This window comes from Lampetra fluviatilis, chromosome 7, assembly GCF_964198595.1.
Source record: "Lampetra fluviatilis chromosome 7, kcLamFluv1.1, whole genome shotgun sequence".
Taxonomy (NCBI): domain Eukaryota; kingdom Metazoa; phylum Chordata; class Hyperoartia; order Petromyzontiformes; family Petromyzontidae; genus Lampetra; species Lampetra fluviatilis.
The window spans coordinates 5488034-5609929 of record NC_136281.1 but is presented as its reverse complement, the minus strand read 5'-3'; the positions used below and the strand labels follow the sequence as shown (position 1 = coordinate 5609929).

General features: G+C 52.5%; 3 protein-coding genes across 3 annotated transcripts; all 3 read right to left on the bottom strand.

Annotated features, from left to right (window-relative positions):
• Nucleotides 1-578: 578 nt before the first annotated feature.
• Nucleotides 579-10124, bottom strand: MOCS3 (molybdenum cofactor synthesis 3). The gene is made up of 13 exons (XM_078858283.1): nt 9944-10124; nt 8047-8185; nt 7806-7898; nt 7032-7152; nt 6441-6515; nt 5358-5475; nt 4853-4961; nt 4661-4723; nt 4154-4323; nt 3836-3883; nt 3217-3313; nt 2812-3078; nt 579-1456 (listed from the first exon to the last, which is right to left on the bottom strand). Exons 1-13 carry the CDS (start codon nt 9995-9997, stop codon nt 1299-1301), a joined length of 1512 nt encoding a protein of 503 aa, XP_078714409.1. The 5' UTR covers nt 9998-10124; the 3' UTR covers nt 579-1298.
• Nucleotides 10125-14191: 4067 nt separating this feature from the next.
• LOC144933478 (vitrin-like) lies at nt 14192-57588 on the bottom strand. The gene is given in 25 exon segments (XM_078858282.1): nt 14192-17274; nt 18048-18561; nt 19372-19598; nt 20689-20792; nt 21515-21662; nt 22300-22386; nt 22728-22796; nt 26910-26975; nt 27616-27663; nt 30033-30080; nt 34462-34542; nt 36022-36072; nt 36816-36857; nt 38428-38469; nt 39904-39972; nt 40862-40987; nt 43021-43095; nt 43362-43439; nt 44019-44152; nt 45454-45564; nt 45566-45608; nt 46093-46149; nt 46450-46567; nt 50454-50609; nt 57399-57588. Coding segments are annotated over 25 exon segments (2862 nt in total). The 5' UTR covers nt 57588; the 3' UTR covers nt 14192-17095.
• Nucleotides 57589-73866: 16278 nt separating this feature from the next.
• LOC144933334 (visual pigment-like receptor peropsin) lies at nt 73867-89069 on the bottom strand. Its single transcript, XM_078858018.1, has 7 exons — nt 88928-89069; nt 84240-84445; nt 82820-82919; nt 79335-79439; nt 78059-78282; nt 74300-74857; nt 73867-74001 (listed from the first exon to the last, which is right to left on the bottom strand). Exons 1-7 carry the CDS (start codon nt 89067-89069, stop codon nt 73867-73869), a joined length of 1470 nt encoding a protein of 489 aa, XP_078714144.1.
• Nucleotides 89070-121896: the final 32827 nt, after the last annotated feature.

Genomic DNA, 121896 nt, shown 5'->3' with positions numbered 1-121896 from the left:
TGCAATTGTAATGCGAGCAAGGACAGGGTGGGCGCGGCCTCCGCGCCACTCACGCGGGCCGAAGTATTAGGGGAGGTGGAGCCTGGTCGTCGGGGTGAGTGGGGGCGGAGTCAGGGTCACGTGAGGAGGAGGAGGAGTCAGGGTCACGTGAGGAGGATACAGGGTGAGAACCGGAAGGGGATCGGGAGTCGAGAGAGAGTAGAGATAGTAGGAGCCATGCAGGGTGCTGGCGGAGGGCTGGCACGAATTGCCACGCGGTTGGAGTCACGGCACCGTCGGCCAGCGGTGTACGTGGGGCAGCGGAGTGGCTGCAGAGTGTGCGGGAGCACACGGGGCAGCAGGGTGGCTGCCGAGTGTGCGGGGCACGCGGAGCAGCAGGGTGGTTGCAGAGTGTGCGGGGCACACGGGCAGCGGTGTGGCTGCGGCGAGAGAGCGGAGGACTCGAACGGCGTGCGGAGGGCACGCGACGGAAGAGGTGCGGTTCCGACCGGGGACATCGCGGGGTGCGAGACAAGAACCCAATAAAGGACAGACGGAGACCAACATCGCCTAAGAGTCCTTTATTACACAATTAAAGATGTAGGAATTTCCCAAAAGTCAATCCAGCTGTAAAATGTTAAGAGAATATTTACTTTTCCAGGAAGACCTCAATGGGCCTCGGTACTTTTTTATAAGTATTCTGCAAGCGACATTGCTCAATCCTCTTTAAGAGTGTATTGCTTAAAAGTTGGAGTACGTAGAGAAAACTCACCATGGCATACGTGGCAATAACACTCAAAAGTCCATCCAGATGGGTTCACAAACCCACTTGCTGTAGTGCTACCTCCTGACCACCTGGCAGTCCGTCAAGATTGGCAGTCTCACAACCCAGACCATTTAGGGCAGGGGTGGGGGACCTTTTGCTTAAGCAGGGCCGAGTAGGACTTTCAAACACTGGTGAAGGGGGGGTGGTGGCACCACACTTTGACACTCACACACCTCACTTGGTCACTTCTGTAGCTGCAAGAAGCTTGTACAGTAACAGAACGAAGCACGCAAAAATGATAAACAAGGTGTTGTCAGGTCAAACATATTCCCTTTCTCGTACCCAATTCGTGCGGCTAGGATACCCGCAGTGATGGATACTGTTTTGGGGCCGTTTCTGAGTGGTCGTCCTTGTGTGCCAGCAGGTCGTGTCAGGTCTGCGAACCGTGGACTCCCCACATCTGCTTTACAGAATCTTCAGCAATACAGGCCACTCTCGGAGAGGACCTCACTCGGATTCCATCTCTCAGTTCAGGTGGCTACGTGGCACTTGCTCAATACTGGGGGAAGTCGGGGTCGACGGTGGCGGCCCAGGCAGCGAGGCCCCCAGCCACATCCCGCACGCTCACGGCCTCGCCGGCGTCCGGCAGCGCCCGCCGCAGCAGGGTCACGGCCACCTGGGAGTCATTGCCCTGCTTGCAGATTGTGAACACTGCACACGGGACAGCGGCGGACGGCAAGAGAGCATCAGTGGCGTGCTCGCCCGTTACAGGGCACTGTACCGCGAGTGAGTTTGTGGCGAGAGGATCAGCAGCATACTCACCCGCCAAGTGGCGCCGTTAATAAATGAACTCCTGAAGTTGAACCTGCCTCTCAAAAACAATGGCGTGCGCTGAAGCGAATAGCCTGCATCAGGATGCAGCCACCACCTATTCCAATGTAAAAATCTGAGAAAGCCCAGCGGCGGCATGCGACTGTGGAAATCCTGATCAGACCACGGGCCACGCCGTGAACTATTGTGAACCTCGGAAATTCAGCGGATGCATTGAAGACATCCATTCAGCTGCCCACCCATGAGGCTGTGCTTCGGCAATCAGCCCTGGACATGGCCTTAGGGGTTAGTAGACAAAAGTAAAATGCAATAAAGGGTCTGTAAGAATAGCGCACAGTGTAGCTGCTATCACCAATTCCAGGGCTTAACTTCTCACTGAATATTTTCAGACTCACTGGTCGATTGGAGTAGGCACGAGCCTCATGACCACAGCCAGAGTGAGATGTATACTGGGCGTCATGTGCCCGGTCCAGACATTGTATACCATGGACCACATAATAACGCCAATGCTTGCTTCTATCATTCAATGGCAGCATGTCAGATATTCCCCAGGCTACTCCTGAAGCCATCCACTGGCTCACTTGCCCACCTGAAATTAACATATACATGTGCTGATTAACTCTTCTGATGCCCTCTAGTGTTAAATCCTAAGGCTCACAGTCTAAGAAGCCATTGCTAGGGTTCTTGTTTCAGTTGTGTTCGTTCGTATTTTTTCTATATAATCACTGAACACATCTATACATGTCCTCATTGAAGCTCCAAGGAAATGTATTTAGACATAAGCACATGTCAAAATTGTGTCATAGCAAATATAAAATTTGAAAATTACCTGCAGAGACATTCTGAAAAAATACGATAACTGGTCTTACCTACCAAAACAACGCATTCAAATATATTTACTTATTGTTTAATAATAAATCAATTACATAATTGATATGTATTGTACGTAAGAATGTGTAGACATCAAATGAATGCAGAATGGAAGAGCAGCATTTCTCAAATGGCAAGAGGGGGGGAAGGTCCTTTGTCATTAAAGGGAATGGAATTTGTCTAAACACCAAATAAAAACATTTAAGTAGAGTGTCAAACTCACTCGCATTCAGTCGTCCGAACTATAAGGGCTACGACATTTGCAGTGCAAAAACTCCCCGAGTGCAGCACCGTCACGGACGACCCACTCCACCGACTGCAGTCTGGGTGGTGTCAAGCTCTGCTCCCCCCCAGTGGAATCACACCTGGTAACTCGGTATCACTCCCTCCGCCGGTTGCCTTCCTCCTCTCCTCCCAAATCCTCTCCAGCAGCAGCTCCATTCCCTGTCCAGGCGATCTGGCCTCCGGCGACGACTGTCGTCCTCCAAACCCTAGCCCGTCGGCGCTGGCCACCACCTCGCCAAGCCCCGCATCGTCATCAAACTCCACCGGCGTCTTGAGTTCTTGGCCGGGCCCGGCCACTTTCGCCGGCCATGCCGCGTTCCAACGCTCCAGCCTGCTCAGAGGGATATCTGTGGATCGCAAGTTAAAGGCCTTTCTCCTCCTCGTGTAGTTTAGTGCAATAAGTAGGTACGCAGTGTTGCTTAAAGATCACTACGGAAGAGCGTGTGCGGTAAAAGGACCCAAGGCTGCGTGGCAGTACAGGATACTCAGGGAGTGCGGCAGATGGCAAATGTCCACCTCCACGGTGGGGCGCACGTCCAGTAGCACATGCGGCACCTCCTCGTCCAGCAGCGCCTTGTACTCCTACGCACAACCACATCACGCCACAACAACCCCACAACACAACTCCACACCATGACACAACCAAGCATTGCGCAGCCACGTCGTTCTGCAACCAGACTACGCATGCCACGAACACAACGCCAAGCAACAACCACGTCACATCACAACCACGCCAATTGACCTCCATGTTCACATGAACACAAAAATCAGACGTGAAATGAAACACTCTTGCACAATGGCCCGGTGACCCCAATGTCGTTACACCGGACTTTCTTTCACCCAAATCATTAAGAATCAGCCCTTGGCAGGTAACGTTCCAAGCACGAATATGTTGGTGAATTTCCAAGATTGTGGTTAATGATTCGATGTTATATGTTTGTTGTCTAGTCAGTTCAGTTTTCTTTCCTCACCATTAGCACAAATTACATTGGCACATACTTTACATGAAACGTAAACAATACATTCTGACGTGCACAAATCGATGTTAAGCAAAGGATCGTAGATGCATCCTGACATGCCTAATTAACCGTGAGCCGCACTCACCTCCACCGTTACTCTCTCCTCTTTCTTCAGCAGCATCAATCTTCGGCACTGCAAACACACAAAAAACACAGTCCTGGCAGTTAAAAATATGTATGGCAGAGGTGTACAGGTAGCTCAAGTACTGACGTGGCACAAGTGAGATCCTGAGTTAAAATCCAGGCAGACACCCATAAAATAAACCAGATTCTCAACTATTAGATAATGTTCTCAGGCCCAGCCAACAATGACTGGCACAGCCTGGGATAATGCATGCAGGATCGAATCACTGACAACGAGCCACGCGTACAGCCAGGGAAGAACCGAGGTGCCTAACATCACCTTGTCGGTGGCGGCGGCGCCGCACCAGGCCTCGTAGTCAGGCAGGCTGGAGGCAGTGACAGACGGCACTTCCCCACACGTGGCACATCCCACGCGCCGTCCTCGCAATGACACAGAGCGCATCCGCCCCTCCAGCCCATCCAATACTAGCAACCGCCCCGAGTAGCTGGCTGCAACGGTGGTAAATGATGGCGGCGGCAATGGTGGTGGTTGCAGTGGCAGTGATGGTGGTGACAGTGAAAGTGTACGTGGTAGTGGTGGTGATAAGTGGTGTTAGCAGGGGTGGTGATGGTTGGTGATTATTATGATGATGGCGTAGGTGGCAGTGGTATTGAAGGCGGTAGTGATCGTAGCAGTAGTGCGGCAGTTGTGAAATGCAGCTCAGGAAAAGTGACTCAAACAATTTGTCACAAATGTATGCTGTGGACACGGGTAGTTATATGCCACACACACACGCACACACGAGTACCGACATACGACATACACACACAGACAAGGTGAGGATACAGCCCATGCTGGCAGCAACCTTCAGCACTTCCAGCGCCTGCAGGCTCCCCATGATTCCAGGCACTGCAACAAGTAAACAGAGCAGCTGCACTCACACCGGGAGACTGGTGGAGAGAGGAAGATACAAATTCACCAGTGGTCTCAAGAGACATGGATGCGCGTATCCAGCTGCAGGTTTCCAAGCCTCCGTACCCACTCCTAGCACACCCCCGTCTGCGCAGTTGGTGACCGTTTCGGGCGGTGGTGGAGTCGGGTAGAGGCACCGGTAGCAAGGGCCGCCCTCATGATTGTACACGGTCAGCTGAAACGCACACACAAACGCGCACGCACGCACCAACACACACAAACGTCATCTGTACATTCAAAGATCTGTCATGTAGCTTGTAACAAACTGTTGGGGCAAGGATTGTTAAGCACGCACATATTAAGGCCAACATGGCACACGAGAAGCAAAAACCAGTTCAGTTATCACTCACCACGGATGTTAGGCACAGCGGAAATCGAACTCAGGTCTCTGGGTTCACAGCACAGTATGCCAACTACCGCACATTCGCTCTACCTGCTCTATACACAAGTTATGCATGAATCGTACTGTCAAACCATAGAGTGATTTCAAACCCAACGGCACAGCTATCAACCGAGAACACGGCTGGCGTTGGGACTGCGCGTCACCGCCGCAAGGTCACGCATGCATCACCTGTCCCTCCATGCGCAGCGCGCTTGCCGACACGAGCGGCTTCCCCGCGAGGACGCACACGTCGCTGACGAGGTATCGCGTGGCCACGTTGTCCGAGCAGTCGGCCACCACATCATACCTGTCCGGTGATGTAAGGAACCGGTGTCGCGTTCTTATTAACCCACACCCTTGCGCTCATTCAAATAGTTGGAATGCAATGATTCGTGGATTAGAATTTATTTCACCCTCACATATGTATTGCATCGTGTGTGAGAAATGGTTAATTATCGTGGAAATTATATTCGAATGTTATATTCTGTGAATAATGATGTATGGATGACATTAAAACAATACAAACAGTACAACAAAATGGGACAAAAATAAACAATCTTGCAATGAACCACAACCCTGAATCATTCAGTGGTGAATCGTTAATTGCCAATCACACTGTATTTATCAAAGCACACGCTTTCATATGTGTATGTGTTGTTTCGTCCCTATGTAAGTCATTCTGAATGCGAGTCCATGTGACCCTGTGCACGGATTTTCATGCATGTGCCAAAGATAACGGCACAGGGATAATGAGTGGTTAGGTGGCTCAGATGAATAATGCCAAGCACAAGCCAGTACTTTTGAGAAGGTGGCTCTAAATCCAAGTTTCATCCATCCATGATTAAACCTGGTTATAAAGATATTGACTCTACAAAATAATATTATATTAAATTTGGTTAATCACATAAATTGAAGTATTCCGGCTCTGAAAATGTAACATAAATATTTTACCGATGCACAATGAATCCTCTTTGAAGTGCTTATAAAAGGTGCGACACCAAGTGTAAATAAGAGGCTACTGAAATGGCTTCAATAGGTCAGTCGGTTAATGTTAGCTAAGGCCCATTGCGCTAAAAAGCTCTTTTTCAATGGCTACGCGGCCTCCCAAAAGTATTTCTGCGTCATCACCGTTTGGGGACACTAGCTGATACCGTGTAGTCCTTGCTGCAAGATATCTGAATGGAAATGTCTTCGTCTCCTGAAATACCATGGATAACTTCACAAAAATATAACCGGGAGCAAAAGAAAAATCTACATTTTCACAAAGGATACTGTCGTACGAGTTGCAGAGCGTTTTTTGGAGACAGGAGCAGGTGGTATGGCACAACCTCCACAGTCGAGTTCAGTCTGATTTTGGAGACAAACCACAAGCAGTAAATCACTGGTGCAAGCACAACATATGCACAACGCAGCACTAGGACTGGTCAAAAACAGACACCGCAACCTTGCATTTCTATAACGTTTCCTGCCTTCCCGGCAACTGTTGTATTTATGCCCCTTTTTCCAAATTTATATTAAGAATAATACGGCCAATAATTTTTTTATAACATAACATAACACACTAAGAGATAATCAATAAATGTTTAAGCAAGAATAATTGTTTTATCCCGATTGATACGACTCTGGGCAGCGAAGCTAAGCCTAATTGTCATAACTGCCCACATTAACATAAGCGTAAGCATTATCATAAATATGAGCATCTCCATAATTAGCATAATTTATGCACACACTCACATACATTTGCATAATTTGCGCAATTAATGCATTTTCCCAATATTCTTTTTTTTTTTTTAATTTTTTATCAAAATTTCATAACCCGACATATACAACACAACCCCCCGACGTCTCCGCGGCCCCACTCACTGTGCAACGGCGCAGGCAGCAGAGGCGGCTTTCTCCGCCCCTACACGCTGCTCCGTGTGCAGCACCTGCCGGTGCAGGTTGCTCAGCTCCACCGAGTCGTGGTCAACCAGGCCCAGACGGCCTGCGAACACAAAGGTGAATATTACATCTCATGTAACCTATACAGACTGTAGGTGCAGTGCTGTATATTAGTGCCCATGTGATGTAAAGAAATGCTCACTTGCAGTGCCAAGCAACATCGTGCTACCACTGGGGGTCCCTTTCAAATGTTTGAGGTGAAATTTTAAGGAAGGTGCTTTCAGTTTCTGAGGTCTTTAAGCAACATTTCAATGAAAATATGATGATCATATTATGTATTTTTCTGGCTGCTTGGAGTGCAGGCAGGCAAGTGTGCGGTAGTGACATCACTGCATACATCCGCGAGATGATGTTGCCCACATCCCCACAGTGTTGAGCCGGGTTTGTGCGTCGCGCTGACGTCATACCTCCCCCCCACCCACCCAAATTCCAGAGGTGTGGACTCGAGTCATGTGACTTGGACTCGAGTCAGACTCGAGTCATGAATTTGATGACTTGCGACTCGACTTGGACTTGCATAACAATGACTTTGTCCCACCTATGAGATGTGGACTCGAGTCATGTGACTTGGACTCGAGTCAGACTCGAGTCATGAATTTGATGACTTGCGACTCGACTTGGACTTGCATAACAATGACTTTGTCCCACCTCTGCCAAATTCACAGGCAGTGAGAGAATAACAGCAGCGAATCTTACCAATGCCGGCAGCGGCGAGGTATTGAGCAACGGGACAGCCGAGGCCACCACAGCCCACGACCAGCACTGATGTATTCGAAATCTTCAGCTGCCCTAGACGTCACGTAACACACACGCACAGGGACAAAGAATCCCCCAATTTCGAGTTATTTTGACAATTTGAGCAAATGCTTTGAGCGTGCACTATAAATTGGCCAAAGGGACACGTGGAGTGATCACAGTGTCGCGGAAAGGCCCGTACCCTTAACCCCGAGCTCAGGCAGCACTAGCTGCCGACTGTAGCGGCCAATGTCGGCCCTGCTCAGTTTGCGTTTCTCCGGCAGCGGTGGCAACGGCCGCACGTCCCTCAGGGCCGCCAGAGCTGGCGCGCCGCTCGGCTTCTGGAACACACGCAGCCAGGGGTGACAAAAGCACACGTGTCAAACTGTCCATCACACAACCACACAAAGACACACAAACATGCACAGTTGCATAGTTGGTACACTGAAGATTTTTTTAAATCCTTTCCCCAAGTACTTATTTCCAAACTAATTATACTGCTTAATTAAATTTTTGGGGGGAAAAATATGGACGCACATTTTTGCTTTGAAAATCAGTATCCAGTAATAGGGTTTAAAAATTGGCAACCCTCTGCGTACATCGGTAGCGTTGGCAAGTATGCACATGTATTGTATATTAATAATTCATGCAAGTGGTTCGCACATTGCAGTATGAACCCAGGAAAATAAGTTATATTCCCGCTCATGGCCAACACCAGTGAAGATTATCTGAGCTGGTCCTGCACCTCCCCTCGGTCGACTCAGCCTCAAATGAGTACCTAGTGTGGTGTGTAAACATGACCATTGGGGAGACAAAGGCGCTCAAGTGTGGTGCTGGCCACCCACCCCCTCGTGCGCTGTGTCACCTTCACAGGTGCTCGCTAATAGCACGTGCTCCAAAAGCTGTTTAGGCAATACGGGGGATCTTTGTTGTTTATAGATGTGAAAGCATTGTAGAGTCCACCGGTAGATGTTGCACTGCCCTCTGCTGCCCACAGGAGCACCAGAAACAACCCACGAATAATGCAAGGATGACAAAAACTGTGCGTCTGAGATGGTTCACAAACCCTCTTGCCGTACCGCCATCTACTGGCAACCTGGTTACTATCCAAGAAGGGATACACGGAGCGTTTCCAGAGTTGCTGATCTACAGGTGAGCAAAGTTGAAGTATTTAAAGTAGTTGTTGTCAAAGCACTTTATCAATTATTTTACCGTAATTACTACGTGCATTTACTCACGAGAGAAACAACCAATATTAAGGTCAGCTGGTGTATATGGAGGGGGTAGAATTACAAATTGGCATTTTAAGAAATCTTTGCGTCAAAGCGCTGATAATTGATCGCTGTGGAACCGAAGTTGGAACCCGTGTTGAAAGCTCCCGTGATTTAAAGTGGGTTCTCGTGTGTAGCGAGATGATGGTCTCAACCCGGTCACCAACAGCTGCTAAAAAGTCCACGTTTCCTACAACGGGAGCGAGTCTGCCGGTCGGACTACCACGAGTGACTTCCCTACAAAGTGGTGCCCTATTTTATCGACCCTGGCAGGATTAGTGGCCGAATCAATCCCCCAAGCGGGCTTTGAACTCGCAACTGACAGTGGAAATTCCACATTACTCTGGCAGGGACGAGTCCATGACCAGAACCCCGCTAATTTGCCATGTTTAGATGTCACACAATATAAATAGACGGATCCCATCAACATCAAAACACTAGTTGAACGTCAACACTCTCACATGACGTGTGCTATGAAGAAGATCCATCTCCAGAAACGTAAACATTTATGCACACTGAATATTAATGCAGTGTCAGTGACAAGTGTTTTTAGTTTGTAATCTGACACATGGAGCTATCGCTTTACACAAAACAATCAATCACCCCGTTGAGAAGTACGTAAGAGGGGGGGGGGGGTCATCATTAGCAACCCGTGGAGGTGGTCTATGAATGGATCGCGTTCTTGCAGCGCATCATATCAAGACGCGAACGTAATCACGAACGCGGCCACCGCTCCCCCTGGGGGGGGGGGCTCCACCCCAGGCCCTCTGTGGATCAGAGCGGGCTGGATGGGTGGGTTGTTTGGCTACCCAGAGGGCATCGACTCACCACCACCAGCATCTCCCGCTTCTCGCCGGCACCTCCCGGAGCGTTGGAGTCCATGGGTAACCCTCCCAACTACGCCCCAGTCGCAGCAGCCAAAGCAAGCAACGCTGCACGTGTGATGTGTGGTGGTTGCCACTGCCACGGCGGAGCGAGTCCAAGCTCGCGGCCATCTTACTCAGGGACGCCCCGCGCGTTCTTCTCGGTGGCAGTGGAGGTGGATGGGGGTGATGCGCTCGTGACGCCATCGAGACGCGCCGCGTCGTCCCCGCTGGACGCTGTTGTTGAACTTGGCGAGTTTCCCTACGTAAGATGGCGGATTGACATTCACCCCTCCCTCTCCACACCCCCTTCTCCGCCCCGCCCCCTCCGCCCCGCCCCTCCCTTTCTCGGACCTTCGCACCTGATTGGCTCACACGTCACAATGGGTTATTCTATGGGAACCTCATTTGCCAGTAAAAATATGATAATTGGTTCTTTACCCTTCTATCTCTGGCAACAAAACTGACACCTTTTTACAAGGAGTCATGTTTGCATAGACCGCAATACCTGCAGTCATAATACAAACAAAAGAACATAACTCTGATAATGTGCACTGTCCTTAAAGTTGATTGATCCACACCCGAGACAGCTTTCCTTAGAGCCTAGTCTCATATGGGTTGGACCAGATGACGTGCGCCTTTTGGCGTCATCTGGTCCAACCCATATGAGACTAGGCTCTAAGGAAAGCTGTCTCGGGTGTGGATCAATCAACTTTAAGGACAGTGCACATTATCAGAGTTATGTTCTTTTGTTTGTATTATGACTGCAGGTATTGCGGTCTATGCAAACATGACTCCTTGTAAAAAGGTGTCAGTTTTGTTGCCAGATAGAAGGGTAAAGAACCAATTATCATGGGTTATTCATTTGGTGATCAACATAAATTGTGCACGCACGTGCGTGCGCGTGACATCCTGCACTTTTTGGGTGCAAGAAATCGCGGTACCTGTTAGGGGCCATTCATTTAGGACGTAACGCAAAAATCTGTCAAAATTTGACCCCTCTCCCTGTACGCACGCGTACTTTTTACACCTCCCCCGAATCCTACAGAACGGCCGATATTTAATCCACGCAGAAACGATCAAGGATTAATAATAATACAGTATTAACGTGTTTAAGCAAACAGATAGTCCACCGCCGGCTGCATTAAAGAATGAAGTTGCGTACTTTGAAAAAGTTTGTCTCGTGTCCGCTAGGTGCAAACGCCGACTGAAGCCAGTCGAACAGGTGACGCATTACAGGGATTTCGTCAACAGGCGCAGTGTCAGGCTGAAGCACAGCTGCGTGATAGCTGCAGTCTGCTGGGCTGCCGTCTCAAGATCCACAGCGTCGCTGGCGTCGTCATCATCATCCATTTTCGTGACAAATCATACTAATTGGCCGTGGCGGGTTTAATGACACATTTATATTTGGATAATATTTCTCGCGAAAGCCTACTATGTGTTAATCGACATACTTTACGGCGTGTTGATGATGCTGTGGTTATTGCGCCATAAGTGATTGGTGAATTACCACCCCACGCATTAACACGTAGCAGAGGGGGACTCGGCTGGTTGATATGCAGTTGGATTACTTTATACGGGACAGTGATTCATGGGTTCCAGTAGCGTGGGGGCAGGAGTGCCTTTCCTCCTCCCCCGTGGCCAAAGGCTACGAGATGGGACCCCCTTGACACCCATCATGAGATGTGTTTTCAACAATAGTGTAAAACAACAACACTTATTTAAAATGCGGTTTTAAATTATAATTTTATGAAAATGCTTTAACATCATTAGACCTCCTTTGCCAGTACCAAAATATAATAATTGGGGGTTTCCCCTTTTTTCTGGCAACAAAACTGAAACCTTTTTACGAGGAATCATGTTACTGCATTAACCGCATTACTGGAGTCACTGCAGCGTCTTCAGTGGGCATAGCCAGCTTCGGGTCCAACTCGCTGACACAATATATATAGCCCGGTAGTCCACAAGAGGCAAATTACTCGGTTTACTGATTATGAGGATCCTATATGCATAATCTCCATATACTGTATATAAAAGGCAAAATTGTGATTGTGTGTCTGTTCAAAATGTTTAGCGTACTTCCCGACATGCAACAAACTTGAAATCTGCCATGTGGGTACTTTCCAGACTGTACACCATGCAAACATTATAAAAATACACTTTTTTTTGGGGGGGGGGAGCTCAATAATGCATATATTTTTTGCACGGCAAGTGAGCGACCCGAGTTCGATTCCCGCTCACGCCCACCACCGGTGACGATTATTTGAACCGGTCCTGGGCCTCCCCTAGGTCGATTCAGCCTCAAACGAGTAACTGGTGTGTGAACATCGCCACTGGGGAGACAAAGGCGGCCGGGCGTGGTGAATCCAAGTCCCGGGCGAAGCCGGGTAGTAAAGCTAGTTTAACATAAGACATAGCTCATTACACGTATCTTTTTTTAAACCTCAACATATTCTTCAATAACACTGCCTTAAAAGAAAATGCATAAAAGGCGACGTTTTGGGCAATGGCCCTTCTTCAAAGCACATATAAATGGAGGTTATCTCTGCCCTTTGACGGAATCCTATGAACTATCTCGGTTGAAGCATCAACTCTTCGGCGCTTGCTAAATTTCAGATGTGTAGCCCTTGAAATAAATCGGAATCGGAATCTTTATTGAGACTGGAGGAATCCGATGCGCTCTGAAGCTCTGTCACAGATGTCCAGTAGGGACGAGTCAGCAAGTGACATTCGATATCATGGGTGGCATCTTCAATAACACAGCTGCGAGCTGTCCCAGTTAACCGCAGTCATCACAAGCCCAGTAAACATGATGATGATGAAACGTTGAGCCAACCTTGGTCCCAACGGTTCCCACCGCACGCCAACGATGGACCAACATTGCATGTTTACTGGAAGATTGCCAAAGCCTTGACATGTGGAGGAGGCAATTGTAGTTTATGACCATATCAATTATATGTATTGCCGTTATTTATTAAACTTGTAGTTGTAAATGCTGTACACATTTTCCCCATTTTGAAAGTTTTCATTTACTGACATACAGTTGTGGTTTATAGGTGTTCAGATTATCGGGGCCTTGGAACTGTTTGTGCAAAGCATGACATAAGCTTGATTTGCAGTACTTTAGTTATTATTACATGTCATTTAAAGTCTGTTTGCTGGCGTGCTAGAACATGCAGATAATATGTAGGGAATTCCTGAGCACGGAGCTCTAAGCTACGAAATAAGCCTCCATTGCTGGCTCAAAGTCACTCACAGTAATGCAAACCCTCGGGCGCTGTGGTTAAGCCCTCAGTGGGTTTACAATTCACCTTTTTGTTCGAATAAGTGCCCTTTATTCTATTAAAAACGATTTCTAAAACCTCTGGGATGAATGCAATTGTATGTGCCCTTTCAAACAAACTCATCCTATATAAGCGAATAGGATAAAAAAAACTAAAATATTATAAGTTTTATATTTTGTGGAATTAAAAATGCACTTAGGATGCAAGAAAACAAAGTGTTGTTGAAATAACCCAGACATGCCAAACTCGTCGGCCTCATCAAACCCGCACTGACCAGTGTGGTAAAGTATGGCCAAATATACTCATGACTGGCACGGCGTGGAGAGGTATTCATCCAGCAGTAGATGTAACAAAATGGATGTACATTGTACACAAAGTATCATTCTATAAAACAATGCGTACATCACACAGTATGGGATTCTAGCAAATGGCTTTTACAGAAACTATTCGTTTTGGAAAACGACAATTTGACTGACATGTGAATAATATTCGGTCCCAAATAGAGTCGAGTATGTACATCCGAGTTGTCAGCTACTTCTCAATACAGCAAATCGATTGTGGCGGTCTCTAGCGGTTGCAGTAGTGGCGTGCACCCATTGCATACAGCATAGACTAAAATTAGAAAAGTTTTGCTGGCTGGCTACGTGGTCGTGATATCACGCCCGGAGGGACGAGTGGGCTCCAAGTATGAATCGAAAAATAGATTCTTACGCCGCACGCGATTTGATGCGTGTGTGTGAGCTTAAGAATATCAACATTAATGCGCCTTTACACCGCGAATCGCTAGTCAGTCTTACCACAATGGGCTCTCAGAATCAATTGGCTTTTAAAATATACTAAAACTGTACATTGTCGTGAAATGTAAAATCAACATTCCACTCGCAGACGCAATCATAAAATGAGGACACAACTACTGCCGCTGATGCCGTATATATTAAAGTAACTTTATTGTAATGAAAGGCAGGCAATCAGCCATGCTGCAAAGGCAACTTGAAAGTGTGATTGCAATTTTTTTTAAATCAACAAAAAATACTATAGCTGCAGACGAGTAAAATGTAGCAAATAACTGTAATAACTTAGCAGGCCCGAAAGCTCCCCACAGCTGGGTACATCTCCATCTTAACTGGTAAATAATACAATGCGAGAAAGCACACGTGTCGGTCACGCTTCCAGAGTTCCACTTGCTTCTACGTACCAACTGCAAACCAAGGCGGTGGATGTGACGACTGAGTGGTTGAGCGTGGATGGTTGGGTGACTCTCCGTTGGAAGTGGTTCCACGTGGGTGGACTAATAGTCGAGTGTGAATGGTTGCGTGGTTAAAATGCGGATGGCCGAGTTTATATGGCTGAGCGTTATTGAGTGTGCATGCATGGTTGAGTGTGGATCGGTGTATTATTAAACGGCTGGGGTGTGCATGGTTTTATGATTGAATGGCCGGGCATGCGTGGATGAGTGGTGAGGCATACATGCCAATTCCCTATGACAGCCCGTCATGTCAGTCACGCTCTCTTCCACGCTTGGTCCATCACAGCAATGTCCCATTGAATGTGTGATCCGTGTACCTACATGAACCTGCAGTGACGAAGCAACTCGAAACTTCTGCCTTTGTGTTGCTAAGCATGGCTCGGCTGATAAGGCGCCGAGTACCAGACTCGACTGGACATTTTTGTTTTACTGAAAATCGCTCGGGATGAACGAACAATGGGAATCTTGCAGCTGTCGTGCAACCTGCACGCACGGTTTAGACGACCCATCATGCCACCATCGCCATCGGGCATCCCTCGGCTCTACAGGGAGGAAGGGCCAATGCTGGATATTATGAGCTTAGAGTCCAGACGGACACCTCGTCTTTCAGACAGACACATTGCCTGTCATGGTACAATTGCCCAGCAGCCATATCAGGTTGTCTGCTATGAGCCCTGCGCTGAGGTTTGGGAGTATTCACGTGACGGTATAAGCCAAAGGCATCGAAGCAGGTCCATGATATAGCTTTGCGTTTAGGGCTCAAGGTCACACAAGTCCATGCTTGCGTGTAACACATCTAACCCAGTCCGGTATAACGTGAGAACGTGGCGAATTGCATAGCTTTATATTATTGTCTGGAGTTATTCAAAGGCTGAAGGAGGCATGGCAAGTTGGGCAAATCCTGAACCTCTGACCACTTCATTTTGTGTTTTTGTTCAAACTTCCTAGAAGACGAGGAGGCCACTTTAGAAAACTAGCATTCGACAACATCTATAACGGGGTACAATAAAATACAGCAAAACAAACTTAAAGCGGTAAAGAAAGCCACGTATATAGCACTCTTTATGGAGGAAAAAAAAACCGTGGGTCAACAATTTGCACAAATGTGAGCTTTGAAAAGTTGTTAGCAAGTTTTTGGTTTAGTCTTACCTGGACGAATGAAGGACTATGTAGGTATGCTAGCAAGCATAAGGCATTCAGCTCTGCTTCGTACCAAATGCTACAGACAGATCAAATTAGGACATCTGACATCCTCACAGTAGACTGCTTTAGATCCTGCGTGCACAGGCAGTGGACCTGCCAATGTCTCACTTTTGTTGACAGTCATGGCCACGAGTTTTGGGGGCTCATCCTAGAGATGCTAAACAATCCACGCTCTGGACCAATACAAATGAGGTCTTGCGCTGGAAGAAAAAAAACTTGATAACCCATATTTTTAAAGGAAATGTATGCTAGCTTCATATACCTCACAGTCAACCTGATTGTTTTTTTTAGTGTATCATCTCCGCACAGGTGAATGCTCAATGAACTTAAGAATTCACTTGTTTCATCCACTAACTCAACCTCTCTCTACAAAAGCCTACTTTCTGGAAAATTCGATTTTGTCGGTTATCAAGCTTTTCCAGGGTACCAAACAAAATCAACTCGCCGCGTAACACCACAAACAAAAGTCCTGTTGTTGATTATTCAACGAAAAGCCGGAGCTAAATGTGGAGGTACAGAAAGTGTTGTATAAAAAAAACTGTCTTGATTATTATTATATATAAAAAAAATGTAGGAAATTACTATTGCTCAAATATACTATTGTATACAGTTACGCCTTCTCTCGGATAGGCTCAGTGATGCCATCACCAAAGTGGTCGCAGCACGACGCTGGCTACTGCAGATCTTTACCATTTCAATCGAAGCCAAATGCCCGGTAAATTGTATGAGGTATTGAGCGCCTCGCGTTACATCGACCTTCAGGACACTCGTGTCCACATGGGTGATGGCGCTCACCCAAGAGTCTCTCGACAATGATCGCCCATAGAGAGAGGCCAGGCTGCGACGCTGGCGTGCCCTGCCGGACACGGGCATCACTGCCACCCGCAGCGTGCCACAGACCCAATCCATAACTCACCTTAACACGAGCCTCGTATTAACTTGCGTAACTGTGGCTTCCGAATCTCATGCATCGCTTGCACAACCATTAATAACGTTAAAAAAAACTATTTTTTCCTCGTATTTATGCACAGCATTTTTAATTTGTGGATACAAATTTGTTAAGCAATTGGTCCAACTTTCAAAACAGTAGCAACCTTCTGATGAAACGAGTCCTGAGACTCGGTGAGGCTTTCCTGCACAATAGTCATTATTAACTATCTCGACAATTTGGCAGCACGCGTGGGGCTGAATGCACAAACAAGTGGTTGGGAGGAGATGAAGAGGTGGAGACATAAGGGACACATGATGGAGACGCAGGAGAGGAGGTCGAGAGGGAGTATCTTGGAGTGGGAGGTGCGCATAGGTGATTGCAGGGTGGCTAGGTGGGTAGGTAGGCGAAGAGCTGGAGTGTGGTTGGTTAGTTGGGTAGCGATGGGCCCCCGCCTCAGTTGCGCGGCTGCTGGTTGAACTCCTTGCAGATGTTGCTAATGATCTGCGGCACCACCTTGTACACGGCCTCGAAGTCGTCCACGAAGAACATGTGCTCGGCGTGCGGTTCGGACGCCATGTACTGCAGCTCCTCGCGAGCCGCCCACGCGATCCCAATCGAGTAGCCGATGATACCTGCAAGCACATAGGGGATGCGCACAGGTGCACAGGTGTATCACCAACCTGGCTACCTGGCTCACACGCATGCAATATAGTCACACTTTAGTTTTGTTAAATGTCCCTGTGTTTTGGAAACAAACAAGGGTTGGTGGCTCGCATGCAGATTTATGAAACACCAAATATTGCTGGGCTATGGTAGCATTGGCATCACGTGGAGTGTGAATCTGGGTGGGTTCTCTCTAAGTATTCCAGTTTCCTCCTACATGTAAAACACTTCTTATAGTTGAATTGGAGAAAATCTCAACGAATGAACACCATCCCCTCTGCATCTAGGCACTGCCCCGAAGCTTCATGTATCTACAAAGACAAACATCTCCGTATAGCCTAAACAGAATTTTGGGCTAAGTGCTGTTAGCGACTTCCTATAAAGGCCAGGGTGGGTGACCAAAATCACGCCTGGTCATCTTTGTCTCCCTAATAGTGATGTTTACGCATAGCACCAGGTACTCATTTAAGGCTGAGTCGACCAAGGACAGGCCCAGGTCCGTTTCAGATAATCGTCACTGGTGTTGGCCGTGAGCGGGAATCGAACTCGGATCGCCGGGTTCATAGCGCAACGAGCTAACGGCTAGACTACCTCTCACTGCAGGGACCAACACAGGCACATACCTACACACAAGACAAAGATCCATCGTATAACTTTAATATAATTTTGGGGCAAGTGCTATTCACAAGCACCTCTGAAAGCCGACAAGGCACACACACATGCACACACCCACGCTCCTCACCTTGACTGTGCGCAGTGCTGGAGGGGCCCCTGACATCATCGTACGAGCGCCCATCCGTGATGATGATGAGGATCTTGCGCTTGTTGGGCTTCGAGGTGGAAAAGAGGTTGGCGATGGTGTAGCTGATGGCGGCGCCGGTGCTGGTGCCGCCGTTCCAGTAGTTAACGCGCCGCACGGCCGCCACCACGTCGGCCTTGGTGGAGTGGTCGGCGAAGGCGAACTCGGTACGCTGCTCGTAGGTGTACTGCACCAGGCCGATGCGCGTCGCAGTGTCGGAGATGTCGAAGGCCTGCGAGATGTTGGCCAGGAACTCGAGCACCGTGCGGAAGTTGTTGTAGCCCACGGAGCTGGAGCCGTCCACCACGAAGGCGATGTCGGCCGAGTTGAGGCACGTCTTACTGCACAGCAGCTGGTCCGTGTCACACACGCGCTCCACCAGCGGGTTTACAAAGTCGTGCACCGCGAACCAGCTCGGCACCGAGAATGAGAAGAAGCCGCTCGTCCGACAAACGGTCTAATATAGGGGGGCAGGAGTGGGGGGGGCGAAATCAAGGGGTCAGGGGTCAAGACCAGAGTCAAAGTTAAGGGTCGTGGTCAAAGGTGGGAATTTAAATATTCATCGGATTTGGGGTAGGGACTAAGACTGGGGATAGAGCTGAATGTGGGGTGAGAGTTTAGATAAGGGATAGGGGTTGAGGTCAAATGTATAAATTGACAAGTGTTTGATTCAAGTCCAGGGTCACAGTTTGAGTCAGAGTTGACCACGGGTCTAGGGCTGGAGTCAAGAGTTGTTGTGCACTGAAGTTAAATGGGTGCATTTAAAGACACCACGTGCTACTATATCCAGCAACAATGTAGTTTTCATCCATTAATTTTACCAATTATTCATTGCGTTATTCACTATATATATCTATATGTATTTAGAATATTACGTGCACCAGAGTGAAAAACTGAACCCCCTTCACGCCACCAGATCACCACCCACTTACAACTAGGGATAGAGCTCAAAGGAAAGCCTAATTTATTTAAAATCCACCACATCACAGATGTTAAACGTAAACAGCCAATAAGGATAAAAACCGTAATATGGTTGAGAATCAGGAAGGACGCCCATGCACTTGGACTCGCTTTACAAGGGCCTGGGATATGTCCACGGAATTATTGATGATCTAATTTTTTTTTATGTAACCTATACTTTTTCAACGCGTTGTGCTCCGTATTAGAAACGTTTGAGGATTGACAGTCGACGACTGCCCCAGGAAGGTGAGAAGCCACTGCTCTAGGGCAAAGGTCGAGTGAGGCAAGCGCAGGCCGAGGACCGCACCTGGTTGACGTAGTCGGGCTCGGGCAGGAGGCGCTTCTCCTCGCTGCTCGCCTCCTCCACGGTCACCATGAAGATGTTGATGCCGGACTCGCGCGAGAGGCGCGCCGCGTCTCCCAGCTTGTCCGTGGGCCACCCGTCCAGCAGCACCACCACCACGTTGGGCGCGCGCCCGCGGTTGCCGTTTTCATCCAAGAAGACCGTGTCAAAGACCTCGCGAAGCCCGCGGCCTGTGGGGGGGTGAACCCGGCAGATGGGCTACGTCAAGGGCGTACGTGGGCATACAGTGCTCGATAATGTTGTTTTATTTAAAGGAAGAGACGAGACCCAAACAAAAACACAATTGGTTCTATTTACCCATCTGCTAGGTTAGCTTCCTGTCTCTCCATTTGTCTACCTCTCTCTGTCTATCCACCTACCAATGCCTCCGTCTCTTTGTCGCTCTGTCTATCTGGTATATGTGTACTGATGCTGTGTATCCCATGCTGTCAAATATGAGTTTAAGGTTTTGCTCATGTTAAAAAATGTATCACCATAAAGTGACTTGATAATAAACATTTATATTTTCTTTTCCTGAGAAAGCAACAACGAATCTCAAATCTCTTTTTCTGCAACATGCCATGATCTGAAGTTTGGCCAATTATATTCTTTTACATGCAGCATGTTCGCCCTTGCAATCAAAGGTATAACGTGCAACGTTCTGCACAGGTGTGCTCATCAACCCATTTGCCGTACTGCCATATTCAGGCCACCTAGCAACCCAGTGAGTTTGGGAGTTTCAAACATCTGTATGATCCACCAACCATTACCTCTGAAGTGCTGGATCACAGACACTTGGGATTTCTATAGCATGACAATGTGACCACACAATAGGATGCTGTACAATAACAGTTACCGTATTTATATTACTGAGACGTAGAGGCAGTCGATCAAAGGCAGAGGGGAAATATGACGATCTTGGGCATCGAACTTAGACGGGAGCTGGGAACCATTAGGAATTATTTGTCATGAATCCTCAATTTAACTGCGAAGTGATGAACATTGTGTGCAGTGGCAGAGCGAGTGGGAAGAGTACTGCCCCCTAGTGTGAACCAGTGGTCACTTGAAGGAATCTCACAAGTAAATCTGTGACATCCATTTCCACGGGATGTTCTCCAACATGAAGGGTCGCACTGCACGGAGACAGTTCCGAACAAATACCCCCGTGCCTCTAGGCATAACGCCATCCGGTTAAGATTCAGGGAAAACGAAAGACAAAAGATAACGTAGCCCGACGACTGCCCCTCCTCTGGAGCTTAGTTCACCCTCGCACTCGCTCACCCACGTTGGAGAGGCCACCACGCTGCGGGATGTTGAGGATGGCGGCCGACGTCTCCTTGGCCGAGTTGTAGCTCTTGAGCGAGAACTCCGTCTTAGATTCGTCCCTTCGGGTTGGGAGAGAGCGCACAGGGAGTGTTCGTGAGAGGTAACGGAGAGCGCGGAGTGATAGGGCACACTCTGGAGTACGTGCGGCCACGGGGCACCTGACTAAACCCCTGGACATGAGGAGGGCTGCGACGTGGAGGTGACGAAAGAAGGTACAGGGGTGGTGGTTGTGAAGTGCAAGCTCGGGAGAAGCAACTTGAGCAATTGGCCACAAACTCGCCGTATATTGATGCATCGATTAAATCGAATGTTACGCTCATTACAATAAATCAAGTGTGTAACAAATTGCTAATTAAGATTGATTAAAATTATATCCATTGGAGGAAACACGCCCAGGAAGGATGTCCACCACAGAGATGGGACGAAGAGATCAGCTCGTGTGCAGGAGCTTAAAAGGGCTGTTGCATCACGTGGTCGTGTGACCTGATGGCAGCTTGCGGAGGCTTTCATCCACCAGCGAATAGATCATAACTGGTGATGATATGCCACCGACACGATTATGTGACACTTTGGTCCGCGGAGCGAACTAATTTATAGAAACGAGAAAACAAATATTGATAATCGAATCGACTGGTGATGTCACATTGACGACACAACTCGCTGGATGGGAGAATCATAATGGGGAGCAGCGTCGATATTCCCCATGGCGGCACCAGTGGTGGAGGTGGCGGTGGTGGTGGTGGTGGCGGTGGTGGCGGTGGTGGTGTGGCGCGTGCCGTACCCATACTGCATGATGCCGATCGCGGCTCCCTCTGGGCCCACGCCCAGCGCCTCCGTCACTTTCACCAGGAAGTTCTTCTGGATGGCAAAGCGGCGTTTGCCGATGCTCCAGCTACCGTCGAGGAGGAACACCACGTCTACCTTGCACTCTGCAATCCACATGTGTACGCACACAAAATACGCACGCACGCAGCAAACGGTTCCACAAAACTTGATCTCCATGGGGACAGAAACCCCGATGCAGAGTTCTGGGTGGGCCTGAGTCCAGCAGATTCCCGAGCGGTAATGGAAAAGAGGAGTGGAGGTGGCACTGTTGCTACCCCCTGCTGAAGACTCAGCCCCCCCCCCCCCCACCCCCTCTTATAAATCTGAATATTCAGCTGAGAAAATGCAGGAAAATATTGAAGAGCGGGAGTTTTCCTTCAGAGTTTACAAGTTCCATGAAAACCCATTACACCGTCAACATTTGGGATGGAGAAGGCTGGACAAATTGCAACAATTCATGTCCAAGCAACAGGTGTCACAACCTTTATTCAGTTGGATACGCGGTGGGTGAGAGCTCGTCCAGAATGCCCGACAGTCAAAAGCAGATTGTATCGTTCCTCATTCCGTTGAGTGTTCAACGTCTGCTTTGAAAGTGCTGTTTAACCTTTAACTGTGTCGTGCCCAGCCCGAGTTTGCATAATGCCGCCCCATCTGAACAAGGTCGCGCCACGGTGGTGTCGCGTCGACGCGTGCGTGGTGTGGACCGTAGGAAATTAAGGAACGGAGCGGAGCGCCACGTACCCGGGTTGCCTCCGCTCACGGCGTGGTCCGTGTCGGGAGCCGGGGCCACCCGGTGTCCGCCGGCAGGGACGGCGGTTCGGCTCTGTCCTGCACGGCACTCGCACACGGCCAGGGATGGGTCGTTATGCACTCGCACATCCATCCGGCCAGCCTGCTAGGATGGCTGCGCTCCGCTGCGTTGATCCGCGGTGACCTCTGTGTGTGGGACGCGTCCTGAATCTCGTTGACAGCAGGAGGCGTGCAGTCATTATCGTTTTGACGTACCCAGCAACGTACGTGGCTGGAGATAGAGAAAGTATTCGAGGTCGGCTGGGGACACGCGTATGACAGGGACAATGCGGTGGGGGGAGGGCTGGACATGGCTGGGCGGGGCAAGAGATCACAGGGCAGGGCGGAAACACAGTTGGACTAGGAAGGGCAGGGCTCACCGGGTATGCCAGACACCGCAGGCGGAATCCTTGGCGGAGGCCAAACGCCCGTGTCCGTCTGAGCACGTCCTGGGTAAGGGGGGAAAGGGGGACAGAGGATTAAGGGGAAACGTGAAGAGAGAAAGGGATTTGGGGAGACAGGGATTAGGGGGGGGAATGTATGGGAGATCGGTTAGCGGGCTGAGCTACAAACCCGGCGACCCGAGTTCGATTTTCCGCTCACGGCCAAACCAGTGACGATTATCTGAACCCGTCCTGGGCCTCCCCTAGGTAGACTCAGTCTCAAATGAGTACCTGGTGCGGTGTGTAAAACATCACCACTCGGGAGACAAAGGTGGTGCTGGCCAACCACCCCCTTGTGTGCCATGCTGGCCTTCATAGGTGCTCGCTACCCGCACTTGCCCCAACAGTCTGTTAAGGCTATACGGGAGATCTTTGTTTTTTGTGTATGTTGGTTTGTGTGTGTGTGATGGTGTGTGTGTGTGTGATGTGTGTGTGTGATGGTTTGTGTGTGTGTGATGGTGTGTGTGTGTGTGATGTGTGTGTGTGTGATGGTTTGTGTGTGTGTGATGGTGTGTGTGTGTGTGTGATGTGTGTGTGATGCCTCCCAAAAACCAACCCCTCGTCCACGTCGTGGGAGGTGGTAACAGGTAAAGTACAGGATTGCCAGACAGGGCGAAGTATGGTGGGTGGTTCGACCACCTGGGCCGCTTCGGTAACCAAGAAGGCCTGTCTGGACTCACCTGGAAACGCGCTGGCTAACGTGGCTCTGGTTAGCCACTTAGGCTAAGGGAGTAAACCCTGACAAAATCCCGGGTGGATACCAAGTGGCCAACGGCCCACCTCCGTGGGGCGGATGAGCTACGGTCCAGATGGCCAACGGCACATGGCGGAGAAGCCACTGGATGTCTGGTGCTTCAGGACAAGCTTTCCGATCGTCTTGGATTTCTGCCTCGCCATTGGACCCAGGCTTGGTAGCTGGTTAAGCCCCGTGCGGTAGCCGGTGTGCAACAGACACTGCACGTAAATTAATTCACGCACTGGCACCCTCCAGGGGAACTGTGTCATCGCACCACCACACTACATACCAAAAGCCCTTGGGCAATTGGAAAGTGATGAGCGGGGCAGGCCTATGCAGCTAGAAGCTCCTAGTCACAACCCAGTACCAAGGCGACAGCTATTAGAAGGTCGTCATGCACTCGGATTAGGCGGGAGTGCATCCCGGCAGCTATAGCTGTGACTGAGCAGCCCACAAGGATCCACTCTGCTCACCCCTAATGGGGAGTGGGCTAGAAAAGGTGCCCTAAATATCTGGCTTACCGCGACCAGAGGTAGCAGCAATAATTTCGGTCGAAACAAAAATAAATTTCACCTAAACATTGGATCCTGCATATCAGGACCCTCACAGACAACCCAAACTCGCAACGTCCAGAGCGCTGAACAGCGATTGTGACGCACAAGCTTAGACGATTTCATATCCATTTTGCCGCCATGAGCGAAACCCCTCTGGCAGATGAAGGCCAACTGACCGAGAGAAGTGGAGGCTACACCTTCTTTTGGAAGGGTAAACCAGCGCATGAGCGACGCCTGCATGGCGTAGGGTTTGCAGTAGACAACGTGCTCATCAACAGCTTAATTGAGCTCCCAATTTGTATCAATGAGCGTCTTATGACCCTACGCCTGAAACTCGCAAAAGACCAATATACAACCATCATCAGCACCTATGCACCAACACTGGACTCTGAAGAAGACCCCAAGGAGACCTACTACAGCCAAGTCAACCAAATCCTTCAGAGTACACCAAACACTGACAAGCTGATTCTCCTTGGCGACTTCAATGCTAGAGTTGGGAGAGACCATCAAATGTGCAAACGGCGTAATTGGTGAAGAGGGAGTTGGAAAGTCCATCGCCAATGGTCACCTTCATACAACCTGCTCTGAGCATGACCTGACAATCACCAACATCCTATTCATGCAGGAGAATAGCCTTAAGACCTCATGGTGCCACCCTTGATGGCATTTACTGGATACGTGATTGTCAGGAAGCTTGACAGCACAGATGTCCACATGACTCGTGCCATGATCAATGCAGACGATTGCTGGACTGACCACATACTGATTCGATCAATGATTACTCTCAAACTAAACGACAAACACATCAACCGACCACAGCTACAGAGGAAAAGACTCAATGTAACCAGACTAAAAGACCCAGCAGTACAGGCCTGACTCAAAGAAGAACTAGCTCAAAGACTCAGCACCAACCAGACTTCAGAAAATGTTCATGAGTACTGGACACAATTGAAGATGGCAGCTATAACCAGCTGTGAAAACACCGTTGGCTACACAAGAAGGAAAAACTGTGACTAGTTTGATGACAACGACCAGGAAATCACAGGCCTCATTGACAAGAAGCGGAAAGCATCGCCTGGCAACAACACAAACAGTCTAGACAGAAAAAACAATCATATGAGGAGGCCAAATCGGAAGTACAAACTAAAATACGAGAACTGAAGAACAACTGGTTCAGAAACAAAACAATAGAAATACAACATCTTGCAGATTCAATAATCCACATTGATTTTTAAAGCAACCAAAGTCTAATATGGACCATCAAAACAGGGCCTCGCACCACTCCAATCTAAAGATGGGGACAGAAATCTTGAAAGACAAAATGCAATAATCTCCAACTGGCAGGAACACCTCAGCAGTCTTTTCAACTGCAACGCTGTTGTAGACGCTTCTATATTCAGTGAGATTCCACAACACTCTACCACTGAGGACTTAGCTGGAGAACCAACGATGCTTGAAGTGGCTACAGCTGTCAAGCAGATGAAAGAGAACAAAGCCAGTGAGCTAGACCAGATTCCTCCTGGAATTTACAAACATGGACAACACCTGCACTCCCTCATGGCCAGGATCTGGAATGTTGAAGACGTTCCCAACGAACTGAAAGATGCCATCATTGTCACCATCTTCAAAAAAGGTGACAAGTCAGACTGTGACAACTACAGAGGAATCTCTCTTCCTGCCACCGCTGGCAAAATACTGGCAAAAATCCTACTAAACAGACTTCTACGAATTGCTGAAAAACTCCTTCCTGAATTGCATAGTGGCTTTCGACCTAACAGGGCAACCTCAGACATGATATTCTCACCCCCTCAACTCCAAGAGATGTGCCAGCAGCAGAGAATACCATTCTACATAGCCTTCTTCGATTTAACTAAAGCTTTCTTCTAGTAATCGTGAAGCACGATGGAGAATCCTTCTAAGATATGGCTGTCCATATCCAAAATCAACAATGGAGCACTTTGAGGCCGAACGAAGAGAGTTGATAGCCAGATAAAAGAGCACGCCACAAAGCAACATACACCAGAGACAACAACGAGTGGGAGCTCCAGAATGGACTATCCGTGCACCCACTGTGTCAAGATCTGCAGGTCACGGATTGGCCTATTCAGCCATCTCCAGACCCATGGCCAGCCAGGCCCACCTCCCAACACGGACAAGTGACACCTGGAGGGGAATAATACTCGACTACGAGGGATCCCAGAAGAAGAAAAAAAGTGTGTGTGATGGTGTGTGTGTGTGTGATTGTGTGTGTGATGGTGTGTGTGTGATGGTGAGCTCCTCCGACAGGCAAGGCTGCGTTGGCTGGGTTATGTAGCCCGCATGCCCAGCCACCGCATGCCTAAACAGCTTTTGTTCGGCCGGATCGAGGGGGCTAAACGGGCGCGGCACGGGCTAGAGAAGAGATGGAGTGATGTGGTACAGGAGGACGTGGAGCTGAGTGGACTTACCGATGAATGGTACCAGCGGTGTCAAGATCGGCCTTTGTGGAGGAGGCTCGTGAAGGATGCTACTGGGCAGTTGGAGGCAGTAGCCCTCCAACAACAACGGAGGGCGGAGGAGCAACGCTCACAACAATGAGCGGAGCGCCGGGTGGCTAAAGCACAGCAAGTTGGCACAGTAGGGGGCACAGGTGGTGGTGCATCAGCCAGTCATCTCGGTCATCTCAGTCAGTCGACCCGTGGCACCTGCTGGGTCTGCCCCGTGACCTCCTGCCAGCGGGCATTCGACACTTCACATGGCCTCAAGGTGCACATGGCCTGGCACAAGCGTCGTGGTGACGTCTTCGCCACTTAGTGGCGAATGGCGGTTGTTGTTGTGTCCGACACTCACCGGGGCTCCCGGCCACCACGGGTCCCCTGGCCTCGTGTCTCGACTCGGCCTCTCCGCGGCTCGGCCCTGGGGGCACGAGGACACGAGGTTTAGCGACGGGCGCCGATGGTCGTGCTACCACTCCTGCTGCTAGCTCTATTTAACACGAAGCCGTCGGGCTTTCGCGACCAATCTCCATAATGCAGGGGTTTGTTTGGTTTTAGATCGCGTAAATATATAAATGTGTCGTTAAACCCGCCATCACCCGACGCAGCCAATTAGTAAGGGTTGTCACGTAAACAGAACAAGCCACTTCGTTACTAGTTCAGCACACCGGTGTGTTGGAAAGCAAATCCACAACATTTACAATCTGAGTACGACGTTTCGCCAGTAATTGCAACGAGCGTCATCAGGCAGGCAGCCGACCTCGCGGTTGTCGTGATTGTACTCGGATTTAAACATGGAGATGTGGACAAGTGTAATCCGTAGCAATAGAATGTCTTTCCCCATCTCATTTCATATTTATAGAGCGCCTTTAATAATCATCATTAGCAAATTGAATTAAATCCACTGCTAGATCCAGGCCGTTCTAAGCCATCAGCCATAACTTACGATCACGTGATACGACCATCAGCACGAATAAAGGGGATTATTGTTCTAATGATCCATTGGATGCCCCTGCAGTGTGGCAATGTTTAAGTGAAGTGGACAGTCTACCCATACCCACCCTGCTCCTTGGCTTGTGGTTGTCCGGCACGCATGCCCTGCCTGTAATCTGCAGGCGACAAGCAGAAGACTATGAACACCCTCGTGTCGGAGCTATTACTTTCTGTGGCTCGTGCAAAATCGACGAGAAATAAAATACTGTACCATGCAGACCAGACACACAATTGATATTTAAAAAAATTGTTGTTTGTATCACAGGCTGTGTGTGGCACACACATATATATTGGTGCCATCATCTAGACACGCAAAGTATGCCGGGACGTCCTTGTCACGCTTTAGATTTCCAAAACACGTGTTTTGTGCTGAATAAATGGTTGATTTTGGGTTAGGAATAATGTAAATGTTAAATTGTATACAATAAAAATGTGACAATGTACCGAAATGATCTAACCCAAAAGAAACTCATCATGAATCCTAATGTTGGTTGTGAGAATCGGCGTGTAAAATCGACCTTCTCGTGCCCACTGAGCCCGAGTTCTCATTTCAAATCACGCAACTTTACGTCGTCCCCGTGTCCGTTTTTGGCCGCAAAAATGTGAACAGCTCTTCGCTGCCAATTCACAATCCGCTCCCGTCGGCGAGGCGTCTATTGCCGAAATATTTTGTCGTAGACAAAACGGACTCTTTTACCAAGAACATCGGGGGAAGGGGGTGGGTAGGTTCGATGCACACATTCTTCCAGCGTCCTTTGCTATCGGTATCATTGGGGGTTGCGATGAGAGTGATTCTCAACGACGCTGCGCTTCATCTCACTTCCGATGAATTGCCATTTATATTAAGCCTTTCTTTACACCCCTTCCTCCTCCTCACCCCCACCGTCAAATACTGCGCCTCCTTTGCCTGTTAGTATTCATTAGGGATTCCCCGTACTCGTTTTCTGCAATGTTTACACGTTGTTTGTCCTCGGTTGTTGCTGCTGTGCTCACGCAACACCAGGGATGTCCCGTGTACAATAGCCGGGCAGCTCACTAAACGGGATCATCATCCGTGTCACAAACCAAATAAACTGAACACTCGAAACGTCACCAGGCCACAGGGGGGGTTTCATCCCGTCTTGAAAATACCACTGACGGTTCAAATCGAACGGCCACCCTGATTAATGCTGTGCGTGTATTAACCGTAACAATACTACACGCCGTCTGCTTCACGGTAAACATTAAAAATGCTGTGATGGGTTTCGCAGGAGAAAGTCATTCTGTGTGCCGGCGTCATGGTCCAAATTTGCCAGGTTTGAAAACTTGGCTCGGTTGAAATCTGCACAGCAATAATCTACCCCCTACTGCGCAAACTTGGCAGGACCTTTAACGGGAGGGATTTCTGCACACAGCAATGATATACGGTGCTTCTTCTGGAAGACTTTGCTGTTTTTTCCTGGATTTTTCTGTTGCGCGTTGTCACATTAAGATGTTTCTTGTTCATGTTTTTGTTCGTTGTGGTTGCACCCGATTTAAGGGCCGAATGGCTCACAGGACTATAGCTAATAAATTAACTGAACTGAAACCTCGTAGAAGGGAGTCATGAGACTCGGTGAGGCTTTCCTGGGTAAACAAGCGTAATGTAATAATAACAACAATACTCTTTGGGTCTTGGGTAAAACTTAGCTCGTGACTTTACCGAAAGACCCAAATAGTATGAATTCCTGCAGTCACGAAAGCTTTAAGTCTATCACAACAATGTTTGTGTTGCACGCTGTTGACCACGCTGCTGCCTGCATGCGATGGGTGGTGAGCGCGGTGGCGTTACACGCCCGCTGGGTCACAAGGTGGCTAAGGAGGTAGCAGGAGAGAGTACAGCAAGTAGGTTCACGACCCTTTCAATGTTATCCCCTCATATTTGTGGTGAGTTTTCTTCGAGTACTCGAGTTGCCTCCCACATGCAACTCACACATTTGAAATAAAATGACCAAACATCCCAAAGCAGGGCCCTCCTCAAAAAGTCTGAAGGTTCAGTTAGCATTTTCTGGATGAATCTAATTATCATTATGCTGATTATTATTGCTGCTGCATGCAGAACTACACTCCACTAGGGCTCCCGAACAGCCACAACTCGTGAAGGTGATGGATGCACGTGAAACTTCTTTCGCACTAGACGTAGCCAACCGTGATAATCAGAGGTGCGGGGAAGGGCAGCAAATCACAAAAAGAAGTTCTAAAGAGATTCGTTTTAAATCGCGATTTAAAGTGCCATAGCTCCAATGGCGTCCTCATATCGGAATGGCGAGCGTTCCAGACGGTCGCAGAAACGCATCCGAAAGCGCGCGATGTGGTAACCGCCTTTGTTCGGTGGCTCGCCAAGAGCCGCTGCGATGACGACCGGAGTTCGCGCGATGGTTTATGTTGCCCATCATGTTGCTGAAGATGATGCCAACATTGACGATAACGACTATTATGAGAATAATGATGACGAGTATGACGTTACCTGCGTCTGCTTTCTTGCCGTTCGTCTCTCCACTGGGTGTATAAGTACCTGCAGGGTTAGGATCAGGGTCGTGGACGGGGTTAGGGGTTGTAGGTTAAGGGGTGCGGTGTTAAGTGGCGATTAGGGGGTTTGCTTTGATCGGTTGTTAGTAACGTGGCCGCTGGGTGAGAGTGGTGAGACTGACAGCGTCAAGTGGTAGTGGCCGACTGGCATGCCGATGACTCTCAGCTCGAGAGATTGAACACAATGATTCGTGCATGCAGGGCAATTAGGAGGGATAACAGTCTCTTAAGAGTCTCTTAAGAGTCTCTTAAGAGACTGTGATTGCGTGGCTATAAGTTGGGGATGTTAATGCATGCGCGTAACTGTAGATAAATATCGGGGATAAATTTTGGTCAAAGTCAATCGAGCCGATCGTTACCGTCATCTTCACCCCTTCATGGTGGGGGAAAAGAGAAACCATTTGTACGAGCTCAACGCATTCGTCAATAACTCTGTAGCCTCATAAGGGAAATATATAACGGGCATTCTTCACAGCATGTATGTGGTATGAAGGACCATCGCCCAAAACGTCGCCTATGAAATATAGGTTTTTTTCTTTTAAGACCACTCTGTTATTAACGAACGTGTTTGAGTTTTATTTTTTTGCTATTGTGCACCACTGCCAACACAGCAGTAGCAAGCATCACCAAATAATTTGCGTGAACTCCATCAATTGCTGGGAGGGAAGTCGGCACCGCCATGCCAATGTGCAATTTCTAGCACTCTCCCAAAGTCAAATCGCAGAGATGATTACTCCCCACTGTCTGCTTCCATTTGGCGCGTGTTCTCTGGTTGCGTTCCGTGACAAATGCATCCGATGCTCAGGCGCAACTTGCGCACACAAACGCTGCCGCATTTAAATGTAGAGGCACAACCCAGAAAACAAGCAGCTCTTATCCTGTATCTGCGTCACGCCTAGACTTTGGGTCCTGGCCTGCCCCAAATAAGGGTGGAAAGTTTCATTCACAGTGGGGAAAAAAGGACGCTGGAATAACTTTCGGGCACCGTAATTTGACTACCGTAGCTATCGATGTCACCGCAAGAGTGACATGATCGCTACGGCTTTGTGCACCCTAGAATCACCGTAACCTTAATAATAGGAGATCTAATGATGATATCACCTTAACCTTGTTTTCATCCAGTTACTCTATGGTGAAACTGGTGGGTTCAAGAGGTCTCTTCCCCTCACTGGGGCTGAGTTGTATTGCCCCGTGCTCCCGCTCGCCAGCAGGCGCGCTCGGAACAGGGGACCGATTTACCGACTAACACGACTAACACGACTAACACGACTAACACGACTAACACGTGCCCGCGGAGCCGTGCGGAACGCGCATCCATCGCCACTGCTCAACCGTTTGCCACGCAAATTGCGTTGCAGGACACGCGGCGCAGCTCAGCCAGGGAGGGGGAGGTGGGGAGGGGAGGCAGCCTGCGAGAAGGGGGGGGTGTCACACGTCGGACATGAAGTGGGGAGGGAAGGGGGCGGGGTGCGGAGGGGGTCGCCGAACCACTTACCCGGACGCGCATACAGCCTGCCGGTGGCTACGTCGTATCCTGGAAAAAGCAAGCGGCACGGGTTGATGCGGGCAAGCGTGGAGACACAGCGACCCGGCAGCAGCAGCAGCAGCAGAAGCTCTTTCACATGAAGGAAGGTAAATCGGTTCGGCGTGGACATATTCGACAGATTCTTTGATGTTGAAACGTTTTGCAGGTGGGAAACTCAATTAAGGAGAAATGTCACTCGGGCGAAAAATGTAACTTCAGTTGGCGCTTTGGAGAGTTCGGCCCAAATGAACTGTCAGCAGTTTTCCTTCCCTGTCTCGGGTCGTGTTTATTGTGGAATAAACGTGGCCCCGTAACAATATTTCGCCCCTCTCGTGATTTGACGAATTGCCACGATTCGGGGTCACAATTCGACGCACGAATCGACAGCAGTATATTTTTGTCATTGTCTGGTGAACGTAGCGGCCTCTGGTAGCGGCAGGGGCCATGCGCCAACATTACGTACAAAGTGCACGAATTGGAAATAATCAATTCTCGCTCGCACGATTCGATACACGAATCACAAGCACGAGAACCGATTGTAATCGATGGATTACAATGCACGCCGAGTACAAATCTTACAACAACAAAAAAACCCCACAAAAAACAGGGCTCAATTGGGCTGAACTCTGAAATTATTATTAAGCGTATTAGGTCACGCGTGCCACTTCTCCTTAACGAACCGTTCGCGTGAAGCCAGATTAGAGCGATCTATTTCTCAAAACGTTGCAAATGTATAACCCACCTCGAGTGAGAGTTGGTAGTGTGTGTTTTTGATGGAATTTATCACAACTGTTGAATGAAGCCGATTTAGACAACCTCATGTGAAACGGGGCTTGTCGGGATGGCTCGCGCAGCATTCCACACGGCGAGGCGATGACTTCAAACAACCGGCACGCAACACTTTAAAATCAGGACCACTCGAGCTTGGGGCGAATATTAACTCGTGTTAATCTCTACGAGGCGGGGAGGGGCGGGGCAGAGGGCTTCTCTCGGCACCTCCCGCTGTCCTTTCCACAAATCACAGCAACAAATTTTAAATCGGCCTCAACGACCCGATCGATGGAGGGCCTTTCGTTAAGAAGAGGCGTCTCTCTGGACATTGTAAAGTTCGCGTGCACGCTAACCGGCACTGGCCCCGCGTGAACGCACACGGCCTCGTCGTCACGCGTCACCGTGAGTGTTCATGGCCAGCACCACGGACAGCTCACCCGCACCTCTCGGAATCGATAAACAAAAAAATCGGCGCAAGCCCCCGGCCACCGCCTCTGCTCGAATCTCGATTTTAGTTGTTTAGTGTGGGCCACGGCAACAGCTGTCGCTGTATGAGCAGCTGCAACTGTTATTTACGGAGGGCACAGAAACACTGCACAAAAATGCTTTAGCACCATGGTCACACACACTGCACAAGTTCATGACGATGATGCCGAAGCATTTTCCGACAGGATTGTAATTAAAAAAAAAAATTACGTTTTTAAGGCGGTTAACGAACTAGAATGGACCCCATCTAACAGTATCCCTAGGGTGGACAAAAGCTCTCCGATTTGTCAGGTGCCCGTATGACCACCGCGTGAGAAAAGCCACGACCACGAGCGCAGAGCCCAGGGCTTAGTTTCAAAGTCCACAGAAGATGCGGCCCAGCTTGGGGAGAGACGATGCTGTCCGTCCACGCGTCAATGCAGTATCATAGACTCAGACACAGTGTCCGATTTCACGCCAAGATAAAACGTGTGCAGTGTTGTCGAATGTTAGGATGCAATCATCCAGCCAACTGAACGCTCGCCATAACAGCACTTGAGTGGCATGGGTCGTTTTCGTCACACGTAACGGACAGCATTATATCCCCCAATCTGGAGTCACACCTGTCCATGAGCAGCTCGAGGGGCCGGTTTCTGGTTAATTGAGGCCACGTGCAGCCCGGCGAAACATGCGCTGCGGTACAAAGGATAACCCCATCCGCCGTGCGTTTCCATTCATACGCGCGTCTCGCTTAAGCGTACCACGTTAACTACCCAGTAACACGCACCGACTACTGCTTTAACTTTATAATGGGAAAGGAAAAATTGCCAACCAGATACCCAGTAATAATGCCCTCTTTGTATCCAGCAATGTAGTCTCACCGAGTCTCAGTACTTACGAAGAGGTTTCTTGCATTATTAGGGTGTGTGGCCAATTCCAGTCACGAGGGTTTTGTCAATGACAGTCACAGCGTGTTTGCCGGTGAGTTGACGGGGAGGCACTGACGAGTAATTAAGGGGGAGCGTTTTCGGAGTGTTTAAACGACGCCTGAGAATGCATACACAGCGGTGAACGGATCGGTCCCTCACGACGGAATGGAGCTGCGCGATTTACGGACCCGGCGTTCACTGAGCAATGTACCATTACCCTGAGCGTCGTTTTGGACATTATTAGTACTGTTGCTTGAAAATTTAAGAGTGTGAAATGTTCAAGGTTATTAGTAAAAAAAAGCACCGTGTTTGGGAACAGCACGCAATGGTGCATCATGGGACTACCGTGTTCATCCGGAGGGAGAATCACTGGATTTACAATTTCAAATTCTGATAAAATAGTTGCCGTTGCTGATTGGAATCGAACATATTTCGGAAAATCAATTGAATTGAAAAAAAACATCTCCTCTGTTCAAATGTATACCGCTCATCGTCAGATTTTATATTCAGATGTTCAAAATCGTTTAATACGTTCGGGCGATAGTGGATGACAATAATTGAAATTTTGAATTGCGATCGCGTCTGAACGCGACCGCACGTCAGGACGCTGAGCCTCATGCGCATTGTAAAGGCGGCGATGTTTGGTTAGTAAATTTGGCGGTACGCGTCGCACATACCGGAGAGAAAACGCTCGGGAAACGCGGAGCCACAGGTTTCTAAATATTTGTAAAATTCTTCAACGCATGCATCCTGCCAATCTAGAATGGAAAGGCGAGCAGGAGTTAGGGTTGAGCCTGGTTCCTTGTGTCCGTCACTTTCAACACACATGACATACACAACACACACAACACACACACTCCATCTCTCATTCTCGTAAGCTGTACCCCTGGCAGCTAGCGAGCACCTATCGAGTAAGGCCGGAATGGAGCATGATTTACTGTATGAGAGTGATGTGCAGGGTTGCCACCTGTCCCGAATGGCTCACAGGGCTATACCAAATAAATGAAATGAAATGACCCAGAATAGGTAGTCAAGTATGTCTGTGCATATTTACGTGGCCAACCTGTTCTAATCAGAGGTGCAGGCAGGGATTGATTCGTACAGGAAATCCTGGTGGTGCTATTGCGTTGGGCCTTTGTTACACAGTTGACCGCGGCCGACTGAGACGTATGGCCGGCAAAAAGGTGGCAACACGAGTGATGTGGCCCACGCCACTCAACCACGGCCACCTTTGTCTCCGCAGTGCTGCTTTTCCTGATCGCTCCACCGGAAAATGTACTCATTCGAGGCTGAGTCATTCTGGAGGATTTCCGATTGCAGGTGACATGGGATTGTAGCATCAGTACATCTGTCACTCCCCAAAAACACGTCACGTCAACAGTAAAATTGCCTAAAATGTGCAGCCCTTTGTCAACGCGCGGCTGTACACAGAGTTGACCCAGACATGCGCATACATTCATGTGCACACGTATGTATATACTGCACATGTAGATGACGTTGCTGCTTCGTCAAGCAGCCCATGGTGCAGATAATTTGAATAAAGTAATTAATTTGAGGAATTCTCCATTTTTGATCGCCGAGATGAGGGAATTAATCCCACGTTTACGTGGCACTGGGCTTCGGCCCTTCCCCTTTCTCAGCGACAAAACAAATGTAATTATTTTATTCAAACGTGCTCACAATGACACGGTATATCCAGCACGCACAGGCGTGTCGCAGCACCACGGTGAAGCAGACATGCGTGCACGGTCGGAGCCTCGCACTCCGTGCGAGCGCGATGGCCTCCCTCCCCTCTCCGTGTGCGCGCTTGTGGATTCTGTGTGTGCCAGTCATCTTAGTCGGTTTTAACCCCAAAAAACCTGGGTCTGTCCCGTGACCGCCCGCCACCAGAGAGCCTGTGATACTTCACGTGGCCTCAAAGTGCACCAAGCCTGGCACAAGCGCTATGATGACGTTACCTCCACTCGGTGATGAACAGCGGTTATTGTGTGGGTTCTGTGTGTGTTCTCTGGGTGTTTGTTTGCGTCGATCCGGTGAGCGTGGGTTCGGTGTGTGTGTGCGTGGGAGTTCGCTGTATGCCAGGTGAGTGTACCTGTGTATATGTGTGGCTGTACACGTGCGTGTGTGTGTGTACACGTGCGTGTGTGTGTGTACACGTGCGTGTGTGTGTGTACACGTGCATGTGTGTGTGCATGCACGCGTGTGTGTGCATGCACGCGTGTGCGTTCTCCACTCACTGGACGCTGCTGGACTCTGCTGCTGCTGCTGGCTCGCCCTCCCGCCCGCACCTGCACGCAGCCGGTGTTTGCGCAGCTTAAGCTGAATACGCGAGCCAAAGGCCAAAACGGCTGTTGTCTCGGAGCTGCAAAGCCTACGCAGGGTTTGCCAGCGTCTCTGAAATATATATATTTTTTAATCGCGAAGGTCACGGTGAGCCGTCCCCCACATTGCCGTCCCAGCCGGCAGGGAGCGCGTTTTGCCGCGCCTCTTTCAGAGGGTTCGCGGGATCGAGCCTTGAGCGGCCGCCCTGGTTAACATCACCGATTCGTTAGCCGTAAAATACTCTGCGCCGCCTGCTTCGCGAGGGGGACGTGACAGATCCCGTGGCGTCGTTCGAAGAAGAGTAGGCCGTCGTTTGCCAACGTTAAGGTCCACATTTTAAGACAATAATTCGCATGTTACTCGATCGGCAAACACCACGCCATTGTCACCCGAAAACATAGCAGGAACCCTCCACGAACAGGGCCTTAAAGACGCTTTGCTGGGTAAACCAGTGTAAAGATGATGATGATAATGATGATAATAATAATAATATTAAGAACAACCGGCCAAAGAGCAGTGAAGTCACTGGGACGCTGCGAGGGCACGCGCGAGAACGTGACGGCTTGCGTGTGTTTGATTCTCAACAGACTCGAGCTCACGTTAGAGACAGCCCCCACACAAACACCCTGGGGGGAGTGTAGCGACAAGAGCAGAGCCAGCACGTGCTTTCCTCGAGGTTTGTTTCTCTCCCCCTTTATCGAGCTCTCACCTGTGCTGGGCCCCGTGGACTGGGTCAATCGGTCACCTTCACCTGCGCAGAGAGCGGCGAGAGTGGTGGGGGAGGGGGCGGCGGAGGAGAGAGGGGAGTGGAGAGACAATGTGGGGTAGAAAGATAGGGGAGGGGAGAGAAGGCAGAAGAGAGGGAAGAGAGACAGGAGGAGATGTGGACGAAACGGGGAGTAGAGAGATAACGAGAGAAGGCAGAAGAGAGGGAAGAGAGACAGGAGGAGATGCGGATGAGACGGGGAGTAGAGAGATAACGAGAGAAGGTAGAAGATGGGGTAGGAGAGAGAATGTATGGTGAAGAGAGATAACCGAAGAGGAAAAAGCGATGAGAGAGTAGGTGAAATCGGGAGTAGATGATATAGGGAGGGAGATAACGAGAGAGTGAAGGACCAAAGCAAAGAAGAGCTCATGAACAGAGATAGGTAGAGGAGAGAATTTAAGGTCATAATTGAAGAGAGGAGATAACGAAAATAGAGAGAAAAGGCGCAATAAGCAAGAAAGGGAGATGAGGTTACACCATGTTTGAAGGCGGCACGGTGACAAAATCTGCCCATTGCGTACTCGTGTGTGACGGCGTCAAAGCGTCACGTGTGAACTAAGCCACGTGTCATTCGCAGAGCAGGCGCAGCGCCCCGCGTGCCCTCCACGGCGCAACAGAAGCGCTCGGCTCGCAGTCAGATGAAGGGGTCGTAAGGTCAACTCCCGATGTACGGGCGATCTCGGCCCTGCATACCCATCCCCCACCGGGTCGGTGAAAACGAGTGCCACCGTGCGATAGGGTTCGTGTGCCCGTGGCTCCTTCGCCCAGAGGTCGCAAACGGGTTTTGATTCCTTACCCGTACCCGTACCCGGCCGCACCAGGGTCGCAAACGGGTATCCGTACCCGTACCCGGCCGGGTATGGGTACCCGTACTCTACCCGTACCCTACCCGAAATGAGTGACAAACGGTTACTCACTGGTGACTCACGGCCTACCCGTACCCGTACCCGGCCGCACCAGGGTCGCAAACGGGTACCCGTACCCGTACCCGGCCGGGTACGGGTAGCCGGGTATCGGGTAGGGTACAGGTATCGGGTACTCGGTTGCGACCTCTGCCTTCGTCCCAAATGCCACCAAACGCTGCAGCAGGAACCCCACGTCACTCGCTTACGTCGCACAGGACAGCAGGGGTCGTTCATCTCGGCTCGCTGCCTGCCGATCGGTTGAGCGCAACTTTGCATCGTCCGATCGCAGTCCCAACAACTGCACCAAACATCGATCACGTCGCGATTCTTCGGCCCTCGAGTTTAAACGTGAGGGTCGTTTCGCCTTAGGCTGGCGGGGCGAGCGAGTCGACGCAAACGAAACGGCACAGGTGGAACGATGGCAGACGGACGAAGTGAGTCGGCACAGGTCGGGGACAACACGGAGAAGACAATCAAATTTGGCATCGACCACCGTTCGTCTCGCTCGGGTTGTTTCTCATTGCCGCCGTGTTGTCGTTTGTACTGTGCATCTCATTTGTGTTGTCCGTCTCGTCGTGTACCGCCTCGGTCACTCTCGCCGTGTGCTACGTCTGTCCCGCTCCCTCCTGCCTCGTCACCTTCCTACTCACTGGCGCTGTATCCGTAGAGGAGGTTGGAGGAGGCGTCGCGCCCTGTTGCACGGGGACACACAAGGCACAGCATGCGGCACGCACACACACGTGACATGCGCACACACAACATGCGATACGCGCACGCACGTGACACACACAAACAGCATGTGACACACGCAGCATGCGACACACACACACAACATGCGACACATACACACACACAACATGCGACACACACAACATGCGACACACACACACACAATATGCGACTCACACACACAGCATGCGACACACACACAACATGCGACACACACACACACACAGCATGCGACACACACAACATGCGATACACCGTCACAGGCGCTGCAGGGGCCAGTGGCGGAAGTGAGGATATGCCGCAATTGGATGAAATCGGGGTGTAGGTCGAGTTGGGGGTGCAGGGGGCGTGAGTGTGCAGGGTGAGGGAGGATGCAGTTGGAGATGGCTGCAGTTGCAAGTCGACAGGGGTGCAGCTCGAGTGGGGGTGGTGTCGTTTACTTGCGGGGAGGAGGAGGGGGGTGAGTGGGAGGGGGGGGTGAGTGGGAGGGGGGGGTGAGTGGGGGAGGTGGGTGAGTGGGATGGGGGGTGAGTGGGAGAGGGGGTGAGTGAGAGAGGGGGGTGAGTGGGATGGGGGGTGAGTGGGAGAGGGGGGTGAGTGGGATGGGGGATGAGTGAGAGAGGGGGGTGAGTGGGATGGGGGGTGAGAGGGAGAGGGGGGTGAGTGGGGGAGGGGGGTGAGTGGGATGGGGGGGTGAGTGGGAGGGGGGGTGAGTGGGAGGGGGGGTGAGTGGGAGAGGGGGTGAGTGGGGGAGGGGGGTGAGTGGGATGGGGGGGTGAGTGGGAGGGGGGGTGAGTGGGAGAGGGGGGTGAGTGGGAGGGGGGGTGAGTGGGAGAGGGGGGTGAGTGGGAGGGGGGGTGAGTGGGAGGGGGGGGGGTGAGTGGGAGAGGGGGGTGAGTGGGAGAGGGAGTGAGTGGGAGGGGGGGTGAGTGGGATGGGGGGGTGAGTGGGAGGGGGGGTGAGTGGGAGAGGGGGGTGAGTGGGGGAGGGGGGTGAGTGGGAGGGGGGGGTGAGTGGGAGAGGGGGGTGAGTGGGAGGGGGGGGTGAGTGGGAGGGGGGGGGGTGAGTGGGAGAGGGGGGTGAGTGGGAGAGGGGGTGAGTGGGGGAGGGGGGTGATTGGGATGGGGGGGTGAGTGGGAGGGGGGGGTGAGTGGGAGGGGGGGTGAGTGGGAGAGGGGGGTGAGTGGGGGAGGGGGGTGAGTGGGAGGGGGGGTGAGTGGGGGAGGGGGGTGAGTGGGATGGGGGGGGTGAGTGGGAGGGGGGGTGAGTGGGAGCGGGGGTGAGTGGGAGAGGGGGGGTGAGTGGGGGGTGAGTGGGAGGTGAGTGGGAGGGGGGGTGAGTGGGAGAGGGGGGGTGAGTGGGGGGTGAGTGGGATGGGGGGGGGGCCGGGCGCTCACCTGCAGCCGGCGCCCAGGGCACGATGACGTTGTCACGTGATCCGCCTTCCGCCCAGCCCGTGTTGCGGTCTGCGACCAAGCGTTATGCACGGACGAGCAAGCACGTGCACACACATACACACATACATACACACACATACACACACACAGACATACACACACAGACACGTACATACAGACACCACATACACACATAGACACGTACATACAGACACATACACACAGACACACACAGACACGTACATACAGACACCACATACACACATAGACACGTACATACAGACACATACACATACACACAGACACACACAGACACGTACATACAGACACCACATACACACATAGACAAGTACATACAGACACACACATACACACACAGACATGCACACTCATATATACATACATACAGACATGCACACACGCACAGACACACACACACAGTTTTAGTAGCAAGCCGTGCAGAGGCAGACTCCGTGCGAGCTGCACGAGAGCCAGTTCATGGGGAGGGGGCGGAGCTAATGACAGGAGAGACTCGTGGCGATACGCGGGGAGACAGACACAGCGAGGCACGGGGAGACACCCAGGGACGCGAAGACACATGGGGGAGGAGGGAGGGGGGAGCGAGGGAGGCGGGGGGAGGGAGGAGGGAGGGGGGAAGGAGGCGGGAGGGGGGAGGGAGGGGGTAGGGAGGTGGGGGAGGGGGAGGGGGTAGGGAGGTGGGGGAGGGGGGAGGGAGGGGGGGAGGAGGGAGGGAGGGGGTAGGGAGGGGGAGGAGGGGGGAGGAGGGAGGGGGGAAGGAGGAGGGAGGGGGGAGGGGAGGGAGGGGGGAGGGGGAGGGAGAGGGGAGGGAGGGGGAGGGGACGGAGGGGGGTGTGGGGAGGGAGGGAGGGGTGAGGGGGAGGGAGGGAGGGGGGAAGAGCGGCCGAATCTTGCCCCACCCTCCCCTGGAGTGGCGCACCGTTGTGTGAGTGCTGCAGCTGGTAGAGCGACGAGGACGAGGAGGAGGAGGAGGATCCTCCCGCCGGCGGCCTGCGGTCAGGGGTCACCACGCGGCGCTCCGGGACCGAGACCCGACCCACGGGGCCTGTGGGTCAGGGTCAAGAATGCGATCAGGTTTTAGAGGAGGGGGGTTAGGGGCTCGTGTGACGGTGAAGGTAGATTGCGGAGTTGGGTCACATTGGTGGTCACGATGTTTGTGTTTAGTGCGATGGTTCGTGTAATTGTGAGGTTTGGGTGAGGGTCCTGTCAGGGTTAGAGTTGGTTTAAAGGGTCATGGTTATGGACAGGGTTAGGAATAGGGATAGGGCTAAGGTTAGAGAACGGGCTATGGTTATGATTATGGACAGGGTTTGTGTTGTGGCTGTAGACAGGGTTAGTGTTGGGGCTATGGTCAGGGTTAGTGTTGTGGCTATGGACAGGGTTAGTGTTGTGGCTATGGACAGGGTTAGTGTTGTGGCTATGGACAGGGTTAGTGTTCTGGCTATGGACAGGGTTAGTGTTGTGGCTATGGTCAGGGTTAGTGTTGTGGCTATGGACAGGGTTAGTGTTCTGGCTATGGTCAGGGTTAGTGTTGTGGCTATGGACAGGGTTAGTGTTGTGGCTATGGTCAGGGTTAGTGTTCTGGCTATGGACAGGGTTAGTGTTGTGGCTATGGTCAGGGTTAGTGTTGTGGCTATGGACAGGGTTAGTGTTCTGGCTATGGTCAGGGTTAGTGTTGTGGCTATGGACAGGGTTAGTGTTGTGGCTATGGACAGGGTTAGTGTTCTGGCTATGGACAGGGTTAGTGTTGTGGCTATGGTCAGGGTTAGTGTTGTGGCTATGGACAGGGTTAGTGTTCTGGCTATGGTCAGGGTTAGTGTTGTGGCTATGGACAGGGTTAGTGTTGTGGCTATGGTCAGGGTTAGTGTTCTGGCTATGGACAGGGTTAGTGTTGTGGCTATGGTCAGGGTTAGTGTTGTGGCTATGGACAGGGTTAGTGTTCTGGCTATGGTCAGGGTTAGTGTTGTGGCTATGGACAGGGTTAGTGTTGTGGCTATGGACAGGGTTAGTGTTCTGGCTATGGACAGGGTTAGTGTTGTGGCTATGGTCAGGGTTAGTGTTGTGGCTATGGACAGGGTTAGTGTTCTGGCTATGGTCAGGGTTAGTGTTGTGGCTATGGACAGGGTTAGTGTTGTGGCTATGGTCAGGGTTAGTGTTGTGGCTATGGACAGGGTTAGTGTTCTGGCTATGGACAGGGTTAGTGTTGTGGCTATGGACAGGGTTAGTGTTCTGGCTATGGACAGGGTTAGTGTTGTGGCTATGGTCAGGGTTTGTGTTGTGGCTATGGACAGGGTTAGTGTTGTGGCTATGGTCAGGGTTTGTGTTGTGGCTATGGACAGGGTTAGTGTTGTGGCTATGGACAGGGTTAGTGTTCTGGCTATGGACAGGGTTAGTGTTGTGGCTATGGACAGGGTTAGTGTTGTGGCTATGGACAGGGTTAGTGTTGTGGCTATGGTCAGGGATAGTGTTGTGGCTATGGTCAGGGTTAGTGTTGGGGCTATGGTCAGGGTTTGTGTTCTGGCTATGGTCAGGGTTAGTGTTGTGGCTATGGACAGGGTTTGTGTTCTGGCTATGGTCAGGGTTAGTGTTGGGGCTATGGTCAGGGTTAGTGTTGGGGCTATGGTCAGGGTTTGTGTTGTGGCTATGGACAGGGTTAGTGTTGTGGCTATGACAGGGTTAGTGTTGTGGCTATGGACAGGGTTAGTGTTGTGGCTATTGTCAGGGTTAGTGTTGGGGCTATGGTCAGGGCTAGTGTTGTGGCTATGGTCAGGGTTAGTGTTGTGGCTATGGACAGGGTTTGTGTTGTGGCTATGGACAGGGTTTGTGTTGTGGCTATGGACAGGGTTAGTGTTGTGGCTATGGACAGGGTTAGTGTTGTGGCTATGGTCAGGGTTTGTGTTGTGGCTATGGACAGGGTTAGTGTTGTGGCTATGGTCAGGGTTTGTGTTGTGGCTATGGACAGGGTTTGTGTTGGGGCTATGGTCAGGGTTTGTGTTGGGGCTATGGACAGGGTTTGTGTTGTGGCTATGGACAGGGTTTGTGTTGGGGCTATGGACAGGGTTTGTGTTGGGGCCCTACCGCGTGCTGGCTGTGCTGCCGGGGTCGCGGCCGGGGGCTTGGTCGTCATGGGCCCTTGCGGCGCTTGCGGCTTCCCTGCGCGAAACGCGACCGCTCGCCACGGTTAATCGCAATCGTCACGTGCGTCGACTACCGACATTGTAAAACGTGGACGCACCCCCCCCCCCACCGGTGCCCTACGTCTGAAGCGAGGAGACGACCCCCCCCCCCCCGGTGCCCTACGTCTGAAGCGAGGAGACGACCCCCCCCCCCCCCCCGGTGCCCTACGTCTGATGCGAGGAGACGACCCCCCCCCCGAAGAACGCGTCCCCGCTCCTCCGTAACCAAAGAAGCTCTCTCACCGATCTTCACGGACGACTCCGCAGCCGGGAAGAATTCCAGCTTGGCCCGCTCGCCCTTCTTCAGCCTGGCGTCCGACGCTGCCACGCGCACAGAAAGCGTACTTCAGATGTGTGGTTGTCGCCATTGTCGTTGTGAAGGTGCCCAATCGTCGACAGCACACTTGCCCCAACAGTCTGTTCAGGCTTTACGGGGGATCTTTGTATTTGTTGTAATACAAACAAAATCTCAAAGGATGTTAATTAGTTGAAAAAAATTACGAACATCAGTTGGTAATGACGCTGATGCCTGGGCAGTGGTGCACCACAAACACGAATAGTCCAAAAAATCTACATGTTCATCAATTACACTGTGGTCTTAAACATTTTTTAAATATCAACATATATATGATTGGCGACGTTTTGGCCAATGGTCCGTCATCATAGCACATCAAAGCTAAATCTCCCACAAATGAATGTGCTATGATGAAGAGCCATTGCCCAAAATGTCGCCCCGTTATATGTGATTTTTGTTCAAGAAATTACTGACGAGGTTGACGGAGGGAGGTGGAGGGAAATGGACGGAGGCAGAGGGAGGTGGAGTGAGGCAGAGGGAGGCAGGGGGAGGCAGGGGGAGATGCTAAGAGGTGGAGGGAGGCAGGGGGAGAGTGTTTTGCCCACCAGAGAGCGTGAAGGAGCCGCTCCACTTGGGCAGGGAGAGCGAGCGGACCCCGTTGGCTACCGAGGCGCGGTAGTTCGCCTGCCCCGCCATCTTGCGAACCCGCACGGCGCCGCCCTGGTTCTCCATGGCCCCACTGCGGGACGCGCACAGCCACAGGCACCATCGGCACCCCGACCACATTTGTCTCCCCGACCACCGTCACCACCCTCGCCACTCCACCCACCCTCTACCCCTCACCGCACTCGATGACCCGTCAGACCCAGTGGATGACACCCCCCCCCCCGCCCCCCCTGCACCGCTGCCCACCTTAACTGTGCTCGTGTTAAACGTGTTTTTGTTGAGTGATGAATATTTTTAGATATTACTTTGACCATCATGATTGTTGTGATTGTTCATGTTGTTGCAGCATCCTGTCACCGGCTCGGTGGAGCGGAGGTTGGAGCTCGCAGCGCCGATTCCGATTCCGGAAGGCTTCGCATTCATGATTCATCCAACAGTGGCCTGATTGACCGTGGCATGATTTAATGACTGTTCGGATGATTGATTGATTGATTGATTTGCCGGATGACTCATTTTATTGATATCATTGCTCATGTGTTTTTGTTACGGTCGTTTACCCAAGAAAGTCTCGCCGAGTGCCATGACTATTTTGAGGAGGGTCCTGCCAAATGTTCGCAGTCGGTGGTGGTGATTGCTGTGTTGATTCCGACTGAGTAGTTTGACTCCTTGGCGGATTTATTCCTGAAATAATTTTACTGACTAATTAACCGATTTATGAAATGGACAATTGACTGACTGATCATCTCATCGACAGATTGACTGATACACTCACGCACTGATCATCGGATTGACGACAAAAAAACAACTCACGCTCGTGAGTAACGCTGCCGCATTCAAATCGATGTGCAAAACATATAGACATCAGGCAATGTTATTGATGGATGTGTCGAGTTGTTTTGTTATTTGTGCACCACTGCCAACGCAGCAGCAGCGCCAAATAATTCGATTATTTGATTCATTCACTCATTCACCTCGCACTGCCAAGAAAGCTGTGTGGTTGATGGGATGTATACATTTTTTAAAAAATTGTGGATATGGTGGGGAGCAGGCTCATCAATTTGCCACCGACCGTCGACTCGTGTGATGGACAGCTGGTGGAAATTCCCGTTCACGGCTAACACCGGTGACGACTATTATCTGAGCCGGTCCTGGGCCTCTTCTAGGTCGACTCAGCCTCAAATCAGTACCGCATGCGGTGCGTAAAAATCGCCACCTCGGGAGGCAAATGCGTCCGAACGTGACTACGGCCAACTACGCCCTTCGTTTGCCGTTCCGGCCTTGGCGGGTGCTCGCTAGCAGCACTTGCCCCGACGGTCCCTTGAGGGCTACACGGGGATCTTTGTCTTTTGCATGGCGCGTGTCCCTCGGCGGCACCTGTGGATGGCGGCGGCGCAGATGCTGGAGATGGAGGCGTACACGGCGCTGCCCCACACGTTGGCCTTCTTCTCGCGGCAGCCGGGCGGGCAGCGCACCACGAACTCGTTCCTTCACCTTGGCCGCACGCACGTCGCAGTCTATGAGCGGAGCGGCTGCGGGGGGTGAGGGGAGCAGGGAGTAGAGAGAGGGCAAAGACAGAGGGAGAGGATAGAGAGAGGAGTGAGAGGTGAGATGGTGAGATGGGCGGGGTGCGGGGAGGAGGAAAAGGAAGGAGACGAGAGAAGAGAGAGGGAGGTGGGAGCGAGAGTGAAAGTGAGCGGGGATGAGATGAGAGTGGGAGAGCAGAGAGAGAGGAGAGAGAGATGAGAGAATGAAGTTGGGGGAGGAAAGAAAGGAGACGAGACGAGAGTATAGAAATGGAGGTGGGAGGGAGAGGAGGTGGGGTGGGTGCAGGAAGATGACGGAGAGAGAAGAGAGGCGAGTTAGGGAGGTGGGGGGGGTGAAGAGGCAGGGGAGGAAATGAGAGAGGAGAAAATAAGACGCGAGGGAAGAGTGACAGATAGGGTAAGAGAGGGGGGAGCTAATGGGAGGGAGATTCGGGGGAAGAGATGAGTGAGATGAGCGAGGGCTCCTTACACTTGCGGCGATTCTTCCTGCCTTCCTTGCAGTCAGCGGTGATGGCGAGCATCACGCCTGCAAAATATCATCATCATCATCCAACAGCAATCATCGGCATCATTAATAGAACGTTATCGTTATGACCTCTTCATAATATTACCATAATCACCCCAAAACCAAGCATTGTTAAAACATTTTCACCTTTATAATTATCATCCACCAATTAATTACCAATCAGAATACACCACTCGCCTTCCGCATCATCGATAAGTAATTATAACGATGATGATTTGTCGTCATCATTTGTAAACCACCACCACGATCCATCATTCGTAAATCGTCGTTCATCACTCATCGTCGTCGTCGTCGTCTCACCCAGCACCAGGACGAGGGCCGGGAGCTTCATCCTCGCCCAGACCCGGGCCGGCTCCGAGCGGCGTGGGTGTTGCCTCGCTCTCCGGGGTTGGCTGGCGAGCGGAGATCCGTGTCTCACCTGGGGGACCCAGCACCACCACGCAGCGTCAGCAGGAAGGGGGGGGGGGGTCCTAGCCCTCTACTCCCTTACCCCCCCTGCTCCTTCGCGAGCGACCCACGTTGCTCTGAGCACCCCACACCCCTCCCCTGTCCTCCACACGCGCCAGGATTCGACAGCGTCCCTGGAAATTCAAGGGCGCCATGAGTGAGCGGGGCTCATTAACCCGCCCGTTACTCAGCGAAGGGCGCGCACCGATGCAGCGTCGTCACCACCACCGCCACCAACCACCTCCGCCACCACCGTCTTCGCCACCACCACCACCAACCACCTCCACCGCGAAAGCGTGCCTGCCCGGTTCTCCAATCGGGCTGTCGACGGTCTCGACACGGGTTCCCAAGGGAGCTCAACAGGGCCTGGAAGCGCCTCCCCCCGAACGAAACGTCTTCGTCATGAAGGCAGCTGAGCGCACTCACCCTGGGAGCAGTCGCGGTGATCCACGTTCCAAGCAACGTGGATCCGAACCCTCTGCACGGCGTGCCTCACATTGCCCCCCCGCAACTCTGCCTCTGTGCTTCAATTACATTATGTCTGAGATTCAATTACACTGATCAACAAAAAAAATAAACAAAAATCTGGCCTAGACTTTTGCAGCTGTTCTAGACTAATTTCAGGGTGCTGATTCCAAATCTGATCTCAGATTTGCTCTATCACATCTCATTTTTATGCTATCGGCATACCCCATTTTCATTGATTTTACCAGAAATGAACTCTGTCACTTATGATTTCAAGTTGTTGCGAGTCAGTGACTGCTTTAGTGTTAAAATATGGTTCTGTATTTTTAGGATAGTGTGTTTATAATATCATTTTATGTAGATATCCACATTTATTTAATATTTTTCTTCTGCAGTTTTTATTGAAAATGCAATATTTGATATCTCAAAAACCTGATGTGATAGACAAAAACTGATGCCAGATTTGGAATCAGCACCCCAAAATTACCTTAAAACCGTTGGAATACCTTATGCCAGAAAAAGTGTGTTGACCAGTGTTATCTCAGCGAAAAGCCGACTGCTTGGTGCTGATGTTTCAAGTTTCATTTATTAGGTATAGCCCTGTGAGCCATGCGGCTCTTGAGTCGGGTGCAACGGCAACAAACTAAATATGAACGGAGAACATCTTAAAGCGACGACGCGCAACAGAAACATCCTGGATAAACCAGCAAATCTCCAGAAAGAATAAAAGAACACCGTATTACAACGCCGTATGCAAAAATCCCAATGTGATGCAAGTCAAACAAAAACAGCCATAAGACAATTTAGATTAAAGTTATCAGGCCAACTCCGAGCGAGCGAATGTGTGTGTGCAGTGTGTGTGTGTGTGCAGTGAGTGTGTGTGTGTGCAGTGTGAGTGGTTGTGTGTGTGTGCAGTGTGTGTGTGTGCAGTGTGTGTGTGTGCAGTGTGAGTGTGTGTGCGCAGTGTGTGTGTGTGCAGTGTGTGTGTGTGCAGTGTGTGTGTGTGCAGTGTGTGTGTGTGCAGTGTGAGTGTGTGTGTGCAGTGTGTGTGTGTGCAGTGTGTGTGTGTGCAGTGTGAGTGTGTGTGTGCAGTGTGTGTGTGTGCAGTGTGTGTGTGTGCAGTGTGTGTGTGTGCAGTGTGTGTGTGTGCAGTGTGAGTGTGTGTGTGCAGTGTGTGTGTGTGCAGTGTGAGTGTGTGTGCAGTGTGTGTGTGCAGTGTGTGTGTGTGCAGTGTGTGTGTGTGCAGTGTGTGTGTGTGCAGTGTGTGTGCAGTGTGAGTGTGTGTGTGCAGTGTGTGTGTGTGCAGTGTGAGTGTGTGTGCAGTGTGAGTGTGTGTGGGCAGTGTGTGTGTGTGCAGTGTGTGTGTGTAGTGAGTGTGTGTGCAGTGTGAGTGGTTGTGTGTGTGTGCAGTGCGAAGGCTTAGGATCAAGCATGCCCACGTGTGCCACGCTGTTGTTTGCTAAGCCGGGTGGCTTCTGTCTCGTGTTCGCCTCGTACGTTCAGTTTGCGTTTTGTGATGTTTCTAGTTTCTTGCATGCGAAAAATTACGATGATGATGATGGTGGTGGTGGTAATGATGTCCGGTGGTTGATGATGACATGTGATTGATAAATCATGATTATTGAGAAAGCATAATGGACGATTGATGAAGGCGATAGCTGGATTATTATTATTATTTCTACTGATAGATTGTGGTCGACGGTTGATGAATGACCACGATGGCTAATGGATGACAACGACGACGATGATTGTCGTTCTTGATGACGATCGCCCTCGTCTTTAACGATTGTCCCCTCCCAAGGACGAACTTCTCGTCTCGATTGTCCCTCACTTGGTTCTAGCCAAAGGTCACCGGCTGACTCACCACGTGTAAGCGACCCCTGCCATTAGATAATGACTGTGACGTCACAATCCCTCTCTTTCCCTCCCCTCTCTCCCTCAACATCTCGTCCTCCTCATCACCGCCCACGGTCACTGCCTCTGCCCACCCGAGTGCAATGTCACCGCCAGCGTTTTCTTTTCCTGCTCCCGTCACCACCTTCCTCGGAATACATCCCTGGCCTCATCCGCCGTGCACGCGGCCGCATTTCACACGGCGCTGGCCAAAAAAAAATACCCGGGGCTCGTAACAAAAATATATATATACCGAAAATATAAAGACCTTAATCTGTGTGTCTCAAAAATAAATTCTCGAGCGTACCTTCCCGACGAGGTAGAAAACTGACGTTTGGTACAGAGGTGGTTTTCAGGATGCAAACAACAGGGGGAATCTGAAAATCCGAGAATTTTCATTTTTAAGACCCAAAGTCTCGATTTTGTCCCCCCCCACCCCCCATAAACATACTTGTGCGTTTCTTGAACCTTAAACAGCAAATAAGGTTAAAGCGATAACAATTGTTCTGTCTGTTTGAGTCTTTCGGTAAAGTCACGTAGAGAGAAAAATAATAAATAAAAATCACGACGTTTCGATCGCAACACAAGCAATCGTCTTCAGGTGAGAAAATACAGCAGGCGGACTGCTGAGGCAGGAAGAAAGAAATATATTTTATTATTTGTATTATTTTAATATCTTTGTGACTTTACCGAAAGACCCAAAGAGTATGAATTCCTGCAGTCACGAATGCTTCAAGTCAAGATTGTTCCGTCTTTTATTGATTTTGAGATATTTCTGATTCAAGCAGTTTTGGACGATTTTTTTTATTTATTATTCACTTCCTCACCCTCACCCCCTCACCCCCTCACCCCTCACCCTCACATCCTCACCCTCACCCCCTCACCTCCTCGCCTTCACCCCCTAACCCTCACCCCCTCACCTTCACCCCCTCACCCTCACCTCCTCACCCCCTCACCCTCACCCCCTCACCCTCACCCCCTCACCTCCTCGCCTTCACCCCCTCACCCTCACCCCCTCACCTTCACCCCCTCACCCTCACCTCCTCACCCCCTCACCCTCACCTCCTCGCCTTCACCCCCTCACCCCCTCACCCCCTCACCCTCACCTCCTCACCCTCCCACCCTCACCCCCTCACCCCCTCGCCTTCACCCCCTCACCCCCTCACCCTCACCCTCACCCCCTCACCCTCACCCCTCACCCTCACCCCCTCACCCTCACCCCCTCACCCTCACCCCCTCTTCTTCACCCCCTCACCCCCTCGCCTTCACCCCCTCACCCTCACCCCCTCACTCTCACCCCTCACCCCCTCACCCCTTCGCCTTCACCCCCTCACCCTCACCCCCTCACCCTCACCCCCTCATCTTCACCCCCTCACCCCCTCGCCTTCACCCCCTCACTCTCACCCCCTCACCCCCTCACCCCTTCGCCTTCACCCCCTCACCCCCTCACCCCCTCACCTTCACCATCTCACCTTCACACTCCCACCCTCCGCACCCACCTTCGAGTGGTATCGCCGCAGCCCGGACCGCCTGTAGATGGCCCTGCTCCTTCCTCCCCCTTGGGCGCTCGCCCCAGCTTCAGCTGCCGCCGGCGCAGCCGCCTCTGGGAAGGCCGGGAAGGCCGCGTTCGGCTGGGCCCTCCCCTGGCCTCCGCCCTGAAATCCCAGAATTTGGAATTAGCGACGCCGAATCTCACTCACGTGCGCGCGCGCGTGGCCGCCCCCGCCGCCGCTAATCGGCAGCGGCGGTCGGTCTGGGGCCTCCCGGTCACAATCGGCTCATTCTCGCCGGCGGGTTTGGAGCAGCAATGCAAGCCCCTTCCCGTGACCTACTTACAATCGTCACTGGAAAGCTCAGCACGTTCGTCAATGACACTGCCTTCAAAGGATGTTTTAATCGGCAACGTTTTTGGCCAATCAAATTACGTGGCCCTTCACAATAACGGCATATACAATTATTGCGTGATTATGAAGGGCCAATTTTATGTCCCATGAAGAAGGGTGATTACCTGAAACGTCGTCCGTTATACATGTTCTTCTTTTAACGCCACAAGACTGTGTTGAGTTTGTTTTGTTAATAGTACCTATTTTTGTGCACCTACTTCCAATGCAGCAGCAGCAGCAGCATCGCAAACAATCTGTGTTCACTTCTGAACAGTGGAGTGTCTTAAACAGTAGCATCAGCAATCGCCACGATAATCCACACACGTTCGTAGCGCAGTCTGTCGCGCCGTGCGTTGTGTACGCGCTTACATCGAGGTCTATAAACGGATTACGGATTTTTTTTTTGCATTTCAGGAATGCAGTTCTATTAGATCGCAAGGATCGTTTCGGGGGTTTGGCGAGGCCTTCATCCAACAGTGGATCAACCACGGCTCGTGATAATTTGCTCATTTATCCAGGAGGGGCACACCGAGGCGCGCGACTCGTTTTCAGCAGGGTCCTGCATTGGATTGATATTTTAAAAGTTTCCATTCATGATGCGGGTTTATTGTACAAGTGGGAGGGGACCGGAGCACACGGGAGAAAACTCACGCTGCGCGAGGGGGAAACACTCTATCCCCGTAAAGATGTCAACAGAGCTGCATTAGTCCACTTGCTGTACTGTCTTCTCCTGGCAAGCCGGGGTATGGCACCATGTCGACGCCCAGGGAGTTTCACAACATTGGTGCGGTGATCCACCAACCTTCTCGTGCTCATCGAGCCAACTTCAGATGTCTTACCAAAAAAAAAAGATCCCCCATATAGCCATAACAGACTGTAGGGGCAAGTGCTGTTAGCGAGCACCCATGAAGGCCGCCACGGTACACGAGGGGGTGGGTGGCCAGCACCACGCCCGAACGCCTTTGTCTCCCTAGTGGTGATGTTTACACACCGCACCAGGTACTCATTTGAGGCTGAGTCGACCTAGGGGAGGCCCAGGACCGGTTCAGATCATCTTCACTGGTGTCGGCCGTGAGCGGGAATCGAACTCGGGTGGCCGGGTTCATAGCGCAGCGCGCTAACCGCTACACTACCGCTCCCCACTAGATGTCTTACCAACACACACACTACGGCGTACAAGCACGCACACAGCCCTCGTGTCAATCCACGATCGGATAAGTGTCTGCCCACGTCGGTTGGCTACGTATACGGTGCGAAAGAAGTTCAACATACATAAGTATACTTCCCCACGCTGAGTTCCGCCACAGGCGGAGAACATAGACGTTGGAGCAAAGTGCCGTGCAGCGATGGATGTTGCCACACTGCCCCTCTGCGCACAGAGTAGCACCGGTAATTACGGTAGTCAAGGTGCATCAATCAAACGGCCGTCTACAAGATGAGACATGCGCCGAGCCGAGTTCGCTGCAAAACACAAAGATTTCCACCCCCCACCCCCGTCTATCCTTGAGCAGACTGCTGGGGCAAGCGCTGTTAGCGAGCGGCACCTATGAAGGCCGGCACTGAGGCACACGTGCGAGTTTTGGGTGGCCGACACTACGCCCGGCCGCCTTTGTCCCTTCCCCAGGGGGTGACGTTCACACTCCGCCGGATTAAGGCACGAGGGCTTTAGAGGGCCTCCGTCAGCTGGAAGGGGCCTCCAGAGATCAAGTGCGAAGTTATTTCATTTGTTAATTCTGAATTTTATTTGTTGTTAGCCTTGTAAAAATAAATTTACATTTTCTTTAACTTTCATCATAAAAAAGCTCTTTTATTGATTATATTGGTCGCGAAAGCCTACGTGTTAAACTTTCTTTAACTTTGTTTTACTTTTGAAAATATTACTCGCAGTACCTGTAGCCCAGGTCTCTACACAATCTTAATCCGGCCCTGGGTACACGACTCGATTAAGGCCGAGTCGACCTACGCGAGGCCCAGGCCCGTTTCAAATATTCTCCGCCGTCATTGTTCGTGAACGGGGAAATCGAACCGGGGGGGGGGTCGCCCGGGATTGGTTTCAACGGCGGTTCGCTGACCGCTGCACCGCCGCTCCCCACGACGAGGACGACGCGAGAAAGAGGGACCACACTCACCTGTGCGCAGCTCTCCATGGGGGTTCAGAACGATGTCGCTACAGTGCGCGTGGTGGCTTGCGGTGGCTCTCAGGGAGAGAGAGAGAGACGGAGGGAGGGAGGGAGGGAGGGAAGGAAGGAGAGGCGACCTGTGGCGGGTGTCGTGTGACAGGGTCGGCCAGGCAACTCGTGTAAATGAAGACGAGGTGGATGATACGGAGGAGGGGAGTGGGGGGGAGGTGGAGGGGGTTGGGTCTACACACACGGGGGAACCTCGGGGTGGTTACACCTGCGTGGCAGGTGCGTTCACGGCCTCGTTTGTGTGCTGGTGAAGAAGGGCCATTGCCCGAAACGTCACCTGGTGTAAACTCTTTCTATTTTAAAGGCAGCGTGATTGACGTGTTGAGTGTTCTTCTTGTCGTTCTACTTGTTCTTCTTTAACACCGAGAGCTCGTTGCTTGCTTGCTAGGAGCGCAAAACATCGTTGCGTCGACGATCAATCGATCAACAACACTCATTGTCAGTTGAACACGTCGGCAGTTTAACACTCAATGTGCGTACGACGACGATTCCATTCGGACGCGTGATGGCAGCAGCACCAGGATCAGCAGCAAGATGTTCAGGAGCCTCGTGCCAATGGCGAAGTCTGCGAGCCACGAGGAAGGGCTTCAGGAGCGAGTTAGTGTGGTTTTGCAATTCCTCCTCCATTCAATGAGCGCGGTCCATGCGATGGCAATGTATTATTATTATGATCACAGGGGTCGACAGGGGCGCGACTATGCAGGAGGGGGGGGGGGGTATGTAACAAGGGAAACTAAAATGTTAAGGAAACTTATTCAACAAAAAACATTCCAACAATTAACCATGAATGCCAAAAAAAACATTGTTACAAATAAAAAAATTCACGCAACTGACATGCACGTGGAAGCAAAATGCATTGGAAATTAATTGTCGATTAATACTCTCACTGTGACTGTCTCCCTCATAACCCAAGACACGGTCCAGGTAAAATAATAATATATAGACAGAGTTGTAGCCTATTTGTTATTGTATTTGGGTTAAAAACATCCGTAGCTATTGAAGTAAAAGTGAGTCGGGTGAAAGGAGGCCGTTGCGCCCCTCGGTTGTCGGGAACCAACAACTTAACAAGAAGCGTCATTTCTTTCGAATTCGGTAAAAAAAACAACCAATATCTCAAGAGCCTCAATGCCGTGCGAATGCCGTCACGAAGCAGTCCCTCGGAGAGCCGCGTGCGGCTACGGATCAGCAGGTTGCACCAAGACCATAATTATAATATATATTGGGGGGGACACGATATTCAAATATGCTCAAAATGTCCCCCCACCCCCCCAATATATTGCTATAAAATAGATTTCTGTTTATGTGATTGTGGTTATGGTTGTACTTTTTTAATCCCTAATCTCTGCCATTACATACAATGAAACGGGAAAAGGTAAAAAAGAAAAGGAATGTAATACAATACACTATTAGACATTATTGTAAAACGTAAATAAAAAGTCACTCCTATGTGTTAGTGAATGTTTTTATATTTTAGGCAGGAAATTCGTTTTCAAATTTAGATATTTTTTTCTGGGAGGGGACCCCCTGGAAGATTCGGTCCGCCCAATGTTGACTCCATGGCTACGGCCTCGGGTTGCATCACCCACCGTCTTGTTGCTCACATCGCAACATTGCGAGACGGCGGCTACTCGGGAAGCCCCCTTCATTCCGTGGGCGGTGCAGCGACGGATCGCCCACGGCTGACGACAACTTTCAGCCAGGGCCTGTTGTCAAGTCACCGTTGGATGAAGGGCACCTCCCTAAGCGCCGCGGCGGTTGTTTGACCATTGCTTCGTCGCGTTGGTCGGTGTGCGTTAATGGGAGACACTTTATGTCCAGAACCTGGTCAGATATTAGCCGTGACCAGCGGTTCGATTCAGAGCGTAGTGCCTGAGCAACTGTATTACTGATCGTGTGTGTGTAGCTTGTTGCTGTGCTGCGTGCCCGAAGTTCTTGTTGCTCAGCTCGTGCTGATAAACAAACACGCGACATTTGTTTTAAATCGACCACGCACTGCTGATGAGAAACAAAGAAACCGAAGCCGATCCATGAGTTTGCCGATGTAACAAAATGCTGTTGGAAACCACTAGTTCGGGATGCTTCATCGTGGGCTGTGGACTCGAAACGTATCTCCCCTCTCCGTAACGAATTGAACACATTGCTCGGCACTTCAATTGTTTAATTTAGAAGGAACAACAATCGACACGCGTTGGTGTTGCACAACGCATCCTCTCGGAGCTGACGGAATGCGTCGTCCGCACGTCAACATTGTTGCAACGAGTGCAGGTGTGGGATGGTGGAGATGGGTAGGAGGGGAGTTTAGAAGCGCCCAGCTGAGCACCGGGACCCGCGGGCGATGCGCGCCCTCTTGCGGACTCCTGCTGCTGCTAATCGCCTCTACGCTTCTGGTACTGGTAGGAAGCTCCTGGTTACACCAGCCCACAGGGGATTATTGTGTCCTAGATTTGAAGCTTTCGTGACTGCAATGATTCATACTCTTAGTTCTTTCGGTAAAGTCACGTAGGTAAAAAATGAAATTAAAATTAATTTTAATTTTAATTTCATTTTTTACTAAGAGTATTATTGTGTCCGTCTGTCCGTCGTGCAGGGAGGAGCCGGGTGGGGAGGGAGGGGCTGGGTGGGGAGGGGGCTGGGTGGGGCTGGGTGGGGAGGGGAGGGTGGGGTGGGGCTGGGTGGGGAGGGGTTGGTCACCCCGTGGTGCCCTTATAAAACTCAACGTTTAATCTACTCACGCCGGCTTATGCCCGCCCTCACAGTCGGGCATATTTACGGAATACACCACGCCGACGTTGACCCTGGTCATTGACCGAGCAACCCAACGTTACTACCAGCTCCCTCCGCAGGAATGTGTTGTTAACGACCGCACGCTTTTTACACATACGCACTGTGTGCAGAACTTCTTTCGCACCGTACGCAGCCAGCCGTGCCGGGGAAAGGTCAACAAACTAAACACACAAAAGAATCAGTTCTAAAGAGATGAGTTTTCAATCTGGATTTAAAAGTGCACACACGTGGCCAACACCGCGAGAAAGCTGAGTAGAGTCAAGAAGCTATAAGTTATGGAAATAGGAAAGTGAGAGGATAGAGAGAAGGGAAAGAATGGGAACTAGGAGGGGGGAAGATGGAAAAGGAAGGGAGAAACGGCAGCAAAGGGTCCAGCCAAGATGATGATGGGGAGGAAGAGGCTGCATTGGGATGTGCACGCAGCAGCGTCTGTTCTCACAGGGGGCGGGGTCAGGGGGGGTTCAGGGTGGGGGTGACCCCACAAAAGTCACGTGATTGAAGGGAGGCTTCAGGTGATTTATGTATAAATAAATATGATTGGACTGTGCAGTATGGCGACGTATAATGAACTCCTGTAATGTGCTGTATACCAGTAGCAGCGTTTGTGGTTGACCCTTAGGTGAGAGGGTATCCCGATCACTCACCAGGTCAGAGGTCACCGAGAGGGGACAGACGACACGGCTGTCGTTTACCACGTTGTCCGCGCAGTGCCGGCCGACACGTGCTGTTGAAGGGTTAACGCCCGGATCGACTTTCGAGCGTGAGTGATGCTCTGAGTGAGCTCTGAGCGAGCGCCCTTCCTGCCAACGCGGAGTGCGCCGCCGATGGAAACGCGCGCGTCCCCGCTTATCCGCCACTCGTCTGCGGAGAGCGCATTCTTTCCGAATCGCGTCCCCCTCTTTGCCGCGCACATGTTGCGCGCCCCGTGCACGCCTGTGCAGCTGACGCACGTAACGGACGGAACGCTGACGGCTATCGCGAGACAGCCATCAACCGTGCCGCACTCGCCCGTGTAAGATGAGACTCCATCACTTGACTCCGCAATCGTCACCGTCTGCGCGCGCCTCTTGCGCGGCCGTGAGAATTACCACCACCACCGTCAACCACCACGCGCGCTCACCCCGAATCACTGCTGCCATCACTCCACGCCCCTCCAACCACCCCGACGCCTCCGTGCGCCTTCCACCCACCGTGGGCGTAGTGGGTGTGAGTTCCACGTGGATCAATGCACGGCTTCATACTCTTATTTTTTTCGGTAAAGTCACGTAGGTAAAAAATGAAATTAAAATTAATAAAAATAAAATAATAAAAATCACGACGTTTCGGAGGCAACACAAGTCTCCGTCATCAGGTGGGACCGTCACAGCTGAATTTGCTGTATCAAGTAATATCTAGCTGTGACGGTCCCACCTGATGACGGAGACTTGTGTTGCCTCCGAAACGTCGTGATTTTTATTATTTTATTTTCATTAATTTTTATTTCATTTTTTACCTACGTGACTTTACCGAAAAAACTAAGAGTATGAATCATTTCAGTCACGAAAGCTTCAAATCTAGAATCAATGCACTGCTGTTACCGGCTTCTTACCTGAGACCCCGCCTCGCCGCCCCGAGGGGGCTGATGCTGTTCACGCCCGAGAGAGGCGACGAGTGGCAGACACACCGAAGGGCCGCGGCGCCGCCACGATGGGTGGCAGGAGAAGCGAGGGGGACGGAGCGCGCTGAGGTTGTCGCTAACACCAACAGCGACCAAGGAGCCAACGCCAGACGCTGGCATTCGCCGTACCCTCCCCCTACCCCTTAACCAAGCAGCGGTACAGAGTGTGTCCGTCGTGGACAAGACGATGAGACTACAGAGGGCGAAGCGAACGAATGTTTCAATGTTTTTGGAAAGTTGAATGTGTTTTATTTCACAAGCACAACAACGTAGCGATTTGGCGAACGGGGAACGTTTTCGAATCTGTGCATGCTACTTGCTGTGACGTGTTGACGTATGCCCGCTGAAACGTACACCGAGAGAGAGAGAGTAAACTGGTGAGATGGGGGAACAATCGCGAATGAGAGAGACAGCGTGTTGACTGAGAGTATGTGGGCTTGAGCAAGTCACATCTTCGGAAGGGATGATGATGGCCGATGAACGAGACTGGAATGGCATCCGAAGTAGAGGCCGCATCTGACAAAGTAACCACCGCAGAGATGGAACGGTTCGGTAAGTTCGTGTGAAGGCACGAGAGATGGATTGTGGCATCGCAGGGCCGTGAGAGATAGTTGACGGTGTGGTGAGGCACTTCAGCCAGCAATGGATAGACAATGGCTGATGAATATGATGATGATGATGAGAGAACGTAATAAATATTGGCGCTTGATCGTGTTGATGAAAGAGAGAATTCCATTGTAAGATCACATAGAATATTTACAACAACAACTATATTTGCTTTGACTAGAAATAAGAGTGAATGAGACTGCACCAAAGCAGATACTAAACTAAAAGTCGGGTACCGTGCAAAATGTATAAATGTGCAAATAATATTCCTGCCTTTATATCGGAATGTTTGAGATTATACCATCCCCCTTTCCTCTCTCTCTCACACTCGTTGGACTCAAGCAGTAGAGCACATTTGTGATTGCCCTGGCAAGGAGAGAGAGGGTAAGGATTCTGGGGTGGGGTGTGGTGGGGGAGTGTGCTCATCGCTGAGACGCGATGGGGCCTGGTGAACGAGAACACTGCGGGGATATCGTCAGGTCGGGATTATTAGAACGACATATACGACTAACAACTAACTCCACGTGTGTGCATAAACACAGATGGTTCTCATCGCATCCCAAATGCGTGATTTAACCTCCTCCCGTTCTTCTCTAAAAGCTCACTTCTTATCTATTGCCCATTCTCTCCTCGCCCTCCACTTCTTCTCATCCCTCCCCTACCCTTTCGTGATCCCCACACATGTGTACCTCTCTATCGCTGTCACTCATTCCTCAATCCTTGTACCCCCCCCCCTCAATCTAAATCATTGTATTCGGTCACCTGTTTGGAAGCTATGTCAAGCGCCTTGAGTGAAGGCGCTCTCTATATAAATTAGATTATCGGGTGCATTGGCATCCTCGGATATAATGCGCCTTGCAAATTGTAGTTGTTATTATCGTAACAATACGCTTACATGAACGTGAGTGAGACAGACACATTTTTAAAGGATAGTCGTTTCGTCCGATCGTTTTTACAAACTTCTTTTTTTTCGTACCAAAAATAAAAAGCAGCACTTATTCGAGTCGAGAGACAAACCTGAAAATCCAGTGTATGACGCGAGGATTCAAACACTGAGGTGTTTTTTTTTACTGGAAATATCGACTCGACATTCGGACGCGAGTAAAAACCACCCCCGCGTGTCCGTCTGAGAGTCACGGCGTTCAGGTGATTTCCATTCCACCGAGATGTGAGCAAAAGCGCTCCACTCACTGTGATCTGAAGACGCCAGGTGACCTGCGGTATGGACGATGAGAAATGCACGCACGACCCGTGCATGACCCTTGACGGATGTCACAAAAAAACGTGACTTTTTTTTCACCGTGCAAAACTTACGGGGTTTTTTCTTTTCACAAATGCCTCAACGCTCTCTGTTCCCATTGCTTTCAGTGTATCATTTGAGATTTGTAATTCGTGTTGCGAAGTGAAGGAAAGCATCTGGCTGACGAACGTGATGAGAGGTGCAGAACCGTGCCCGAAGAGACTTCCAAGTCACGCGCGCAATGCAGTTTAATGCAGACGGTAGTTTTTGTGATATTGATTAACCCCGTCCAGGCTCGTAGCAGCTACAGGCCCCGCACTTTCAAGGGCCCCGCGCTAAACGCTTTCAACCTATCAATTCCGGTTCAGTGATTCTGCACTTGCTCTATTACTATAGTACTATACCACCTTCAACTTTTATGAACGACTGGGTGTTTAAGGTTAGCGATTTGTCATATTATCTGGCTGTATAGCAAATGAAAATATACAATTAATTTACTGTGCAAGTTACAAATGTATATGTTTAAATATTCATGTGTTTGTTTATATTTAGGGCCCCTTTATAACATATTCTACAGTCCCCGCACGAGCTTAATCCGGCACTGGCGAGAGAGTCTCTTTGTCAGGACTCGGAAACGTTTAACCCCCAACGTCGATGAGGGTGCTCAACTTCAGTGCCCGCGTCCGTTGAACGCGAGCGTGGCGGGGGGTGAAGGATTCGAGTTGGGGGATTGCGTTCGAGGTCGGGGTATCGTTCGTGATCGTGCTCGATGTGTGGTTAATGCAAGGCCCTAGCCATGGAGTCAACATTGGGGGGGGGGACCAAATCTTCCAGGGGGTCTGGGGTCCCCCCCCCCCAGAATTTTTTTTAAAATATGAAAACGAATTTCCTGCCATTTCCTGCCTAAAATATAACAAAATTCACTAACACACAGGATGGACTTTTGATTTAGTTTTTACAATAATGTCTAATAGTGTATTGTATTACATTGCTCTGTTACCTTTTCTTGTTTCATTGTATGTAATGGCAGAGATTAGGGATTAATAAAATACAACCATAACCACAATCATATAAACAGAAATCTATTTTATAGCAATATATTGGGGGGGGACATTTTGAGCATATTTGGTTAATGTTAGGGGTGGACTGCGGTTTGGGTTTCGGCTTATGGCAGGGGATATGTCTAAGACGAGGCATTAGGATAGAGTTAGGGTAGAGGACTACAGAAAGGATTACGATTAGGGATATGGATGGGGCTGTGGTTATCTTATTGCTAGAGGCTTGGGTAAAAGCCCAGATTAGGGATCGGAAGAGAATAATATTGGTCGCGAAAGCCTACGTGTTAAACTGATCGGAAGAGAGTTAGTCTAAAGTTATACATGGGGGGTTATGGTCAGGCCTGAGGTTAGTGTTAGTTTTACGGTTAAAGCTATCTCACAGGGTTCATGGATAAGGGTCGGGTCAGGACTAAAGCCCGGACTAGAACGAGTGTTGGCACTTAGTCTCCTGTTAGATCTTAGAATCGCTGCTCGAGGTTCAAGAGTAAGACACCGGCTGAACACTCGGGTCAGAGTTGACCCACGGATAGAACACAGCGGAACGCGGAGGCTTGTAACCAGCAGCGAGATTACCATCAGACCCTATTTCCCCAACACTAGAAGCGTCTTTCTCACCCACCGTTACGTAACTCTCCCCTCTCATCCAGGCTCCGTTAGCAACTCCACACGCTGGCACGGACGGCGATGTAACTCTTGCCCGAGTGCGCAAACTGCTAATAAGCTCCCCTATTGCCAGGCGTCAATAAATTCTGCTCCCTCTCCGCCTCTCTCTCTCTCGCTCTCTCGGTAGGAGGAAGAGAGAGAGGGTTGGATGAGTGACCGAGTGAGTAGTGCTTGTGTCGCTTTGCGTCCGCCAGAGGGGAGGAGAGCGCATAGAAATCCACGGGGGCTCCGTCGTGTCCGCGATGAAATCAGAGCCTTTTGCTAGAGCTGGCTCGAGAGAGAGACAGTTTGAGAGCGATTCGGAGGGAATAAGGAGGCCTGGACAGAATCAGACGAACAGTGGAACGCGCGCACACACACGGCTCGCGCCTGCCTGTCGCGCAACCGCACCGAGCGCACACCGCGTTGATCCGACTCAGATCGCTAATCTGCGATCGCAGTGACATTCCACAATCACAAGCGAAGGGGAATCTAGCGATGGCATCTCCCGTGGGGACTTCGACTCTCGCAGCAGCCGCGCCAGAACAATAGCCGCCGATTTCCTGCGGCTCGCCGTTTGATCTCCGGCAGGGTCGAACGATGCATAGGGGAGGGTGGGGGTGGGTTACCGGGTGATCCCGATCGGGTCCCCTCGCTCACCTGCTGCTCGCTCCACTCGAATGTCACGCAGTCTCCTCTCCTCTCGCCGACCGCCTTCCTTCTCAACGCCTTGCCCGGAGCCCGCCACGCCAAACCACCCGCTGGGAGATGGAGCGCGGACGAAGATCCCCCCACCACCACCACCCCGAGACGATCGCGCGCCTTCACAGGCACCCCCCCTCCACACTTCCTTCAGTCAGTGCCCGGCGTGGTTCACAACTCCAGCGGCGGCTCCCCTCCGGTGGTGCGCGCGCGCGCGCGCGAGAGAGCGAGCGGTGTGTGCCTGGGAGCCGTGCGTGGCGCGCTCCAGCCAGGCACGAGAGGAGCGGCTGCTGCTGCTGTTGCCGCTGCTGCTGCAGCCGCTGTCTTCGCCCGCCTCTACCACGCCCCGCATGCAAATAACAAATAGCCGTACCTGTGGCAGCGCTCCTCCCAATCCTCTCCCCCCCTCTCCTCCTCTTCCTCTCCCTCCTGTCTTATAACAGCTACCCCCCCCCGTTCTGCCTCAATCTCTTTCATCCCTACCCGTAGATCCATCCTATCAATCCACCCCCCCCCCCCCATTACACCGTCACTCCGTATTTAATCCTTTCCATCACTCCGTGTTTCTACCCCAACCCCTGCCCCCGCAAGTGCCATGTTTTACAACTAAATGTACTTTCAACAACAAATGAAGCCATTGCACGCTGCATCGCGCGTGCCGTGAAGAGCGCAGACGCAAATGAAGAACGCGGTCTATGTAGACTTTTGGGGGCAAGTGCCGTTAGCGAGCACCTATGAAGGCCGGCACGGCACACGAGCGGGTGGGGTGGCCAACACCACGCCCGACCGCCTTTGTCTCCCCAGTGGCGATGTTTACACACCACGCCAGGGTACTCATTTGAGGCTGAGTCGATCTTGGAGAGGCCTAGGATCTGGACCGGTTCAAATAATCTTTGACTGGAGTTGGCCGTGAGCGGGAATCGAACTCGTGTCGCCGAGTTTGCTAACCGCTCCACCACCGCTCCCCACCGCGTGGGAGACACACGCAGGTACAGGGAGACGTGTGCACGTTCAAGAGCGCGATCTCAATTTGAATCAGCACTCCCCCCCCCTCTCTCTTCTTCAGACACATTGGACGCGTGATTTACCTATGGAGCGTGCAACGACCTAATTTGTATTTCGTAACTCAAGCTCGTGATTAGCTTCATTGTGGAGAGTATTAAGAACGTGAAAAAGCAGACACTGTCTCCTTCATGCATATGCGTCTCTCCACGTTAAGCAAATACCAGTGTCTTATACAACCCGTCATCCGTACGGCCTTCTGGGTTGGGTGAATGTGTGATGAGTGCGAGGTGAGCGTGGAGCGGAGCGATTGTATGGGGTGTGTATGTGCGTGAGGATTTTGGTGAGTGTGCGGTAAAGCTAGGGTCAGGGTGGGTGAGTGTGGGGTGAGGGAGTAGTGAGGATGCGGTGAGTGTAGAGTAAGGGGAGAGTAAGTAGGATTAAGGTGGAATGTATATATGGTGAACTTCTTTCGCACCGTACGTAGCCAACCGTGCTCATCGGAGGTGCTGTGGAAGGTCAACAAACTAAACACAGAAAACCCTCCGTGGCATGAATGTGTCCAGGAACTAAATGTCAATGTCGAGATCTTCTGGCCACGACGAGCGGGCTTGAGGAGGGAGATCGCGTCGCTTCGCTGGTCCTCCTCATCCGTTGCAGGAGCACAGTGCACAGTGGGTCACTGTAGTAGGGTCCATTGACTCCAGGACAAGCAGAACCCTGGACCGGTTTCGACATCTGTGAAAACGAGCTGCATAGCTCATCGGATTTCTCCTCGGGTCTCAATCAAGATTCCGACTCCGATTGAATCAACACTCCCACCCGGCAGCTGCGATAAGCAACGGTTGGCTACGTACGGTGCGAAAGAAGTGCAACAGATGTACATGCTTCCGATCTTACGTGCCAGTACCATCGATTGTATTTGATCGGAGAAGACTGGCGAAATATGAGAATAGGTTTTACCCTTTTTGCTGGCAACAAAAACAGCTGTGTTAAGATGTTGAAACACCAAACTGAAACCTTTTTACAAGGAATCATGTCTGCGTCATCCACAATACTTGTGGTCAGAATGCAAACAAAAAACATACTCTGATAATATATGCGTTGTCTTTGAAACTGATTGGTCCACACCAGAGACAGCATTCTTTGGAGCCGAGTCTCAAAACGGTGTTAGACCAGAGGACGCCAACAGGCGAACAGCACAAAGACAACGCACTATTAGAGTAACGAGAGACTGGCAAATATGGAGAGGCTGCACGTGGGTGTGGCGGCGGCGGTGGTGGTTGTGGTGGTGGTGGTGGTTGTGGTGGTTGTGGTGGTGGTTGTGGTGGTGGTTGTGGTGGTTGTGGTGGTGGTTGTGGTGGTTGTGGTGGTGGTTGTGGTGGTGGTGGTGGTTGTGGTGGTTGTGGTGGTGGTTGTGGTGGTGGTTGTGGTGGTTGTGGTGGTGGTTGTGGTGGTGGTGGTGGTTGTGGTGGTTGTGGTGGTGGTTGTGGTGGTGGTGGTGGTTGTGGTGGTTGTGGTGGTGGTTGTGGTGGTGGTTGTGGTGGTTGTGGTGGTGGTTGTGGTGGTGGTTGTGGTGGTTGTGGTGGTGGTGGTTGTGGTGGTTGTGGTGGTGGTGGTGGTGGTTGTGGTGGTTGTGGTGGTGGTTGTGGTGGTGGTTGTGGTGGTTGTGGTGGTGGTGGTTGTGGTGGTTGTGGTGGTGGTGGTTGTGGTGGTTGTGGTGGTGGTGGTTGTGGTGGTTGTGGTGGTTGTGGTGGTGGTGGTTGTGGTGGTTGTGGTGGTGGTGGTTGTGGTGGTTGTGGTGGTGGTGGTTGTGGTGGTGGTGGTTGTGGTGGTTGTGGTGGTTGTGGTGGTGGTGGTGGTGGTGGTTGTGGTGGTTGTGGTGGTGGTGGTTGTGGTGGTTGTGGTGGTGGTGGTTGTGGTGGTTGTGGTGGTGGTGGTGGTGGTGGTGGTTGTGGTGGTGGTGGTTGTGGTGGTTGAGAAGCAAGGAATGGCCATCGCCAGTCCCCGAGTATCCACAACGTATCTTCCTCCACTACTCCGAGACTCTGAATGCAATACACCTGTACACGCCTGTTGCGCGCGGTGGCACACCTATGCGAACAGGTGAGAGTAGTGACCGACAAGGTGGAGGGGGTGGAGAATGTGGAGGGAGGGTGGTGGGGGGTGATTTGGGGTGAAGGTCGCCTCTGTTCACGTGACAGCTTCTATCGCCTCTTGATTTGTGTAATAGAAAACAGACATTCTCCATCCACGGCTGGATGAGGGTCAAACGTGCTTTTAGTTGCTTTGTAGTGATATATATATACACATACACTGTATATTTAGAAATATATAATACAATCATTTGACAAATACTTCACCACGCTGGTCAGCGCGGGTTTGTAGAGAGAGGTTTTAAATACGAGTCGCCACAGACGACGTTTCGCCCGTGACCCGGGAGTCGAAGTAGTGCACTCGTACTGATAAGACATTTGTCCAATCTTGATTTGAATCTTGATTTGAAGCTTTCGTGACTGCAGGAATACATACCCTTTGGTTCTTTCGGTAAAGTCACGTAGGTAGAAAAATGAAACAAAAATAAATCATCACGACGTTTCGATCGCAACACAAGTGGTCGTCCTCAGGCGGTAAAAATAATCCAGCAGCAGAACTATTGGAAAAATATTAAAAAAATTAAAATATAAAAAACATATTTTTTTCCGCCTGAGGACGACCGCTTGTGTTGCCATCGAAACGTCGTGATCTATTATTTCTCGCTTTATTTTTCTACCTCCGTGACTTTACCGAAAGAACCAAAGAGTAACGACATTTGTCGTTGGTGCACGGCACGGAATGATGGGCCCGTTGACGCTAACGAAGCCTCAGCGACGACGCAATGCACGACGCTTGTTTGAACTGAGCTCATTGCCCTGCTGTTGAACGTGATCGTGGCGCTGCTGTGGCTGGCGACAGTGGCGGCGCCCAAACAGCGGAAGCCTCGAACGCATCCGTCAAGTAACACCGCGTGCTGTGAATACGACGAAAGGGAACTCGTCCGATCCGTCACCAATGAGATGTAAACATATCTCTCTTTATATACACACGGTAGAGTAATACCCCGATTTACGTCGGGGATGCGTTCCTCAGAGTTGCGACGACGAGTATCGAACCGACGTCAATCAAAGCGATTTACAGGGGCGACGTATAACGAGAAAGGACGGACGACGCGGTCAGCGACGTAGGTGTGAGTTTGAGGCGACGAAAATCAGGTCGTGGTATTCATAAGGCGACGACGTATGTGCGAAACGACGTAAAAGGGGGAGACGTAAATCAGGTTTATTCCTGCGTGTGTATATATATGTACGTGTCACAGTAGAGTTTAGGGCAGAGCCATTGAGGGATGTGTTCACGTTTGATATTGCCCAGCTGTTGGGGTCTCTAAAGCCGCGCGACTCTGTCTTGCCGTGAGAATGAATGTCCCTTGAAAGTCAAACGTAGTGCTTCACAAATACTTGCAAGCACACGCAGTGTGTACGTTGGACTTCTTTCGCACCGTACGGAACCAACCGTGCTAATCGGAGGTGCGGGGGTAGGACACCAAGCTAAACACAAATAGCAGTTCTAAAGAAATGAATTTTCAATCGAGATGATGATTTAAAAGTGCATAGCTCCAGTGGCTTCCTAATATCGGAAGAGCGTTCCAGACGGCCGTGGAAGCGCATCTGATGCAGTGACCGCCACCTTTGTTCGATGGCTCGCAGCCAAAAGCCGCTGCGAGGATGACGGGAGTTCGCGTGATGGTGGTTTATGCTCCTTGACGTACAACAAAAACAAACATCCCCCGTATCGTCTCCAATAGACTTTTGGTGTTGTTGTTTTTTTAATACACAAACGTTGTTTAACAGGCAGTTCGGACGCAGCTTTTCCCCAGCTCGGAGTCGCGTCGACCACGAGTGAACGAATGACCAACGAACCTTTAGCTCGGAGTAAATGCGATCCACGCACCGTTAAGGGCCCGTCAGCATCGTCCCGCGGTGACGGGTGAAAGATCAAATATATTTTGACCGAATTAGCGTCGTCAAAATCGGGCAGAAAACAGCGGCCAAAAAAAACAGCGGGCCGCGTTTCATTCCAAACGCTGACCGCAAACGAACACTAACAGCCCCCCCCCCCACGTTTCCGCCAACAGGCGGCACGTCTGCAGGTCCCCCTGGTCTCCTGCGCAGCCAACTAGATAGGGGCCGTCCATAAATGACGTCACGCACCTGGGGGGGGGGGTCAGACATTTGTGACGATGTGTGACGAGGGGGGGGGGGGGGTTGAGAAATGTGACGTCACATCAAAATGCGCAACTTTAAATAAATATAGACAACACGTTCTACTTAATTAAATAGACTTTTTAATAAATGTTTTCTCCTACAACATCAGAGTGCAGCGCCACATTAAATAACGCACTACAATGACAATAGTTTAAAGCCATTTGAAGCATGTTTTATTTTCTGGGGGGGGGCAGAGCTTTGTGACGTCATATTTAAGGGGGGGGGTCTGACTTTTTGTGACGCCGTGTTACGAGGGGGGTGGGGTGGGGGTCAAAAATCGCCGTGCAAATCGAACAGCGGCCTCCCCTCTCGGAATGCCGCCGACGCCGCCGTCAGCGAGGCGAGCGAGCGATCCAGCCCCCCGTATCTTGCTCTCGGGATCTGCGCTGCCGCTATTTATTATTTAATATCTACGCGTCTTCCTCGGCTGAGATAGGGTGACGCCGCTTGTTATGACTGCCTCGGAAACCTACAAGAGCCTTCTCGGCGGCATTCAAAGTGAGCGGGCGCGCGCGTGCCTGTGTGTGTTATTGGTGTCTGTGTGTGTATTGGTGTCTGTGTGTGTATTGGTGTATGTGTGTGTATTGGTGTATGTGTGTGTGTGCAATGGTGTATGTGTGTGTGCGTGGTGCTGGCCACCCACCCCTCGTGTACCGTTCCGGCCTTCATAGGTGCTCGCTAACAGCACTTGCCCCTACAGTCTGTTAAGGCTATACGGGGGATCTTTGTCTTTGTCTCTGTGTCACTGAGCGGTAGTGTAGCGGTTAGCGCGCTGCGCTATGAACCTGGTGACCCGGGTTGGATTCCCGCTCACGGCCAACATCGGTGACGATTATCTGAACCGGTCCTGGGCCTCCCCTAGGTCGACTCAGCCTCAAATGAGTACCCGGTGCTGTGTGTAAACATCGCCACTGGGGAGACAAAGGCGGCCGGGCGTGGCGTTGACCACCCACCCCCTTGTGTGCCATTCCGGCCTTCAAAGGTGCTCGATAACAACACTTGCCCCAACAGTCTGAGGCTATACGGGTGATCTTTGTCTTTGTTTATATGTTCGCGTCTGCGTTTCTGTACGTGTTTGGTAAGGGTGGTTGCGCACTGATTAGCGCACCTCGCTACGAATTAGGACAACATATGTTCGATTCCCCAACCATGGCTATCATCAGTAGCAAGTGATATCTGCCCCAGGTCTGGTCCTCTCCTAAAGGAATATGATACTTTGGGGAATAAAGGCGGTCGGGCGCGCTGCTGGTGACGCCGCATCCTCGTGTGCCTCTTTCCACCCTCGATAAGGATCGTCATTATCATCGTCATCAGCCGCGATGGTTATCTACGTCACTTAATGGATTTCTGCATGATCCTTTGGGTCTCCCACTGGGTCTCTTGATCTCTAAATAAGTCCGTGGGAATCCACGTAAGTCCGTCAGTTATCAGGTTGCTGCTTCGGTGAACTTACACGCGAAATGCACGGGTTATGAAGTCTGCGCTTTGTTTCGCTGTAGGCGACTTCGTCTCAACCCGGGGCATCTGTTGAAAAATAGCTTCACAACTCATCGGATTCCTCCAGCGTAAATAAACATTCTGATTCTGAGGTCTCCCTCGAAAGGAGACAACCCTCCGTGCTCCCCGGCTCATATATAACGTGCGAGGAAGAGGAGCCACCGGTCCCAAACGTCTCCGATTAAATATCGTTTTCCCTTTAAAGCCACGGTGTTATTGACGGACGTGTTGAGTTGTTTGGCTCACGTATAAATGGCACCTGTCCACGCGCGTCGATAGGTCACTATGTTAACGGAACGCTATGCAATTCGATGTCAGTTCATATATAGATATATCCGTGTAAGTGTGCATTAGGCGATGCGTCTCTGTGCGAATCTATAGGTGTATATGTAAGTATTCTTTGGTTCTTTCGGTAAAGTCACGTATAAAGATAAAATAATAAATTAAATAATAGCATACGACGTTTAATTCCTGCAGTCACGAAAGCTCCAAAATTAAGATTGTATATGTAAGTGTGCGCGGCTGAGTCGTTCTTGTGCTATCCGAGGTGGTCTTCCTGACAACAGAGACCCCAATGAGCTCTTACCTGCGGCTCATGAATGAGGATCATATACCTTGCCCTGTGTACGCCGCTCACGCTATTCGTTTAGTTGCACAGTCACTGGACGATACTTGGTGAAATTCAGGCCGCCTCTTGGGAAGAGAACCCCCTGGTCCAAATGGGCTCTTACCTGTTCAAAGATAACAAACTTAACTTAATATGTCTGTAACACAATACAAAAAATGAATGCAGTACACTTGGTATTCACACCATTAGTGTGCAGTGTTATAGCGCAAGGCGCAACGTTTCACAGACGGAGCCTACGGCAGTTTAATAGCGGGGGGGGGGGGGCGGGGGGATGCGACGTTGCTTTGTTGGATCCCCCACGGAGTCATTCGCGAGTAATTTTTCAAATTTGGACCATTCAATTCATTCATTCATTCCATGACACCGACGCTGCACAACGGCCGACTCGTTTGTAATGACGCCAAGGGGTCTTCAACGCCCCCCCCCGCCACCCCCTCCCACGATTAACTCGTTGCATAATTTGTGGTAAATACAGCCGCAGTAGTAGCCAGCGTGGCCTGCCGGATGCGAACCGCGAAACTTGGCAACACACGCGGCGAACGCGACACCACCGCCATCACCAGCACTCGACAAGGCCACCACCGCCCCCAACGTATCTCGACAAGTGTACGACGGACAAGATCGCATACCGCTGTAGTCTGCGCTCCTTCAACGGAGGAGAAAGAATAGCAAAACGACAAAACCTTCTCTCTCTCTCTCTGCTGAAGCCCTCTCGTCCTGGCATTCAACTCCTGAACACATCGCTAAAGGCAAGACTAGAACAACAGCTGTGCAGTGCGGTCTTTGTTTAAACCCCAAGGTCTCCTCCGCCTTACAAAAGAGAAACTACTGCGTGGTTCTCAATGGGCTCTTAGCTGCTCGTAAGTCAAGGCCATCGGCTCCGTGAGTACAACACACCGCAACCCGCGCGCGCGCGCCTTGCGCGAGAGCGAGAGAGCGGGAGCTGCTATACCTCGCCGTGGCCCGTAACCCGACTCAACTCTCGCTTCTCTCGCTTCTCACTCGGCGCGACTGTTGTTGCGATCGCAGCCCCCGACTTGGGTGAAGGTGTCAGGGTTCGCAAGCGACGCGTCGCCAGCAAAGAGCTCCCTGCAGCCCAGATCTCAGTCCACCAGCGGGCGAGTCTCATCCACGGGGACAGCCGCAGCCGATCTGCCCCCGAGGCCTCGTTTTAGAGAAAAAACCTTGGACGAATTCTGGGCTGAGTCACTCAACCCCTGACCAGCATTTGAGTTCACAACTAGTGGCGCCACCGAGCCAGATTCCTCGATATTAAGGGCATTGTTATGATAATAACAACAATCATTGACAGACCTTTCTCAATCCACTGCTGGATTAAGACCTCCCCGCGTCGTGGTTTGCACGGGATATTCATTTCCACCAAACTCAACCACGCTGGTGAGTACTGGGCGGTGAAGACGTTTGGCAGGATCGCGTCCGATATCACTTTTGCCACTGATGTTAGCCGTGACTGGGAATCCAGCTCGGCTCGCCTTGATCACCAAAGTGCAGCTCGCTAACCAACGTCCCACCGCTCCACCTCTTGTTGTATGACTCATTGTTTCGCGAGAGGGCAGCCCATCCCACGGACAGGGTTAGAGGGACGCTCGCAGACTCGTTCTTCACCCGACACTCGCCAGCCACTCGACCACTCGGCTCACCTAACGCGGCTTGCAGAGGGCGAGTGGGCACGTACTCATTTATCGATTCGAAACGATTCAAAGGCTCACGACGATACATGCGTGGGATAGCGCGAGTTGGAGCTGGTGATTCGCGATCGGTGACGGTCGGAATGAAGGCGACGGAACAAACGAGACGGGGATTGGAGACAAAGCAGACTAAGCAGGACAGCACAGGCGAAGTGCAAACTTCATGTCGAATGTAAACACACAAATGCACACAGCATTATCGATTATTGAACGCAATCGCGATTTCCAATCGTTGCAATTAATCGAATCGCGACGGAAGGTGCGGCGGAGGGAAGGGCCCGGACTCGAACTCAGACGGCCGGGTTCAAAGCGCAGTGCGTCAATCACTGCGCCACCGCTCCACCCTTAGCACAACGACCTCACATTGCTGTTACATGTCAACTTTGATTAGTAAGGAATCCGAATTCGTATTTTCCATCCCCGAATGGCATGTAGTTCTTCCCGGTGAGCAGTTTCACCGAGTGAACGAACGCACATCAAGCACACCGAGTGGTGGAGGCGCGAGGCGTGGCACGCATCCGTTGAGCCCCCCCCCCCCCCCTGTGTTTAGCCAGAGGCCGCTGTAGCTGCTGCTGCTGCTGTCACGCAGGTGGTGTGACAGCTCTAGGCACCAGTTGCCGGATTATCCCAGGAGCAAAAGAAGCTACTGCATATGCAGCAGCTACGAGCCCCGCAACTTTCAAGGGCCCCGCGCTAAATGCTTCCAAAGCTATCAATTCCGGTTCAGTGATTCTGCACTTGCTCGATTACTATAGTACTATACAACTTTTATGAACGAATGGGTGTTTAAGGTTAGCGGTTTGTCGTATTATCTGATTGTATAGCAAATAAAGAAATACAATTACTTTACCATGCAAGTTCTAAATTTGTGTTTTAAAATTTACGTGTTTTTTTTATTTTATTTAGTGCCCCTTTATAACATATGCTTGTAGGCCCGGCACTCGCTTAATCCGGCACTGCCAGGCGCTGCACTGCAGTGATAGTTCTCCGGGCACGTTGATACTCCGGGCTCCAGCCAGAGTGATTTTGCCGTCGTTCTCCCGGCGTGTGGGCACTGGCGATAGCATCGCGAAGTTTGCAACAGATGCGACGAGACTCCCAGCGTAGACACGCAACCCAAGTCGACAAAGACAAAGATCCCACCCCCGTGTAGCCTGTAACAGACTGTTGGGGCAAGTGCTTTCAGCGAGCACCTGTGAAGGCCGGCACGGCACACGAGGGGGTGGGTGGCCAGCACCAGTGGCGATGCTTACACATCGCACCAGGTACTCATTTGAGGCTGAGTAGACTTAGGGGAGGCCCAGAACCTGTTCAGAAAATCGTCACTGCTGTTGGTGGCCGTGAGCGGGAATCAGAACTCGGTTCGCTGCGTTCGTAGCGCAGCGCGCTAACCGCTGCACTATCGGCTCCCCCCAAATTAACACACAACTCTTGTCTTGCCGCTACTACACCAGCCGAATTGTGTGGCCCGCGATATCTTTTTTTACGCGAGTTTGATCGAAGCTTCGGACATTATGGGAGGGGGGGGGAACAGACACTTCAACAACTGAAATATGACAGCCAAGCGCGTCATCATAGCGCTCTGCCAACATAATTAGCGATCTCCTATAGAATACGTTTTGGGGTGCACATCGGTCTCCGCGGGGAATGCAAGAATCGTGTCCGCTCTCGCGTGGTGAGATAAAGCGCGTGCTTCACGTGTGAGACGCAGGGTGCCTGTGCGAGTTTCTGCACGTGCGGTGCGTGCGCGTGTGTGTACATTACACACGCGTGTGTCTCTTAGTCTTTGACCGCGTGGGGAGTGGTGGTTCGCGTGTATGCCGGCCGTCTGGGTTCGATTCCCGGCCACGGATAACATCAATGACCGGTCCTGGGCCTTCGCTAAGTCGGTTCAGCCCTAGATCAGTATCCGGTGCGGTGTGTAAACATAAGTGAGCATTGGGAAGATAAAGGTGGGCCGGGGGTGGTGTTGCTGGCCACACCGCTCCGTTATGCGCCTTCACGGAATTCAACAGTACTCGCGTATAGCTCTCGTCCCAACAGCTTGTGAGAAGCGACACGGGGGGGGGGGGGGTCGTTGCCTGCTGTATACATTTCGATTTAAAGCTTTCGTGACTGCAGGGATTCATCTTCTTGGTTCGGACGGCTGCTTGCGTTGTGGCCGAAACGTCGTGAGAATTATTTTATTATGTTTTATTTTTATTATTTTATTACTTCCCTTCTACGTGACTTTACCGAAAGAACCAAGAAGATGCTGTATACATGTGTAGCGCTGGTGCACGGCGCTACGAACCTGGCTACCCGAGTTCGCTTCCTGGTCAAAGGCAACATCAATAGCCCGCGACTGTCGGTTGCGACTCGAACGCACGAGTCCCCTGCCGTGTCTCCTTCCCGTGACTCGCACCGTGTCTCATCGCCGACACTCTTGACTGCGGCTCTCTCTCCCCGTGACTCCCTGCCGGACTATATTCATCATCACTCACGTGTTGATTTGAGGCTTTTCCTGACTGCAGGGATCCATCCTCTTTGGTTCTTTCGGTAAAAGCCACGTAGGTGGAAGAAATAATAATAATAAAAGATCACGACGTTTCAATTGCTTGTGTGGCGATCGAAACGTCGTGATCTATTATTTCTTCTACCCACGTGACTTTACCGAAAGAGCCAAAGAGTGTCACTCACGTGCCCAACCCGGTGGCGCGTGCGGGGCGGGCTGCATAGCGAGGCGTGCGGGGGGGGGGGAAGTGGGGGAGGGGGGGAGTGGGGGAGGGGGGAGTGAGGGAGGGAGGGAGGGGGGGAGTGGGGGGGGACATGCGGACAGGCGGACGGACAGAGGAGGGGACAATGTGAGGCTTGTTGGGGGGGGGGGGGTGAGGACGAGGGGAGGGGCTGGGGGTTATAAGTTATATTCTCGTGTCCGTATGGGGTGAGAGGGTGGGAGTAGTGGGGGGGGGGGTGTCGCGACTCGGAGGGGGTCGCTCGCGACAGGTGGACGCGTCGCGCGAGCCACCGCCTCGTCAGGCGACGTCGCGCTCCGGTCGCGACCAGCAGAGACGGCGCGACACGTGGCGGACAGCAGCAGCGGTCGCGTCGCCAGTGCGCGGACATTCTTCACCCGGTCCGACCGCGCTGTATATCCATCCTTTCTCTCTCTCTCGGGGTCACGCGCGGGAGGGCTGGGGTGGGGGAGTGCAATGGAAGTTGGTGAAGAAGGAGGTGAGAGGGTGACACAATGAGGGAGTTGGGGATTGAGGTGGGGGGGGGTGTTATTATTATCAGGGTTCAGGATCGAGGTTCCGCTTGCTGGTGACTGCGCTATAGGAACGAAGTGGGGATCGGTCCATGACAGGCCACTTCTGACCCCGCGTCTTCCTGAGCCAGAGACCACCGCGTTCCGTCGACCTGTTGCTGGTGCGACAGCTCCACCACCACCGCCTCCTCCTCCTTCACCTCCTCCTCCTCCTCTTCCACATCGTCTCCGACCTCCACGTCGTCACCGCGAGAGCCCCCCCTCTCGCCCCGAGTGCAGGCGATGCCAGAGTCACGACTCTCCACCACCGCCGCCGCCTCGGCGAGGGACGACGCCCGCCCCTCGGGGTCAAACTCGCGCCCGTCAAGTTCAGGGTCGCGGTCCCGGGCGGTGCTTGGCGCGGGCGACTCGGGGCGAGGCGCGGCGGCTCGGGGCGCGGGCTGCTCGCGAGGGGCCACGGCCGCCCGGTACGAGGCCGTCTCGGGAGCGGCGTGCGTCCGGTAGCGCTTGAGGCGCACCGCGTCCCGCGGGGCCTTCGCGCTCGTGGCCAGGCACGGCAGCATGGCGCGCACGTCTGCGCGGAACTTCCCGCTCATGCCGAAGTAGATGAAGGGGTTGTAGAAGCTCGCCGACTTCGCGAAGAGGGCCGCGAGGAGGCTCGTGAGCGCCGGGACGCGGTGGCCGCACGCGGAGTACATGGAGATGACGGCGTACGGGCTCCAGGCCAGGATAAAGGCGCAGCAGATGACAATGGACACCTGCGGGGGGGGGGGGGGTGGTCGGCGCGGAGGTGAGCGCCGAGGTCAGGATGGGGTGGCGACTTTGGAGGTGAAGATCTCGGGTCGCGAGCAATGCCAGGTTGTGGCGACAACTCGGCAGATCGTGATCTACGAGGTGAGGAGGCGATTGCGATTAAATGCCACCGACGGCAGGTCAGAACGGGATGACAATTTGAGCAAGCAAAGTGGCAGCTACCGTGGTTCAGGGGTCAGAATTGAGTCGGAGCCGTTGAGAGCCTAGGTTCGAATCCGGGTTAGAGCCGGCCCCATTGCTGCTTGATCCGGGTTCTCGAGTGAAGTGAATTGATGTTCTCAGCCTGGTCACCGATAACCACACGAAACGTCTATCGAGTTAAGTTGGTTTTGCACTTAACTCGGCTACATTCCTGGCGAATGCAAATTTGCTCCGCTAAGAACATTTCTCTTGGAGCAGGACGCGTCGTAAATCGTCGCCCCACGCGTATGGATAACAAGGGGGTCCTTTAAGGACCGCCACAACTAGTTCTGTGTTGTCTGTTTCAGCGGACCATTCTCTAACAACTCGTTTTATTCTCATTGCGATAGTGCAGGATAGCCGCTGGGTCTCCTGCCATGACGCTGATTGCGCACTTGGAGAAACGTTGAGAAATGACACCGACATTTAAATGCAAAGTCTTACAATTCCACAACGTTGGAGTTCGATCTCCACTCGCGCGTCAGCTTGGCGGAGGGACGGCGAGTTTAGACACGACCGGGATTTGAACTCGCGGGTTTACGAATGTGGGACTACCCTCGACTCGTCTCTCTCAGTTCCACTGATACATTATCATCCATTATATATCTCTGGCCTCTGTGTGTATGTGCTATGAAGGAACCCATTGCCCGAAACGTCGCCGATTATATATTTTTTTCCTTTTCGGGCCACGCAATGTTATTGACAGCTGAGTTTGTTGTTGTTGTTGATCATTGTGTTTGTGCACCACTGCAAACGCAGTAGCAGCAGCATTGCCAGACCATTGTTTTACATCAGCAAGCGAGTTGGCAGTGATTGCATTGCGAGCAAACGAGAAAAGTGCGTGAGAGGGTTGTTGTGTCTGAAAGTGCGTGCGTGTGTGGACGAGTGGAGAGTGGGTGGCGCAGTGAATAGCGCACTGCACTACGAACCCGGCGGCCCGAGTTCCTGTTAACCGGTCCTAGGCCCCCCCCCCCTAGGTCGACTCAGCCTCAAATGACTACCGACCTGGTGCGATGTGTAAACATCGCCACGAGAGAGGCAAAGGCGGCCGGGCGTGGTGCTGGCCACCCACCCCCTCGTGTGCCGTGCTGGCCTTCATTGGTGCTACTCGCTAACGGCACTTGCCCCAACAGTCAATTTAAAGGCTACACGGGGGACCTTTGTCTGTGCGGGTGCGCGCGCAATTACAAGCACGGCGATGTGCGTTCCAGTCCCCGCCGCAGGTATCATACAGTCCATCATGAGCACTGTAGTATACAATGCAGTGTAGAGGCAGACTGCGCCTTCTTGGTCGGCTGCGTAAACATCGGCACTGGGGCCGCGTCCTAAATCGCATTCGACTAAATGTGTTGGCGGGCAAGATGTGGGGTTTCCATCGCTGTCACAACCCACACGGTTCACCCCGCATTCTTGTGCAAGGGAAATGGAGTTTTCAGGTCCGTACAGCCGTTTCAATACGGTCAACAACAAAAACGCTTTGTCTATTTGTTTGTGTTTCTCCCTTGTGATGGGACTTTGTAGGACGAACGTTGAGATTTACAAGGGCCACGGGGTGACCCATAAGGTCTGAATAAGCTCGGGCTACTGGTAAGAAGTCGACAGGTTTATGGGGTTTTCGACGGCGTGTGCATCCCATTGGCATTTCCCGCCCTATCGACTCTCCAACCAACGTTTACTCTTCAACAAAACTGGATATTAAACACTTGATTACGTTCGTTGTAAATCCCGTTTTTTGTGTGGTGTGTATGTGTGTGCCTGTATATCCATATATATATACGAATGTGAATGTGTAGATCCATATGCATGTACACGCACGTATACTTATACTGGTAGGAACCTCCTGGTTACACCAGCCCACAGGGGATTATTGTGTCCGTCCGTCCGCCGTGCAGGGATGGGCTGGGTAGGGAGGGAGGGGCTGGGTGGGGAGGGTGGGGAGGGTGGGGAGGGGCTGGGTGGGGAGGGTGAGGAGGGGCTGGGTGGGGAGGGTGGGACTGGGTGGGGGGTGGGAGGGGTGGGGCTGGGTGGGGAAGGGTTGGTCACCCCGTGGTGCCCTTATAAAACTCAACGTCTAACCTACTCTCGCCGGCTTGTGCCCGCCCTCACAGTCGGGCATATTTGCGGAATACACCACGCCGCCGTTGACCCTGGAAATTGACCGAGCAACCCAACGTTCCTACCAGCTCCCTCCGCAGGAATGTGTTGGGTATATGCATAGTACAGGGCATGGTTCGGCAATCAAAATAACAAGAAGAGGCATTTTTCGTTCGAATTTTGTAAAAAAAAAAAACTTCAACGCCCAAGAGCCGCGATGGGATGTGGATAGCAGGCACGTGATCCTAAATAAGTGACGTCACGAAGCGGTCCCTTTAAAGAGGCGCAGATTGTCGACCCACGATATGGGGGGTGTATACAAGCTGGCGTGCGAGCCCAGCGACTCGAGTTCGATTCCAGCTCACGGCCAACACCAGTGAAGATTATGTGAACTGGTTCTGGGCCACCCTTAGGTCGACGCAGACTCAAATTAGCACACGGTGCAGTGTGTAGTGAACACCGCCCACTAGGGAGACAAAGGCGGCCGGGCGTGGTGCTGGCCAAACCATCCCCTCGTGTGCCTTGCAGGGCCTTCATAGGTGCTCGCTAACAGCACTTGCCCCAAGAGTCTGTTAAGGCTACACGGGGGATCTTTGCCAGTGGAAGGACGCGTCACCAGACTGCATTGTGGCCGACGGACGGAATGGCAGCAGAAGGTGAGATCATCCCAGAAGTTCGCCCACCGTGAAGATGGAGCCATGTGTTCGACTCAAGCAGGAGTGGAATTAATGTGAGCAGCACTGGGCCTGGAGGGATGTCCACAGCAGTGGAGGGGGTGGGGGGAGGCGCTCATACAGCAGTGGATAACCCCATGGCTGATGATGATAATGATGCTGATGAGGCCGATGATGTGGGTTGTGGGCTCTCTCTACCCTCGTGATGTCTCGCTCCATGTTGCGCTGCCGCTCTGACACGTCGCCCATGCGCGCCGTCACGTGACTCGACTTGACCGTGTTGATGATGGAGATGTAGGCAAACATCATGGTGGAGATGGGCAGGAAGAAGCAGCAGATGAAGATGGAGATGATGTAGGACTTGTAGATGGTGGAGAACGTGGCCTTCATCCAGTCGATCTCGCAAGTCCCGTACCTGCGGTCTGTTGGGGGGGAAACGACAAACGCGATTGGCCGCAGTCGTGCGCCAGGTTCTATCTACTGGAGGGTGGAGAAGGGCCAAGGGGGGGGGCGCGGGAGCTCCTGGGTACTGCTGTGGGGAGTCGTGATGCGCCACGTCCATGCCGTGTTGTTGTCGGATGTTCCGCGCCAATGTCTCCATCACCACCACCATCACCACCATGACCACAGGGGGCAACTCGCCCAAGTGATGTGACAGCGATTCGGCCGATTCGTCAAAATCTGGATCTGAACCGACGCATGAAGGAAGAGACTGCCTGGGTTGGGTTAGAAAGGTGGAGCTGCTGTAGAGGATGGTGATGCTGCTGATGGGTTAGTATGATGATGATGGTGAGATGGTGCTGCTGTGGAGGATGGTGATGCTGCTGATGATTGTGTTTGGGTTGGTATGATGATGGTGATGATGGTGAGATGGTGCTGCTGTAGAGGATGGTGATGCTGCTGCTGATGATGATGACTGTGTGCTTGGCTTGGTATGATGATGATAATGAAGGTAGTGATGCTGTAGAAGATGGTGTGGTTTGGTATGGTGATGATGATGATGAAGGTGGTGATGATGAATATGTGGAGGCGTTCTTCCACAAGTAACCGACGAGACATACTGCATTTCTATTTACGACAAATTCGGATATTTCCCGCTGAAAACTGTGATGATAAACATTGCACTTTTTTTTCTTCAGGTCAACAAAAAGTATCTGGTATGTTGCAGACCAAGGGCGCGGCAACCAAAATTACAAGAAGAGCCTTTTTTTCGTCTTCGTTAAAATAAAATTTAAAAAACCCTCAATATTTCAAGAGATCCAATGGAAGTGGGTGAATACGAGACGGGTGGTCCTCAATAAACAACGCCGCGATGAAGTGAGTCCTGTTGTAGGCAGAGACTGCGAGTAGCGTAGCGTGCCGTGCCGAGTCGTCTTAGAGTGTGTGGTCACGCTTCGCTAAGGAGGAGGAGAAAAGAAGAAGAAGACGATGAGAAGCCGAAGCGGTCGTGAAAGTGACGCGGCGTGGCACCCACCCGTGTAACTGCCCCAGCCCAGGAGAGGTGCCGCTGACCAGAAGAGCGACGCGGCCCAGACGAGGGCAAGGGACACCACCATGCTCGTCCTCGTCACCTCGTGGGCTGTAGAGGTGTGGGGGGGGAGAGGAGATGGGGGAGCAGGCAGGTTATGGGGGGGGGGGGCAGGAGGAGGGGGGGGTGGTTGGTGACGGGGGAGACGGTAGTGGGAACACGACCGATCTCTTGTTATTTTAAATACTTCACTCGCATTTGGAAGTTGAGCAGGCTCGGTGACCATGTGAGACTAGGATCTAAGGAAAGCTGTCTCGGGTGTGGACCAATCAATTTCAAGGACAGTGCATTCATTATATTATCAGAGTTGTGTTTTTTTTTGCATTCCGACCGCAGGTATTGTGGTCAATGCAAACATGACTCCTTGTAAAAAAAGGTGTCAGTTTGTTGCCAGATAAAAGGGTAAAAAAACAATTATCATGTGTATGTTTTGTGAACTTCTTTCGCACCGTACGTAGCCAGCCGTGCTAAACGGAGGTGCGGGGGAAGGACAGTGAACTAAACGCTAAAAGGCGGTTCTGAAGAATGACTTTTCAATCTCGGCCAAGAGGTCACAATGAGTCGGCAGCGTAGAGAGGCCTGGGTTCGAATCCGGGTTTCAGCTGCGATGACACGGGGTGCTCGAGTGTGGCGCGTTGACGGACTGCACGCAACACATCGGACTAAATTTGGGGTTTCACTTAATGTTGCTAAGTTTCAAGCCCAGTTTTACCTTAACAGGGTCATTTGAATGGATCTCAGACGTAGTTTGTGACATCTCCTTCCACGGACCGTTCTTTAAAACGTGGTTGTGCATTGCTGACTGTGAGAGTTCTGAACTGATAATTCTGTTCGTACAAGCTGAATTAACTGGTTTGCGTGAAGAGTTAACAAATCATTTAAAGTCCCATAAGTGAGCTCTCCAGCAGGAAAAGATGCGTTGACTGGGTCATGTAGCCCGCATGCCCAACCACAGCATGCCCAAACAGCTTTTGTTTGGCCGGATAGAGGGAGCCAAACGAGCGCGGCATGGGCTAGATAAGAGATGGACTGATGTGGTGCAGGAGGATGTGGAGCCCAGCGGACTTTCCGATGACTGGTACCAGTTGTGTCAAGATTGGGCTCTGTGGAGGAAGCTCGTGAAGGACGCTGCTACTGGGCAGTTGGAGGCAGTCGCCCTCCAACAACAACGAAGGGTGGAGGAGCGACGCTCACAACAACGAGTGGAGCGCCGGGTGGCTAAAGCACAGCAAGTTGGCACAGTAGGGGGCACAGGTGGTGCATCAGCCAGTCATCTCAGTCAGTCGACCCGTGGCCCCTGCTGGGTCTGCCCTGTGACCTGCCAGCGGGCGTTCGACACTTCACGTGGCCTCAACGTGCACATAGCCTGGCACAAGCGTCGTGGTGACGTCACCGCCACTTAGTGGCGAATGGCGGTTGTTGTTGTTGGAACTCGGCGACCAGAGTTGAATTCCTGCTCACGGCCTGCACCTGTGATGATTATCTTAATCAGTCCTGGGCCTCCCCTAGATCGACTCAGCCACAAGGACGCTACTGGGCAGTTGGATGCAGTTGGCCTCTATCAACAACGAACAGTGGAGGAGCGACGCTCACTGGATCTAGATTGAAAACTCATCTCTCTAGAACTGCTTTTTTGTGTTCGTTGTTCTTCACTCGCACCTCCGATTAGCACGGTTAGCTACGTGCGGTGCGAAAGAAGTTCAACGTACATACCACACCAACGAGCGCAAACCCGGGCAACTCAATCGCAGCATGATGGCACAGTGGTGAGCGCAGGTGGTGCATCTGGCAGGCATCTCAGTCAACCCATGGCCACCTGGGTTTGTCCCGTGATCTCTTGCCAGCGAGCATGCGACACTTCACGTGGCCGCAAAGTGCATGTAGCCTGGTGATGTAACCACCACTTATTTGTGAATAGCGGCTATTGTATGTGTGTTTGGGGGGGGGAGCGGTGGCGCAGTCGTTAGCGCGATGAACTTCTTAGACCGGCGGCCATAGTTCCATTCCTGTTTGAACGGCTCCTGGGACTCCCCTAGATTGACTCAGCCTTCAATGAGCACTGGCTACGGTGTGTAAATATGTACGGGACTCTTTTTTGTTACCAGTATCAAAATGATGATGAATATAAGAATGGGCTTTACCCTTTTATGGCAATAAAATAGGTGTCAGGATGTTCAAACACCAGGTAACAAGTCTGCATTGACCACACAGTACTTGTAGCAAAACATGCAAAACAAAAACGCTTTGATAATTACAGAGTGCTTCAAAAAATGTCAACACCTATCGTTTTTAATGGAAAAGAACGGATAATACACTGTAACATGGTGTAAAAACGATCCACTGGGGAGGCAAAGGCGGTCGTAGAAATACATTTATTTTCTTTCTACGTGACTTTACCGAAAGAACCAAATAGTAATTCCTGCAGTCACGAAAGTTTCCAATCACACTGTAACATGATAACAAATTGTAATGTCAACAGCTTCAAAAAGTCAAAAAGTCTCCCGCTTGCTCGCCATCGTTGTCAACACGTGCCTGGAATCTTCTCCAAGTGGTCTCCAGAGCTCGGAGGCGGCACATTAATTGTGGATTTGTTGCGAATTGTCGTAAGTATTAACATTTGTTTTAAGCACCCTGTACGCGCATTGTCTTGGAAACTGATTGGCCTGCACCAGAGACGGCCTTCATGTGTGGCGTTGTCTCGCCAGTGTGAGACCAGAGCATGTTTAGTTGCATGCATTTGGGTGTTTGGACATATGAACACCTCCTGTTGTATTGCCAGGAATGGTAAAGCCCATTCTTATATTGCGGGGGGTGGGGGGGGGGCTTTATATTTGGTGTGAAAGTCTGCTCCGGTGATACAAATGCGCTCGATGTGCTTTTGCCAACATCTGCCTGGCGCGTGATGGAATATTATCTCCCTGCAATTTCCCCTGAGGTGTAAAAACGATCCACGTGGATAAACTTGCGTCTGGTATTGTGTGTGTGTGTGTGAATTCGTGTGCGTGTGAACCCGTGTCTGTGTGTGAATTCGTGTGCGTGCATGTATGCATGTCTCTGTCGGCATGTGTATACGTAGTGTATGATATAATCTGTGTGTGTAGTGTAGCGGTTAGCGCGCTGCGCTACGAAACCGGCGACACGAGTTCGATTGCCGCTCACGGCCAACATCAGTAAAGAATATCTGAACCGGTCCTGGGCCTCCCCTAGGTCGACTCAGGCTTAAATTGGTGCCTGGTGCGGTGTGTAAACATCGCCACTTGGGGGTCAAAGGCGGTCGGGCGTGGTGCTAGCCACCCACCCCCTCGTGTGCTGTGCCGGCCTTCATAGGTGCTACTCGCGAACAGCACTTGCCCCTACAGTCTGTTAAGGCTACACGGGGGATCTTTGTCTTTGTTTGTGTTGTGTGAGCCGTTCGAGAAACACCCCATTACCTTGGTGTGGCCGGCAGCCCTTGATGTAGCGGGTGATGCTGATGACGGTGAGCGTGTTGATGCTCGCCAGGCCGAACAGCAGCGTCAGGAAGCCGTCAACCTGGGCAGTGAGGGGTGAGAGGGGTTGGTGGTTCGGAGGGTGAGTGTGCGGTGATGGTGGAGTGAACGGTTGGTGAGTTCAGGACGAGTTTGTAGGAGGGTTGGGTGAATGTGTGATGGTGCGAGGTGAGCGTGGAGTGGAGTGAGTGTGTGGGGTGTGTAAGTGCGTGAAGATGTTGGTGAGCATGCGGTAAAGCTGGGGTGAGGATATGTGAGTGTGGGGTGAGGGAGGAATGAAGATGCGGTGAGTGTAGAGTAAGGGGAGAGTAAGTAGGATTAAGGTGGGGTGCATGTATGTTTAACTTCCTTCGTACCGTACATAGCCAACCTTGCTACTCGGAGGTGCAGGTGAAGGACAACAGACTCAACACAACAAGCAGTTCGAGAGGAATGAGTTTTCAATCCAGATGATTTAAAAGTGCATAGCTCACAATGGCTTTCTAATATCGGAAGGAAGAGCGTTCCAGACGGCCGCAGATGCGCATCTAAAAGCGCCGCCGCGTGATGATGTGGTGACCACTGCCCTCGGACGCTGGCTGAGCCAAAAGCCGCTGCTGCTAGGATGGACCCGAGTTCGCGTGATGGTGGTGCATGAGTGAGTGTGGTAGGGGTGAGCAGATGGAAGGAGGGAGGGTTGGGGGAGACCGGGTGAAGCCCGATTGAGTGTCAAGTCATGGGGGAAGGTGAGTAAGGTGGTTGCGAGGCGATTGTGGGGCGAGTGTGAGTTGATGGTGAAGGTGAGTGTTGGGATGAGCGCGGGGAGATGTGTGTTGATGAATCTTGACTTAAAGCTTTCGTCACTGCAGAAATTCATATTCTTTGGGTCTTTCGGTAAAGCCACGTGGATAGAAAAAAATCATTAAAAATATCACGACGTTTCGATCGCAACACAAGCAATCGTTATCAGGTGAAAAAATAGCGATTTTTTTAAATTATTTTTTCGATCTACGTGGCTTTACCGAAATACCCAGAGAATAGTGCGTCGATATTTCACGTAGCGCACACACACACACGGGCGATGGCTATTTCCGTGAGCTGATCCGCTTCGACTGCAACAAAGGGCCGATTCACGCCTCGACAAACAACAAACGTCATTTTCCACACCACGATATTGGCCAAGAAGAAGAAGAGAAACGTCCAAATGTCTCCGTTGCGAACAACGTCGCACGCCCTCGCATCACCATCGCAACGAAACATCCTCAACCGCGCCAGACGGGAAGGAAAGATTATTATCGAGTGGAGTTGTTATTTGTTTCTCGGCCGCATCACGACGATGGCGACGATGGCCCAGGCGACGAGGGCGATGACGCGGAGGCCGCACCTGGCATGTCCACGTGGAGTTGATGATGTAGCCGTCGTCCTGGAAGACGTTGAAGATCTCGATGATGCCGCGCGAGTATCCGAACACGGCGATGCTGGCGTCGGACAGCGCGAGGTTGAGGGTCAAAAGGTCGGGCGGCTGCAGGGAGCTCCACTGGCGCGTGAGGACGAAGATGACGAGACTGTTGCCCAGCCACGACAGCCAGCCTGGCGCGCACGCGACAGCCAAGGGGTCACGCAAGGGGGTCACGGGCCGTTAGGGGATGTGGTTTGGCGCCCGAGCGAGGGATTGGGGTTTTGGTTGTGCGTTGGGGGTTAGGAGGAGGGTTTTGGTCACGTGTTGGGGTTAAGGAGTGGGGTTGTTGTTACGCGTTGAGGTTATGCGTCGGAGTTAGAGGTAGGGTTGTTGTTATGTGATGGGGTTAGGAGGGGGTTATTGCTATGTTTTTGCAGTTAGGAGTCGGATTTTGGTTATGTGTTGGGGTTATGCTCATGGTTAATGTTTGGGGTTGGGTATTACGGTGACAGATTAAGGGTGGGGTTTTACACATGAGTTGGAGTTAGCGTTAGGATCTACATTTTGTGTTAGGGTTATGGTTTTGATTCTGTGTTGGGGTTAGAGTGATCATTAGGGGTTGCGGCCATGATTGTGAGTTAGGGTAGGGAGTCGGATTAGTCTACACTTGGGGTTGGTGTTGTTGTCCGGGCTAAGGTTATGGTTTGGGATTAGTGGATCACACAAAGAGGGAGTCATCGTGCGTGCGTGTGTGTGTGAGACACATCTGGCTGCAGCACAATGGCTTGTTGTTTTGCCTGTAATAGGCAAGTAGAGCAAGTAGGTTCCTGACTCTGCTCGGACTCGTTACCTTCGTGGTGTGTGTGGGGTTATCTCCGGTCGTGCTGGTTAACACTGGGTTAAGGCCATCCTTCAGCTCATGGAGCGGAACAGATTATAAACTTCCGGCCTCGGGTTTCAAGAGACGATGATGCGTTATCGGAATAAATCCTAAAATAAATAATAATAATCCATTACAAACTAAATCTCCTGTTTCCTCCCATTCGGGCATATCAGGGCACAGATGAGGCTCGCGCGTGGGTGGCATCATCCCGGACGGGAAATCTGCCGTCACATTTTCATCATCGTGGTTGTCTCAGCGTCAGCGCGATGAGGACATGGTGCGCCTGGACGTGGCCCGGATCTTATTTTAATTCCTCCCTTAATTCCATCCGATTGTCCCCCGGGTTTTGCTCGGAACGTGCGGAGGACAGAGGGCGGCTGCTGACACAGGCGATTATTACAGAGGAACAGAAACGGGAACTTTGAAGAATGCGAGACAACGTGGAAGCAGTCGATTGGAAATGTCGCAGACACCTCAAACTCATGGACAAAGTCGCTTAGTCGACATGAATGGTCAATGGCCACGATTGCCAACCATCAGGTGAGTGCAGTGCGCAGTGAATTCAGTTGAATATAAAACATAAAGTATTGGTGTTAACGAAGAGGTGGACCATGGGTGGCGGCGAGGTGGTGGGTGGAGGGCCTAAGAGGGCCGAATTGGGGAAGACGGCCATGCACCTCAAACCTTACGGATCTCACCGCAGATGACTTGTCGGCTGCTGGTCTGTCGTTCACTGTTGTTGAGTGAATCGGCAGTCGGTTTCCGTGGCAGCTGTTTTGCTTTGAAATTCAGGTCTCCACTCGCACGTCGTTTAAATAAAGATTCAATGGTGATGATGATGTGTCTATTATAACATTTGAATCTGTTCCAACTTGCATCCAGAAAGCCGGTTTGGTCTGGCCTTATTTGTATCGATGTGGTCTTACCACATTACCAGTCCTAACCCTGATCGTAACCCCAGCCCTCGCCATAACCTTGACCCAAACCATGAACCTGACCCTGACCCCAATTACGTCTCTAACCGTGACCCTAAACCAGACCATATAGCTCGAAACCTATAGCCCGAACACTAAACGTGACCCTGACGTCTATAACTGCCTTAGTCGTCCGTGGTCCGGCATCAACTATTCTAGTTGTCGGTACCCAGCAGAACTTTAGGCCTGCCAAGTTCTACGCATGGGCAACAGCGGGGAATGATGATGATGATAAACCTTGTCGAGTGAGTGGCTGAGCTATCGCACCATTCACTCCAACTTCCCTCTCTCTGCCCACAGACAAAAAAATCGACACTCGTGGTGTGGGCAGGGTTGGAGGAGGGAATGGATGTTTGGGGTGGGGGGGGCGCGGTCATCGGTGGCGCAGTGGTCGCTCAGCTACTAGAGTTCAATTCCCGGCCACTGCGAACATCGGTAGCGAGTGACATCTGGACCGGTTTCCACCCTCCCCCCCCCTACCCCCTACTCCTGTTCACCATGCCGCATTGGCCAGCCGGGTGAGGTATAGTCAAGCGAGCACTCTCGTGGCCAACGTGGTGTTGGGGAGGCTTTCATCTTAATCCAGCAGTGGATTGACAAAGGACTCTAGATTATTATCATCATTCAGACGCTGTCTCCCCGACAGACCTGGTCTTCACCTGAGGACGGCTGCTTGCGTTGTGGCCGAAACGTCGTGAGAATTATTTTATTATGTTTTATTTTTATTATTTTATTACTTCCCTTCTACGTGACTTTACCGAAAGAACCAAGAAGATTAGTATCATCATCATCATCTTCAGGAGTAATTTTAGTAGAATAGACCGCCAGCACTCTAGGTGGTAAAACTCTCTCAGCGCTGGCACTGAAAACCACATACCAGTAGAATAGCTCTCTCTCTCTCTCCTCTTATCAAGTCATGCTTTTGTTCAACCGCACGCATTCTCACCCCTGCGTGCAGACCCGAGCAGGTGTTTCTACTCTCTCGATATGAACCTCGATGCGGTCGGGTGGTTCAGCATGGCCGTGTCGGCGCGAGTCACTTGGGGCACGTCCACGCGTCTCGCCGCGATGCGGATTTCTTTTTTTGTTAAGCAACAATAACAAGTCACGTAGGTATGAAATAAAATAAATTAGATATTGACTCTCCTCCACTCCTGTTGGCCGTGGTTGGGAATTGAACTCAGCTCTCGGGGTTGATAGCATTGCCCGTCACACCGGACGCTTCCGCACAGCTCAATCGTGCAGAGATTTTTTAAATCTTACAATGAACATTGAATTAGGGAGACTCTCCAATAATATAAAACAGCGGGCGGCAAACACAAGCAATCATCATCAGATGATGATGTTTGCTTGTGTTGCAATCGAGACTTTACCGAAAGAGCCAAAGAGTCAGGATCCATGCAGTCACGAAAACTTCAAATCTAGATTGAACAATAACAAGAACAGGAAAAAAAGATGTTCTCCCAACGCGCACTGTTTCGGTGGAGTGGTCGGCACACCGCGCGAGGATTCCATGCCACCTCGGTTCGATATCTAAACTCGCGGCTAACATCAGTGGCGAGTGGATATCGACAGATGTGATGGGCCTCCTCCTTTAACCAACCCGCACTGGGCAGCGTTGTGCCGTCACTAACACGGCATGGGGAGACGAAGGGCTTCTAGATTTGAAGTTTTCGTGACTGCAGGGATCCATTCTCTTTGTTTTTTTCGGTAAAGTCACGTAGGTAGAAAATAAAATAAATTAAAAATGAAAGCAACCAAATAAAATCACGACGTTTCGGAAGCAACACAAGCACCCTAAATAGCTCTCTTCATACGCTACAGTAATTTTGCTGGAGCGGTCACACCTGATGACGGATGCTTGTGTTGCTTCCGAAACGTCGTGATTTAATTTAGTTGTTTTAATTTTAAAATTTTATTTTTTTATTCGAACCGTGAACCTCTGAGACCCGGCGGCGAACGCGCTACCGCTCGACCGCGTCACGGCCCCAATGAGCACTCAGCTGTTACTCAGCTGACATCTCAGCTGTGACTCACCTGACAGCTCAGCTGTGACTCAGCTGTGATTCAGCTGTGACTCAACTGTGACTCAGCTGACAGCTCAGCTGTGACTCAACTGTGACTCAGCTGTGACTCAGCTGACAGCTCAGCTGACAGCTCAGCTGTGACTCAGCTGTGACTCAGCTGAGACTCAGCTGTGACTCAGCTATGACTCAGCTGTGACTCAGCGATCGCGGTGATGACTCAAGGGTGGAGAGAGGCGGTGACGACTCAATGCTTAGCTTAGGCGGACGAGTCACTCGCGACTGAGCTGATTATCAATGACGGGGGTGAAGAGTCTGAAGACTCAATGGTAACCAGGGTGACGACTCAATGATGAGCGTGGGGAAGACTCAACGATACCCTGGGCGAACACTCTTTCATCACCAAGCGCTTGTATTTGTATTTGACCAGGTGAGGCCCACTGAGCTGTACAGAAGCGACCCGGCCACAAACGATCGGTCGACGAAGTGGCTCATCGTCGTGTGGACGAAATATTTAGCAGCCAAAGACTCCAAACGCAAATCGATTCTAAATGTGGAGGTAGAAACCCAGAGTAACCCGGAGAAAAATCCACGCGACCACGGGGGGGGAGAGAGAGACACGCAAACTCCAAGCATACAGCAGCAGGCGTCACAGGGTCGGCATCGAACACCCACGACCTCGTGTAGACCAGGCAAGGTAGTTAACATCTCCTAGCCACCGTGTTCGGTGGCCCCCCTCCCCACCCACCCTCGGCGCGGCATCAACGACGCTGAGACTCGAAAGGGACTCACCGAGGCTGATCAGGTAGACGCCGATCGCCGTCTCGCCCTCCTCGGTCAAGGGCGGCTCGGTGTACGGTACCGAGCCGTTGTGGTTCCGCCACGCGATGGGCGCGGGGGGCAGTGTTTGCTGCGGGGTCACGGCTGGATCCATCGTGCCGGCCCCGCCGAGGAGGAGGCGGAGGAGGAGAGTCTGAAGTCTCTTCTCCCTCCGCGCGACCAGCGGCTAGACTGGCGAGACAGATGGAGGGACGTAAATAGAGGGATGGCAAGGGGCTAGAGGGAGAGAGGGAGAGAGGAGGAGGAGGAGGAAGAGCAGGAGGAGAAAGAGGGGAGAGGGGGGGTGTTTAAATCCACGATCGGCAGGTGCCCTCTCTAGCGCAGGGATTTGCCGACATAATTCAGCTCATGGTGGAGACAATTAGCTAGAAACACGCGCGTATTAGCCACGCATACACACACAGAGACTCTCTCACCAACACACATACACACTCAGACAAAGCACCCCCCTCTCCCCTGTATAGCCTTCACATACTCTTAGGGCAAGTGCTGTTGGCGAGCGCAAGCGGTGGGGTGGCCACCACCCACATCAGGCCGCCTTTGTCTCCCCCGGTGCTGATGCTGAGTCGACCTAACCGTGCACAAAGGCAAAGATCCCCCGGATAGCCTCAACAGACGTTGAGGTAAATCCTGTTAGCGAGCACCCATGATGGAAAGTACTGATGTTGACTCACCGCATCAGGTACTCGATTGAAAACAAAATGCGCTGAGCGTTCACCCCGAGCCCCTCGGCTTATTTGGAGCACAAATCCTCGCTGGCTGCTCGAGTCGCTCATTCACACGCACTGTACAGCAGCGTCTTCGACAGCTTGTTGGGGCAAGTTTTGTTAGCGAGTAGCACCTATGAAGGCCGGCACTGTGGCACACGAGAGGGTGGGTGGCCGACACCACGCTCGGCCGCCTTTGTCTCCCCCAGTGGCGATGTTTACACATCGCACCAGGTACTCATTTGAGGCTGAGTCGACCTAGGAGGAGGCGCAGGACCGAATCAGATAATCGTCACTGGCGTTGGCCGTGAGCGGGAAACGAACCCGGGTTTTCCGGGTTCGTAGCGCAGCGCGCTGACCGCTACACTACCGCTCCCCTGACATACATTCATACACAACAACAACCGCTATTCGCCACTAAGTGGCGGTGACGTCACCACGACACTTGTGCCAGGCCATGTGCACCTTGAGGCTACCACGTGAAGTGTCGAACGCCCGCTGGCAGGAGGTCACGGGGCAGACCCAGGTGCCACGGGTCGACTGACTGAGATGACCGAGATGACTGGCTGATACACACACACACAAACACATACAGACACTCGCCACTAATGTGAACGGTGGCCAGGATTATGACTCAAGTGGTCTGTCCACACCAAGGCCGTATTTATAATATATATTGGGGGACACAAATCCCCCCCCAATATTCAAATATGCTCAAAATGTCCCCCCAATATATTTCTATTAAATAGATTTCTGTGTATATGATTGTGGTTATGGTTGTAAATCCCTAATCTCTGCCATTACATGCAATGCAACAAGAAAGGTAAAAAAACAAAGCAATGTAATACAATACACTATTAGACATTATTGTAAAAAATACATAAAAAGTCCATCCAATGTGTTAGTGAATTTATTTAAAATATTTTAGGCAGAAAATGGCAGGAAATGAGTTTTCAAATGTAGATGTTTTTTTCTGGGGGGGGGACCTCCAGATCCCCTGGAAGATTTGGTCCCCCCCAATGTTGACTCCATGGCTACGGCCTTGGTCCCAAGGGTGGCACAGTCGGGTTTTTTACAATCGGGTTTAATTGTCTTTTATATTAAACCCGATTATCTGACATTGGGAGAAATCCGGTTTAATTGGTTCTAAGAAAATAAAACGATGCCTGCCGCTGGAAAAATCGGGGTTTTCCACCCATGCTTGGTCCACACTATACCAACTGCGCCGCAAGCCTCCAGAGCTCCCTAGAGACGGAATCTCTGATCACGTCGTGCTCGCGAGGTAGAGGCTGGTCTGTAAGAAACATCGCCAGGCCTTATCACACAGGAGTGACGGGTCCGAGACATCAACCAATCAGCCAGAGGCGATGTAGTGCCAGAGCAGTGGCGTCTACCACGTGATCTAAAAACAAATCTCAACTCTTTTTATTTTACCAGGTAAGGCCTACTGAGCTATTTAGCTCTTTTTTCCCAGAAGCGACCTGGCCACAAATGAATAGCTCAACGAAGCGCCTCATGTGGAAATTTACATAAGCCAAATAATCTAAACGCGTGTTTCTAAATGTGGAGGGGAAAACCGGAGGACCCGGAAAAAAATCCACGTGACCGGAATCGGGATCAAACCCATGTACCTCCTGTATGCCAGGCGAAGGATTCTAGATTTGAAGCTTTCGTGACTGCAAGGATTCATACTCTTTGTTTTTTTTCGGTAAAGTCACGTAGGTAAAAAGAAAACAACTAACTTAAATCACGACGTTTCGGAGGCAACACAAGCTTCCGTCTTCGGGTGAAACCGTCACAGAAAAATTACTTGATACAGCAATTTTGCTGTGACGGTTACTTCACCGAAAAAACCAAAGAGTATGCCAGGCGAAGGAAGTTAACGTCTCGCTGCCACCTTCAGTCTCCACGCCGTGAGCATCAACCCGACTCGAGCGACTCCCTCGTGAGTTCCCGTCAACATTTACACCATTGGAACCTCATTTGCCAGTAAAAATATGATAATTGTTTTTTTACCCTTTTATCTGGCAACAAAACTGACACCTTTTTTTACAAGGAGTCATGTTTGCATTGACCACAATACCTGCAGTCATAATGCAACCAAAAAACACAACTCTGATCATGTATGCACTGTCCTTGAAGTTGATTGGTCCACACCCGAGACAGCTTTCCTTAGAGCCTAGTCTCACATGGTGTTGGACCAGATGACGCCAAAAGGCGCCCAACTCAAAGACAATGCACCATCAGAGTATGAGAGCTCGGGGTAAGTATTTACACCTTCACGGAATTAGATTTGTCTCGGAACCGTGATTTCATTGATGGAGATGGGATTTTTTTAAAATATATATCTCAAAAATTCGAATAACTGAGGATCTTGGAGGTGAGCTCATGGCGCATACGTCAGAGCACTGAGCTGACACGTGGCTACGATGGCGACGTGTGGTTCTCGAGTCGAGTGCAATGACTGAACACGAATCAGTCGCGTTTAATGTTGTGCTGTCCATCATTTGGTGATAGTTCACCTCTCTACGAGCCCAACCACAATGCACTCTCTCCACCACCAACACCACCATCACAGCCACCACAGGCACGACAAGACAGCGAGACAAATCGGATCTTTTCACAGGAAAAAAACAAGCACACACACAAAGTGCACAAACTCGGTTTCTTCTCGTCGTTTTTTGTTTGTTTAACAGTGACCTACCCTTGGCCCTAATCCTAACTCAAGTGCAAATCGAATATTTTTTTGACTCTAACCCCCCCTCCTCTCCCAGCACCCGCCTCGGCCAGAAGAACCCGTAGGAATCCTAGTCCCCAATTAGAGGGATTTCTTAGTTTTTTTCGTTTTACCGAAAGTGAAGTGGGGTTTTGTTTGTAATCGCACCGAAGGGCCACGCAGGCCAGACGACCCGGGTCAGCACGCGGCTCGCACTGCCGTGGTTTCGTAATGGTGACCCCCCCTCCCCCCCACCCTGCGAGGATTATCCACATTTAACTGCCCTCGCTCAACCGGCTGATGTCCCTAGCTCCGTCTCCCGGACCCAGTGACTTTGTAGATAAGGAAGCCACCCGCTGGCTAGAATAGCACCCTCACTTCGCAATCCCTCCCCACCACCACCATCATCCCCTCCATTACCGCTTCCTGCTACCCCCATGTACACCACTGCTCCAAAGGTAAAGGCAAAGATCCCCCCGTATAGCCTCAACAGATTGTTGAGGCGAGTGCTTTTAGCGAGCACCTATGAAGGTCACCACGGCACACGAGGGAGTGCGTGGCCAGCACCGCGCCCGGCCGCCTTTGTCTCCCCAGTGGCGATGTTTACACACCACACCAGGTACTCATTTGAAGCTGAGTCGACCTCGGGAAGGCCCAGGACCGGACCGGATGTTTGCCGTGAGCGGGACTCGAGTCGCCAGGTTCGTAGCGCAGCGCGCTAACCACTGCGCCACCGCTCCCCACCACCACCTCCTCCAGCAGCGATAGCAGCAGCAGCATCCACGAGGCCCTCGCCACGCAGTAAACCCCCAGCCAGATCGCACAGCTCTAGCCGGGTGCCGCGTGTCGTCGTGGTGGTGGTGGTCGTGGTGGTGGTGGTGGTGGTCGTGGTGGTGGTCGTGTTGGTCGTGGTGGCAGTGGTGGTGGTGGTAATGTTGGTGGTGGTCGTGGTGGTCGTGGTGGTGGTGGTGGTGGTAATGGTGATGGTCGTGGTCGTGGTGGTGGTCGTGGTGGTCGTGGTGGTGGTGGTCGTGGTGGTGGTGGTGGTGGTGGTGGTCGTGGTGGTGGTCGTGTTGGTCGTGGTGGCAGTGGTGGTGGTAATGGTGGTGGTGGTCGTGGTGGTCGTGGTGGTGGTGGTAATGGTGATGGTCGTGGTCGTGGTGGTGGTCGTGGTGGTCGTGGTGGTCGTGGTGGTGGTGGTGGTCGTGGTGGTGGTGGTCGTGGTGGAGGTGGTGGTGGTGGTAATGGTGGTGGTCGTGGTCGTGGTGGTCGTGATGGTGGTGGTGGTAATGGTGGTGGTGGTGGTGGTGGTCGTGGTGGTGGTGGCCCCAGCAACACGCCGGATGCATCGAGAATCAGAATCTGTATTTTTGCTGCAGGAGGAATCCGATGAGCTATAAAGCTCTTTTTCACAGATGCCCAGTTATCCGCCGCCTGGTCGGTGGGTGCCACTGTTCTCCTTGGAGCTCATCTGTCGTCAGTGGTCGACAGATTATCCCGCAGGCCCCATGCTGTGGTGTTATGTCGATATATCTCTCAACAGGAAAAGTAATGGTTTGGTTTTTTAATTTCGAATTAAGCTGTACGTGGTTAGGATTTTGGTATTAACTCCACTCGCGTGCCGCTTTAGGCTTATATATTAATGCCTTTGAGTGAGGGATGTGAATCGTGATTGTATAAGAAATGCAGTTCCGTAAAAAAAAAAATATACATACATATAGTGTAATAACCTCATTTACGTCTCTCCCGTTTTACGCCGTTTCGCAAATACGTCGTCGCCTTATTCACACCGCCAGCTGATTTGCGTCACCTCGACCCCACGCCGACGTCGCTTGACAGCATCGTCCCTCCTCGCTCGTTACACGCCGCCTCTCACAGCCCTCGCCTCCCCCCCGTCAATCGCCTCGGTCTGCGTCGTTTCGACAATCGTCGCGGCCACACTTCTCAGGGAACGCATCCCCCGACGTAAGAGCGGGGTTACCGCACGCGCTCAACGGCGCGTGCGTGCAGAGGCTCGATCGCGTTCAGGAATCTCGCGTCGGTGACGCGCTGCTCGAGACCGCCGTGGAGCTTCAGCAACGTGGCTCGCAATGACCGAGGAGCGTTTTGAGGAGCGTTTTGAGGAGTGGTTTGAGGAGCGTTTTGAGCAGTGGTTTGAGGAGCGTTTTGAGGAGTGTTTTGAGGAGTGTTTTGAGGAGTGTTTTGAGGAGCGTTTTGAGGAGTGTTTTGAGGAGCGTTTTGAGGAGTGGTTTGAGGAGTGTTTTGAGGAGCGGATTGAGGAGTGTTTTGAGGAGTGTTTTGAGGAGCGTTTTGAGGAGCGTTTTGAGGAGTGGTTTGAGGAGCGTTTTGAGGAGTGGTTTAAGAAGCGTTTTGAGGAGTGTTTTGAGGAGCGTTTTGAGGAGTGTTTTGAGGAGTGGTTTGAGGAGCGTTTTGAGGAGCGTTTTGAGGAGTGGTTTGAGGAGCGTTTTGAGGAGTGGTTTGAGGAGCGTTTTGAGGAGTGGTTTGAGGAGCGTTTTGAGGAGCGTTTTGGGGAGTGGTTTGAGGAGCGTTTTGAGGAGTGGTTTGAGAAGCGTTTCGAGGAGTGTTTTGAGGAGCGTTTTGAGGAGTGGTTTGAGGAGCGTTTCGAGGAGTGGTTTGAGGAGCGTTTCGAGGAGTGTTTTGAGGAGCGTTTCGAAGAGAGCGAGCCCCCACTTTAGCTGTACTTGAATCCCCTGGGGTCACCTCGCACCCCAGGGGGGGGTAGGGAACAAGGAGGTGGTGGGCTCGTAGGGGGGGGGGGGCAGGCGGAGAGGGATGCGTGAGTGAGGGGTGCGGGAGGGAGAATTAATCCGATTGTGGAATCCGCGCCTCTCGGCGTGCTACCCGCTGTGCGATGAGACGAGGGGGGAAAGGGGGTCAGACAAATAGGGGGGGGGGGGGGGGTGGGGGGTTGTAGAACCACGACGAGATGGGAGCTAGCGCGTGTACGGTTATAGACACTCGGAGGTCGGCGGCCAAGAGTGTACACAGTGCACACACAGTGCACACACACAGTACACACACACAGTATACACACAGTGCACACACACAGTACACACACACAGTACACACACAGTACACACACACAATACACACAGAACACACACACACAGTACACACGATACACAGATTACACACACACACAGTAGACACAGTACACACACAGTGCACACACAGTGCATACAATACACACATTACACAGAACACACACAGTGCACATGATAACACAGTACACACACAGTACACACACAGTACACACGATACACACAGTATACACCCACAGTACACACGATACACACAGTACACACACAGTACACACGATACACACACAGTACACACACATTACACACACACAGTACATACAGTACACACACAGTACACACACAGTGCACACGATACACACAGTACACACACAGTACACACACAGTACACACGATACACACAGTACACACACAGTACACACGATACACACACAGTACACACACATTACACACACACAGTACATACAGTACACACACAGTACACACACAGTGCACACGATACACACAGTACACACACAGTACACACACAGTACACACGATACACACAGTACACACACAGTACACACACACGATACACACGATACACATAGTACACACACAGTACACACGATACACACAGTACACACACAGTACACACACACGATACACACGATACACACAGTACACACACAGTACACACGATACACACACAGTATACACACAGTACACACACAGTACGCACACAGTACACACACAATGTCGTCCCACGTCCGACCGCATAGCTGCATGTAGAGTGAATTCAACCCGTATAGTCCCGTATATTGAACACCGTATTCACATTGTAAATGTTGTGGATTTACTCTCCAACACACCGGTGGGCTGAAGCAGCAACTAATTGGCGCGCGTTGTTTACGTGACAAACCCTTCCTGGCTGTGTCGGGTGGTGGAGGGCTACGACACAGTTATGCTTACGCGATCTAACCCAACCCCCTTTGTTACGGATCTCTCCCCTGTGTCCTTTAGCAGCCTGATGTATGCGTGGTGGTCACCCATCTCAGTATCCAGGCGCAAAGCTGCGTAAGCCTCCGAGATCCGATGAGATCGAGCGAATTCTGTATGCCCATGCGTCTGCACGTGGATAATAGTCGGCATCATTGGAACCTCATTTGCCAGTAAAAAATATGATCATTGGTTTTTTACCCTTTTATCTGGCAACAAAACTGACACTTTTTTTTACAAGGAGTCATGTTTGCATAGACCACAATACCTGCAGTCATAATGCAAACAAAAAACACAACTCTGATAATGTATGCACTGTCCTTGGAATTGATTGGTCCACACCCGAGACAGCTTTCCTTAGAGCCTAGTCTCACATGGTGTTGGACCAGATGACGCCAAAAGGCGCACAACTCAAAGACAATGCACCATCAGAGTATGAGAGCTCGGGGTAAGCATTTACACCATTGGAACCTCATTTGCCAGTAAAAAAATAAGATAATTTGTTTGCATTATGACTGCAGGTATTGTGGTATATGCAAACATGACTCCTTGTAAAAAAAAAAGGTGTCAGTTTTGTTGCCAGAAAAAAGGGTAAAAAAACAATTATAATAGTCGGCATGTTTGTTGAACTTCTTTCGCACCGTAGCTGGTGCTAAAGTCATCATAGGAGGTGCTAAAGTCATCATAGGAGGTGCTAAAGTCATCATAGACGGTGGCTTTCTAGTCGGATCGACCGCGTCTGGGTGCAACAAACTCGACAAGCAGACAATGTGCGCCTCCTCCCCATATCTGTCCCTCCACATACACATATCTTTACACATACCATCGACCATGCGGGATTCTGAGTGCATAATTTCAGCGCACAAGAAGGCACTTGGACCAGTTTCGAACATTCAGAGTCCCGTCAGCAGAGTCAGGCGTTGATGGCATTAACGCTGGTACACGACCTGATGATTGCAGGCAACGACCCTTTCTGTTCGATATGGGTCCGAGTTCGACGCAAAACTAGAATAACCCCCCGATCCAACCGCCCTCTTAGACGCCCTCTCTCCCCACCACCGCCCTCCGTAGACCCTGGCCGGCTACGTTCCTGGAGTTCCTAAGGGAACCTACGCAGGGACCTTTCCTCAGCTGGACTCGCCACTGTTTACAGCCGTGTCAAGCGCGTTTACAATAACGATGAATATCGATGTGAGTGTTCCCCAGCTCAAGTGTGTTTTCGCTGTGGAATGCCCTGTCGGGTTTGTTTAGCCCTGTACAGCGTTCGCTGTCTAAAAGGCGAGTTTGTCAAAGTTTGGGGGGTGGGGTGCTGCGAAGATGGGTGAGGGACGTGAATCATGCGGGTGAGGGTGGTGGTTGCATGCTCAACTGTCACCTGTCTTTTATCGAAAAAATAAATGAGCAACTCTGACGATGCGAATTCGTGTATTTGGTTTGTTTTACGTGTCTCCCCTCCAAACTTGTAGCCTAATTGTCGCTACTAGCAACTGTTCGCCCGCAGCCAACACGGCAGGTAAAGTGGAGTACAGCCAAGGATGTTCATTGATGGAAAGGGGGCGAGGAAGGGCACTTGGAAAGAGATAAGAGAAACACATGGGGGACAAGGATGCGAAAGGAGAGGATGAATGCGCGAGGAATGCGTTAGGAAAAATGAGGATGGGGAGCAGTGGCGGAGCCAGGATTCATACTCTTAGGTTTTTTTTTCGGCAACGTCGCGTAGGTAAAACATAAAATTAAAATTCATAATAATAAAAATATTTTACTTTTATTAATTGAAATTTTATTTTTTACCTACGTGACTTTACCGGAAAAAAACCTAAGAGTATGAAATACAATTTAAATTAATAAAAATAATAAATATTTTACTTTTAAAAATTTACATTTTATTTTTTACCTACGTGACTTTACCGAAAAAAAACCTAAGAGTATGAATCCTTGCAGTCACGAAAGCTTCAAATCTGTTTTCACAGGGGGCGGGGAGAGGGGAGGGATTCAGTGTGGAGGGTTGAACTCACAGAAGTCACGTGATGTACGGGAGGCTTGAGCTGACTTGAGAGAGAGAGATGAGATGGGAAGGATTCAGCGTGGAGGGTTGAACTCACAGAGGTCACGTGATTTGCCGGAGGCGTGAGCTGCTTTAGACATGGAGATTGGCATCATAGCAAGAGGAACGGTGTCCGTATGGAGCTCTCGCAGAGCAGTGCGTCGTCCCGTGTGTCAAATAACGGCCCACGGAAGGAGACGTCACAGAACTACATCTGAAAACTCATTTCAAGTGACCCTTTTTTGATCATACACTGGACAAAAAAGTTCAATTAGATTTTTTTTTAATATATCCGATAGCTCAAAGATTATAGGTGGCGCACAACTCGTCATCAATGTCACGTGTGCACGTGTCCCAGCTGCATTGGCCGGCGTTCTGGCCCCAATCAGAGACACTGCCCGCACAATCACTCGACTCGTATCACACGCGGCAACCGTTGCCCAATACTGGGCAGAGTAATGCCCCCGTTGCAGTCTCGGCGCCGCTTCTCATCCCGTGTCGCGCATGCACAGGTCACGCCGGGGGGTGGTGCCCTTTGTACAAATGCGTCGAGATGACGCGTGATGTCGGGTCGCTTTATCGCGTGCGCAGCAAAACTCTGAGACTCTCACACGCCACGGCCCGATCTGCACGAACGATGAATCGCTCTTCTCAATTCTCATCATTTCCACCCCCTTGGCTCCCCCTCGCTCTGATGTGTTGTTGCGGATCGGACGAGAAGGAATGCGGGACTCTCACATCCCGACCGCTTTGTCGCGGAGCCAGACTGGTGACACGCGTGCACGCGTACGTACAACGGCAGACATCCCCCCGTGTCGCTTCAAGAGACTGTTGGGGCTGGCGCTGTTAGCGAGCACCTACGAAGGCCTGCTTCGGAACACGAGGTGGTGGGTGGTCAACACCTCGCCCAGCTGCCTTAGTTTCCCCAGTGACGATGTCTACACGTCGCACCAGGTACTAACGTGAGGCTGAGTCGACCCTGACACACGCGCACTCAAACCCACGCGCGTGTACGCTCCAGTGCGTGCACGCGCGTGCACGCACTACGCAGACACACCCCGGGCACACGTGCACACCCGTCTGGAGCTGGGGCCACGACGTCAAAAATCGCACTCGGGAGAGACAAGCGGTAGCGAGTAAAGACTGAGAGAGTTATCTTCTTGGTTCTTTCGGTAAAGTCACGTAGAAGGGAAGTAATAAAATAATACAAATAAACATAATAAAACAATTCTCACGCTGTCTCCCCGACAGACCTGGTCTTCACCTGAGGACGGCTGCTTGCGTTGTGGCCGAAACGTCGTGAGAATTGTATTTTATTATGTTTTATTTTTATTATTTTATAACTTCCCTTCTACGTGACTTTACCGAAAGAACCAAGAAGATGAATCTCTGCAGTCACGAAAGCTTTAAATCGAAACTGAGAGAGTTAGAGAGATACAGAGAGAGCGCGAGAGAGCGACGTCGCGCGCTCTCACGGGGAGCGCTTCGTCCCCTCTCCGAGATTCTCATTCGCGAATTCCAGCGTCTCCCCCACCCTGTCCCCCGCCCTCCTGGACCTCCAGTAGCAGCGGTTATCACAGAACCCTTCTTTTCGGCACGCCTTTGATCCACGCATGGTGGTGGGGGCCTTATCTGCTCATTTCCTATGCGGTCACAGACAGAGCAGCAAATCTCCACTCAACGCTGAGTGGGTGGCGCGGCATGCGGTGGTCCGTGTACAGCAGCGTGGTGTGATGTGGTGTGGTGTGGCGTGGTGTGGTGTGGCGTGGCGTGGTGTGGCGTGGCGTGTTGTGGCGTGGTGTGGCGTGGTGTGGTGTGGCGTGGTGTGGCGTGGCGTGGTGTGGCGTGGCGTGTTGTGGCGTGGTGTGGCGTGGTGTGGTGTGGCGTGGTGTGGCGTGGCGTGGTGTGGTGTGGCGTGGTGTGGCCTGGGGTGGCGTTGTTTGGGGTGGTGTGGTGTGGCGTGGTGTGGCGTGGCGTGGTGTGGCCTGGGGTGGCGTTGTTTGGGGTGGTGTGGTGTGGTGTGGCGTGGCGTGGTGTGGCCTGGTGTGGCGTTGTTTGGGGTGGTGTGGTGTGATGTGGCGTGGCGTGGTGTGGCGTGGCGTGGTGTGGTGTGGCGTGGCGTGGTGTGGCGTGGTGTGGCCTGGTGTGGCGTGGTTTGGGGTGGCGTGATGTGGTGTGGTGTGGCGTGGTGTGGTGTGTCGTGGTGTGGCGTGATGTGGCGTGGTGTGATGTGGCCTGGGATGGCGTGGTGTGGTGTGGCGTGGTGTGGTGTGGCGTGGCGTGGTGTGGCGTGTGGAACAGCGCGACGTCGCGTGATGCGGTGTGGCGTGGTGGGGCTTGCGGGGTCGGCGCGGGGTTACGGGAAACGGGAGAGCCACGGCCTCTGGGTGTTGATTTGGGGTCAAGTGCAGGTCTCGGTGCCGGGGTATGACCCCAATTAGACACAAGCAGACCCCCACTTGAGCCCCACCTAGCCGCCTTCTCCGCTCCGTTCTTCGGTTGTTTCCATTGTTTGTTGTAGTGACTACTGGCCTGCATAACGAAGAATCTGTGTTGATGATTAAGGCGCAATTCCACAACGGGCGTGTTTCATCTCTGCGTAAACATTTAGTAAATACGTCACATGCACTTTCTCCGCTTCTTTGATGTCCACAAGCTATTTCCATCTCATCCACAAAAAGGATCTTTCCTGTTCCATTCTGCGAAGGACAGAGTCAAATCCTCCGAGCGTGAATCCTGGGATGTATAAAATATATCGTTTGAATAACATTCAGGCACTAAATGTAAAATTCTGATCTTGCTGTAGTTTTCCCACCTGATGATAATTGCTTGTGTTGCAATCGAAACGTCGTGATTTATTTTATTTTATACCTATACGTGACTTTTCCGAAAGAACAAAAGAGTTTGTAAAATTCTGGTTCATAAACTTTTACTGTTTCTTCGCAATCATGTGTGTTACATATTTCTTTCGGTATTTCGGTCTCGTTATATACACAACAATAATCCCCTCTTCTTCCACGTGTCTCTCGCGGCTTGGAGATAACCTTTAAATACGATCAAGCACTGTATAACCGAAACAAAAGTGCGCGTGTCTTCACGAAAAAAGTGTGTAAAGTTCACGAAGAAGAGTTTGCAGACACACAACCGGACAGACGCTTCGGGGCAGGATTGTGTACAGGGCACGAATATTGAAGGCACACCCAGGATGGGAATTATAGATTAAAGAGGCGAGTGACCGCAAGGTTGCGATTGCTTTTTTTGTGGGGGGGGAGGGGGGGGAGAAACGAAACTCGATCGTGAAAGAAACACAACAGATATTCTCTCACCGAATCATTCGCTCGCACGTAAGAGGCGAGGTTCCCGACACGCCTAAATAACTACAGAAGAGCGTTAAATTTCGATTTAAAGCTTTCGTGACTGCAGCGATTCATCTTCTTGGTTCTTTCGGTTAAGTCACCTATGGACGGCTGCTTGCGTTGTGGCCGAAACGTCGTGAGAATTATTTTATTATGTTTTATTTTTATTATTTTATTATTTCCCTTCTACGTGACTTTACCGAAAGAGCGTTAAAGTTCCGTCCCACCAAGTTTTCTGGCAATTACCCTTGCCACTCATCTCCATCCTGGTTCCCTCGCTTCACGCCCCCCCCCCCCTTCACTCCCCTATTAAACCAAAACACGCAGCTTTGCTTGCACCTGCACCTAACTTCCTACGGCGCTTCTTCTTGCTCCCATACACGTGCACGTGTCTTTTTTTAGTTTTTCAATTTCCGTGTGTTTACGGCACTGTTAGACTCAAACAACGCAGCTTGACTTTCACCTGCCCATAAACTTCCGTTGTTTGTCGCTGCTGTGCTCACGCGCCACCGATTTCCCTCGTTACATAGCCGGGCAACTGGCCACACGGGAATCATCCTTGCAACCAATCGAGCGAACTTAAACGCAACGATACATCACACTGCGGTCGTGCATTGCCTGCCGCGGCGTCATGCGTGCGCGTTGTGCTGCGAAGAAGGACCATTGCCTGCAACGTCGCCTATTGTGTCACCGTGGATTTTGTCCACGGGCAGTGCTGTCGACGGATGTGTCGGGCGTCGTAGTGCTCGCGCAGTGGAGGCCACGACACGCTTTGAGGTTAAACGAATGAAGAGCAACTGCCGTGTCAATGCGTTGATTCTAAGCCTGCTCGTTTAACGCAGCGTTCGACGACACCGGCGACAAACGGTGGTTGTATAACGCCGCAAACTCTCGTGTCGACAACTTTGTAATCTGCTTCGTGCGCTCGCACCGCGTTGTATTACCCCAGGGTCAGCCACCTCGACTTGAAAGCGGCCACAGACACAACCCCTCCACACCGTCTCGCGTCTCTCCTCCCGAATCTCGCCTCCTCCTGCCCCTTAGATCCCCGCTTCAAACTAATCTTCAGCTTCATCCAGCAAGCGTCTGGAGACTGACATTGGGGGGGGGGGCCCGCTTGCACCCCCCCCCTCACACCCAGTTCCCCCAGCTCCCACCTCGTCAAAGTGCCCCCCTGCCGCCCCCCCCCCCCCACTACCCACCGCCACCACCCCCTCCCACTCCCTCCCTTCAGCCGCGTTGCCCCGATGGAGAGTTATGGGATGGAGCGATCCCTGCCGGAGATGGAGGAGGAAGGCATCTCGGGGAGGAGATGGGCTGGATGGGGAAGGAGATGATGGAGGAGAAGATGGGTTGGAGGGAAAGGAGATGATGGGTGGAGTAGATGAGCGGTGGGAGAACGAGATAATGTGCTGGAGGAGATATACTGGAGCAGATGTGCTGGAGGAGATGGGCGGGAGGGGAAGGAGATGATGGGCTGGAGGAGGAAGGGAGGGGCGCGGGGATGGCGACAAGAGGAGTCGTTCTCTCGCGACACCCGAGCGCAGAGAAAGACGCGCAGGGCCCGCGTACCTCGGAGGATGTTTTTATTGACGCGGGAGCGAGAACAAATGAGCCCATTTTGCAGCTTTTAGTCGCTGAGCCTCTTGATGAAAGCGGGGGAGCCGGCAGGGGGGAGCCGGGCTGTGTGTGCGCGCGTCCTTGCCAGGTGTGCGTGTACGCACTCACACACACGCGTGTACGCACACACACACACGCGTGTACGCACACACACACACACACACGCGTGTACACACACACACACGCGCGTGTACGCACACACACACGCGTGTACGCACACACACACACGCGTGTATGCACACACACACGCGTGTACGCACACACACACTGGGGTCCTGCAACGGCAGCGCGGTTGACAGCGATCTCTCCGCAGCGAACCTGGCCGCCGCGTGGACTCCATCCCCAGGGCTCAACATCGGTGACGAATGATATTTGAACCGCAATGGCCACAGTGGTGAGGCGTGGGCGAACCACAACCCGTGACATAATGAGGTCGAAATCCAGCAGTGAATTAATGAAGTACGGTGAATGTATATTATCTCACACACACGTAACTGCACAAAGACAAAGACTACCCCCCCACCGTATAGCCTTAGCAGACTATTGGGGCAAGTCGCTTCGAGCGAGCACCTATGAAGGCCGGCACGGCACACGAAGGTGTGGTGGGTGGCCAGCACCACGCCCGCCCGCCTTTGTCTCTCCAGTACTGATGATTGTCTATATACTTACACGTGTATCATATTCGCCGCACGTCTCTTGCAAAGCCCTAGAGTTAACATGGATGGGGGCGGGGGTCGTTGATATTTCGTGCACGTTAAGTATGGAGGTGGGGGGTGGTGTGGGGTGGTTTTAACGAAAGATACTTTTTTCTCTCTCTCGCCCCGCGGGGCAACACCGTTGCAGTGAACACCGGGACACCTTCTTCGCTGTTCAAATCTCTCACAATCGCAATGGGCCCCCCACGTGAACGCGTTCTGACCTGAGGCCCGACGATTCCGTTGACCTCTCACCGTGGTGACGTTAGCGGGTAATCGTGCGTCCGCGATTTCCGTACTGGGTGCGCAAGCACTGATAATTATAATCTCGCCGCTGCGCGCAAGGGTCATTGCCCGAAACGTCGCCTCTTAAATTCGTGCGTATTCCTCGTGTTTGTTGGTGGTGTTATCGACCAATCGTTTGAGTTTGTTGAATACCCAGTGCGGTGCGTAAACATCGCCACGAGGGAGACAAAGGCGGCCGGGCGTGGTGCTGGCCACCCACCCCTTTAGTGTGCCGTTCTCGTCTTCACATGTGCTCGTTAACAGCACTCGTCCCAACTGCCTGTTAAAGACGATACATGTGTGGGAGGGGTGAGGTGGGGGCTTTTGTCTGTGTTGGATTTTGAAGGGCTAACCTCGCACGGGATAACCTCGGCCTGAGAGTTCCCAAATGTCCCCTCGTGAAGACACGCAGGGAGGAAACTCCGGCTCACCCCTCCCGCACGACCCGCCCCCACCACCGCCCTCGGCTCCCTGGCCTTGGCACCATCGCCTGCAGTTGCATGAGAGCCTGGGAGGGAGAGGAGGAGGGGGCGGAGAAGATGAAAATGAGCGAGGGGAGAGAACACCGCCACCCGCGCTCGATCCGTTCCCGACGCTGGCATCGTCGCCCAGTGTCGGAGCCAAGCCGTGGGTCAAGGGAGTTTGTTGTGTGCCTGGTTCCGAGCCCGTCGCCTCTGGCTGACCTCAGCATCACAGCCCACCCCATCCGCCTCCTAAATCCCTCCTGCTCGTCGTCTGAATTCCTCCTCCTCTGAACCCCCCGTCCCCACGTGCCTCGCTCCAAGAGCCTCGCTGCCTCCAGCCCCTCCAGCCCCCTCCGTGCGTCTCACGGTGTCCTGGCATCACAGCTCGGTCGTGCGTGTGCACGGTTGCCGATGGACACACATCGTGGTTAGAAGCGATGATGGCCAAATGGACGGGAATTATGGAGAAGCGGCCACACCACGCCTTCGAGCTCCGTGCGTGTCTTAATAGGTGCTCGCTAACAGCACTTGCCCCAGCAGCATGTTTAATGCTATACGGGAGGATGTTGGTATTTGCTTTGTGTCTATAGCTATGCGTGTGTGTGTATACAAGGGGAAGCGATGGTGTGGCGGTTAGCGCGCTGCGCTATGAATCCAGCAACCCGAGTTCGATTCCCGTTCACGGCCAACACCAGTGGCGAATATCTTATCTGAACTGGTTCTGGGCCTCTCCTAGGTCGACTCAGCCTTCTACAATTAGTACCTGGGGCCGGTGTGGCAACATCAGCATTAGGGAGCTAAATGTAGCCGGCATGGTTGTTGTTCACCCACGCCCCCATCGTGTGCCGCGTGGTGTTTCGCGGGTTCTTGCCGCAACAGCACTTGCCGCAACAGCCTGTCAAGGCTATCCGGGGGCACCTTTGTCTTTGTCAATTGCGTGCACCTCGTGAGCCGTTACCAACGTCCTGCTCCGTGCAAGCCTCGCGCACCTGCGCGGGAAGGAATGCGGAGGCGACGGAGAGAGAAATCCACCTCGGCGCGCGAGGATTCTCAACGTTGGGTTCGCTCGAGCCGAGCAACGCGGCGGCGGCTCGCGGCCGTTTGACCGACAAAGAATTTCTCGGTCGGCGAGATTGACCCGAGAGAGAATTTATTGGATCAATGTCGTTACACAACAGTAAACAACAACAACAACAAAGTAGATTAAAAATTATTTAATACATTTAATTAAAAAGAAAAAAAACCTACGAGGTTTCGATCGCAACACAAGCGGTCTTCATCTCTCTGCCTGATGAAGACCGCTTGCATCGAAATAGAAACGTCGTGGGTTTTTTGCTTTTATTTTTAATTTTATTTCTTTTATATTTTATTTACTTTTTTATCGACGTGACTTTACCTGAAATAACCAATAATATGAATTACTGCAGGCACGAACGTTTTAAGCAAAAATACACCATCGCTTGGGTTTAGTTTATCCATGAAAAGCCTCCACTGAGTTATACAAATGTATTTGTTGTTGTTGATTATGGCCATGCACTGAAATATTTGTTGACAATATCACTTTGTGATGATTGTTGTTGATTATGGCCATGCATTGAAATGTATTTGTTGACAATATCACTTTGTGATGGTTGTTGTTGATTAGGGCCATGCACTGAAATATTTGTTGACAATATCACTTTGTGATGGTTGTTGTTGTTGTTGTTTTAAGTTTGGGAGGGAACCGGAGCACGGAGAATGGGACCCAACTTTGCGAATCTCTCGCGCAGCTTGCTAAGCAGAGCGCGTTATCTCCACAATCAGCCCAACCTGGGGCCCTGTGAGCTTGTCGTGTACGGCACGAAAAGCTGACACGTGCAGCGCGTTGGAGTAAACTGCAGGGGTGGGGAACCTTTTTTTCTGCCAGGGGCCATTTGGATATTTATAACGTCATTCGCGGGCCATACAAAATCATCAACTTAAAAAACTAGCCTGTTATATTTGGTCAAACATTTAATTAACTCACCCCTAATGCGATGGCTGGAACTGCTTCGCTTTGGCGAGGCACGTGATGTTAGCTGGTATTGATGATGTTGCTGCTACTCGCAACTGCTTTTCCAGGTTTGCTCCGAGATTTATTGAATTTCGAGTCCCGCCTGCGGTTGCCTTTGTAGGACCAAATGATTTCGCGGGCCTCACGCGGCCCGCGGGCCGGACGTTCCCCACCCCTGGATTAACGGGTTGGTGGATCACGCAGAGGTTTCGCGTAGAACCCACAAACCCGCGGGGCTACGAGGTGGCGGCCAGGAGATCGTGATGCAGAACACGGATTATTGAGTCCATCTGTGCGAAGCTTTGAGTGCGTGACCTTGCTCGTGTGGCGAATGAGCTTCATCCGGGTTCCCCGGTTTCCTCACACGCGCGGAGCGACGCTCTCTTTACTCGAATCGGAAATCCGCCAAACATCCCAACGCTGCACGACCCTGCTGACAACGAGTCGAGACTCAGCGAGGACATCACCGTGTCACGCAAACTCCTGGTCGGGCACGTCCGACTCGGCCACTCAACCCTCCGCGGTCGATTAATTCACTCGCAGTAGCCCACTGTTCGCAACCCGTGGGGATGTTGCCGGTTCGATCTCTCGGCGTGGCAGATGAAAAGGTTGGGCAGGTTCATCGAATCAATCCGCCTCTGACAACCCAGTCGTAAGTAGTTTTGCGGTATTTTTCCACCTTTTTGAAGACGTCTGATCAGCGTGGAAGAGCAGGCCATCGTGCCTCTCGATAAGAGCGACTCAGCGAGAACTCTCGCGTAACGGGAGGTCCTTCCACCAGCAGTGACGTGAATACGAATTTGCAGGGCTGTAGCTTTGACTCGTCATCATCATCATTATTATTATTGTAATTATCACACCACAACTAATTGGTTGTCGCTCATCTTAGCAGCAGCAGCAGCAGCAAATGCTCAGGCACATCCCCGGGCACGAGGACACGCGGTCATTGCCAGCAGCTGGGAGAGCCGGTGGAGTCACATATTCCGTCCGCGCTTCTCTGCCAGTTTCAAAAAGAGCATTGAACGAGGCCAAATATCATCTAAGCCCCCCCCCCCACCCCTTCAAACAAGCACAAAACGTCAGTGTAATACAGCAGCGGAGCAGAGCTCTTAATTTCCGGCAGTGACAGTCTCGCCTTTGATAAACTCGGCTCGGATAGGGGGGCCTGACGCCGGCCTCTCTTGGGTGAGTGCGCAGGCAACAACAGGCAGCAGCAGCAGCAGCAAGAGCAGCAGACTCCGTGTGGGCTTAGCCGTTTATTTTCTCGGGATTTTCGAAGGATTTTGCTGTTTTCGTGACCGATGGGGGAGAAGTGGGGCGGGGGAGGTCAACGCGTTCCAAAGCTGCCACTGTGCACGCGTTCGCACGCTCTGTGCGTACCTCTGTTTTCGCTGTTAACCCCACGGGTTCGCCAGTCCTGGCTTGGGGGGGGGGGGGGGTCGCACCGTCACAGACGCCAGGGACAATTGATATCTCGAAGAGAAGGGATTGACTGTCCGCTAGGTGAACTCGGCCTCAAGCTCAGCATGTGGCGCGGTGAGGGCATGCATGTGCGTTTGTGTGTGTTCCCTTTTGTCTTGTGCGTGCAGCGGTGGTGCAGTAGCAGTTAGCGCGCTGCGCTATGAACCCGACGACCCGGGTTCGATTCCCGCTCACGGCCAACACCGGTGACGATTATCTGAACCGGTCCTGGGCCTCCCCTAGGTCGACTCAGCCTCAAATGAGTACCTGGTGCGGTGTGTAAACATCGCCACTGGGGATACAAAGTCGGTCGGGCGTGGTGCTGGCCACCCACCCCTTTGTGTACCGTTCGGGCCTTCATAGGTGCTGGCTAACAGCACTTGCCCCTACAGTCTGTTAAGGCTATACGGGGTATCTTTATCTTTGTCTTTGCTCCCTTTTGTCTTGTGCGTGCAGCGGTAGTGCGTTAGCGCGCTGCTGCGCTACAAAACCGGCGACCCGAGTTCGATTCCCGCTCACGGCCACCAAACGCCGGTGACGATTATCTGATGGTGGTCGTCAATCCCCCTTCGGTCGACTCAGCCTCGACCCGAGCACCCCGGGTCGAGGTTGTCCACCCATCCTTTCGTGCGCCGTGCTGGTCTTCATAGGTGCTCGCTAATTGCACTTGCCCCCAAAATGTCTCTTAATGCTATACGGGGGGTGGAGGGGGGTCTTTGTGTTTGTGTGTGTCTCCACGGGACGCTGGAGTCGCGTCTGCCGCGAGAAGGGGAGATGCTGTCGCTACACGCACAGTGGCCAGTCCCACCGCTTTCACTCCGAGTGTCACTGGAATGTTTCCTAGATTCTGCCAGCAAAGTTGTTTTTTCTTCTTCTTGTGGTTGCTCTGTGAGGACAGGCATTTGTGCGACTGCAAAGCACGTGTGCGTCTTCAGGTGCGACGAATATACACACACCGATACATATGTAGTGAGTTCAACTGAGTCGCAGACATGTACTTGGAGGCAACACCTTTATTGAACTCCAACACCCGGAGTCACTTCCCCTTAACAGACTAACAACTTGTGTTGGTGACCACCAGACTAACTACACTAATTACTACTAAGAACCGGGACCACAGCGCGTGTCCAGGTCCACGTGTTGGAGACTCGGAGAACGTAAACGAAGATTCTTCAGGATGAACAACAACAACCCTGGTCCCTCTGGGGACCCGGCTTAGATCCTCTGCGGCGTGGCCGGCTCCGCTCTTGGCCACGCCCAGCTTCCAGAATCCTCGAGCAGGATCTAGATGCGAACCACGTGACCACCCCTAGCCCCCACTTGGACGGCCCCTTTGTAGACTTAACCGATCACGTGTCCTCCCGGGTCAACCAGAGTGCCATGGCCTTTAGTAACCTCATTCCTACGGCCGGCACTCCCACACCCTATCCTGTAGGGGTTGGCACTGCACGCCAAGCGTGGTGCCCTCTAGCGCTGTCAATCAGAGCTCACCGGGCCCCTCTAGGGCCGGTACTACACCCACACCACGTGGTGTCCGCGATGTCGCTACACCGCACGCCGCGCCTCTCCAAGGCCGGCACTGCACAGTGACATCCGATGTCACTACACACACGAGCGGAGGCGCAACGCATCGGCACCACGCTATGAAATAATGAGTTCCATGCGGTTAACATCAGTGGCGAGTGATATATCAACCTGTCCTTGCCCCCAACTCCCACACCCAACCCCCGACCTCCACACACAGTTCACCAACGCACACTGACCAGCGTGGTGAAGTATGGTCAAACAATTCCCACGACCCCACACGGCGTGGTGAGACGTCCAACAGTGGGTTGACTAAAGGGGGCTTGTAAATTACGTGAATCATTGTCATCCACAGAGGCCAACCATTCTGGGCTTACGACGGAGATGTGGGATAATGACGATGATGCCGATTATTATTTACCCAGGAAACGCTTCATTGAATCTCAAGACTCGTTTCCATTCAAAGAGGCTCCTGTGTTGAAATGCTCGGGCAATGGGCATTGATGAGCGTGCGCGCGGCTTCACACCGTGGTGTGGGGGTACACGGAGACAATATTCGGATGAGTAACAACTCAGAGATCGACTTCGGTGGTTTCCGCACCTCCGACTGGAGAAATTCAACGTTGCGTTCGATCCACATACCCATTGCAGCTGAGCGGACTAAATCTGTCCGTGGACCGCACACGCCCATTGGCCGCATTGCCATGTTCTGCTGGCACCTCGCCGCTCACGTGGTCTTCAAACACCTGAGATGCGCCGCAGGTCTCCAACACAAGCACTGGGATAATCATTGCTCGAGCCTGCTCAGCTTTTCCGAGGCCCTTAAAAGTGCAGTAGCTATTTACGTCTTAGGAAAATTAAATCGCGCTCCTCACTCCAATAATGAAGAAAAACATTTAAGCCTTCTCGTTCATTGCGTCCTAAATCAATACATTTAGAAGAACTTTAGAACGTGTAAATATTTGCTCTGGTTTTTTTTGAGTGGGATGTTTGCTAAAGGAGGTGGAATGATTTTGAATCGATCCATTCGCGATCTTGCAAATGTATTTCGTGGCAGGAACAAACGACTCCTTGTTCGTGCCACCTTTGTTGGTTCCAGTTAAAACTGCACACTTACTACGGGTGCAATGATGGCGCATCGCTTCAATTGAACAGCATGAGACATCCATCTTTGGTTCTTTCGGTAAAGTCACGTAGAAAAAAAAAAATAGCATACGACGTTTCGATTGCAACACAAGTAATTATCATCAGATACAAATGAAAGAGAAAACAAACCAAGTAAACTTCGAAACATAATGTAATATTACACACAGAGTCGGCTAACACAACAGTCAACACCCTATCTGGTTGATTACATTCTTCCAAAGATTGATCAATTTGAGAGAGACAAAACACAGACACGGAGACACACAGACAGACACACAAGCAGAGAGAGGTAACACAGAGACACACAGAGAGAGACACACACATAGACACACAAGCAGAGAGAGATAACACAGAGACACACGGAGAGAGACACACACATAGACAGACAAGCAGAGAGAGATAACACAGAGACACACAGAGAGAGACACACACATAGACACACAAGCAGAGAGAGATAACACAGAGACACACGGAGAGAGACACACACATAGACAGACAAGCAGAGAGAGATAACACAGAGACACACAGAGAGAGACACACACATAGACACACAAGCAGAGAGAGATAACAGAGACACACGGAGAGAGACACACACATAGACACACAAGCAGAGAGAGACTCACACAGAGACACACTGAGAGAGACACACACAGCGTAAGAATGAGACTTGCTTACGCTGACGATTCCGTTTCGAACCGCGCGTGTAAGAATCGACGTTTTTTCAACGGTTGTCTTCAACACATTCCTGCAGAGGGAGCTGGTAGGAACGTTGGGTTGCTCGGTCAATGGGCAGGGTCAACGCCGGCGTGGTGGATTCCGCAAATATGCCCTACTGTGAGGGCGGGCACAAGCCGGCGTGAGTAGGTTAAACGTTGAGTTTTATAAGGGCACCACAGGGTGACCAGCCCCTCCCCACCCAGCACCCGCCCCTCCCACCCCCCACCCAGCCCCACCCTCCCCACCCAGCCCCACTCTCCCCACCCAGCCCCTCCCCACCCAGCCCCTCCCCACCCTCCCCTTGTCATGCCGCCGCCACGAAGCCGTTCAGCAGGCGCCCCATCTAAGACCTCGCCACCACCAAGCGACGGAGCCGACCCCGCGTCCCCCTCACCTCACCTCACATAAACACACCCGCACGCATTCCCCCCCCCCCCCCCCCCATAGAGCTCCGTGGGGAGGTCACCTGGCCGACCGGTTTTTATCCGAGAAGCCCTTATCGGGATTAAACTTTCACGGTTTCCGGCGACCAGGGAATTGGACGACCTCCCCCGACGCTACTTTGCACCGCGGCGCTGCGACCGGCCTTAAGGTTGCAAGGTCGCAGCGAGGGGCCACTCGGCCACCGCGGGTGAAACGCATCTCACACACCCCACACACGCAAGTATCGACGGGGCAGGCAGAGGGAATAAGCATTGTGATGGAGGAGCATCATTAGAAAACACGCAGCGCATCTGAATTGCATAATCAGGCACCCCCGCACAGGGAGCGGAGGGACGCATAATTACGCGCGGGCACGCAGGCACCATTGTTAGGGGAGTTAAAGGATAAGGCTGTTAGTATGAGTAATCGGGAGAGCGGGGTCACGCGGGGAGCCGTGCACAAATTCCCACGGCGCACCTTTGTGACGGACGCCGCCGCATAAACTGCGATAATGGGGGGGGGCCTGCGTGAGAAAGGGATTGATTGGAATTTGCGCCGCGCAGGTTGAGCATTAAGTAGCATATCAAAAGCGCCCGGAACGGCGGTGCGCATGCGAGAGGGTCGCGAGCCTATTGTCCAGAGTCGCATTCCCTTTGAGGTAGGGAGGGTAAATGGGGAGCGCAAAGGGGAAATCGCTCTCTTGCTCCGAGAAGCCAACGTCCAGGACTGCCCCAGCTCTGCCCTCCGGACGTCCGTGCGACGTGTCGAGGCAAGCAGCGAGGAAAACCCACGGAACGTCGAGTGCCTCAAACCGTGAGTAAGGAGGTAAAAGTGTTTCGTGAACGATAAATAGGGAATAGGTTCCGGGCTAGTAGAGTAGGCAGCCTAGTCGATTCATACTGACTCAACAACCAGTCCCACGTAGCAGACAATAAATAATTAATAGCTGATCGTGGCCTCGTGTGATCTCGTGTTATAAGTGTGAACGCGTGTGGTACTGTGTATGCGTAAGCTCGCGGCGTGCGTAATCGGCGTACCCCAGGTGCGCGATCATAACGTGAGCGGCGAGCGCGGCGCAGAGCGGCGCAAGAGTGGGTATCGCGTGTGGAGCTGTATGCGTGTGTGCGCGCACGTTCACGACGTGTGTACTACAGGTGCGCGATCCTAGCGTGAGTGGTCAGGGTTGAGTGAGTGCCGCGCAGAGCTGTGTGTGGGTGTGCGCGTACGTAATTAAACATGCCTACTACGCGGACCCGCGGGGGAGGGGAATCCTGGAGCGACGGCTCTCACCCCAGGGGTGAAGAACCCAGCAGCGGTTCGCCTAGCAGCGAGGGGGCGAGTAATGAGGTTAACCCGGCCGTTAGGGGTACCGAGGGAGGGATCTCGGGGGCTAGCGACCCTCACACCCTCTCCACCCAGCCCCACCCCTCCCATTTTTGGATTCACGACGGACGGGCACAATAATCCCCTGTGGGCTGGTGTAACCAGGAGGTTCCTACCAGTATCAATTCATGCACTATACACCTGGTTGTAATGCGTTCACGTGGGCTCTTCAGCCACTAGCGGCCGCTACATTCGCCGCAATGTAAAAAAAATGCTCGATTATTTGATCGAATCGCGACTGTAATTCGATTGACGAAGAGACGACGGCGATAACACTGTCGTGTAAAATGTATTATTGAATCGATAAGTTACGACGCCCTTAATAATTGATTACCGATTGCTATGATGATGATGATGACATGTTGTGTATTTACGTCATCGGGGTGATGGTGACGACGATCTGTGCTCTCCGCGTGCCACCGCCGTCACAACAACAACAATGGGACACGCGCGCGTGACTTCCCGATGGATTATGTGGCTCGTCACGTGACGCCGATTGCGCAATTGAATAAATTTGGGCTAAAAAAAAAGGACACAGATTGTTTTTATTTTGACTTAAAACTTTCGTGACTGCGGGAATTCGTATGCTTGGTTCTTTCGGTAAAGTCACGTAGATAGAAATTAAAAATAATAAAATAACATTTTTATTTTTTATAAATACAAATAATAAAATAACATATTCATTTAATTTCTTATAATTTAAATTTTCTATCTACGCGACTTTACCGAAAGAACCAAGTCAGATTGTATTTGTTTGAAGTGTTGGAGGAGGTGGGGGGAGAGACCACAATCAACTCAACCCCAGTCTCCCCCCCGCCCACTACCCACCCATGATGTCTGAGCAGCCCCTCCTGGACACCCTTGATAAAGAGCATCACAGCTAATCGGATTCCTTCAGTAGAAAGAATCCTGACGCACATTCTGAGCTCCCATCCCCAAACGCGCCTCCTCCCTCTCGCCTCGGGCTGTCACGACCACCCCCACCGCCCCCTTCTCTCTCTCTCTGTGCGTGCCTGCCCGGCTCCTCGCGTCAATGTCCCGTCAGGACCTGTCACCCCTCCTCGTGAGCGGAGCCGGATAGATGTGGGGGCAAGCCCGGGCTGGCGAGGGTCGCAGAAAGTGTCTCCCGCATTGGGCAGCGGCCAAACACGAGGAGACCCTGAGCGTCGTGCGGGCACGGCTGGGCCAGTGCCAAAGCGCTGCAAATTGTTGCGACCGCTACTGTTCCTGCTGCTACGCCTGCTGCTGTTTCTGCTACTGCTCTACTACTGCTGATGCTATCTACGCAAATTGCTGCTACCGCTGCTGCTGCTACGCCTGCTGCTGATGCTATCGATGTTGCTGCTGCTGCTGCTGTTGCAGCAGCTGTCGATGTTGCTGTTTCTGCTGCTGCTACGCCTGCTGCTGTTGCTGCTGCTACTGCTGCTGCTGTTGTTGCTGTTTCTGCTGCTGCTACGCCTGCTGCTGTTGCTGCTGCTACTGCTGCTGCTGCTGTTGTTGCTGTTTCTGCTGCTGCTGCTGCTGTTGTTGCTGCTGGCGCTCGAGACGCTACTACTGCTGCAAAAATCATTTCTGTCACCGAAATTCCTGGCCACAGTTTCTCAGCACAGCGAGCGGCCGCGAGGGCGTGCCAGGACCGGCTCAGATGCCACTCGCCACTGATGTTAGCCGTGACCGGGAATCGAACCCTGGTGGCCTGGGTTTGTCGCGCAGTGCGTCAACCACTGCGCCACCGCTCGCCCCCCTCCCCACCCAACCAGCCTTCATGACACATTCCAACGTGATGCTCAAACCGTGCCACCGATGTCAGGAGGAGAAGGCCGCTTCAGCGAGCAGCGAGCAGCGCACCACCTTGAGTCGGAGAACGGCACACGGGGGATGACGTCACCCGTCACCTGTGCGGCCACGGGGGATGACGTCACTAGTCACCTGTGCGGCCACGGGGGATGACGTCACCCGTCACCTGTGCGGCCACGGGGGATGACGTCACTCGTCACCTGTGCGGCCACGGGGGATGACGTCACCCGTCACCTGTGCGGCTACGGGAGATGACGTCACCCGTCACCTGTGCGGCCACGGGGGATGACGTCACCCGTCACCTGCGCGGCCACGGGGGGTGACGTCACCCGTCACCTGTGCTGCCACGGGGGGTGACGTCACCCGTCACCTGTGCGGCCACGGGGGATGACGTCACCGGTCACCTGTGCGGCCAAGGAGGGGGCTCAGCACCCCCTGACGACGGAGAGCTCCGTCTCACCGGGACCGCGCGTGGCAACCGTCGCCGTTTGCGTCACGTTCCTCTCCTCACACCCCCCCAGCCCCGCCCCCCGCCCGCCACTCGCTCACCCCTCCACACCCCCCTCGCTATGCGCGCTGCGGAGTGGGGGGGGGTAGGGGAGTGAGGGGGGGGTAGGGGAGTGAGGGGGGGGCGAACGCCCCGAGGGAGTCGAGTGGCGGGGAGGGGTGCCGGGGTGCGGCGCCTTGCAGGGAAGCAGCGGCCACGTGACATTCAAACAGTGGTGGGGGAAACACTCGCGCCGGTTCCCTCACCTACTCACCGCTCCCCCACCTACTCACCGCTCCCTCACCTACTCCCCGCTCCCTCACCTACTCACCGCTCCCTCACCTACTCACCGCTCCCTCACCTACTCCCTGCTCCCTCACCTACTCCCCGCTCCCTCACCTACTCACCGCTCCCTCACCTACTCACCGCTCCCTCACCTACTCCCCGCTCCCTCACCTACTCCCCGCTCCCTCACCTACTCCCCGCTCCCTCACCTACTCCCCGCTCCCTCACCTACTCCCCGCTCCCTCACCTACTCCCCGCTCCCTCACCTACTCCCCGCTCCCTCACCTACTCCCCGCTCCCTCACCTACTCACCGCTCCCTCACCTACTCACCGCTCCCTCACCTACTCCCCGCTCCCTCACCTACTCACCGCTCCCTCACCTACTCCCCGCTCCCTCACCTACTCACCGCTCCCTCACCTACTCCCCGCTCCCTCACCTACTCACCGCTCCCTCACCTACTCACCGCTCCCTCACCTACTCCCTGCTCCCTCACCTACTCCCCGCTCCCTCACCTACTCACCGCTCCCTCACCTACTCACCGCTCCCTCACCTACTCCCCGCTCCCTCACCTACTCACCGCTCCCTCACCTACTCACCGCTCCCTCACCTACTCCCCGCTCCCTCACCTACTCACCGCTCCCTCACCTACTCACCGCTCCCTCACCTACTCCCCGCTCCCTCACCTACTCCCCGCTCCCTCACCTACTCACCGCTCCCTCACCTACTCACCGCTCCCTCACCTACTCCCCGCTCCCTCACCTACTCCCCGCTCCCTCACCTACTCCCCGCTCCCTCACCTACTCCCCGCTCCCTCACCTACTCACCGCTCCCTCACCTACTCCCCGCTCCCTCACCTACTCCCCGCTCCCTCACCTACTCCCCGCTCCCTCACCTACTCCCCGCTCCCTCACCTACTCACCGCTCCCTCACCTACTCCCCGCTCCCTCACCTACTCCCCGCTGCCTCACCTACTCACCGCTCCCTCACCTACTCACCGCTCCCTCACCTACTCCCCGCTCCCTCACCTACTCCCCGCTCCCTCACCTACTCACCGCTCCCTCACCTACTCCCCGCTCCCTCACCTACTCACCGCTCCCTCACCTACTCCCCGCTCCCTCACCTACTCCCCGCTCCCTCACCTACTCACCGCTCCCTCACCTACTCACCGCTCCCTCACCTACTCCCCGCTCCCTCACCTACTCCCCGCTCCCTCACCTACTCACCGCTCCCTCACCTACTCACCGCTCCCTCACCTACTCCCCGCTCCCTCACCTACTCCCCGCTCCCTCACCTACTCCCCGCTCCCTCACCTACTCCCCGCACCCTCACCTACTCCCCGCTCCCTCACCTACTCACCGCTCCCTCACCTACTCCCCGCTCCCTCACCTACTCCCCGCTCCCTCACCTACTCCCCGCTCCCTCACCTACTCACCGCTCCCTCACCTACTCCCCGCTCCCTCACCTACTCCCCGCTCCCTCACCTACTCACCGCTCCCTCACCTACTCCCCGCTCCCTCACCTACTCCCCGCTCCCTCACCTACTCACCGCTCCCTCACCTACTCAACGCTCCCTCACCTACTCCCCGCTCCCTCACCTACTCCCCGCTCCCTCACCTACTCACCGCTCCCTCACCTACTCCCCGCTCCCTCACCTACTCCCCGCTCCCTCACCTACTCACCACTCCCTCACCTACTCACCGCTCCCTCACCTACTCACCGCTCTCTCACCTACTCCCCGCTCCCTCACCTACTCCCCGCTCCCTCACCTACTCACCACTCCCTCACCTACTCACCGCTCCCTCACCTACTCCCCGCTCCCTCACCTACTCACCACTCCCTCACCTACTCACCGCTCCCTCACCTACTCACCGCTCCCTCACCTACTCCCCGCTCCCTCACCTACTCACCACTCCCTCACCTACTCCCCGCTCCCTCACCTACTCCCCGCTCCCTCACCTACTCCCCGCTCCCTCACCTACTCCCCGCTCCCTCACCTACTCACCACTCCCTCACCTACTCACCGCTCCCTCACCTACTCACCGCTCCCTCACCTACTCCCCGCTCCCTCACCTACTCACCACTCCCTCACCTACTCCCCGCTCCCTCACCTACTCCCCGCTCCCTCACCTACTCCCCGCACCCTCACCTACTCCCCGCTCCCTCACCTACTCACCGCTCCCTCACCTACTCCCCGCTCCCTCACCTACTCCCCGCTCCCTCACCTACTCCCCGCTCCCTCACCTACTCACCGCTCCCTCACCTACTCCCCGCTCCCTCACCTACTCCCCGCTCCCTCACCTACTCACCGCTCCCTCACCTACTCCCCGCTCCCTCACCTACTCCCCGCTCCCTCACCTACTCACCGCTCCCTCACCTACTCAACGCTCCCTCACCTACTCCCCGCTCCCTCACCTACTCCCCGCTCCCTCACCTACTCACCGCTCCCTCACCTACTCCCCGCTCCCTCACCTACTCCCCGCTCCCTCACCTACTCACCACTCCCTCACCTACTCACCGCTCCCTCACCTACTCACCGCTCTCTCACCTACTCCCCGCTCCCTCACCTACTCCCCGCTCCCTCACCTACTCACCACTCCCTCACCTACTCACCGCTCCCTCACCTACTCCCCGCTCCCTCACCTACTCACCACTCCCTCACCTACTCACCGCTCCCTCACCTACTCACCGCTCCCTCACCTACTCCCCGCTCCCTCACCTACTCACCACTCCCTCACCTACTCCCCGCTCCCTCACCTACTCCCCGCTCCCTCACCTACTCCCCGCTCCCTCACCTACTCCCCGCTCCCTCACCTACTCACCACTCCCTCACCTACTCACCGCTCCCTCACCTACTCACCGCTCCCTCACCTACTCCCCGCTCCCTCACCTACTCACCACTCCCTCACCTACTCCCCGCTCCCTCACCTACTCCCCGCTCCCTCACCTACTCACCACTCCCTCACCTACTCCCCGCTCCCTCACCTACTCCCCGCTCCCTCACCTACTCCCCGCTCCCTCACCTACTCCCCGCTCCCTCACCTACTCACCGCTCCCCCACCTACTCACCGCTCCCTCACCTACTCACCGCTCCCCCACCTACTCACCGCTCCCCCACCTACTCACCGCTCCCTCACCTACTCACCGCTCCCCCACCTACTCACCGCTCCCTCACCTACTCACCGCTCCCCACCTACTCCCCGCTCCCTCACCTACTCACCACTCCCTCACCTACTCACCGCTCCCTCACCTACTCACCGCTCCCTCACCTACTCCCCGCTCCCTCACCTACTCACCGCTCCCTCACCTACTCACCGCTCCCTCACCTACTCCCCGATCCCTCACCTACTCACCGCTCCCTCACCTACTCACCGCTCCCTCACCTACTCACCGCTCCCTCACCTACTCACCGCTCCCTCACCTACTCCCCGCTCCCTCACCTACTCACCGCTCCCTCACCTACTCCCCGCTCCCTCACCTACACACCGCTCCCTCACCTACTCACCGCTCCCCACCTACTCACCGCTCCCTCACCTACTCACCGCTCCCCACCTACTCCCCGCTCCCTCACCTACTCACCACTCCCTCACCTACTCACCGCTCCCTCACCTACTCACCGCTCCCTCACCTACTCCCCGCTCCCTCACCTACTCACCGCTCCCTCACCTACTCCCCGCTCCCTCACCTTCTCCCCGCTCCCTCACCTACTCACCGCTCCCTCACCTACTCCCCGCTCCCTCACCTACTCACCGCTCCCTCACCTACTCACCGCTCCCTCACCTACTCCCCGCTCCCTCACCTACTCACCGCTCCCTCACCTACTCCCCGCTCCCTCACCTACTCCCCGCTCCCTCACCTACTCACCGCTCCCTCACCTACTCCCCGCTCCCTCACCTACTCACCGCTCCCTCACCTACTCCCCGCTCCCTCACCTACTCACCGCTCCCTCACCTACTCACCGCTCCCTCACCTACTTCCCGCTCCCTCACCTACTCACCGCTCCCTCACCTACTCCCCGCTCCCTCACCTATTCACCGCTCCCTCACCTACTCACCGCTCCCTCACCTACTCACCGCTCCCTCACCTACTCACCGCTCCACACCTACTCACCGCTCCCTCACCTACTCACCGCTCCCTCACCTATTCACCGCTCCCCACCTACTCACCGCTCCCCACCTACTCACCGCTCCCTCACCTACTCACCGCTCCCTCACCTACTCACCACTCCCCACCTACTCACCGCTCCCTGGCCTACTCACCGCTCCCTCACCTACTCACCGCTCCCCACCTACTCACCACTCCCTCGCCTACTCACCGCTCCCTCACCAACTCACCGCTCCCTCACCTACTCACCGCTCCCTCACCTACTCACCGCTCCCTCACCTACTCAACGCTCCCCACCTACGCACCGCTCCCTCGCCTACTCACCGCTCCCTCGCCTACTCACCGCTCCCTCACCAACTCACCGCTCCCTCACCTACTCACCGCTCCCTCACCTACTCACCGCTCCCCACCTACTCACCGCTCCCTCGCCTACTCACCGCTCCCTCACCTACTCACCGCTCCCTCACCAACTCACCGCTCCCTCACCTACTCACCGCTCCCCACCTACTCACCGCTCCCTCACCTACTCACCGCTCCCCACCTACTCACCGCTCCCTCGCCTACTCACCGCTCCCTCACCTACTCACCGCTCCCTCACCAACTCACCGCTCCCTCACCTACTCACCGCTCCCTCACCTACTCACCGCTCCCCACCTACTCACCACTCCCTCGCCTACTCACCGCTCCCTCACCTACTCACCGCTCCCTCACCAACTCACCGCTCCCTCACCTACTCACCGCTCCCTCACCTACTCACCGCTCCTTCACCTACTCACCGCTCCCCACCTACGCACCACTCCCTCGCCTACTCACCGCTCCCTCACCTTCTCACCGCTCCCTCACCTCCCCACTCCCTCACCTACTCACCGCTCCCTCACCTACTCACCGCTCCCTCACCTACTCACCACTCCCTCACCTACTCACCGCTCCATCACCTACTCACCGCTCCCTCACCAACTCACCGCTCCCTCACCTACTCACCGCTCCCTCACCTACTCACCGCTCCCCACCTACTCACCGCTCCCTCACCTACTCACCGCTCCCTCACCTACTCACCGCTCCCTCACCTACTCACCACTCCCTCACCTACTCCCCGCTCCCTCACCTACTCACCGCTCCCTCACCTACTTACCGCTCCCCACCTACTCACCGCTCCCTCGTCTACTCACCGCTCCCTCACCTACTCACCGCTCCCCACCTACTCACCGCTCCCTCGCCTACTCACCGCTCCCTCACCAACTCACCGCTCCCTCACCTACTCACCGCTCCCTCACCTACTCACCGCTTCCTCACCTACTCAACGCTCCCCACCTACGCACCGCTCCCTCGCCTACTCACCGCTCCCTCACCTACTCACCGCTCCCTCACCAACTCACCGCTCCCTCACCTACTCACCGCTCCCTCACCTACTCACCGCTCCCCACCTACTCACCGCTCCCTCGCCTACTCACCGCTCCCTCACCTACTCACCGCTCCCTCACCAACTCACCGCTCCCTCACCTACTCACCGCTCCCCACCTACTCACCGCTCCCTCACCTACTCACCGCTCCCCACCTACTCACCGCTCTCTCGCCTACTCACCGCTCCCTCACCTACTCACCGCTCCCTCACCAACTCACCGCTCCCTCACCTACTCACC

What these genes read in the sequence shown, in the direction of transcription:
- MOCS3 (XM_078858283.1), bottom strand. Translation starts at nt 9,997, where the DNA reads ATGGACTCCAACGCTCCGGGAGGTGCCGGCGAGAAGCGGGAGATGCTG. An exon ending in CGCTGCGCATGGAGGGACAG is followed by an intron (nt 4,962 to 5,357) that starts GTGATGCATGCG and finishes TGTGCGTTTCAG; the next exon opens with CTGACCGTGTACAATCATGA. An exon ending in GCGCCGCCGCCACCGACAAG is followed by an intron (nt 3,884 to 4,153) that starts GTGATGTTAGGC and finishes GTGTGTTTGCAG; the next exon opens with TGCCGAAGATTGATGCTGCT.
- LOC144933334 (XM_078858018.1), bottom strand. Translation starts at nt 89,069, where the DNA reads ATGGATCCAGCCGTGACCCCGCAGCAAACACTGCCCCCCGCGCCCATC. An exon ending in CGTCTACCTGATCAGCCTCG is followed by an intron (nt 84,446 to 88,927) that starts GTGAGTCCCTTT and finishes CGTGCGCGCCAG; the next exon opens with GCTGGCTGTCGTGGCTGGGC. An exon ending in GGGCTGGGGCAGTTACACGG is followed by an intron (nt 78,283 to 79,334) that starts GTGGGTGCCACG and finishes CCCCCCCAACAG; the next exon opens with ACCGCAGGTACGGGACTTGC.